Below are 144,179 nucleotides of genomic sequence, written 5' to 3' on the forward strand. Positions count from 1 at the left end.
TGGAAGTCCAGGTAGAAAAGCTGCTCTGCTAGAACAGGAGGCCTAGGTCAAGGGCCTGGGGTTAGGCGTGGGAAGGAGTGGGCAGGGGAGCAGAAGTGCATGCTTTCCTTATTCGGCGCCCCAGGGGTTATTATAGGCTTTATGCAGCGAGCACTATCTACAGACTTAACAGGTACGTGTTTTCACACACGTGTGCCACTGGTTTTTCAAATGTATATGGAAGCTGCGGTATGTTATATGATTAATGTCACCCTTAATTTATAATTCTTTATTTTCTCAATGAATGGATAATAAAACACAACTACTCTCCTATGGGGAACGATGAAATTATTTTGACTTTCAAAAGAAATTCCCTTTCTCGAAAAGGTTGCAAGCATTGGGCTACATCATTGCCTTTTCATCACCACTGCCGCATGCTTTATCATAGTTCTATGAATCTGATCCCTTTGCCCACCATGACTTTACCACCAAAGAGTATCTCTCTGGTTTCCTCTTCTGAACATTGGGAAAAATAAACAAATATGTTTGTTAAAAACTTCCTTTAAAATATCCCTCAGTGTATTTCCATTGAGCAGTACCCTTGGGACAAATTCTCCTAATCCATCTTGCCTACCAGTTCCTTATATGGACTAGGGGCACATTCTTCTGGGGAAAATTGAACTCTGCTCTCTGAATCTTCCCACTCACAAAATAATTTAGACAAATGTGACTTACAGGCAAGATAGACCTAAGTAATCTGGGACCTTGGTAATGTGTTAAAAAGTGTGCTACTCAGATTGCTAGTCAAATAACAGTTCAAGGTCAGAGGTACACAGCTAATTTCATTCAGTTTCCTTTCCACTAAAGTGAGTTGACTATCAGACAATTTTTATATTCCTAACATAATTGTGTTTCAATTTTTTAATTTTTAAAATATCTTAATTGTTGAAAGTATTACAGATGTCGGTCCCCTTTGTACAAAATTTTGTTGTAAACCATTTAAAGAGACTAGAAGTGCATAAAGAAAAAGTGCCCTTGTTAGTCCGTAGATAGAGGTGATTAAAATTTGAAATGCTTAGGCAGCAACAGTTGTGCTTACATCCGACATTGTTTTAAGATTGTTTTTTCGTTTCTATTATAAATACTGTAGACGTCCAAACAAATGCTTGTGTATATAATGCTGAAGAAATGGCACTGCCTCCATCTCAGATTTCCATCTTTCTCCATCATCTTGTTTTCCTCCTGTGTCTTGTTGGGAATCTGTGTTCAAGGCAGATGTCTGTCCCTATCTGGAGTAAGCCGACTTCCTTTCCCTGAGTTGAGACACTACATTTGTAAACTGGAGCAACTCACTTCTCCTCAACTCTTCTGTAAAGGATGAGGGGTGTTTAAAACTTTGATACTGAAAACACTATGCCACCCTTTAATATTATTCAAAATAAAAATAACACCAGTCCCTAAAATAAATGTCAGAACACTCAACAAATGTCTGACTATCCCATGATGACTATTTCCTTGCGTCTGGGAGATACTAAATTCTTTCAGTACGTGTGTGTCTCCTTCATCGGGCTGTCAGGTAACCCAGTCCTAAAAGGGCCAGCGCATGTCACACCCTCTTCCCGCTCTGAAAGTCTTTGATTTGGTAGTTACAGTCTGTGGAGTGGAAGTAGAGGTGAAGAGATTAGTAGATATAAGTGGTATCAAATCAGGCTAAACAAGAAGAAATCACTTTGAGAGAAGAGGAGAAGCGAATAAAACCGTTGTCGAGCACCCTGCTTAGGTGTGACTTCCAAAGGGCACAGTATGGAGAGTTGGGGGGAAGGAGGTAGCTTTTCAGTGGAGAAACCTGACAAACACTACCTCAGCAAGTGATTAAGGTCAACATTGACAGCCATAAACCATGTTGATAGTATATACCCTTGATACCATGTGATGAAATGGCACTTTACCTCTGAGGCCCTCCCCTCAAAAACCCATTACTCTTGTCTAATCAGGAGTAAAAGACAGATTTCAAAAGAAGGACATCCTCTTGGCCTCTTACAAAATCACCAGTACATCTCAAAACTGTTAAGATCATTAAAATTAAGAAACTGAGAAACTGTCACAGCCAAGAGTCGCCTAAATAAACTGGATTTCAGCAATATTAGTTCATTAATTAAAACAACTGTGCATTGTTAGATGATGATAACAGGAGAAGCAGGGTGCAGGGTATATGGGAACTCTCTGTACTGTCTTCTCAGTTTTTGTTTTCAATTAACCTTAAGCTGTTCTAAACAATGAAGTCCATTTTTAAAAATTAAAAATTAATGAGCAATTATTTAAAATAAGAACAGTGGCCTGGGAGCATTACATTTTCTTTACAGGCTCACCAAGCCCAGACTGGGGGGTTGCTTAAAGTACTGAGAAGGAATCCTTCTGCAATTCTGCCTAATGGTTCTACCTCTGAATTTTCCTGGAATTCTCTGTGATGAAAAGTAGACGTTGTATACAAAAATTATTGACTTTGTATTCTGGTGGCCAACTTGCCTGTTTTAGGCCACAGCCACCTGACACCTTGAATTTAAAATTAACTAGGTATAAGCTACGTGATTCTTAAGAAAGAGTAGAAGTTATTTTACAGTCATGTCAAGCTGGATTTCTGGTTGAGCCATTTATAAACTGCATAATAAATACTGAACGAATTACTTAACCTTCCTGAAACTCAATGTTCTCCTTTGTTAATAAGGGGGGGGAACAACAAAATCTTGCAGGCTTGAGGTGATAAGCAGGTTCATCAGTCCAAATCAAGAGAAGGTAATGTCCGTGGGTAGTACCGAAATATAACTTGGAGCTCTTTCCTTGCAATCCCCCTCCCCACTCTAATAGGTCACATTCATCACACATCTACAGGGCTCTCTGCCAACAACCCTGCTGGTTTGTTATCTAAGTGAATCTTGGTCATTAAGCAAAGTCAGAGTCTTTGTTATGGTTCTCATCACCACTGGCCCAACAGAGAAAGACCGAGCCACAGGGTACATCTCTGCCTGCCAACATCCCGTATTCCTGAAACAAAAACGCAATAAAAAGGGCAGTCAGTGTCTGACACTGAGCTGGGCTTGGGAGCGGGTGGGGGGAGCTCCTCCTCTCCTCCGGGTTCCTCAGCACCTGTCAGAGCGGGTATGGCCCAGGCTGGGGAGTCTGCTCCCACCTCTTCCCCCCAGCTCCTGGGCAGCTCCAGACCTTCATCCCAGCAACACAGCACAGCCAGCCCACTCTGGGACTAGAAAGCTCCCATTGAGGGCTTGCAGCTGCCGGTGCCGCTTGCCCAAATACTAAATAAAGCCTCAACTTCAGTTCCAGCAAAGAAGCCACTACTGTGTTCTTCCAAGGCCAGTCACGGCTATCAAACACTCAAAGCAAACTGGCGATGGTTAAACACTGCGTGTGTTTACACCCTGAATCTTGAATCACAATGGGGCGGTCTGAGCTGCCGAGGCTGGGCCAGGCCTGGCTTTATCCTGGACACTGGAGCCTTCTCTAACCCACCGGACAGGAGTAGAGTTGAGTAAATACCATATCGCTTTGCTTTTGATAGATGTTTGCTCTCAGGGACTTCAATAGGACTTGTCTGGGGGTGGGGTTGAAGGGCACATACTTGCAGAATCAAGATGCTGCCTCACGTTAGTGGGCGTTCAGAAGTTTTGAGGCTTTGTGAGCGATCCAACAAGAAAAAGCCCAAGCTATGTAAAATAAAATACATCCAAACAAATTAAAGGGTAACTGGGACCCGTTTGAAAAACTACTGCTTTGAAGAAGTGGGGAGGGGAAACTAGATGAAAAAAGACGGCAGTGTGGTTAATGGGCTGAGTGATGGATCTCTGGGACCTCATTATACTATTATTCTCTGTCCTTGAGAATTAAAAGTTGTATTCATTTAAAAAAAACACCATTTTTCTCCCCTTTTCCCAGGCAATAGTACAAAACACAAATTTTCTTATAAATATTCTAGGCTATTCTGTCTTTTTAGCTTTTTCAGTTTTGTTTTGTTTTTAAATAACATGCCAGGATTCTGTTTTTTCTAGTTATAAAAAAGTACATTATCATCATGGTAAATTGAGAGATGCAGGAAAGAAGTATAATGGAGAAAATATAAGTCCCATATCTTTGAATTAGCACTTGTTAGTATTTTATATATTTCCTTTCAATCTTTATATATACATACACAGAGAGAGAGAGAGAAAAAGAAGAAAAACTGTAGCATCCTAAATGGAATCCAGTTCTATTTAGCTTTATACCATGCTTACCTGCTTTCTTTTTTCACCTCTGGTGACCCTGCCCCCTGCCATTATATATTCTTAAAACAATGATATGTAAGGACTTTGAATATTTTCACCCTGTTCTTCTCAGTGCCAGAAAAAGTCCAGAACAGAGTTTTACTTATACCATGCCATACTTTAAAAAAATAGAAAAGGACTTTTACAGCTAGAGATTACAAGGAAATTTATTTTGTACTAGATATATACCACTTTCTTCAGCATAATTTAAGAATTGCAGTTGGATTCAGCATAGTATTTGGCAAGTACAAATATAGTAGTAAGATGAAGTTTTCTCACCTTCAGATGTGCTCCAAAAGGGAAATGAGAAGGAATGAAAATAGAGTGTAAGGGTGGGGTGTGGCTGTGAGGAGCAAAGCCAGAAATGGGGGATAGTGACTCAGCTCACACACACACTGACTTCTGCAGGCCTGGCATTAGCTGGCATGATCTCTGTCTCTTCATTAAGAACTTTGGAATCAAAGCTCAAAAGAATGCAGTGAAAATCACAAAGACTAAGAGGAAAAGACATATTACATATTTGAAGTACAAAGGAAACAAAATGATGGCCAGCAGATCCCAAGACAGGCCGTGCAGCACTGACTGAGCACCTGCTGCACTCAGGGCCGTACACTGGGTTGTGAAGATGAATGAGGCCCTGTGGACCTCACCATCTAAGGGAGGAGACACGATACTGGCGAGTTAGTTCAGCTCTGCATTGGAATTGCATGTACAGAGAAACGAACCAAGTCCAGTGGGAGCCCAGCACAGGAGACCAGGATGCACAAAGATCAGGCCTCAGACGAGCACCCTGGAGCCATGTGTAGGATGAAATCTCACAAACGTAGGCGGAATGGAGAAATAACGGGGAACATTTCACAGTTGGGTTAGCACAGAAAAACAACTATTTTTTAAAATGTCTTTTCCTCATGGCCTTGGGACCCAGTGTTATTTGATAGACACTTGCCCTTTCTTTCTGTAACAGAAGTACTCCTGAAAAGTTTTGCACAGGACGAACTTTGATGTTGTGTAAGCATATTCCAAATAAGTAAAGAAACTTGCCACTTAAAGAAACTCTGCCCTGGTTTTGTTTATCCCGATAACTCCTTATTCATCTGTTACTTTTTTGCACATGGGACTTTACATATCACCTGTAGTTTGTGCAATCAGGAAAATAGATATTTTCCTACTTGTTCCGTTCATTAGTTCCAAACACAAAAAGACCTTTGGTGAGTTTTATGTTTATTTACTGACACCCATCCCCACATCCCTTCTGTTCCCACCCCCACACACATTCACTACTCTACTCATAGAGTGAATATTAACACTCAGGTGACAAAAGGCAGGCAACAGCACAGGCAGACATGGCCAAGGAAAATGCAAATTTTAAAGATTAACCATTTTTTAAAAAGCAAGTTTAGTTAATTTTGAAAACTACCATATTTGCAAAGCTGATGTAGTATTTTCTGAGACCCTTCCCCTTTTCTTTAAATCAGTTTACAGCCTCCCCCAGCAGATACAGTGACTATTAAGGTAGGTCAGGAGTATGATTTCAACTGTGGGAAAAGAGAAGCCCATGAGAGGCGAGGTTAGCTCTCCCCTAGGTAGGCCCTTAAATTGTCACCTGTTAATAAAATGGAGACATCTTCTGCAGTGACTGGAGACTGCATCCTCACACAAGCTCTGGGTCCATGGAGTCGTAAAGCCAACCTTCTCAGGAGATGGCTTGTGCTCCACTCTCCAGCCAAACTAGAGCACTTGAAGCTTGATGATGATGCAGATATCTACGAATTCACAGTGGGGGGATCCTGTGCCGGACAAGTCAGCTGCAGGTCTGGGAGGCAGGGTCTTATTCTTGCCTTCCTGTGTTTTCCCTCTGATCACCAGGCCAGATAGGTCTTGCTGTGGTTGGAGTAAATAAAGTTCAGGATGACTTTTTTTTTTTTAAACAAAAACAAAAAATTCAGTTGTCCTGCGGAACACTGATAATGTAAAACAGGACAGCTGTAGTTGTTACTTAAAGGGTCATCTTGATTTCATTTTTCTTACATTGAATTTTTGCTTTTCACAATATAGTTCCATGGGTATGTTTCTAGTTTGAGGAGACCTAAACTGCTTTTCAAGGCTGGACTTTAAAAACATAAGACATTTGAGAAAATTGCATAAGGATTTTAGGTCACTTATACAATTATCTTTCTCTCCTTGAACAGACTGTATACCTATTGAAAAAAATTACTTTAATATAAATGGCTTCATGATTTTGATTCAGGATTAGTTTCAGAGTAATTTTGGTGAAGATAGTGTTCTGGTTACTATTGCTGTATAACAAATTACCCCAAAGCCAGCAGCTTAAAACCACCATTTTATTTAGTTCAGTTTTGTGAGTCGGGGATTCAGGAAGAGCTCAGCCTGGGCAGGCCTCACTTTGGGATCTTTCATGCCCTTCCAGTCAAATGTTGGCTGGGGCTCCCTCATCAAAGGTTCCACTGAGCTCTCTCACAGATCCACAGTTGAGGGGGTCCCCTGGGAGCTCAGAAGGGGCAGTTAACTAACAGAGTGCCTACGCCAGCACGCAGACTTCCTTCCTGCGTGGTGGATGGCGAGTGTCCCAAGAGAACCAGGCAGAAACCTTTCCAACCTAACCTCTGACATCGCACAGCAACACCATCAAGAGACTCAGCTGGTTACAAGCGAGTCCTTAAGATCGGCCCCCTCTTGTTGGGAGATTTATTGAAGACATTTTAAAACTGCCATACAATACAATTTAGTGTGTATTATCTTGTGTGTGTGCGCGTGTGTGTGTGTTATCTTAAACTAGCAACCAAGATCCTTCTGAAGACCCCCACAAGTTTGTGAGTTTACTTTATACTTTGAGATCCTAGCACAAGGTCCAGATTATAGAAAATGCTCCAAAATATTTGTTAAACTAAACAGATGCCTGACAAGCTAAGAAACCTGCCATGCAAATAAAGGAGAAACTTTGTAGCTGCCAAATTTTTACCGTTGATAAATTGAAAGACTTATCATGCTGATAAAACTACTCTGAATAGAGATAACAAAAAAGCTTAGGTTTTTAAAGACAAAGGTCTCACAAATCCTGTGGTCCCACCCTCCCCTTCCTCCCACCTCTCCTCACCACCCCAGTCTTGCAGCTGAGGCCCAGAGAAGCTGAGAGCCATAACTAGTGACAGAGGTAGTCTCTAGCCGTAAATTCTTTTCCATTCTATTGTGTCAGCTGCTTTTTGGGGTTCTTACTTTATCAAAAATTGCAGGGTCACCGAGTATTTAGAGTGAGACTCCTGCCAACCTGTTCATCTCAGCCAGAGCCCTCTTCCTCCTGGACCTTCCATACCTTTCATCTGGCAGGCAAAGAAAAGTCCCAGAAAGATCTCACCAGGAGGCCACGGGACTACACGTTGCTCTATTAAGATATAGGTCAGAAATACAAACTTCCTGACCCTTTCCTCACATCTTGCATTAAAACCTTAGGTTTCTACATCTGGGGCAGTACTGAGGCTGGAAGGCTTCCTGTGATTTGCAAAAAGCCTGTGAAGAAATGGAGCTGTCCCTGAGCCTACCTAAACCTGTGACAGTGACCTATGGTATTTCCAGGTAGTGACCACACACCTAGTACGAGACATCACCCTCGCTGTTGCTGTTGTGGGTCAGGATGGCAGAATGTGCAGCCACCTACTTTGCATCACAATGATGCAGCTGTGTCAGGAAGAATAGTATGTTCAAGGCCGCCGCCCAGTTAACACAAGGAAGGTAATCACACCTTCTCCTTTGAAGTTTCTACAGCTTCCATTAGCAAGAGCAGGCTCTTGCCTTAGCCTGTGTCATGGCTAAATTGGAGGCTTTTCAATTTAGTAAATTCCATATTTATTGGGAAAGGAAAATGATAGAACTAGTGTCTGGGACTTATTCTTAAACGAATTCCTTAGGTCAGTCAGTATTCCTTTAACTCATTAAATTGATGTTTATGAAAGTGACTGGCTTAAAGTGAGCACTCAGTATATGTCAATTCCAGTGTTGTTCCCCACAGCACTGTATAGTGAGAGTCATGTTCACTCAAGTCCAGTACTTTTCTAAAATCCTCTGAATCTTTGTTAGCAAGGGAAAAGTCCATAACATTTGGCCTCCTGAATTTACTAAAGCAGATCAATCTCCTAAATTCTCTGTATTAGTCACAGTTCTCCAGAGACCCACTAGAATATATATAGAAAGAGACTTAGTATAAGGAATTGGCTCACATGATCATGGTGCTTGATAAGTCCCAAGATCAGCAGTCGACAAGCTGGAGACTCAGGAGAGTGATGGTGTAGTTCTGATCAAAGTCCAAAAACCCAAGGAAGAGGAGAATCAGTGGCGTATTCCAGCGTGAAAGCCTGTAGGCTTGAGTTCAGAAAGAACCAAGTGTTCCCTTTGAGTTCAAAGGCAGGAAAAAAAAGAGTGTCCCAGCTCAAGGCAGTCAGACAGGAGGGTTACATGGCAGGTCAGCCTTTTTGTTCTGTTTAGGTCCTCAACTGATTGGATGGGGCCCACCCACACTGGGAAGGGCAATCTGCTTTACCAAGTGCAAATGCTTCTGTCATCCAGAAGCGCCCTCACAGACACACCCAGAGTAGTGTGGGCACCCCAAGGCCCAGTCCAGTTAATACATGACTGAGCCATCACACTCCTCTTCCAATGAGTGCTAGTCAAAGTGAAATTTCAGATGACATGTGCATGGTTGTAACAGAAAGGACTTCCTGGTTAAAAGGGATATTTTACCAAGGCTGTGTCATGGGCCCAATTCTCTGAGCCTTCAGGTATTACTGTGTGCTCAGAACACTTGGCTTTAGGGCATGTGAATAAGTGGGATGTCCCCTCATCCCCATCTTTGGAAATGCATTACAGTGTTAATGTGGGTGCAGGGGGGAGGGTGTTGTCACATGGTCACCTTTGTGACCATCCCAGGAAGGGATGCTGGTGCCAGCTCTCCGTATTCACTCCAGAGGTATGACAGGGCATGGAGATTACAGGAAAGCTTCATAGACATTCTCAGACAGTGGTGATATTTTAGTGCACGCAGTTAGAAGGCACATCCTCTGCACAAATATGATCTATCTAAAATTCAGAAATCATAAATGGGCTACATTGTAGTCTCATTCAGAAGCCAGGAGCCTGTTCTTAACATGTGGTAGAAGCTGGGCTTGACAGTGGAGGCCACGTGCTGCAGTGGTTAAGAGCATGCAACTACCAGGGCTCCACTTCAGGTCTGCCAGCACCAAAGCAAAAATGAGAACCTTGTAGAGTTCTTAGTGTGGAAATAAATTGTTAAAAGAATAGTGGGAGAAGACTTGTGTTAGCTAGAAATCAAAATATTTGTGATTACGATGCTAAAGAGATTATATCTGTACAATCTCGTACACCTGCTGTGAGGCTGATACTGTTGTCATCCCTAAGCTACGGTCAGGAAACAGAAGAAGCCTAGAGAACCTAAGGAACTTATCCTAAGATCACAGAGCAGGTAAGGAGCAAGCTCCCTGCAGAGAGCTGAGACCAGGGAGCCTAGCTCCACGTCCAACACCAAACTAGACACCTCTTAGTTGGGTGAGTCCTCTCCCTGCCACCCATACAAAGCCCCCATCTGCCCCAGTGACTCACAGGGCTGCCACCTTGCACTGCCAAGTCCCATGGGGATTACTGGGCAAAGCCTATCTACTCAGAGCCCTGTACCCGGGCAGGAAGGAGCGTGGTGATTTTGAGGAACTGAGAGAAGGCCAGCGTGGCTGGAGAACAGAAGATGGGGATGTAATTCTTTCAAGCCCTGACGCTTAACCCACAGCTGGAGGTTTATGGGGATGAAGTGACAGACCAGACCTGCTGGGGTCAGAGATCTCTCCTCCAGACCTTTCCCTATCCTGAGCCTTTTTACAGCCAACTCCCTCCATCCTACAACCCACCGTCAATCACATGCCTCTTACAGTTCTGGACTGTCCATTCCAACCAAGGCTTGGGTTCCCTTTAAAGTTTTTGTTTCTTCTGTAACAAGAATCTTGGTTCTAAATTTTAATTTGCACAACCAATAGTGCTGCCCTTGGTAAATATTACCCTTGTCCTTACCATATATTAGGAGGGTAGCCTCTCCCAGACATAGGCTGGGGACTGGAGACACGCTGGTGAGCAAAGCAAGCAGGGTCCCTCCCTGCCCACACAGAGTTCGCAGCCTAGTGGGGAAGACACACATATTTAACGAATTACATGTAAATGTAAAGCTATCCTGTGATAAGGAAAGGTGCAGAGTTGGGTGACCCAGAGTGGACATTTGACCTACTCGGGGAGGTTGAGGAAGTTTTCCCTAAGGATATGGTACAAAGTGCAGATCTGCAGACAAAGGAGTGTGTCACAGGAAGAACCTACTCAGAGCCCTGTTCCCCACAGGAAGGAGCATGGTGATTTTGAGGAACTGAGAGAAGGCCAGCGTGGCTGGAGAACAGAAGATGGGGATCTGGCCTGTGCTGAAGGAGGAGGCTGGAGCAGGAGCAAGACTGCGTGCAGCCCACGCCTGTCTATCCACAGCAGTTCTTTCTGTTCGGCCTGCTCATCAGAATCACCTGAGGAACATTTGAAAAATACTGATAAGAGGATCTCATGCCAGAACAATTAAATCCACATTTCTGGAAATGAGACCCAGGCCTGTTTTTTTGTTTTGTTTGTTTTGTTGTTTTTCAAGTTTCCAGGTGATTTTATTGTGAAACCAGGGGTGAGAATCATTGCCCTACACCAATAGGAAACCATAAGTGTTTAAAAGAGAATATGTATATTGGGTGTGTTTAGGGGGAAATGAATGTCATTGAGATTTGCATTTCAAAAAGCATCCCTTGGAATTAGGAATTAAGAGGCTTCAGAAAGACCAATTAATTGGCTACTGAGTGATGGCAGTATGGGTGGAGTAGCAGCCATGGAGATGAAAAGAAGGATGACCGTGAGAGATTTCTCGTTGGTTAAGCCCCTGGCCCTGGAGGGGTGATGAAATGATGGGCTCGCTGTGGGAGAGAGGGAGATTACGAGGGTTATGCTTACACGAGGGGCTGCATAATGTGCTGTTTGTCAGATAAAGACAAAGATTAGACCCAGACATGGTTAGAGTGCAGGTGAGGCTTTAATTTTGACATGTGGAGTGTGCTTTCATTCGTCATGTGCTTTACTTCTCTTTTCTCTGGAACATCTATATGGCCTTCACCAAACTTTGCTGTTTATTATTCATGAAAACAAACAACAAAAACAATAACCACAAACTATTGAGCACTTGCTAAATTCAAGACATTGGCCTAATTAATCTCTCTTTGATTGCAACTTGTAGAAGGTTACTGATGAGTAAAAAAACTTTCCTAGTACATGCACATGTTTTCCTAGGAAAATTGTTTCTACTTCATCGTTTCCATAACATTTTTTATGTTGCGTATTTCTTAAGCTGTTTAGTGCCAAGGGACAGACACCCCACTCCAAAAGTGTAAACAAAAGAACATTTTGTTGTAAAGATACAAAAGTATCTCATGGAGTACAGAGATGAACCTGCGGTTAGGTTTCAGGAAAAACTAAACTCATGAACCCATGACTTCATGGTATCTCTCCTCAGGGCTTCCTCTCTACACATCTGCTGTGTTCTTTTCTCTCTCTCCTCACAGACCAGTTTCCAACACTTTTCTTGTAAAGATAAAAGAAAACGTGGCAATTCACACTTCTGAGGTTTAAGTCTTATAGCTCCAGCATCAGGGAGACTGTTCTGCCTCAGTACAAAATCCAAACCCTGAGGGAGGAGCTCATTGGCTCACCTGAGCCCGGTGCCCTTCTCTGGCCCAATCAGCTGTGGCCAGGAAGTAAGGCCTGAGGAGCTGGTTATGATCTTTCCGAATTGGTACTCGTACCCCACTGAACTAACTGTGGCTGAAATGCACTCTTCTGTGATGGTCCCCCAGGATTGCCTTGGGACTGGGGCTGCAAGTCCTGGAAAAGCAAAGACTGGCCAAATTGTGCAAGTTTGCCCTAACATCCCAATTGAGTAAATCACCATAAGATCTAACTGAAAACAATTCCAAGAAGGCTGAGGATTTTACAAAATATTTTATTTCTCGGGACTGGTGTTATTATGGCATCTGAAGTTTTCAAAATTTCTACATAGTGATGGATGCAAATAGACTGCACTTGTATCTGATTTGGACTATGAAGTTTTGAATGGATTGACAGAGCCCTGAGCTAGTTCTGAAATGTTAATGATTCTAAATATCATTCGCATTTATGTGGATGGCAAATTTTATAACAGAGTCTAGCTCTTTTAGTTCTCATTAGTATTTGATTAACACTAAGACTCCCCCAAACCTTAAAAGTAGCAGGAGTTGAGATTTCGGTTGCATTTGGGAAAATATGTACTTTGTTCCCTTGGAAATAAAGGACAGCATGTTAGATGACAGCCATGAAGAAGTTGGTTTCACAGTGTACTCTTTTGAAACTCTAAGATAAAGTGAGGGCTTTGCAAATTACTGGTGATCATAAATAAAGGTCTCTTACGAGCTTTCTTATGGAAATCCTAAGAAATAATCGGGTCAGTATTTCTGCTCTGACTTCCCAGGGTGTGGCCCTCTTTGCAGACTCTGTATCTCCTGTGTTCATGACCTTTGGAATTTCCCTCAAGGGATAGACAATCCAGTTAGGATTAAACAAATACGTGGTTAATAATGTTTATAATATAATCTATTCTTGAGTGTCTAGTAGACAACCTACAGTAGTTTAAAGAGAAGTGAGGGCCTGGGAGTCCAAGCACGCTTGAGCAGCCCAGCCAGGACTGGCCCTGGACGAAGCCGTGAAGTAGGTGCAGTCTGTCTTGGGGGCCTTGAACCCTTGTCAGCACAGATCATGTTTTCTCCCTTTGGGCCTCTCTGTACTTACCTTTACCTCTCTTTTCCATCTGCTGGATGGTACCTATAATTTGTTCCAGCCTTGCTCTCAGCTCATTCAACTAATCCTTGTTAAGGTGCTAATTGAAAATTGAGGTGTTATTTCAAGCAGAACTACAGGTTTGGGCATTTGGATTCCAGAACTGGCTCTGCTGTTATCACTCAGTATAATTTAGGGGCGATTTTTCTTGTCCCCAGACCTCATTTCCTCATCTTTAAAATTATTGGGAAGGAATTAGATAGACGTTACACTGTCTTCCAGATATTAAATCATTAGTCTATGTAACAACACCCTTCAGGGTTAGTATTTTTTAAAGGTGTGAGATAGACAGTCCCCATCCTTCCCCAGTATAATTTAGACCAAGGCTCAGCAACTTCTTAAGAAAAGCCAGATAGTATTTTAGGCTTTGAGGGCCATACAGTTCCTGCCACAACTACTACCTCTGCCAGGGTAGCATGAAAACAGCCACAGACAAGAGTTATTTACAAACATGGGGGCGGGGCAGAGTGGGCCAGCAGGGCATAGGTTGCGGAACCCTGGTTTAGAATATGCTGTGTGGAACCAAGCTGCTTGTGTTCAAAGCTGAGCTCTGCCAGCTATCTAACCGCTTTGTGCCGCAGCTTTCTTATCTGTAAAATGGTAGATGTTGCACTCTGCCCACCTCATGGGATGGCTGTGGGGACTAAGTGAATCCATGTGTGTAAAGCACTCGGACCAGGAGTTAATAAGTGCTGTTACCTACTGCTATTATTCCCCCTCTTTTCAACTTCCTTTTGTGTTTCTGCACCTGTTTTTCTGTTGATGAGTTTGGCCCAACCTCTTCTGCAGGGAGGGGAGTAAGTACTAGTGAAAGAGCCTGCCAGTGAGGAAATACCTCCCCCTATAAGGTGAGCTTTCTACTTGGGAGCAGGCTTCGATACATTCAGAGCTTCATTCTAGAGCAAAAGCACATTCACTGGGACTGCCTGAAATCAATGGCCATAGCGATCATCTGTGTGGCATTACTTTGAATCTAAAGACAAGTGGTCATGCGGCCTTCTGCAAGGTAGCTTGTTGGTAAGCCAAGAAGTTTCTGAACCCCTTTCCCAGAAAGAGTGAATGAAGAAAAGCTTAGCAAAGCCCCCTCTCACTAGGAAGAACACTAGGCTTTTAGTATTACACAGAGATTGGGGAGGGAAGGTTCCCTGAATGAGAATATTAGGATACAGTTTTTGTGGGTTCCAACATGGACTGTGGAGAGAAGGTGGCAGTAGCGGATCTGGGAGGAGGGGTGCCAGCCTTCATGGTCAGGTAAATGGCTTGGGAACAGATATGGATTCTTTCCTCCTCATTTCGATGACAAAAAAAAATTAGCAGAAATTGCCAACTCCTTTGCCATGGAATTGTATGGTATTCCATGAAATTCCATGGAATTTCATAGTATTTCAGGTTTAAAGTAGTTTTGCCGTAGATTGCATCATCAGCCTGCACAGCATCTCCTGTTTTTCATGTGGCACAGTGCCTAAATTATGTACAAGATTATTAATCTTTTACAAGGGCATTGTTGACAGACCTGTAATCATGTATAAGAGTCATAAATCTTTTCTTCAATAAGTCAACGGTGCCTGTTATATTTGGCAAGTATTTACCAGGCACTAGCTAAGCAGGAATGATAGCAGTGAGGCCACAGGCTAGAACAGGGAGTCCTGTGCCTAAATTTAGGAAACTTAGGTTCTTGCTGTGATTCTGTCACTAATTAGCTGTGTGACTTGAGGCATCAACTAACTTTGTACATGGAGACAGGCACCACTGAGCAGTGAGATAGCATGTATTGCAGTCCCAGAGTCAGAAGGCCCACGTGGAGATTTGGTTCTGTTGCTTACTATCTACTTGGGCCAGATCACACAGCATCCCTGAGTCTGTGACTTCATCTGTAAAATGATATCATGATACCTGCCCTTCCTACAACCCAGGGCTGGTCCATTAAATAAGACAATTCCTGTAAAAGCTCTGTCTACACATTACAATACAAAAGACATCATTAGCATGGCTCCCTTCTTAAAACAGAAAACATAAGATATGCTTTTCACACATTTTAGTGGTTATAGAAACTAATAACTTACCAAGCATCCTAAATTATCAGTAGTCTTTCCTTCAAAGTGCATTTTATTCAGAACTGGATAAAGGAAGTCCTTGTTAACATTGTGATACAGCCACCCAACAAGGATTTTGAGTGTTAAAATGAGAGATTCTAACCACTTTTAGAAAAATTGGTACTGTCACACCTTTTCTACAGTGTTTTCCGTGTACACAGCTTGGCAAGACCCAGACAAGGCTGTGTGATAGGCGCTCGATTGAGGAGGCTGATGGTAATGTGTTCCTTTATTCTGCAGAGCTGGCTGAATACTCTGGGCTAGGCTCTGTCAGAGCACTGACAGTTCTGGATCCCCTCCAGTGGCAGGAACAAAGGCTGGTGTTTCTTTTGAAAAATTCTTTCTGAGCAGTGAGATTGTCCAACAGTGTTTCCTTGATAAAGGGCTCATTATCTATCGGTGTGACTTTGCCCTTAATTTTTATGCTGGCAGGGCCAACATGGGCATATTTAAGCAAATCCTTTTACCCAGACAGCTGTAACAGCACCCTAACAATTGTAACAGTGCTCAAAGCTTGGGGGAGGTTTATAATCAACTATGGCTAAATTTCCAATTAGTTGAATCATTAACAAATATGGTTTATTGGTTTGCTTTTCGTTGTATTTACAGTTTTTGTCATGTTTCAAATGACAAAAGCTCCTTTTTAAATATAAAAAATGATAGAATGGTTCAGAATTGCTTCTTTAATTCAAATGACACATCCTTGTGGACTAAGATCTGTGGTTGCTTTTGTTGGAATAAAGTAGCTTCAGAACTTTGGGAAAGGTGACTCTCTGAGAAAGAAATCGATATAACAATCAACACATGATGAATCAGTCCAAGAGAGAATCTGTAAACAGTGATGGAAAAAATCTTGTAGTAACCCATCTAAACAAGGTGAGTATGTTTTAGTTTCTGAGGCAGGATGGGAATGTGATATTAGCTTAGGAAGCTGAAAGCTGATTAAGTGTACTGTAAGCTTTGTAAAACATTTTTAATCAAAGTGAGGTAGCTTCATGGAGCCCACAGAAAGATGTCATAGGTTAAGAGTGATTCCATGTTTATCAGACATACCAGGGAGAAGTTCCTGAGATGCAGGATATAAACATTCTGCTCACTAGGGAGATGAACTCCTTTGCCTGGGACACTTCACTAAGGTTTTCCAAAACCAGAATGAAATACCCCTGAAGTCTCTTCACCAACATTTACCCTGAAGGTTTTCAGGGCTCATCCATGTTGGAGTATGTATCATAACTCCATTCCTTTTCAAGGCCAAGTAATATTCCATTGTGTGTATCTATCATATTTTGTTTATTCATCTGCAATGAAGACTCGGGTTGTTTCCCACTTCTGGTTATTGTGAGTAGTGCTGCTATGAACGTTGGTATGTAAGTATCTATTTAAGTGCCTTCCCACTGTGATTTTAATTTGCATTTGTGATTTTAATTTGCCTTGCCCTAATAACTAAAGATGTTGAGCGTCTCTACGTGAGCTTATTTGCCATCTATATATCTTTGGTAAAGTGTTCAAATCTTTTGTATATTTTTAAAAAACTTGTATTGTTTGCTTTTTCTAATTATTGTGTTGTGAGAATGCCTAATGAATTCTAAATGCAAGTCCTTTGTTAGATATATATTTTGCAAATATTTTCTGTGGCTTTTTATTTCTATAACTGTTTTTTGAGGAACAAAACTTTTCAATTTTGATGAAGCCCAATTTATTAATTTTTTTCTTTTTATAGTTCATGCTTTTTGTGTGTAATATTTAAGAAATATAGGGTATCCCCAAAAATGTATACACACGCTTTGAATAATTATAAAGGCAGTGTTTATTAAAATACATTTCATTTTTAAAATTGAGCTGTCAGCTGTTAAAGTGTGTATACATTTTTTGGGGGACACCCTGTATATATTTTTAGGCCCTCTTAATTTTATGATGTACAACATCATAAAACCATAAACTAGTAGGCATCACAGTTATGTGGCCTATCCCAGGTTTCAAAGAATGTTGAATTAATTGCCAGCATTTAATAATTAAGAAATTGCTAATAAAAATCTGGATTTTTAAAAATATATATATTTTTATTGATTTCTGAGAGAGAGATGAGTCATTGATCAGTTGCCTCCTGCACGCCCCCTGCTGGGGATGGAGCCCACAACAGGGGCATGTGCCCTGACATGGGAATCGAACCTGGATCTCCTGGATCAAACGTCGATGCTCAACCTCTGAGCCACACTGGCCGGCCTAAAAACCTGGATTTTAAAACTTCTCTTTGAAAATTGAAAGATCTGGCAAACTGGGCTCACATCCCTGTGTAACAACAATCAGCTATACTCTAGTACCCAGCTGCTTCCTGTAACACGAGCCATTTGGGCTCCAGTCTCTCCCCAGCTGACTTTCCTGATGGCACCTTTCCTACCTGGTTCCTCCAAGGCAGTGGTTCTTTTAAACCTGGCTTCACATTGGAATTGCCTGAGGAACCTTAAAAGCTACTGATGCCTGTGTCCTACCCCCAGAGATTTTGATATAATCCATCTGGGGTACAGAGCAGACAATTCCAAATGTGTAGCCACAATTGAGGACCCCATCTAAGACAGAGCATCTCAAAGTTTAACTTGCATATCAATCACCTGGGATCTTGTTAAAATGCAGATTGTGATTCAGTAGGTCTAGGCTAGGGATTTTGCATGTATAACAAGCTTCTAGGTGGTGCCAAAGCTGGTGGTCTGTGTTCCTCTCTTTGAGAAGTAAGGCTCTAAGGCATTCATATTCATTTTATTTTGTTTTTTGAACCCTAAACTACATACTTAGGTTTCAGGTCTAACGGAAGCATATTCTAGCACTCACATTATTGAGGTAGCTGGAGTGATAGTGGCAAATGAGAGTATCCTACTGGTCCTTTTGGAGAGGACACTTCTCAGCTTGCTCTGGCCACCGAAAACCTTTCAAGATTCATGGACAAGGGAGGGAGGCTTGACTCCCTTAGGTCTGACTTCCAAAACACCTTCACCATCACCAGTTGTACGTGACAATCTGGCTTTGGTAAGATGTACAACCTCCGACATTTTGAGCTCCTTGGTGGTGGCACCACTTGTCCAGCTAACAGTTTGGTCTTGAATGAACTGTGGTGCTTGTGTGCTTGAGTGTTTTATTACAGTCATTTTCAGTCTGTGTTCCCAGATACCCTAGGCCTAGAGCAATGGTCTTCAAACCCTAGCATGCACCAGATCATTTGGAAGGCTTATTTAAACACATTGCTAGGCTCCACCCCCAATATTTCTGATTCAATGAGGACAGAGAATTTGCGATTCCAACAAGTTCCCAGGAGATAATTATGTGGCTGGTCCAAAGACCTAGTGGCCCTCTTGGCCTCACCACGTGGCTTCTTATAACAGTTCCATTTGAGGAGTCCAGATAAGATTTTATTAAAGAAAAAGTTGTTTAAGTTTGACTACTGCTGTTTTGTTGCCTTTGTTTTATTATTTCATAGAAATCACTGGGAGTGAATAAACAAAAATGCTTAATATTAGTAATATGGGCACAGGTACCAATTTTATACAGATGATACGAAGACTAAAATTATTCAGTTTATGAAAAAAGAGGTCTGTTCTTCCATGGACACTCTTTGGACTTATGCTGTGTGTTCCAATATGATGGAATTTTTTTTAAGTACAATATATACTGGAAATAAATTACTGAAGACTTTTAAAAAGGAAGCTCAATTAAGGCTTTCATGCTATTTTTAAGTTTGAGGGGAACAGAACCCCAATTCTCAAGCAGTCCCTTTCCAGGAACTCATCATGTGCAAAAGGAGGAGATTGTTGGTAAGGTTTGTTCTGACCCAGGCATAAAGGAAATACTGTAAAGATCACAGCAGTTACATCTCAGCTTATTGCATTGGATCAAAGTAATTCTACCACAGGGTGAGGCACCTCGCCGTGTCTGCAAAGCTCAAACAGCACATGAGGCCCTTCATTTTACATAGTCGGGAAGGATGAGCTGGGTGAACTTACTAAGTGCTTTTAGAGTGGTTCTTAGACAGGTAGGTAGCTGTCTGCATCTGCATCTCCACTTGGAGACATACTGGAATAGAAATGCTAGTGCCCGATTCACCCAAAGGAGAGCTTTTCCGATTGAATGTGATTTAAAGAAAATGATTATATTTCCTAAGGACAGTCAATACATTTCAGAATGTTCTTTCCTCTACTTTCAACGCCCACTGGAATAAACCACCAAACTCAGTGTTTGACAGAAGTCTAACTGCTTGATTTAAAAAATGCAATATTCTTGCAAGGAAATTGGGAGAGAGATGTAAAAAGGGCTTCGGGGCAGCAGGCTGGGCAGGTGCAGATCTCAAAACTGCAGAGGAGGAAGGAATCTGGGAAGAGCTTTCTAAAAAGCGACACTTACATCTTCTAATGGAAAGAGCGGAACACAAGGCGCTGGCATCCCATTTTACCCGTCAGTGGAAGGAGATCTGACCAGCATCAGGGTTTTTGAAGAATCTGCCTTTGAAAGCTAACACATTCATGGGACCATAATTCAGGTGCGCTTCCTTCACCGACCTCAGGAAGGAACAACGAGAGGGCCATAGTCTGCCTGAGAGACCTACATTTGCGCCATAATCTCAAGGCTGGAAGGGGTCAGCCAGCGTGCGCCCTCTTAAAACTCTCTTCCCTTTTCGCGGACCCGCCTGGCTCCCGGTGGCGGTGCCAGGCTCTTGGATTTCGCGGCCGGCTGCGGACGCTCGTCCCCTCGGTTCACACTTTCACCCCTCCGTCACCGCCGGGCGCCACGCGGGGTGGCGTGGTTTTTCCGCCCACTCCCGAGGCTGTGCTGGCGAGGCCGGGAATTGCAGGGCCTCCGGGCTTTGGCGAGTTCTAGAATCCGAGTCCTTCCCGCGCAGCCACTCGGCTGGGGCTGGGGGCACGAAAGAGGCCGGGGTTGGTTTGAGGACGCTCGGAGTAGACACGCAGCCTCTAAGTCTGAACTTGTCCTCGACCTCCCCCAGCCCAGCTGCCTCCGGTGCGGGAGACGCCCAGCAGCCGGCTCCGCCGCGGGCGGGCACAGCCTGGTCCCGGAGGGCGCGGACCCAGAGCGCTCCACAGCGGAGGCAGCGCGCGTCCCGGCCGGGCGGGCATCCCCGCGGCGGAGGCGGAAGGCGAGCGGGGCGGCTGGCTAGCGGGGCGACAGGAAGGGTCCGCCGGGTCGGAGCTCCGCCCCGCCGGCCTCTCGGCTCCGAGGCGGGCCCGGCGCCAGCGGAGAGGGGCGGAGACGCGGGCGCTGGTTGGTGGGGGCTCGGGGGCGGGACCCGCGGGGCTGGGCCGAAGGCGGGGCCGGCGCCGGCCGCTGGAGCTGCGGGCGCACGGAGAGGAGTCGCGAGCAGCTGGAGCGGAGTTGGAGGAAGCGGAGGTTGCGGCGAAGCTGGCGGGCGAGCGGCTTGGAGACGGCGAGCTCGGACTGGGAAGGCCGGTGCGTCGCCGCCGGAGCGGGGGCCGGGGCCGAGGCGCGTCGGAGCCGTGCGTGCTGGAGGCCGCCGCTGCTGCCCGGGCTCGGGAGAGGAAGGAAGCCGGCCAGCGGGGGAGGTAGGCGACGGCGGCGGGTCCGGGCGTGTGTGCTCGGGAGGGGGAGGCGGTACGTGCGCGCGGCTGTCGCCGCTCTCTTCCTGTCACCAGCAGCGGCTTCTCCTTCAGCGGAGCCGAGCCTAGGGAAAGCTGTCGGCCGCCGGTCCTCCTCGCCGCCGGCATCTCCCGCCCGCGGGGGCCCCGCTCGCGGCCAGCGTCCTGGCTCCCGTTTCCCGGCCTCCGCCGAGCTGGTCCTGCACGCCGCCGGGCGCATCCGTCCCCGGAGTTGCAGGCGACCCCCGGCTTTCCCCCACCCCTCCGTCAGCGCACGCTTTGAGTGGTCCCCGCTGTTGCCTTGCTGCAGTTTTCCGGAACCCTGCCCCGGAGGGGAGCGCCGCGGCCGCTGCCTTTGCGTTTGCGGGAGGGAGCGCTGCCTTCCTCCGCGGCCTCCAGCAGCGACCCGGGTCGCCGCCGGGGCTCTTCCCGGCACCGGGGCGGCGGTGGTCCCCGGAGCTCGCCGCCCCCTCCCCCTCCCCCTCCCGAAGTTTGCCTCCCTCCTCTTCCGGGGTGGAGGAAGCGCGCCGCGGGGCAGCGGGCCCTGGGCCCCAGCGCGGCGCCGGGTGCCGGCCGCCGGCCGGGCCTGGCAGGTTGCTGGCGGCGCGGTGAATGGGGTCTCGGAGCAGCCCGGGAATCCAGCTTTTTGTGTCGCGGGGCGAGACCGGACGGGTTGGCCCAGCGGTCCGGAGCCGGCTAGGGAGCCGGGGAGCCTGCAGCCCCAGCTGAGCGTCCCGGGGAATGTCTGGAAACCACAGCTCCAGCCCTCACTTCCCCAGGGCAGAAACCGCCGGCACATCGCCAGACAAAGGCGACCGAAAAGCTCGGGCCAGCCACCCCAGCCCAGAAACGTACTTTGGTGACGAGGATTTGAGCACGAAATGTACGGGTGCGAGCCGAAGGCGGTGACTGCTGAGCGGGGCGTGAGCCGCGCGGCTCCGGGCGCCGGCGGTACCGGGAAGGGCTCTCGCTCGCGGACCCGGGGAGCTGCTGCGCTCTTGGCAGCGAGTAGAGTTTAGTCTCATTTGGGGGTTTTCAGGACTTCGGAAGCTGTAGGGCTTCTTTTCGTTATTTCTTTCCCTGCCCTTCTCCTCTTTGTCGGTGCGAAGTACGAGTGGAGAAAGCAGTTCCGGGTTTTGAACGCAGCGTGAGATTGTCATTTCAGTGTGATGAGGCCAAGTTTTAGATGTGAGGCGGCACATTCACAAGCTTATCGACCCAAGCTTAATGTGGAATTGTATTTTAATATTTCATTATCTTGTGTTGCGTTTTGGCAACTTTAAAGATGGTGTGTGGTGTTAGTTAGGAAAGGCTGGAGTAGGTAAGCAGGTTCCTGTCTGAGGCAGAACAATGTATCTTCAAGGTGTAAGTCACTGGGGATTTCGTGACTTCTGCACAGAAGGCCACAAACATCTTTTATGGTTGAGAAAGAAAATACAAAGCACCCCCATAGCTATACTTGTTTGGCAGCTTGCACTGTTCTTGAAATAAACAGTTTAAAAGCAGTAGATTATGGTTTTCTTAGGAACAAATGTTACTTAAACTTTTGGAGGCAAATGTTTTGATCACTACAAAGAAAATACTCTAACAGGGATTTTTTTTTGGGGGGGGGTCCCTCTAAAGTTTGGGAAGGTGTGTTCGTTCGGAATCAAGGTTTAAACTGGAACGGCCAGTGGAAGAGGCTTCCTGCCTTGCAGAGGTGTTGGTCATGTCACGGCTGCAGCCTCAGCTTTTATATGCCAGTTGCAGGTAGTAGTGGAGAGTCATACTTTTTCCGTAGAAATGGATAGATTTTTGTGACTGGAAGAAAGTTTTATGTATCCAGTACTGGCTTTCAGAGTGTTACGTGCATTTGCGCTCTTTAACTGTCATCTTGATATGGGGCCTGTTCTTGCCAGTTGCCTAACAGAACTCTGAAATGTATGCGCTATTATCTGCTGCCTTATCTGCTTTTGTAAAACGATGATATCACTCTTTTTACACGTGATGCCAATAGCCAGTGCGAAAAAGCATTTTACTTCCCGCTGATTAATTATATTGTCTTCCTTTAGCTATTTCTTGAAATTGAAATTTTTTAAGATACGGAAAGCCCTGCAGCTTAAAGTTTGTTTTGTGAAACAAGTGATGCAATAAGTTATAGGTAATACATATTTTGGTTATTGACAGTGGTGGTGGTGTGCATTTATTTTCTGGGACTGTGTGGAAGAGTTTTGTATCTCAAATGCAAACCTACTCCACTTTACCCAAATTTTGTGGTGTTAAAAGTGTTGGCCAAACCTTTAATTAAATTTTTCCATGAATGCCATGTAACTTTTAAGTTAGTGTGTTGGGTGAAATTTTTTTCCTTAGGTAGTTTAGGAGAGTATTCTAAAAAGGCATACTCTGAAAGGCTGTTCATTAAAACAGGAACAATTCTAGTTCAGCTTTTATTGTGCTTGCATTTTGTAATTTGCCAAATGTGTTTTAGTAACTAAAGAGATGGTACATGAACAGATTGAAAAAAACATTTCATGGTCAGAAAGCTGAGATAATGTTTGCATTTGGGGTTTTGCTTTTAATTCTCACATCTGAGGCATGCACAGTGCAGAGAAAATGGGAAGTGCTTTTTTCAGTATGTTACACATTTTAGACAGGCTCCCCACAGGTCTCTTTGGGAAGGCACAGGGATTTGCCACTGAAGGCAGGAGAATGGAGCACTTCGGGGAAGCCCTCAGAAGGTGAGAAAGTTACTTAATGGAAGGCAAGGATTACCAATTAGTTTTTACCTCAGAAGACATAATATAAATTATATGACTTGTTTAACCAAAAACTTAGGTTGTAATTAATTTTGAAAACATATCATTTATTGCATTTTTTCCTATCTCCTTCACCTGCACTTTTAATGTGATTACTTGCCAAAAGAGTGGTGATTAAAAGCCATTTCATGTATATTATGCCAGATGAGCTGAAAAATAGATGCTGTCCTCACCCATTAACTTGTCTGTTTGGCTTATGTTAGTTTTTTTTTTAAAGGTAGAATGAATGTAGTGTAGATTTTGCTAAAAACAAAAGAATTCTACTATAAAGACATCTTTGGATATTTCCTCTTCCCAGTGTTGTTTTTCTTAAAGTAAATCAAATACATACCCACAGGCACCTGTAGTCAAAATAGTTTTCAGGTTAACAAACACTCCTACCCCCACCTCCAGCCCCACCCCCAGATTATTTAAGTCACAGGAGTTTGGCCAAAATGTAAGGAGAGACTCCACCAGTGGGTGGAGTACTTTAATAAATCGAGGTGCCTGGGCTGTTGGGCCCTGCCCCTTTCCCTCTTCACCGGACCTCGGTGGTCCAGACTCAGGGCTCAGCCCCAAGAGCTGGGGCTGTAACATTCAGACTAGGCTGCCTTCAGTCCCTGGAGGATTGCATTAGTGTCTTCATCTTTTTTCTCTCCGAGAGCAGCTAGGGAGCAGCAGCCAAGCCCTGTTGGAGAGGAGTATTGCCCCCTACTCTGCCTCCTACATGAGGTGAACTCTCACACACCCTTGCTGCTTCCTGAGTCTCCTTTGCCTTGACCTTTGCAGGGCCACCCTCTACCTCAGGTAGGGAGAAGACTAGATGGACAGAGTCTGCATGCAATCTTTATGTCTGCCTGTTTACTTTGAAAAGGAGTTAGGGGGACAGCGGAGTTTTATTATGGCTAGCTTCAGGATTCATTTAGAACAGGTTGCAGCATTTAGAGGCAATGCAAAAGAAAATTCCTGGCAAATGTTCCTGTTTTACTTATATCTATCTATCTGTGTGTGTGTGTGTGTGTATACACACACACACACACACATATTTCTGAGAGAGGAAAGGAGAGGGAGAGAGAGACAGAAACATCAATGATGAGTCGTCATTGATTAGCTGCCTCCTGCATGCCTCCCACTGGGGATCAAGCCTGCTACGGGGCATGTGCCCTGACAGGGAATCAGACCTGGATCTCCTGGATCATAGGTCGATGCTCAACCACTGAGCCAAGCCAGCTGGGTGCAAATGTTCCTGTTTGAAATATGAATTGTATAAATGGCAGTGTCATTCAATGCTATTACTAATAGGAGTAACAATAGTAGCAGTACCATGACTGTAATTTACTAGCTGTGTAACTTCAGGCAAATTAACTTCTCTGCTTGTTTTCTCATCTGTGAAATGGGGATAATAATTGTACCTAGGGTGGTTATATGGATTAAATGAGTTGACATATGCAAAACTCTTAACAGCTGAGCCTGGCCCATAGCAAGCACTGTGTCGGTGTTAATTATTAAGCTCTAATTGTCAAGCATGGAGTTCAGTGCTTTATATATGCCATTTAATTTAATCCTCATAGTAACCCTATGAGCTGTAGGTTTGCTTTTTTGTATCCGTCTCATAGATGCTAAAATTGTTCCATACAGAGGTTTAAGTAACTTGCCCAAGTTTAAAAACCTAGGCACTGATGGGGACAGCTGCTGAGTCTGAAGCTTAGTGCTTGTTAAGAATGTTACAAAATGGCATTGTATTTTAACTAGAGGAGGGACTTTAGATTGTCTACCTCTATCCTCTCATTCCATGGCGCCTCCTCAGGGCGTCTTTTCAGTGATGATGCAGAGAAGCGGGATGGTCTGCACTGTAGCCATTTCTCAGGCCCAGGAAGCCCCAGTGTGAGTGCCTCGTCATCCCTTCTCTTTGCCCCCAGGTGATGACCTCTGAGCCCCAGAGCTGCTCCAGCTGGGCCTGGGTCTCAGACCCTCCTCCACCCCGCCCTCCTGCAGCGCTCTGGCGCCAGGCCAGTGCTTTGCATTCTGGCAGCCCCGCCTCCTTGTCCTTCCTTGTAATTTCACCTGGGCTTGTCCTGTGCCCCCACCCCCATCCACTAAGGGCTTGCTGGCGGGAGTCCTGACCTAGACACCCTGGTTCCCCAGGCAAACAGCCCCAAGCGTGGCAGCCAGCAGCACATTCTGATTGGTTTGAAAATGAATGGAGATATTTGATGGCTGTGACTTCAAGATTAATCAGATCCCATCTTTTTTATTTTGTTTTAGTTGAGATAAAATTCACATGCCATAAAATTTATCCTGAGTGCATCATTTTAAGTTGAACTTTATTATGGTTTACTAGGAAATTTTAATTTTTGTTCAGTTCAATTTTCATGATTTTCAGGACGTAAAGTGGAAAGATTTTTAAGTAATGATTTTTATTTTTTAAAGACTGAATTTAGGTGGGGGGCTTGCTCTAGACTCAGGGCTAGCACACAGAGGATGGAGAGATGGCATGTAAGGAGGTAAGGGCCCAGGAACTGCTCCGTGGCCTTTGCATCTGGATCACAAACCCATTTTGTGCTGGGACCCAGTGCCAAATTGCTAATTTTACCGCAGGATAGAATCATATGATCAGGATATAGTCTTGCTTTATTTAAAGTGATTTTAAAATACCCTTAATCCTGCCTCTTACCAAGTTTGCTAAATCCCTGTCCTTTGTAAAAGGGGAGCAAGTAAGTGGACAAAGAGGGCTTTTCAAAGAATTTTGTTTGGTTCTTTGCCAAAATGCCTGCAGGTTAGAGGGTTAAATTGAAATTTTACTTTCAAGCAATTGTACATTAAGAAGTCGTGTTGGCTCCTTGTCAGGCATCAGAAATAACATTTATTTTGAGGAAGAGAGTGACAATTGCTCAGTGTCTTAGTAGAGAGAGGAAATCTGCTTCCACTGATCGGTGCTGCGGGTAGTCTAACAGGACCGAAGGAGGGAGCAGAGTCGCTCCCAGTAAGGAGATCTTGAGTGGTCCCTGTGATGTTACATAAGAGGATGTTAATTCGTTATTTGTTCCGTAGGCTTCCTTTTACCTTTTGTTATAGCAGCACACCTTTGCATTAGCTTGGAGATTAGGTATCATAACACCCCCTTGGTTATTTGAAAACATTAACATATGGATGGCGGATATTAGCTACATATAAAAACCTTTACTTTGTGAATAATTATGTTAGTGCTGGGTGGAAATAATTCAATGGACAGGTAGCCAAAGAGACTGGAAGCAAAATCTTGTGGAGCTGGGCAACAGAACGCCTGGGGATCTGATTAGTTTGGGCTCCCTTGATCTCTGGAGGATTACACACACACTGCCAGTGCCTCAGGCTTCTGAGGCTTCTGCATTCCTGTGGAGAATTGGAGGGTGAGGGAAAAGAACTTGCCAGTCCTCTAGATGTGATAGCTCTCCTGACTATGGATTGATGCTTCACATATCTCCTTAGGGAGGAGCTGAGATTTTAGAAATTGTGCACTGAGGAGCCTGGGATAGCCACGGGGGCATAGATGCCAAGAGGGATACAGGTGGCAGAAGGTTAAGCTCATAGAGCAGAAGTGGGCACAGTTTCAGAAATGATGTGCCCAGGATTCTTTTACTCACTCGTTTATGGACTTCTTTGGCAAGAATGCATTTTAGTGAAGTCTGTATGGAAGGAAATTTGCATGGTCCTAGATGCTGGGTCTTGGACTTGACAGAACTGCTGCTGAGTTAGAATGGCTCTTTTTTGTGCAGGTGTGTTCGTGAAAGAGCCACAAACACTATCAGTAAGGCTGCTGTCACAAAGGATGAAAAGCTGAGGTCAGAGTGTACAGGCAAGGAATCTGCATCGGTGACCCTGTGGACATACCTGGGCTGTCTTTAGGTATTGAATCAAGCTGAGTTTGGGCAGTAGGTTCTAGTGGTGTTAAAAGTGGCGGCTCTGGAGCCAGCCTGCCTGGATCTGAATCCTGGTTCCACCTCTCAGTTGCTTAGTGTTATTATGGCCAAGATACTAAATTTTCTGCACCTCAGTTTCCTCCCACGTAAAGTGAGAATTATTGATAGTACCTGCCTTGTGATTATCTTGCTGTTGATTGTGTTAATTGTATTGTATTGTATTGAATGTGTTAATATAGATATAGCTTCCAATAAATATTAGATGATGACTGAACAGCTCCCGTAAGTGTTAGGTTAGGGAGGAAGAGGAAGGCATTTGAATTGGTTAGAACCCACATAGCTTCCAGTATCAGGTGATGGCCACGCTGACTGTGACAACAGTGACAGTCATTAAAATGGGCCTAGCGACTGCAAAGGTGAATAATTGGCCACAGTTGTTTCATGAGCAACAAATAAACTTGGAATGGGGGCGGGGATGGGCCTAGCTGTCAGGAGAAGTGTGCCTGCCCCTTCTTAGCCAAGGACGCTGTGTACCTCGCACTAGGACACCATCCGGTCCTCACCCGATGACTAGGCAGATCTCCGTCTTATCTTATAACATTGCTCTCCAACCACTTATTTGGCCCTGAATCGTGGCCTATCTTGAGTTGTTTTGGTTGATCTTCCTGGCCTTGGTGGAGGAGTCCCAGAAGATAGGAGTGGTGTGTTCTACTTCCATACTGGAGTCATAGAAGGCCTGGGGTTCTTTGTATCAGGTGAGGGCCCAGAGTTCTGTACAGGGTTCACCTTACACAGGAAGTAAGCTTCTTGCAAATGGTGAGGGAGCGGGAATTTGTGGACACCTACTGGTCTCTGGCACAGATAGCAGAGATCGCCACTCCAGACTTTGACCTCACTAAAGCCAGCAGGTTCCTCGGGGATATTTTTATGTTTGCACGAACTTAGCTTCAGGCCTACATAAGCACGGCTTTCCGGTTGGTAATACCTTGACTAGACATGGAGCCTTCCTTACTGCAGTGTCCCCTGGTGAGGAACATGCGTAGCTGCATAGGTATGTGCTGAGCAGGGGCTTGGTTGCTGAGGGCTGTGGAAGAAGAGATCATGCTCCCCATCCTGTTAAGAATTTCACCAAATTAGCCCACTGGGTTGTTGAAACAGAGGAAGCCGCAGGCAGCAGCTGGAGGAAAGATGTACCAGCCTACTGGTTGAGGATTTTTCCCTCCAAAAAGGACATACATTGCCTGGAAAAGCTAACAAAAATTTCAGAGCAGATTTGGAGGAATTAAATTGTTCTTAGGCATATTGCCTGGTTTCCAGGCATTTAGGGATATGTAAATTTTTTCATGTTCTTTAGAGTTCTGTGTCTCATTTGTACAGAGAACATTAGTACTAAAAGTGAGATTTGCTAGTTCTGCGTTTTTGTGTGAATTTATGCAGTGAATATTTAATTTGATTTGGGATCTAGCAAAAGGAGAGGCTGTCTTCAAACATAATATAGTTTATTTTTTTAATCCACTCTGCTGGTTGCTTTAATTTTTTCTCTGATAACTGAAACACAAAGTAGAATAATACTAACCAAAATTAATATTCTTGCTACCCAAAGATTTCCATTGTTTGTTTTTGCTTCTTTTAATATGTAACTCTCTTAAGAGTGTTGTTATATTACAGCTAAGAGTCTTTAGCCATGTAAGGTTGAACACTTTACACTTCTGAATGCCAACATAACAATTACCTGTGATCAGATGTGGCTTCTTAAGATGCCTACACTGAGTAATATTAAACTTATAGTGTTCTACACTGTAAAACTCGTACAGGCTCTCTTTGATTTAACCAAAAGTGTGTGGCTATTTTTATTGCTTTATTGTCCAGCCAGCTTAACGGAAACCTTTAGGTTGCTTTGACTTTTTATAATAAAGATAATGATGAGAAATGAGTGGAGTGCAAAGTGCACACATATGCACACTGTCCTATTGGCAGCCCAGCGCTAGCTTACTAACTCACTAGCTTAGAGAATCTTTGGCTCTCCAGTTCTTCTTCCTCCACTATGTTAAAAAAAGAAAAAGAAAAAACTTTCATTTCCCATTTCTCCCTCCACTAAGTGATCCTCATAGAGGAGTCTCCGGCAACCGTCTCTACTTCCTCTCGCTTCCTTAACTCCTTAAGTTCTAGTTGCCATCCCCAGTAGTGCTAGACTGGAGTCTGCTTTCTCAAAAGTCAGCGATGCTCCCTCTGCCTCCAGACGGATTGGGCTCCCTGTTCTGGCTCTTTCCAGAATATGATATTTGCTTAGTCACATCTGTACCTAAGGCCATGCCACACATTTCATCTGTCTTCAGATTCCTACAGTTAGAGTTGTGTCTCCCTCATTTGAACTCCACGGCGATTAGTCTCTGCTGTCTTCTGGCATTTTCCTAATGTTATTGTATACCATTTCCTTGTGTACCAGTCTTATCTCTGAGACATTGCCACATGCCAGCACCCCTCCCACCCCTGCCTGGTGCTTTTGGAAGGCAGGGATGTCTCACTGATCTTTGTTGTGGATATTGTGCCCAGCAATAGCACGCGGCCTGTGTACATCTGCCAGACTGATTAAGCACTTGTTGGATGTAAGTAGAAATTCAAATTCATACAGATGGCAAAGTGTGATGTTCATTCTTAAGTCTTTTTTTTTTCTTTGCTAGGTGAAGCTCGCTTGTGGAGTGCAACAATAAAATCAGACGGCAGATGGACAGTGTGGCGGGAGTGTCAGAAAGGATGGGGCCTCTCTGTGAGAGTCAGCCTGGAGTCAAAGTGTTCACGAGCTGCTGAAAAGGAAGCCGGTGGGAGAACTGGCCCACAGAGGAAGGGGAGCCCTGTCTTCAGCCACACCGTTGATGGAGGACAGATGGACAGCCAATGGCCAGTCACCTCTCCTCTTAAACCTTCGGAGAGTTGTCCTTTGTCCTCTGCTGGACACATATTGGGAATCCTAACACACTCTCTGAGTTCACGTTCCATAGAAACGTAAAATTAGCAGCGTTGACTAGACGCGCCTATTGCATGGTCCCAGATCTGCAAGCATGAGTGCCGAGGGGTTCCAGTACCGAGCCCTCTATGACTATAAAAAGGAGCGAGAAGAAGACATTGACTTGCACTTGGGTGACATATTGACTGTGAATAAAGGGTCCTTAGTAGCTCTTGGATTCAGTGATGGACAGGAAGCCAGGCCTGAAGAAATTGGCTGGTTAAATGGCTATAATGAAACCACAGGGGAGAGAGGAGACTTTCCAGGAACTTATGTAGAATATATTGGAAGGAAAAAAATCTCACCTCCCACCCCAAAGCCCCGGCCACCTCGACCCCTTCCTGTTGCACCAGGTTCTTCAAAAACTGAAGCGGAAAGTGAGCAACAAGGTCAGTATTGATGAGTGAATGCTTAATGACTCTCCCCCCACCCCCCCTTTTTTTTTTTTTTTTAAGAGAAAGTGTTACATTTGGGTTGAGCCGAAATGCTCTGGGCAGAAGCCGTTTTGGCATCTTTACCTGAATTTATATATGGTGCATAAAAGCTTGGTCAATCACTGCACAACTAGAAATTTGTGTTTGTGGGGTAGAGGATCTAGTTATAAAATAGGGAGACAGTACCTGAGAACCTGTTTAGTGAGTGTCTTTAAACTACTTTTGTAGTTGTCATTAAATACTGCTTTTGTATTCCTGTCATTGGTATTATATATCAAAATGATCATTTTAGGAAAGTACAGGGTAAGTCTGATATAAGTATACTTAACATTAATATGATTTGTATGGAAAAATGCAGAGCAATAAAATGACCACAGAACTCGGGGGAGAAGAAACCATTGTTTTTATAACCCGGTGTCTACCTCTTGGTTTCCTCTCCAGGAACACCGTGCCTGCAGCTGAAACCCAATCCTGTCGTTAGTGTAGATGTGGAGGGAGTTCTCTTCCTTTGTGGGCAGTGTGTATGTAGCATTAGTGCCTATAGTTTGCTTGGCCTTCCTGAGAAAAAGAGATCAGTGAATACTTTTCTTAAATGGAAACCACCTTGATTCAAAAACCATTCATCGTTTATTGGAGATGGTCCACATTTGAGCTTTGCGCACAGCTGTTCATTTAAAGGTTTTTTTCTGTTCAGTTTCTCACAGAGACAAGCCCTGTACTCAGCTTTGCTGTTAGCATCAGCTTTGTCTATTCATTTCCTTGCTAGTAGATTTCAAGCAGTTTTTCCCTTGTGCCATCTTTTTCCCCTCCTAGATGGAGGTAGGTATGGAAAGGCAAGTTTAAAGTGGGTGGGCTTAGGCAGTGGTTACATGTTGCGGAGAACTGACAGTGTATTTCTGGAAGAGATTCTGATACTGTTACACTTTCTTTAATGTTGGCTCATTGTAGCAAAAATGAGTGTAAAGCAGCAGCACATAAGGGCAAATAGCTGCCTTTTGGTGTAGAGTAATAGTAGAATTGGGAATATCTTGTAAAAGTCTAAAAAGAATTTACTAAGGATACCTGAAGGGATATGCTTTTCCCTCTTCTACCTGACCCAAACGAGATACTTGTTTCATGAACATTATACTATAATGTCCAAGTATGTTTTACAGTGCAGTTCAAAAGCAAAATTTAATTTTTTTCAGGTGAATCAAAATCTTGACCCACACAAATTTTGTCAACCATTGTGTGTCTTGTATAGTTTCACTTAGCAGATCAAAGGTATATACAAGTTGGTTTTTCCCACCAAATTACACATTTTTAATTTGAATTTTTGTTTTGTAAATTGCAAACACATCCTTATAGGTAGGCTAATTCAAGAGGAAAAATGATATAATTGATCCCAGAATACAAAAGATTACGGGACCATAAAAATATCTGAATTGGATTAGAGAAGGTTACTTAAAAGGTGGAAAGGGATATTTTGTCAATATTAGTGACAAAAAGATTTTGTAAAAGTAATTTCTAAACAAAATTGCATTTGATAATTTCTGTCAGGTGTAATTTTATTTGGATGATAATTGCTGTCAGGTGTAATTTTATTTGGATGTAGTGTACAAAAAAAGCAAGTCTTTTAAGAAAAGTGATTTTCTCTTTTTAGGTCCTAAACTCTTTTATAATGCTTTCTTTCTCATGTAATGTGGTGACAATTGAAAATTTTAACAGTTTTTTAATCTTTTAAAAATCAGAAATATAGAGTAAAATGAAAATTTTTAACAGAATTTAAGAAAGAGACCCATGATAATGTGCATTAAAGTATTAGAAAGAACGGGCCTGAATATAGACAAGAAATTAGGAATAATTTCTAGAGAGAGGTGGAAAAGGCAGTGTTTGGGGGGTAGTATTAAACAATAGATAGGGAATGTAGTATTAAACAATAGATTTTCTGGAAACATTCATCTTGTATTCTCATTTAAATACGATTCCTGCCCTGGCCAGATAGCTCAGTCCTTTAGAGCTTTGTGCTGATGCCAAGGTTGCAGGTTTGATTCCTGATCAGGGCATGTACAAGAAGCAACCAGTGAATGCATCAGTAAGTGGAACAACAAATCCTTCTCTCCCTCCCTCTCTCTCTTTCTAAAATCAATGAATTTTTTTAGTAAGTGAATAAATAAATACGATTTCTATGAAATGAGAATTCGGTAGCTCCTACTAGTTGCATATCTAGTTGATGTGGAAAGTAGTTGTAAGGACAAATTTAGGTGTTGAAACCTGTGGGACTCTGATAAATAAGTGTGTATTTATTTGAAAAGCTTTTGCAGTGACCAAGTGCGCAGGCGCGAAAGGGTCCCTCTTTTCTCTTCGCCTGTAGTTGGATTCTTTAGCTCCTTTTCACCTTTTTCCCCCCACGTGACTTAGCCTGTTTTTCATGTTTGCCTGTGTTTTATTAGAAGGTGACCCCTGAGGCCTAAGGACTACATGCAGGCCCCCTTGTTGAGACAGTGTCCTGTGGGCAGTTTGCATTCTTCCACAACAGGCACAGGGCAGTAGGGTGCTCGGACCTGCCTGCCTGCTTGCTTATCCCGCGCCCCTCCTACTCTGGGCCTGCCACCTTCTCTGTTTTTGAAAGAAAGTTGTCATTAGACTCTGGCCAAAAGTAGATTTTGTGTGAAGGATTCCTCGTATAATAGAACCTGCTTTTCCACTTTCCTTGTGTGTTCCTGGAAATAAAGCTGTAATGTGTAAGTTTTAGGGAGAAGAAGTAAAAAAAAGGCCCATTTAACAATCTGATATACAACCCTTCTTGGGAAAATGTATGTTCTGCCCATACATTTTGTGTACAGTTTTCTTACAAAGCCCTGCCTATAGTTTGGATCAAATTTATATTGAATAATCTTTTATTTACTGGAATTTAAGAAATTCCGTAAACGTGAACTACATCCTGTTGTGTGCTCTGGAGCAGGGATGAAAGATGGAATCAAGACTTGAGCGGCAGCTTGCCCTCCCATGCCCTTGCCCACCCTCCCTCCTCGGGGCTGTGCTTGTCCCCTCTGCTTGGACAGCTCTTCCTCAGACACCCCTCTGCCTGGCCCACTCTCCCCACCTTGCTCAGATCCTTCTTGTGGAGCCTGGCTCTGCTCACCTTATTTCAACCTGCCCCTCTGCTTTTGCAAAGCCTTTATTGTCTAAACTGTTCATTTACTTAGCACACTGATTGTGTCTTGCCTGTTCCCTGTGGTAGAGTGTGAGCTCCATGAGGGCAGGGATCTCAGTTGTCCTGCCATCGTCCCCAAGTATCTAGAACAGTACAGTAGGTTCTCTGCGATAGATGCTTGTTATTGAAGCTCAACGTCTAGCTATTTGACGTCCACGTGACTTTTGAAATTAGCCACATGCCTTGTGTGTCACATGCAGGCACATGAGCCTGTGAGGGCCCACTCCTGGTTTTGAAGTCCCGGTTCATTTGTTGCATGATTCACATCTGAGGCATGTTGCAGCCCCGGCCTTGACCGTTACCTGCTGTGTCTCCAGAGCTGCTGTCACTCCCCATGGGTACACAGGCAGTTCTGTTGGCGGGAAGGTGTGTGACGCTGATGGTGTGCTCTGCCCTCTACCTAAGCGAAGTGAGCAGAACACATGTCCAGGTCAGCAAGTGTCCTCAGAGGCAGGTTTTTTGCCCTCTCTCCCCTTCTTTTAGCTGGATTTTGATATGAGGGCCACACTGCGTTTCCCCACAGCCCAGAAAAGGCCCTTTTTGCCGCCTTTGCAGGAACCTCGTCCATGTTTTACAGGTGAAGGTGTCGATGGGAGTGTGTCCTGCTCCTTAGGAGAGACATCCTGTTCAAAGACGATACTCGAGCTCTTTCTGCATCGGGCTGCTCAGACTCTGGCATTTGATTCCCGCACACACAGCCCTGTCCAGCCCTGGTTCCATGTGTCCTCTTGTACCCCAAGAAGCGAGTCAAAGGGGTGGAGACTTGGGATAGGGAATGAAACTATGTCTTCCTTCCATAAGGAAGCTTCTCCAGTGGGGCTGTTTCTCAAGGCAATATTTTGAGATCCTTTCAAGTCAGGCTAAAGCAGAATATTTAGACTGGTGAGATTCTGGGACCATGTTAGTTTGTATAGAACATTGAAATCCGCTGCCTGGAGAGGTCACTTATGAATCTGAGTCCATAACCCATTTCCATCCCCTGTCCACACACCCCTCCGTCTCACAGCTCTGACCCTGACGGTGGATCCCAGGTCCCACTGGGTTCACATCTGAAACAGAAAGCAGCCCGGCCGGGCGTGGCTCAGCGGTTGAGCGTCAACCTAGGATCCAGGCGATCAGGGTTCGATTCCCTGATCACCCAGGTTGTGGGCTCGCACATGCCCGGGTTGTGGGCTCAGTCGTTGAACGTCGACCTAGGATCCAGGCGATCAGGGTTCGATTCCCTGATCGCCTGGGTTGTGGGATCGCACATGCCCGGGTTGTGGGCTCAATCAATGACTTTCTCATCATTGATGTTTCTATCTCTCTCTCTCCCTCTCCTGTCCTCTCTCTGAAATCAATGAAGATATATTTAAAATAAATAAATAAATAAAAATAAAACATGCATTTGGCGTGGCCTGCTTTAAATTTTGATCAAAATTCTTTCTAAACAGAAAAAGTAATAAGCCCCCAGTTTGTGTTAGCTTTTCATGGTTCCCCCAGCCCTGTTGTTTTCATGTTTTTCACACAGCATTTGAGTGTCCCTCCACGGGTGTTGCTCCCCCCCTGGAGAGCCAGGCTGTAATATGTCACATACATTGAAGACACTGTACAGAGGTCAGAAGATAGCGACCCGATCCCAGTTGCACATCTGTGCTAGGCCCCGTGGTTGTAACGTGTCTCCGTCCTTCACAGAAATAGCGTCTGTGAAAGGGATTCGCTTTGCCTCACGCACTCCTGCCTGTGTGAATTCTGTTTAGTTCAGAATATGCCTTGTAACTTTCCTCTCTTTCTCCTGCGTAAGTGAGGCTCTGCTGGGAAGCTGGAGGCTCCTGTTGTGACAGCCCCCGGGTGTTGGGTGAGGCCGCTGCCTCGGGCCGGCTGCCTGGTCCGCACTGACTGCTGGCTTCTCTGAGAAATCGGGGCTGTGTACAGGACACATGGAGACAGGGCCTGTCTCCAACTTCTGACCAACCAGAAGAGTGAATTGGAACGCAAGATTTTTTTTTTTCCCAAGTGTAAAAATTTAAGTGTTTGCCCTCTTTGTTTTTGTGCGAAATGAAATACATTTCCAAAAGATGTAACAATATGATTGATTAAAGAGTAAGTACATCTGGAGAAAACAAATGTAGTATCAGATGAGCCTGCTCTCTTCTCTTATGACCACAAAATATATTCTTCATGTGTTAAGGTACATGCTATGACACAACTCTTATAAGAACCAGCATTTCTGTGTGTTTTTTAATTTTTATTAAATTCTTGATTTTTAAGACATTTTCCTGTTAATTTTAAATTAGGTTACTTGTTTTCCCAGAAATGTGAAAGAGATAGGAAAGCAACCTTAATGAACAATTTACATATCTGGATGGGTTATTTGAAACAGAAATTGACAAGAAGAGAAAGGATCCTCACCTTTGCTGCTTTTTAGCAGGAAGGTTCTGCCCTGAGCTGGCCCAGCCACTGAGAAATTTACCAGGTGTCCCTGAATGGTAGGGAGCCCCCCTTGGTATCCTGGAGAGCAGAAGGGGGGCGATCCTCCCACCTTCCCAGGGAAGGGCCTGGTTCTCTCATTCCTGGAGTCCTGGTGACAGTTAAGTTCAGGGTTACAGATAAGACATTGATGAAAATCTTTCTGTCAGGCCTCCATGACCTGTATCATTTAGCATCACAGAGCTTGCGGTGCGAAAATTTTACATTTTCTTCCTTAAGTGAAAGATATTGTCAGACACTTTTCGTTAAGGCTTTAGTGATTTCATTCTCTGTTCTCTTTCCAAAATGGTTAAGAGGTCCAATATCCATATCTGTAGAACTTAAAGCCCTCACACCTCTGATTCGAATAGGAGCCATAGAAGTGGAGTGAGTCTATTTTGTTTACCTTCAACCAAGCTAATGTTGACACACTAATGAAATTCTTTGTCATGAAAGTAGAACTCTGTATCCTAAAAGTGTTTCCTTTTTTCCCTTAGTTTCAGTATAGATTCTTTGATAGAATTAACGTCAGTCTTTTCTGGTTTCTAGGTGAATGCATCTTTGTCTAAAACAGGAGAAATTCTGATTAATAAGCACTTTTCCTGTAAGTCTGAGTTTAAGAAAATAAAGATTCGAAATTCTGAAACTCAACAACAAATGGTGCCTTACATCTGCTAAGTAGCATCCAAAAAGGGGAGAATTTTGTACCTTTGGCAAGTAAGAATACCAAGTATATGATGCCATTTACATACCCATGATTTTCTTAGTAAAAGAAACCAGATGTCAGCAGTACAGCTGGCCGTCCCTTATGTGTGTCTTTGTTGATAACAGATTTCCATGAGGAAAGACATTAAATTGGTTGACCCCTGGAAGAGAAAATGGTGTGATCGCTAGAAACGAGAAGCATAATTGTATGATGGCTTATATCTAAATATTTTGAGGTCTTAATTGAGTTTATAGCATTCACTATCAAAAACAGTTCTTAGGCTTTCAGTGAAACTAATATAAATAGAGGTGGTCAGAGGGATCCTGGACATTGGCTTTATTGGAGTTACTTGGGTCTGATTTCTCTAAAATGTCAAGTTTAACAGAATATTGTCACAGTACTTTACAAATGTGTTATTCCTACTTATTGGTTTATGTAAAGGACCATGGTATTTTGTTTCCACCATGATAATTTCGTACAGTGTACGTTGTTAAAATGTTCTGATAAAATACAACTTTGCATTTAAAGCAAGCAAGCAGATCTTTCTGCTTAATTATGTATGCAGAACTTTCTCCCCCTGTTTTTATGCCACCTAAAGCATGGCTGTCCTTTTTAGGAATACCTTCTCTGAACTGTTTCTTGCTTGGAGGTGTGTGTGCTCCTCCACATACCAAGTCTTAGTTGGCAGTGTGTACTCTGCAGGTCCTGTAGGTTCTTAAGTCCTGTCACAATCTGATGCATATTGAAGTTCCAGCTGTGAGTTTATTACACTGTATTGTAGGAGACGCTTTGTAATTTGATGGTCAACTATGATATCCAAGATCGTAAAGATGTAGGCATTTGTGAATTGTAAATCTCTGTGATATATTATTTGAGTCAGAAATTTTACTCTGCTTTGCTTCTAGTAAATTCCTTAACCTTGTAATCTCAGTGTCCTCTAATTGTAAAATAAGTAGATACCACCTCTCTTGAATTTTGGCTGTTTTTGCTTTAACCTCTTATACTTGATCAGCAAAAGTTTCTCCATTCCTACGCATAAGAATTGTTAGAGAAACAAACCCAGAAAATCTAAGTTCTCACTAGTAGTAATGCAACCCTGAGGCCAGAGAAGGGTTCTTACATAGAGAAACAAGCTAGGATGGTTGAGCAGATGCACTCACGTGACTTCATGGCAAGATCTGATTGGAGATTGGTCCACGGGATTATTGCTAATGAAGGTGCCACATTGGTACCAAGTTTTTGCAGATGTACATACTCTGATTTTAAGATATATTTCACCAGTGTGAGAATTTATGCTCTACCTCTGTCAGTAGGCACTCGCCAATTTCTGACATCTAAATTGGTTGGAGACTCTTCCAGTTTTACACATTGTAGTCCATGAGGGAGTTAAAAGATATTCATGGAATGTTGTCTTGGTACAGTGCTGTGTGGTATAACAAAAATCGTTGGCATGATATGCTCTCAGAGTTCCTAAGGATTCGTCTGATGGTTTTTTTGTTAAATTTTCCAAGGCAGGTAGAAGGTGATGGTTATAACATGCGTCTACTCAGGTTATAGTTTCGTTTTTTCACATCTCTTCAAATGTATGTGATAGAAGTATTAAAATAACACATTAGCATAGGCATTCAGCAGGGCTGCGTTGTAAAGCCAGTAGGACTGTGGGGTGGTCATCCTCATTGTAGGCTTTACCCCAAGGAGGCAAACTGCCGTAGTGCCCTCAGAATCAGCATGTGGTACCATTGTGACAGTGAGAAAAGTCAGCATTGGTTCCAACCTGTGACTGGGCTTGGAAAATGCAGTTTTCAGAATTGCCTAAGGTTGTTAATACGATACTCTATTGTGAACCTGCATTAAACACTATTTTTTAAAATAATTTTTAATGTTTAAGAATGTTGCTTCTTTATCGGTAAACAGTTCCCTTGAAATACATCTTTCTGTGTCCTAACTATAGAAACATAGTTGTATATTTGTGTCTTTATTAATTTATAATTTTGAAGTATTTCACAACATTGTTAACTTAAGTCTTACCATGTTTTTTCCAGGTAGCAAAAAGGAAATTTTTCGTTTTGAAGGAGGGAAATTTAAGGAGGGTAGAGCAAAATGACTGTACTGCTAAATAATACTGAATATCTACTGAGTACCAAGGAATAACATTTAATGAATTTGGTCAGATCACGTCAAAGTCTACCTGCTAGTCGTTGTCCCACACTTCCCCATAGGTCTATTTAAATGTTGAAAATGCCCTTTTTTGAATGTACCTTAAACATTTGCAGACTTCCTGTTTGCCAAGCGTTCTGTTAGGCATTTTAGATACTTTTCATTTGACCTTCAACCACCCTGCAAAGAAGATGGCATTATTATAACAATTTTCCAGATTAGGAAAGGAAAGCTCAGATGATTACTCAAATATTTAAAAAGAAGGTGGTTCATTCACAGGGTTCAAGAACCCTCTGGCAGGCAGCTGTGTGGGTCTCGTTAAGCGTTCCTTTGTGAAGTTATCAGTAATGGAAGAAACCAGGTATTTTCTGCTTTTTGGGAGATCTTATAGTTATATCTGTTGTTTCTAAGTTTCATTGGCTGTTGCGTTCATACAACCACATAACACATTACCTTTGCTTTACGTATGATTTACATTTTCTTATGTCTGCTAAATATAGTGAAGGGTTGAGTTATAAAGAGACTGATAGGCCATGAAACTAAAGTCAGAGTTTGGGTATATGTGTATATATGCAGCTTTTCTTGGGAGGAAAAATACCTTGACTAGATATTCTAAAGTTATGTACCATTGATAAATGATTTTCCTTCCATTTCTGTTATTTTTGAAGAAGTTAAATATGTGCTTCAAATGTTTCCTTGAGTTTCAAATTTTCTTATTTCCGACTCATAATTACATCATTTTGATTAAAATGGAACACAGAATGCTTATTTCCAGCCTAAAAGCCCCAAAGCTGAAGGTATCCGGCGTAGGAGTTACATGTTTTGGCATGTGGATAGTGGCTTGAAATTCATAAGTATAAGAAATCTCAGGTTGGCTCAGACGAATGGGAAGGCTGAGTCCTGTCAGCGTGAGCAATACACACCATTTTAAAGACTAGCGAAACAGCTAAATTCCTTTGAATGTCAAACTTCATTTTTCAGAAAAGTCAGTGATGGCCAAGTTTATAACGTAAACATTGTGTTTCACCTGAATCCAAGGACAGAAGGGTGGATGAGGGCAGGTGAAAGGCACAGGTGAATTTTGTTTCTAGGTGTTTAAAGGGACAGTGTGACATTGCACAAAGATGGTCTTTCAAAGGCAAAGCTTCTTGGATACTTTTATTTTTGCTTATTTTTTTTCAGTTGAAAAAGAAATGTATTTAAACATTTCCTGAGGCACAACCTCTTGAGACTTCTCACTGGAGTCCCTAAGAAGGTAGAGGAAAGCACTTACTCTAAACAGTTATAAAACTGGTTATAAAACTAGTGAGAGAAATGTCTACTGTCAAATCCATGGGCCTGGTTTTAAAAATATAGGCAGAGTAAGTGTTGGCCACCTAAAAACAGGTCGGCAGAGCCATCTCCTCCCCAACTCTCTGCTCCTAATTCAGAAAACCCAGGCAGCTGTCCCCAGAAGGCCTTTTCCTTCCCCTTTGTCATGTCCTGCAGCAGGGCCTTTCTACTCAGTGAAAGGTTGTAACTCAAAATAGCTGCGCAGAGCTGGGACGGTGGGATGGGGCGTTACTATTATGCCCTGAGAATCTTCCTCCACAAAAGTAAAGTGCCATAGGTGGGCTAGAGTTAGAAAGACGACCCATGTTTACTGAGGGTTTGAGTATCGTTTGTTTGAATTGTCCACCATTCAGAGCCTTAGGAAGCCAGGCAGTGACGGCAGAGGTTTTCTTTCAGTCTAACCAAACCGCATTGACGTGAAACCACATTGGGAACTGGCCTGGGAACTGTTCATCTCCACCTGCCAACAGCTCCAGGTCTGAGACCAGCACCCAAGTGGATTAAGAGTGGTCCATAGCAGATTCCAGGTCTGGGCAGATCTCTCCTAGCTGATCAGTAAACAGGAAAAATAAAAGCCAAGCCAACCGTCCATTGTTGTATAAAGAAAATGGGGGATCATACTGAGGATTTGAAGGGAGAGCAGATCTCCAACAGTGATCTTTACTAAAAGGACGTGGCCCTAGTGAAAGGGGACAGAAAGCAGGTAGATGATCATGAGCTGAAAAGACAATAGGATGGGACAAAATGGAAATGAAACCATAACGAGAATGGTTGTAAAGAAATTGAAAATGTAACAGGACCTTACAGTCCATAAGAGAGGCAGTCCAGGGTAGAATTAACACCATGAAAATACAGTTGGTGTAAAGGAGCAGTGCAGATAAAGCTCTTCCAGAATCCAAAGGAAGAGATAAAAACAGAGAAAATGGTAGCTGTGTAGAAAGGAGCTCTCACGTGTGAATCTAAAGTGTTGGTAAACAGGAAACCATGTCACGGGAAGAAGAACAACATAAAAATGAGCTTCCTGTGTGTGTGCAGATTTGAAGGTGTTCTCCACATCGTTTGATTGAAATCAACAAAAGACATGTTGTGGGAACTTTTTTTAAATTATAAGAATACTATTAAAGCATCCAGCCACTACCTCGAAACAAAATTCAGGCTCCCCTTTCCTTCATAGTAGTAAATGCAGCAGGTAGTAGGTTGCTTCAGCAGAGTTTTGAGAAAAGATGGTGACTGAAGAACGTAATGTGCTGCTTCCCTGTGTTCCATGTGGAAAGGCCATTGGGAGACGCTCCCTGATAAGCAAGCTCCCAGAAAGTCATGTGCAATGTCTCGTGTCATGTGGGAAGATTTAAAGACCTGCCCTTTCATCCTTAGACTTTCTAAGTAGAAAAGCAGGTTAAAAAATAATTTATTTTGAATAACTTAAAGAGTAATTAGCAAAAGAATAAAACTGTAAGGTATATATATTTTTCAAATACTTAGAAACATAATGCATATTCCAAAAACAGAAAGTGTAAACATATTATTGCCATGGGGAAAATGCTTACTATGTATGAAAACTTTAAAGAAATATATATATGAACATATATATGTACATGTAATATATACATACATAGGATTTTTACCTACCTATATTTGTGTGTGTGCGACAAATGCTAGTTCTGTGTCAGATACTGTAGTAACATTTTACTACATTAACTTGTTACTTTTCATAAGAATTCTATGACATTGGCCTTATTATTACACCTGTGGTAAAGATCAAGAAATTAAAGCTTAATTAAATAATGACCCAAGCTCGCCTGCTACTGGAGGAGTTGGGATTTGTCCCCAAACCACCTGACTGTTGACCCAGTGTTTTTAAGCAACAGGGCCATACTGCGAACGCACCCTTGGTGGTGTTTGTGCTGGGTGACACAGCTTTATTTCTGGACAGCTGATCAGTCAGGAGGGCACCCTGAGCCAAAGGCAGATGATCACTGGCTTGCAAGGGACTTATGAGATGGCCTTATATTTGAAAATGAGTTAAACAGCAAGATTTTTCCACTCTCAGGAAATAGAACCCAGAAAAACTAAAGAGAATGAAGCAGATGTACAGTTACTCTTCTTTCCAGGAAAAGAACCTCATCACAGCAGGCTGAGAAGAGATGATTAGTTCAAAAGCATGTTGGAACCTATGGGCTTAAGTGGTTAAAGTTCACCCTCACTTGTGTAGGGATTCTCTCTCTCCTTCCATATATATGTGTGTGTGTGTGTATATATATATGTATTTATACACATATATATATCTCCACATGTTTATTTGTATAGCATGTTTATATAATATTTATAAAATGACATAACATATGTAAACATTTATATAAAGTATATGTAAGTATACAGTAGCATTTATATATAGTGTTATATATAACATCTGATAGTCTAGTATATAGGGCAATATAGAAAAGTCACTGTTGAGTTAAAATCAGCGTTAGAGGATTGCAGGCTGGTTCCAGCTTGCTGCTTTACTACCCATCATCATCTGTAGTTACATGTACAGTTATATTGTAACTGTCATTTGTGGTCTAGTCTTCCCTTTAAGAGAAACTTGAGAAACCTGGTCAGCTTGAGCATTTAGAGGAAGTTTAAACACACTGGAGCGAAATACTCAGAGTTGTTTAGGTTGAAACTCCGGTTTCTTGTCAGTCTGCATCTATCCAGCTCTTCTGCGACTGGAATCCAACTTTGGCCCACATAAAGGAAAGGTTTCCCGAGATGCACAGGGTGTTTACTCTTGTCTCCTTTGCCAGGTTCCGGAGTCCACGCAGCAGACTCTGAGACCTCTGCCTGTCTGCAGTGCAATCAAATAAGTGAATTGTCCCACTTAACCATTTTTTTTTTCCTTTTACTGCTTTTGGTGAATTCCAACCTGGTTGTTACATCCCTTCAATATTTAGAGTAATTTAGATTCTCGAACACTAAGGGTGAAAATGTTTTTGTTTTGTTGCAGGGGGGAGGGTTAGTTTTAGTCCAGCTGTGAGACTAGTTGCCTTTTGTATATTCTAGAAGGGAAGTCTGGAGGTCAGTTTCACAATGATATTTTTCCAAAATATAAAACCTTGTCCTTCCACCTCTCAGGCAACTCCCACTCAATCCATTTTCTAGAACACTTTTAAAATACAACTGAGGCTTTTGCCTACGAGTCTCTTGATTTGGTGGATCCCTAGGGACCATGTTTTGCCAGTGTCATATGTTCTATTTAGTTCACATTTTGAAACGTTTTAGGTTTATATCCTTGCAAATGTACTCAGTAATCTGCAGATTATGTTGTCTCACATTAATATGTAATTTCCAAAGAAGGAAATGGAGAAGACAGGGTTAATAGTTGTCATTAAAGCTTCTTAAAATGAAAGGAAGAACTCTTTTGTGGATAGGAGTTGAAAAGCAGCAACCACTGCCGATTGGTTTTATTCATTTCCCAGAAGTCCTCCTCACGGAGTTGATATTTAATGTTTTAGGCAAAGGCAATGCAGGTTATGATTAATTTTACCTTACTCTGGACCTCTCAGTGATGGGCGTGTAGCTGAATGATTATGTGCATTTTTGATTTGCTAAAAGGGTTGTATTTGCAATTTCTTTATATTAATGTTTTTTAGTTCATTGCTTCTGGACTGTGTTTACTTAAATACATGTGAGATGAAATGATTTACCTGAGATGAAAAGTTTTAAGTTTCTTCAACAGGATTCTTTACTAATATAATCGCTGGCATGCACTGAGCAAATCCCTTGTGCCGGGCACCGTGCTGCATGCTCTACCTGCATTATCTCACTCCGTCCTGTTTATAGGTTGAGGCTTAAAGAGTAAAAGAAACCTGCCCCAAGGCAAACACTGGTAGGTGGTGGGCAGCTGGGACATTGCGCAGCATTCACACTGTACCACCTCAAAGTGAAGTGGAGGTAGAGAGGAACCTAGTCTAGCAGGATCAGCCTTTCCAGAGGCCATGTCATACTAAAGCAATCACTGATTCTGAAAGCAAATAGTCAGTAAATGTTAGGAAGTAGTGGCCTATAAATTGCAGACTTACAGTCTCACATGTAATCTTTGCCTATATTTCAGTTTCTCAAACTAATTTAGAAGTCTTAAAGACATATATATTAAAAATGCTCGATTGGCTAATATTTTCTGTCAAAGATCATGAACCTGAACTATACTTCAAACCAGAGACTTATATGAGACAGTTTCTGTAGACGTTTGCATGAAATCACGCAACTTCTTTAAACATTTTGATAAAGAGGGAAGGATATGAACTATATATACATTAAAGCAAGGGCCTCATTCCATTCAGGCAAAGTATTGTGCTATTAGTACATTACCCGTATTTGAACCCAGAACAGACTCCTTTATGGCTGTCGAGAAGAATGTTTTAGTTGATTAAATGAAAGTTTAATCTTTACTTAGAGAAGAGAGCAGCCCTGACTGAGAGCAGTTTAGACTAGAACATGGACTCAGGGTTTCAACTTTCCTTGTGACCTCAGGTTGAGTCTCGTCTTGCTCAGAGAACACAGTGCTTAGATTTTGGTTCATGTCACAGTCATGATGGATGAAGCCAAAAGAAAAGTTGTAGGTACTAGATGGTTGCCTTAAATCATCAAGACAGATTTAGTGATTTTAGAAAGCCAGAGCAGGGGGTCCCAGAAAGAAAGGTCTTGCATGGGTAGATTGGTCCTCATGCTTTTCAGGTGTCAACTGTCATGGTCTGGCTTAACCCTAAGACAGATAATTCTCCCTGTTTTAGGAGTTAGGGTCTCCTCTGTAGCTGGGATTGGGGAAAATCATTCCTATGAAACGTGAGTTATGCTGGGTTGACCAGATGGCCCGAGGATAGCCCAGGGCTGAGCTATAGTCAGTGATTTCCCAATTTGGGAAGCCACCTTCTCAAGTTTCCTTTCCTTCAAACTTAAACCTCAGTTTCTGGGTAAGTTGGAGTATATTTGTAGGGAAAGCCCCTAGTTTGGGGTTAGTCAAGTTTGCCAGAGAAAACTGGATCTAAGCAGGAATGAAAGTTGCTGACCCCGGTCTCAGAGGTTACATTTTCATCTATGCTTTACATGACTCATTTTAAATTACAGTGCTCCACAGATACAGAAAGAAGCCTTCCTCCTCCCACCCTCCCCCAGACACCACATAATGGAAAAAGCAAGCATTTTCTGCATAAGCAAGGCTTTTTCTTTTCTTTTTTTTTTAAACAAAAAGCCAGTCTCCGATGGGACTTTTTTCCTGCCAGAATTCCCACTGGTTGACTGTCGCAATTTTACAAAAGGCCACGGTGAAAGAGGAAGGCCTGTGGAACATAACTTATATTTCTCTTAACTCGTACCTCTGTGCTTGGTATCTGAATAGTTATCTTTGAACCTCTCTGGTAGGCATGTAAAACCTAAGCTCTGTAACTGTTGAAGTAATAATTTTGATTAAGAAAAGATTTGTTCCGCTGCTGTGACTAGACACATAAAACTTTGAAAAGTTTTGATGTTCTACTTCCTGTCTTTTTTTTAATGTGTCCTCTCTCATGAGCTCTGACCGGATGAGAGGGTTTTCCTCAGAGAAAGTCCGCTCTGGGAAGAGCTATCGTGGAGGTCATAACCTAGAACATTTTTGAAGGGAAGTTTCAGTGAATTAGAAGGGGGAGTTAGGAAGCTGAAAGTTCTGTTCTACTATAACTGTAGCAGAATAAACCATTTCACTCTGGGCAGGTCCATAACTTGTAGCAAGTATGTCTGCGGAAGTGACCACTGTCCGTTCATAGTGGACGGGAGAGGTGGCCAGCAGCCCCCGAGGAGCTGTACTCAAAGTTGTACCTTTCCTTCCTCCCAGAGGACATACACATAACCAGCTGGGGTAGACACGTGGATCCCATTGTTGCCGCCTTTCTTTTGCTTTAGAGGCAGTTTAATTTGCTAACCAGAAAGAAGCAGGACCAGACTAGCTCCCAGCCCGGGGCTCCAGCGTAAAGCAAGTAAGTGCTCAGTGAACTTTGGTCCCTGGGGCAGAAACAAGTGAGTTCTGGGGTCCAGATCTTGAATAGTCTGCCCTTCAACAGTCACAGGGGCCAGAGTGACAAGGGACTAATTTAATTGAAACTACGTGAAATGGTTCCTTAGGCTTCATGGACAATTGAGTAACTTCGGTTTCCTCTCTCTACTCGTGTTGACTTCCTGCTCTTTTAGAATCAAGCATTGGGGATTCTGGTCTCTTACAATGAGAAGATTAAACAGCTGCAGTTTAAATTGTAGCATTAATTTAGAGTGTTCTGTGGCCACATTAATTATATCTTTACTGAGATAACATTCCTGTGGACTTCACAGATGCAGTAAGCAACCGTATGGCTTATCCAGGGCAAACCAAACTTCTGTTAACCACTGATCCTTGTTGATCTTTTACTTATACGTAAAGAGCTATTAAAATAGAAATAATCTGACTTGATGTTTTTTCTTTCAGTGAGGTAGAAGATAAGGGAATCAACATGAAGCACAGTTGAGGGTTGTACTGGGATTCTGTTCTTTCATTCAGTGGGCTGTAGCGGAAAGCATGTGTTGAAAGTTTCTTACCTAAATGGATCATAATTAAAGAAATAAATAGTACTTATTTTAATTAGAACATTAAACTCAGTAGTCCTTGTGATAACTTTTCTTGTGACTGCATATTTTATATCTAGTAATAAGTTAAATTTTTGTGGTACAGTGAAGAGTTTCTGCTGTAACCATAATTGTAGCTCATGCTGAATATATTAATGCTGCTGTTTTTCTGAATAGTTGACTGGTCAGGCCCATTGTTAATTTTAAGTTTTTCTCCTTTGTTTTCTAATAATAGTTTTAAGACAATATATGTTTTGGGAAAATGCACTTGCTTGAACTTCTCAGACCTAATGTGGAGCTCAGTGGGACTAGAGGTAAGAAATAGTAGCTCTAACTGAACATCATTGTCTAAAATTCTGTAATATTTTATTGTATAACACATCCCATGGGTATTATAGACAGACAGTTTCTAAGAAATCCAAAGTAGTGTTCAGTTTATCAGTCTCTTTGCATCTCCGTGACACAAGGAATTATTTTTGTTATGAGGGGACAAAACAGGTGAAGTAGCTCCCAGTTAACTGCCGGATTAAATCAGGCATCCAAGTCCTTCTGCTTCAGGTCAGTTCTCTGAAACTCAGCTGCTGTCCTCAAATGGAAGAAATACATTTCAGGTCCAAAAAGAACACAATGTGTAATATGTAATGGGTCTTACTAACTATCCCGTCTTCTAATCAGAAGGACTTCCTGGTGTGAGGGAAATTTTGAACTACTTTAGTACAGCAGCGAATCTTTATTATGTTTCATTATTGTTTATTACATTGGGAATGGCTATATTTCAGTGTTGTGGTTGTACCCCTTGGAGAGTTTGGAATTTGGATAAATGTGCTTTCTTTCCTTGAGTTTTGAGTATGTTAAGTTTGGGTCTTACGGGCGTGTGCAAGACATAGGCGAGTGAGCTTGTGACCGATGTTACAGGAGCACCAGAGCAACTGCTGCACTTCTGCCCAGCGTCGTCTTTCATTGTTCTTGCTTTCGTGGAGGCTATGCACAGGCTGGGCATCAGGGCTTTGAACAATGCCCTTGGCCAACCGTTAGTCCTAATTGCCATGACTAATTTGTTGTGTGACCTAAAGATGGTCATGTACTTGACATTGGTGCTCCCATCTGTAACCGAGAATTAATGACACTCTACCAAGCCAAGGATGCCAGTGAGGCATCGTGATCACAACCAGGCCCCTAAAAAATGAATTAGAGTACTAAAAATCAGGTATTTGGTGAAAACCAAATATTTATTGATACCACTCAAAGATTTTTACAGTGTTTGGCACATGCACGCATACGCACACACGAGTTGTTTCTTAGACTTAAGTGGTATGTTTAGATCTGAAGGAAATGAAAGGAATTAAAATTGTTTAACCACAGGAAATAAAGATGCAGGTTTGATTTTAAACAATTAAAAGGTACATGAAGCAGTGTTTTATGGAGAATAGTAGTGAATTCTTTTTCAGCTTCTTTGAGTCTGTCCATAGAAGAAATGAGGTTGCATAACTCGGACAGCAATGGTGGTGATACTGACCTATTCTTTCTAAGACACATGCTTGAATCTTCTCTTCAGTTTCAGTGAAAGGGGTGATGAACTTGCCAAACAGCTTCTACTTTTTCCCTCAAAAATTCCTCTGGAATAAGTGCCATTTCTTAGGGCAGTGTTTTCATTTGCATTTATGAGTCTCAGCCCCTGGAACATGTTGTCTAGTCAATTCCTGTATTCTTTTTCCCTGGTATGTCTTCATTACCTGTACTGTTTGGTCAAGAGCCATTCCAGAGTCTGTAATATGCCATGTGGTTATATTCTATACTTAATCTATGCCTTACTTGGTAATAATACTGTCAAAACCATGCTGGGACCAAAAAAAAAAAAGGCTCATTTTAAGAAGATTTTAAATTCTCAGGTCTTCTTTTTCTCTTACAAGGCCAAAATTACAGTTACTAATGATTTACAACTATTTCACTTTTATAACAGGAGGGAAGAAAAACTCTTTCTAAACTGAACCTTGCCAAAATTGTCTTTGCAATAAAGATTGCCACCTACTGGTTATAAAAAGGAACTAAAAACTCAGAGACCTTTGCCAACCTGACAGGTAGTGGGTGTGATCAAAACAATTATTTTGAAGGTGCTCTTGTTGAGGTATTTGAAAATGCACGATTTAATGAGGAGTCTTTGTTCAACCTCATTAAGTCATAGCAGATATTTAGGGAGAGGAAGTGTGCAGCTCTCAGTCCCCTTTTAAAAAGCGTATTTTAAAAGAATTTAATTTTAATGAAATATTAGGTGGATAAATGCATTTTTAAGTGGACAAATGTTGGAGGCTTTATTTTGAAAACAATTTTTTAACTCTGGTTAGTTTGGGCTTTCCTTCCGTGTACAGGCTTCAAAATCCAGAATTTCCTGTCTATCTGAAGTGGGACGGGCTTGATGACAGCCTTTTGTGGCACCTGATGCCAGGATTTGTTTTCCCTGGTCATGAGCACTATACAGAGAATACTGCCCTGAGACTGAACCTCTCCAGAGTCATGAGAACATCCATCCTTAAGGAACATTTGATTAATAAAAAAAAAAAAAAAAAGTTCATTGTTTTTTGTTGAAAAGTCTGGAGTGGTTACAAACTGGAAAATTGTTCTTTTTAGTAATTCTTTCCCCAATATTTTGATTGATATATAAATTCAGTTCTTAAGAAAACTTGTATTTAAATATAAAACACCAATTTTTTATTGGTGATACTGTATCATCTTAAATCCACCTCCCTTCTGTGTCCCCTATATCTAAACATCCCTCAAATCTTGAGAAAATGAAAATTTACATAGGTTAGAGTTTTATCTGTGACTGTGATTGTGTGCATGTGTGTTTGTGTGTATGTGCTGGTATGTGTCCTAACAAACTTAGGAGTAAAGCCACCACTGTTCTATATTTAGAATTTTAAGCTATTTTATGTAAGGTACTTCTCAAATAACCATTTGATAACCTTCATTGGCATTGCATATTTGGCTAATTAATTTGGAAAAGTTTATTTAACACCGCCTCCCCCACTTTGAGAACTAAGTCCTCTAACAACTAAAGAAAGAGGTGTTACAGGGAAGTTGGGAGAACCATATGCTATTTGCTTTTGTTTTTACATAGTGCACCTATCTATGTGTGAAAAAATACATAAACTGTTATAAAGCACCATAATGATGAATTTAAATGAGTAGGCACAATAAAAGCAAAAACCAAACAGAAGAGTTGTTGGAGTTGAGGTTATGGTAAATAAAGGAATGTTTTCTGAGGGGGGTAAAACATATCTTCCAGCGGATTCCTGTGGACGTCAGCAGGAGGCTTATACCTCGTATTGCTGTATAAGTTGAAACGCTGAGAGGGAGAGGGGGTGACTGAAACGACAAGGAATTTAAGATTAAGCATTTTGTGTAGGAAAGTTAAAACGCATTGTTATAACCATTCTGTGTAATTTCCTTCTGCAAAGACCTGCCCATTTACCAGTAATGATACCTTCTTTCGCTTCTATTTTTGTCCCTTCCTTTAGGAAAAGGAATATATGCTTACTCATTATTTAAAATTCAGAGTCATTTTCCTGTTACAGTTGGTCATGTCCCTACCATTAAAAGAAGAATAGAATTAGGTATACATGAAACTTTTTCCCTTTTAAATTTCTGCTTTTTTCCAGCTTTCCAACTTTTATCCCTTTTAAAATTCTACTCTTTCCACCATCAAGTCTGAATAGAGGTTATCTCCTCCTGGTCTTTTTGTAGTGTATTTCCAATAAAAGCAGACGAATGATCTACCCTTGGCACTGGGCAGTCCTATCACAAAATCTAGCATTTAAACACACATGACTGAACCATGTAAATTCAAATTCATTTTTAAAGAACATTGTTTTTGGGCAATTGGACTTTGTAACTAAACAGTTTCTTTCTCCCAGTGGCATAGGTTAAGTTAAACAGGCATTGTAGGAATTCTGTTACCCCAGAAACTCCTGTACTACGATAATGATTTAACCTCCCATAAAGCTGCATTTTAATAGGTGTTTATAGGCATCACTTACCAAACATTTCAAGTGCTCTTTGAATGAAACTGCTGGGAAAAGTTAGCACAGGCCCTCCCTCCATCAGGCCACCATTTGCATGTTCCACAAAGAAGGCTGTTGATAGGCTGCTATTGAGTAAGTGAATGAATGGGTGACTACCTGTCTCATTCCATGTTCCCCTGGAGAAGTGGAGGTGAGTCCCTGGGCCCCACTGTACACAGTCATTATGTGCTCACTCTGCCAAGTACTGCGCTGGATGCTGGGATCACCATAATGAATAAGGCATCTTCCCTGCCTTCTCCAAAGCTCAGCACCTAGTGGAGGGAAGCACAGAGCATGCGTCCCACCCGGCTGGTGAGCAGGGTCCTTGGAAACCTTTACCCTGACCGCCCCTCTCTCGTGTCACTGCCCTTGCTTCTCCCTGAGGTCTAGACGGCTGGGGCCACAGTGCCCCCCTGCAGCACCTCCCACAGGGTCTGGAATCTCAGTGACAGGCCCCAGCACACCAGGGAAGACAAAGCAGTGGGAACCCTGTGTTGCTCTCTGGCATTGTACCTCCCCTGTACCCCATCCCTTGTGATTCCCCTTGCTCTGTCATCACCCTTGCCTCTGATGTTATTTTCGAAGGGGGTAGGATTGGATTGTTCCCATTGGCCTTGACATGCTTAGATAGAGAGATTATCATAAGTGAGTTAGGTTTCCATATTTATTTACTAAAATTTTTATTAGCCGTAATGTCACTCAAATATGCCCATATAAAGTCATCACCAATGAAGTTATTTTAAATAACTTGATCAAAATAGACTTCGGTGCTCTAATCTGAGGACCACCAAACACTAACATTTCTGGGGGGAAATCTGTGCCTAGTTTTGCTCAACCATCTTACAAATGAGCTTTGGAAACCCAATCCATGTGTAAGTTGGAGACTTCCTGTATTGACATGCAGCCATTCCAGGCGAGCCCAGCTTTGTGTGTCCCCAGCCTTCAGTTCCTAAAAGCAGAGCTGCTGGGGGATTTTGAATGGACTTTCTTGAGAGTTCTTAGGGTTAGTTGGGCAATTTCAAAACCTACTTGTCAGTGCCACTGAGCCAAGGGAAACCTAATCGATGTTCTAAAAGGTCCTTTTAAACCAAGACTGTGTGTGTTTACCTTTAATGCATATACTAAAATTAACCTGGTGCTCCAACATTTTGTTGCATTGAGACTCCCCAGGGAGAAGGGAAGTAAGAGATACGATTAATTTTTGGACACAATAACCAACTTTTAGATACCAAAGATTTACCTTCAAAACCTATCAGCATATAGTGTGTTACTCTTACTGCTTTCAGATAAGGATCACATTTACTGCCCTAGGGTTTTGTTGTTTTGGCCACTTGATTCTTTAAGGTAGATGATGAGTGGTTCTTCGTTATGGAAGTTAAAATCCCTGGGTTCTAGATGTAATAGCGTGTGCTGGAAACATTTTCCTGATGAAACCTTTGCAGCACACCTCAGGTAGTCTTACTGTGCATGAGGTCCCCCAGAGGGCTGTGGTTCAGAAAAGGAAAGGTGTAAATACTTTTTACTCAGTTGGTTCTTCAGTGTACCCTGTTATGTTAAAAAGAAAAAAAGAAAGTAGTAGTTTTTAAAGTTTGTTTTTATGAGCCCTAATGGTCCTCAAGGTTTTTACTTGTTTGGTAGAACTGAGGGGGCTGGATATTGTGAGCTGTTGACTAACACCCACAGGAAGTACGTAAGTCAGCTTCCCAGGTTGGGGCTGGGTGTGTGGAGAGCTTGGTTCCTGTAGACCTGGATTAACCAGCCACTGATTTCTGATGGTCGACCCAGCTGCTGACAGTAGGACACTTTCTTTTCTAATGGGCTGGAATTACAGATCCTGTTCTTTCTTTCAAATCTTTCAGCCTTAGTCCAGTTTTCATCTGAAAACTGCACATTTTTAAACAGTCATTCTATATCCACAGAGGAAAGCATGCAGTTGACAGCTCTATGACAGGGGAAAGGAGCAAACTGTTTATTATCCCGGGAGGGACTGAGATCAGGGTTGTGCAGGGTCCTGCCCCGTGGGGGGTTGGTGGAGCCTTGGCTCTGTGCACAAGGAATGGCTGATCTTGGAGATGTTCTGTTGGATCATGAGTTTGGGCTTGGAAAGCACTGCCTCCCGTTCAGCAGCAGGAATGAAGCGGAATTCACGATTTGGTGTCTTAAGACTTTGACGTTTGCCAAGTGTTTGAGCAATCCCTCTTCTCCCCATTGAACTGAAGGGCTTATGACTTGTTTCACAGTAAGTCCAGCAGAGATAAAAGGGTCAGCCCCTTGCATCTCATCTGCTGTTCAGACGAGGACCTAAACCACCCTAGACCCCTCTTGGCACACTGTCCCAGACCCAAGGATCAGAATTAGAGGCCCAATTTCAGGCCGACTTGAGGAGTTTGTGACTGATGACGGGCAAGTACCTACATGTGTCTTTCATTATTTGGTTGCCTTAGGAGATGCTGTTTAAGTTGGCAGATAGACTTATTAAAAGCAAAGCTTGTCACTGGTGAGATTACAGATTTCACCAAAAAAAAAAAAAAAATCAAATGCCAAGGGGGAGAGGGAAGGGAGTATGAAGGGTTTAAAAGTATGGGGAAGCCATCAAGTTAACAAGGAAAAATAGAATAAAATGTGTTTTTAATTTGTTGTACAGGGTTTGGGATCATAATTTCAGTAGTAAACTATAGGGTGTGTGTGCGCGCGTGTGTGTGCACGTGAGTGTGTTCATGTTCTGAATTTCAAAATCGTAGAAGTTATTTAGAAGTTTTAATTTGTTTCAGTCCCCAATTCATATTCTAATAGTAAATAAGTATTTTTTCAAAGGACTTGCCGGTGATCAGAGCAAAGGTTCATAATTCCTAGGCCAGAGGTCCCTGGCCTTTTTTGCGGAGAGGGGCTACTTTTTATTTCCTGAAGCCTTGAGATGTTGGGGCAGAGCATGTAGGGCTGTGGAGTGGCCCGTCCTCACTCTCTAAGCAGCTTGCCTGTGTGACAGCAGCGGCCGCTGCCAGCCAGCGCAGTGATAGTGAAACCTACCTTGTTCTGCTTCTCTCCCTGAGCTTCCTGGTTTGTTTGTTTTGTTTGTTTGTTGTTGTTTTTTCACATAGTACCTGACACAGTATCTGATGGGAAAAATTGACTATATGTCTGGCTGAAATAACTCAGGATGAATGTAAATTTTGTTTTTACCTTGTCTCTTCTTCCTAGCAATACTAAGTATATCTGCATTGCTGTTTTTCTCCCCAAATTAGTACTAATATGCATACTTTTTCCTGGTATGTTTTTACTTCCTTGGCTTCTTAGTTTCCATTAAGGAATCAGTGGTTGGTGGTATTTCTGGTTGCTACCGTTTCGATTTAAAGTGGGTCTTCACTTACATCGTCGCATTTGTGCTTTGAGCTGTGGTTTCCCAGTGTCCACGGCTGTTTCGTGACACTTATCCTACATTTCAGACAAGGATTTATGTGTCCCATAGGACTCAAACTGGACTTGCAGAAAGAGCCAACTAGCAAATGGAATAACTCTTTCTTGTGAAAAGTTCCAGCCCTTTTAAACGAGACTCGGAAAAAGAGAAAACAAATATTCTTGGGAAGAAACTAGGTTTGTTAGTACTTGGCTAGAAATTTTAGGAAAGGAAAGAACATTTCCTCTGGCCTCAGGAGCACATTCAATATGAAATATCACTGTTTTCAAAAGAGCTCAACTTAAATTTATCTCTGGGTCATTTATTTGACTTGAAAATAAATGGATCTAGTCCTTGTAAAAGAAAAGGGTTCAGAGTCCTATTTTAAATAGAAGAAATAGTCCAGTAAGTTAGGCAAGACGTTCCCAGCACCAGCTATGAACTTGAAAACACCTGGGACTCACAGAGGTGTTTGCAAATACCTACCATGAGCTGGGGAGTTGGCGAAATGTGCTCGGTAGTTCCAGCTGCACACATTTGCCTCATCAGAGTTCTTTACAGTAAATGAAATGCATGCTGCATTTTCCTGTAGTTACTTCTCTCAGCATTTGACTAAGCAGGTGGCAAGTTTATTCAGTTGGAGGACTGACTGCAAACAATGAACCATAAGCCCATCTGTATCAATTCCAAGAAAGAGCTATTAAATGTCTTCCTTTTATTTTCCCATGGATCCCGTTTTTTTGTTTTTGTATTTTTATAACCTTTCCAAACTCTTGAGTGATTTTTAAATGTTTGCCATTTGCTCAGAAATGTGGCACATAAACGTTACATAAGTCAGCTGACCCAACTTTTTTGTTTGAGCAGATCTCTGGTGATTGCTCTGTGGACTTGCTCTTCTTTTGGGACTGTCAGGAAATATAAAGCCAGAGCAGGAGAGTTCCTGACACAAGAACGGTTCTGCTTTCTCAGTCTAAACAAACTGTCCATGTTCTGTGGTTTTGTATGGTCAAGTCTCTTCTCGTATCCTCTCCCCTCTTCGATTGGGATGGAAAATTGAGAGTTTACCAAAAAGAATTTTGGGTGGAATTTTACATTTGAAAAGGACCAGAGGGTTGTTCAGTCCAAGTTGGGGGGAAAAAAAAAATCCAAAGAGGGTGAATGATTTAGTATTGGGACACTGGAATCTTTTTGTAGAGCAGAAGTCATCTTAAGGTATTTTCATCTGAAACTTCTATCCAAAAGGGTATCTTACAAAGACTTTGTTTTAGTGAAGTCTTCAGTTTAAAAAATGACCCTGGCCCTGGCTGGGTGGCTCAGTTGGTTAGCGTCCTGTACACCAAACTAATCAATGTTTCTCTCACATCGGTGTTTCTCTCTCAAGTCAATAAAAATATCCTCGGTTGAGGATTAAAAAAAAAAAATTAAGTTTAAAAACAGACCCGGTGTCAGGAATTCTAAGGATAGGCTTCTGGTATGTTTTTGGAACATTGGTTCGATGTTTAGGTCATTGTTACCTTGCAGCTGGCCTGAATGGGCTGATAAATGTTGAGTTAGTAATCATTCACAGCTTACTTTTTACAACTTTAATGTGGTTTAAGCGAAGACACCCTTGGAAGTGCTTAGCTATGGTTCATAACCATAATCATGTTTCTTTAAGGTCTTAAAACTTTATATAATACAGAGGAATAGACTGCATAAGCAGTCTTTCTTTTCTAAACGAGGCAAACGAAGCAGTGTCTTAAGTTAAATCGGAGTCTCCGAAGGTTATGGAGTCTTACTCCTACATTTTCCACTGGGTAACCTCCAAACCCTTCTCTTGCGTTTGTCCCGAGTTGACACGAGTTGGGCCACGGTTTGTACCATGAGTGGATGCGCTGCTCCGAGGCTGTCCTCGCTGGGGAGAGGAACCCTTCACAGGATAAAAGCCTGTAGTGGCCTGGAACACTGGTCACCAGGTGGCTCCAGAAACAGCTTAACTCGTAAGATCTCTAAATGGATGATGAAATTTAACAGCATCTAATTTTCTAAAAATTACCAAAGGAGAATTGTTTCAGCCCCTGGTTTGCAAAGTACTCACTTTTTAGTCCTCTTGAAATTTTTGTCAAATACAGGCTTTTCCACACCACAGATGTGGAAAGGAATAACCCGCTTTCCCTGGTAAAGCGAGGGTAGTGTTATCCGGGAACAAACAGTGAATTCAGGGCTTCTCCCCAGTCTTCGGAGCTATTCATTCTCCACCAAGCTGTGTGCGAACAGCATCTTCATCCGGGTCAGCCTCATCGTTTCCTTCAGCAGTGGGTTAAACAAATGTCATTTGTCAGCTGCTGCTTCATGACCGTTATGGACCCAGCATTAATTTGAAGCGAGCTCCGTGAAATAGTCCTTGGGGGGAATGGGTCAGTGTTTATAATGAGCTGTATGTCCGTCTCGATTCCCAGCCTCACTACGGTCATGGTACTGTGTTCTTTCAGGACCCCACCCTGGCTGTTCCCACTGCTCTCCTGGTAACCTGGGAGGGAATTGGGAGAAGTGAAGTGTGCTGTCAGTGTGCAGCAGTACCTTCAGCTAGTGTTCGTAGCTGTTGTCATTAACCCCCTGTAATGGAGAGATTATAATGTGCACATTCGTGAATGTTCTTATGTTGTTTGGAACAGTATTTATGCCTTGCAAAATTCCCAGGAGGTGGTGATTGTTTAGGACTTCGGTCTGCAAGATGTTTCACATTAAAGTGCTGATAGCATCTTCTGAAACCCACAAAGACCCAGGCTTTGCAGGTGTGGTAAGTGAGCGTCTTTGGGTGTGGTTTCATTCCTGCTTCTGAAGCCCCCAGCTGCCAGTGTGGGGCACTGAATTCATAGGGGCGTGTTTACGGAAATCTTTAAAGCCAAGTATCTTCTTATTGAACATAGCACGTTGTTCAAAGCAACTTTGATTACCCCAGCTAGATGTTTTTCTGTTCTTTAATGAAAGCAGCCTGAACTTACATACTAACCTGTTGCCTTTCTCCACCTTGACCTACCCCCTGCTTTTCTCTTTAACCTCCTGCTTTTTTCTTTCACTCGCTCTGTTTTGAGGATTGGGAAAAAACAGATAAGAGCATTTTGTAATCTTTTAAGCACTGACGTGCGACAGTAACTGTGGAAGAGAAACCTCTAGAACACAGGGCCGACCTTTGTAATGGAACATTGATCCCTTTATGCCTTTGGCTTGCTGTCTGTTGAAAGACCCCAAAAGGAGTAATATAGTCGTTACATCCGTCAGGGTTGGGAACCTGGGCATACTACAGTTGAAGTTAACATGTTCTGCTCATACTTTTTCTTGGTTCTGCATGATGGTTTTCTCCTTCCTTTCTCTAGACTTTTTCAGAACAGACTGATGAACATTTTCAAAGAGTCACTGCATACAGCATGTGTTACTTGTTTTTTTATTGGTGTGGTTGGTTTTTGTTTTTGCTAACGCCACACCTTTTTTTTTTTTTTTAAAATATATCTTTATTGATTTCAGAGAGAAGAAAGGAGAGGGAGGGAGAGAGAGCGAGAGATAGGAACATCAATGATGAGAGAGTCATTGATCAAGGCCACAACCCGGGCATGTGCCCTGACCGGGAGCCGAACCCCAATCGCTTGGATCCCAGGTCAACGCTCAACCACTGAGCCACGCCCGGCTGGGCCACACCTTTTTTTTATTGTTCATCAATAATCTCATTTATATACTGTCTTCAAGTACTGGGTGCGGAAAGGGCTATCACGCGTGGGTGTTAAAACCTCCAAACCTCTCGATGATACGTTATCTCAGGGTTTATGTTCAGTACCATTAGCAGAGATACGAAACACAGTTGTTCAGATCTTTGCCAGCATCAAGTTCAGTTCACAGTGTTATTCATAGAGCACTTGAGAGGTTAACAGAAATGACAACCCAACCCATACAGCTTACATCTGAGCAAACTGAGGTCCAGAAAGATTCAACTTGGTGATAGAAAAAATAAAATAAAATAACAAAAATAAATAAAATTTAGAAAGTCCATGTGTCAGGCATTTGAAACAGCGCAGGTACAGTGGTTAACGTCCCTGCTCTGGAGACACTTACTGCCAAATGCAGAAGAAGCAGAGGTGCCATTTGAACCCAGCTCAAACAATTTACGTTAAGTAAATTACCTAGGACCTCTTAATTAAGAATCTCAAATGGGTCCTAGTGATCATAAGTTTCATCTTCAAGTTATCCTCTTTGACCAAGAGTTCTTGAACATTTTGGGAGAAATGGACCTCTTTATAGATGAATATCAACAGACACTCATTGGTTACATCCTGTGTCCTGGTACAATGAATTTGGGACAGATTCCATGAGTGACTTCCCAGAGCTTTTACATTCTCTTGGTGATCTTGAACCCCCTTCTTGAAATGTAGGCTTACATCTGAAATTAATCTTTTCTAGCTGTTTAACACAGGTGGTATGGACACAATTTTACAGACCACACACTTCCTCCTGAGTCAGTTTCCTGGGTATCATCATAAAGCAGCACTTGCTACCAGGGTTTGACCTGCGTACCCAAGCCCCAAACCAGTAACTTCACACCTTGAAAGCCTTGCTGACTTGATAAACTATGTTAACTGTCTCTTCAGGTAGGCTCTTCAAACCCCTACTTAGAAATGTGAGGCAGTGACCCCCGCTGCCTTCAGACTCAGTTTTCCCCCTGAAAGAGCTCAGAGGCCTGAGCAGCACACTCACTGCAACTCTCTGTTCTTTCCTTGTTGCCTTTCCTAAACAATAATTTTTGATTCAGGACCTTTTAGCGACATAATGTTATCATATAATCTGAGTTGGGAGCTGTGTGCCACTTCCAGTTTCTGACACCCATAAAACATTTGGAGAAAACAATAGCTGCTTGACTTTTTAAAGGAAGAGGTTTTTTTCTGGGCCCAAACTGGAAGCAGATATTTGAGCTGTGCAACTCATTGTTTGGAGCTGGGCTCCTAAGCTTCATGTTCCATGTCCTTGGAAAGAAGAAAGCTTTAGGCCTGAGAGCAAGCAGCATGGCACCTGCTGCAAGGAAGACAGTGTTTGACAGCACAAGCTGTCACTTAAGTTGCTCCATTCTCGTCCACAGCCCATGTCATGCTGCCTTTTTAGCAGGAGTTTTAAGCCCAAGATGCACTTAGTATTGTTACCAACACACTTGAGAAATAGTTTCTGAGTTTTTATAAGAATTAATTCATTAAGTCGCTTCTTGTGGAAAGAGGGGTGTGTTAGAGACTTTGAATTCTAAGATACTTGGCTGTAAAAATACAGGCCAGTGGGCCATCTTACCAGGAGGGAAGACGGCTCCCTAAGGTGCCTGCCTCTACCTCCAGTACTAGGTACACATTTCTGCCTCCACCCCTCTTATTCTTTCGTTCATTTATCAGGCGTGTTAATGATCACTAATTTTATAAATGAAATTATTGCAGCTCATGCTGTCAGGATGTGAACCTCAGCTGACTTTAGATTTTCTGACTTAATAGCTAGGCTGCTGCAGCCTTTCCCTGATGATGGGACCTTATGTCAACTGCAGTCAGCAGACCGCCTCTAGCAGGGGGTACACAGACACATTTAATATTCATTCTAAGGGGAGCCAGTAGCAGACAGAGAGCCATCGATGAAACGGTCTTACTAATCACAGCATTTCTGAAGAATCAACTTAGGTCCGTACCCCACGCTGGGCGTTGTGACAGACATCAGGATACCTGCCTCCTGGTGTTCTTAGTGTATAACGAACACTGCAGGTGCCCAGCTCCCTCCCAGTCCACCCGGACTGAACGCCTCTACAGTGGCGTTAAACTGTTTTTACTCATTACACGCTGAGAGCAAGGAACACAGAACTCTTATTTCACCCTCTCAGGATATAAGGAATATGGTTCTTTGTATATCTTTTTAGTTTTTTTTTCAAAGTTAACACATTCTCCAGAGAACCATATTCACAGTGAGAAAACTTGAAGACTGTTTTTTAGAGCTGTGCTGCCCAGGACAGGGTCCACCAGCCACGTGTTACAGTCACACTGAGCCATTGAAATGTGGCCGGTTCAAACAGATGAGCAATGAATGTAGAAGAAAAGAAGAATGAACAATATCTCATTAATACCTTTTATACAGGTGTGGGCAAAAGTAGGTTTACAGTTGTAAGTGCCCGGAACAGTTTACTCTTACATTATTTACTCTTACGTTATTTAACTGTAAACCTACTTTTTGCCCACCCCATATGCTGAAATGATGATACTTTGGGTATATAAGGTTAAAGAGAAGATTGAACCTGTTTATTTTTACTGGTCACATAACTACTAGAAAATTTTAAGTTACATGTAAGACTTATGATTGGACCCCGTCATTACAGAGTACTAAAAACCATTCTCTCTCTGAATTTCAGGTGTAAATTCTACTTGGTACTGGTTTGTACATCTGTTGGATTTCTTTCTTTCTTTATCTAATTCAGTTTCTAACTTTTAAAATTTATTGGGGTGACATTGATTAATTACATAGGTTTCAAGAGTACGGTCCTATGGTACGTCATCTGGATTTCTTTTCATGTATACCTGTGTGTTTTCTCCCCAAGTGATCATTTGGTAGAAGATAGGACTATGGAAATGGTTGGCCACATACTGTGATTTTCAAGGATTAAGAGGGTTGGTTGTTATCATGACTGGGAAGTTCTGCTCTCATATAGTGGGCAGAGGTTAGATATGCTCAACATCTGGTAGAATATCATAGAATTTAAAAAATACAGTGGGTAGGGAAATGGGCCAATCAGGGAGTGGCTGTTCTTGAGTTCTGTACTTTCCGGGTTTGTTCTTTAACTAGAGAACCCTTATCTTTATAACTCTGTGGTCTGGCTCTTGGCAGTCCAGTTTCCAGAGCAGTGGGCTGGGCTGTACCAAGAAAAGGTACACTCTCAATGGAAGCCATATGCCCTAAAGGAACTCAGTGGGATGACACTGAATTAGTACAGAAGGATCCCTTGGAAGGAAGGTGCCTTTATGTCTTCTAAACCAGATAACCTCTGTCACTTAAATCTTAGCTCTGGCTGGGACAGCTTTGTGAACCTAGACAAATCACTTAACCTCTCTGAGCCTCAGTGTTTCCCCTCTGTAAATGGGGATGAATATAGAACCTCCCTCATGATGAGCTCATTTCAGACAAGTGTGGGCTGTGGTGTCTGCTGTGCCAGACACTAGTCAGGTGACCTTACTGTAGTCACCTCACCTCTCAGTCTTTCCCATGTACAAAGCGAGACTGATGTCCTTCACAAGGCTGCTATCATGACTCAAGGAAATCACCTAAGTGACTTAGAGGCAGCATCTAGGCCAGTGACTGTTTTCCTCCCTCCCTCAGCCTGACTTTCATGTTTCATGATCTCCACCTCCCCATCTCCCCAAAATCATGATGTACAGAAACCGAGTTAAAGTTACAGTCTCTGATTTGTAGTGGTCTTGACTTTGGAATACATTTAGGAACACGGAGCGAATTACTTGTCTTCCAGATCCACATACAGAGATTAAAGAAATGTTTTAGTCCTTTAGAATTTGTTCATTCTGACAGACTGAAAATTTCTATCTCACTTGAAAACACTACTTCAAAAAAGCTTCCCCTCCTTCTGTTAGAAATTATAGTCGCCCAATGAAATATAATTAAATGTTGCCTTTTCTCAAAGCTTGATATCATTCATTTCATTTACCCTCCCCTGGCTCCCCATATTTGAAGTAATTTTTTGGTTGGTACCAATTCCAGTCATCCCCCAGGTGCCTTCCCGTGATTTTTGCCAGGTTTGCAGCAACATAGTGCCCAAAGAGAAAATAGATTAGTTTTGAGAGTAATTCATGATTAAATGTAATTTAGTGATTTTATGTTGGTTATGTGATCACTTTGATTTTATCTTCGAATCATAGAACTGAAGAATGGGAAATTATTTGAGAACTTCTTGGCTAAACCTTACTGCTTCACTGATGTGGAAGGGAAGGACCAGAGACGTTAACGGTTTTCCCCAAAGCTCCAGTTATTGACAGAGAGATCTGCAATTCATGTCCTCACCTATTGCCTAATTTTTTTTTCTACTACACAGTGGCTTTTCAGCTGTTTTCATATGCTATAGTAACAATCATGCATGGGTAAGGAGTATTTTTTATATAACAGTCACAGAAAGAATGCAGTGGCACCATAAACCACTTTCTACTTGCTCCAATAGGTTACGTTAAATGGCCCCCAAAAACATTTTATGGACTAAAATGAATCTGTGGCTTCAAAAAGATAATGCAGAAAGTGACCAACAGGGGGAAACCTAATACAGCCTTTTGAATTAATTTGCTTAACTCCTATCCCCTTTTAAAAAATTACCCAAGCTCCCATTGAAGCCAGCAAAAAACATCTGTTGTTTTATTTATAGCCACATTTTCTAAGAAGTATATTCTATAGCAGATGAAAAAGAAGTTGACAGCTCATAATTCATAAAGTTACTGAGGCCTAATCTGATAGAACAAAATGTACAAAACTCCCTCCCATGGCTCAGGCCCTATCACTTCCTTCAGCTGCACCGTCAGTGGCGCAGTGGAGAAGTGGAGCATGGGTGGTTACGGTTGTTAAGAAAGAGGGACTCGGAGGTGAGAATGCAGAAAGGAACACCCTGCAGTGACCAGTGGCTGCTGCCACCCCTGGGCCGCCCCCAGCCTCAGTCATCGGGTACTTTTTCATTAGCAGCATCACAGGTGTTTTCATTGTAGCAAACCACCATTTTCCTGACCATTCCCACTTTTCACGGGAACTTCTAGTCGTGTCCTCTCTACAAATGGTTACCAATATATTTTCTAGCAAGAAACTTGTGTTGATTAAAATTACTGATTGAGTAGTTCCTTATCGGGGCCCACCTTAATTTTTCACTTCACTCCTTTTCTCTCACCAGTTAGCTCTAGCTTATTTCACATAGACACCTTTTTCCTGCTGACTTTCAGGCAATTTAAAAAATATACCCAGTTCTCAGCTATCACCTATCTACATTTTTTAGTTTATTTCTGAGACTGGGAACACAGGCAGTCTTCTTTCTGTAATCGATGTATATTTTATATTTTGCCTCTGTTCTATCTTTAGGGCCTCTTGTATATCAGTGGTTTTTGGTTTTTTTAAAAGAGTAGATTAGTCTGGCACAAATAAGTCTCTGTAGCATTGTACACTTTCTTATCCTAAGTTTGTTTGAGGATTTAATGCTCCTACCCAACTGCTCCCCAGATTGACCCATCTAAAATTGTTTCCTTAAAAAGAAAATCATAACCAGAATAAGTCCATGAATTTCTTTAGCCGAGAGGTGAATAGTTTCTTGTTTGTTTCACTGATGATCACAGTACATTGTGATATGAGAATTGATTAGCCCACCAAAATTAATCACATTTGTTTGAGGTAGTGGAGATATATTGCTTCATTTTTAAAAAATTCCTCACACAGTTGTTTAGGGTTGTGTTTACTTTTATCTCAAAATTGTACCCTTTATTATGTATGGATAGCTTAGTTTTTGTCAGTGATTTTTTTTAAATCTTTTCATTGGGCCCGGCCGGGCGTGGCTCAGTGGTTGAGCGTCGACCTAGGATCCGGGTGATCAGGGTTCGATTCCAGGTCAGGGCACATGCCCGGGCTGCGGGCTTGATCAATGACTCTCTCGTCATTGGTGTTTCTATCTCTCTCCCTCTTCTTTCCTCTCTCTGAAATCAATAAAGATATATTTAGAAAAATAAAATCTTTTCATTGGAAAAAATCTGACCAAATACTATATCTTATTTTCTTTTTCTTTTTTTTAAAGTTTTATTATTGTTTAAAATATTACAGATGTCCCTTTTTCTCCCCAATGACCCGTTCCACCCCGTCCTTCCCCCTCCCCAGTTCCTCTCCCCACCATTGTCCATGTCCTTGGGTTGTGTATATATGCACATAAATTCTTTGGTTACTCTCTCCCCCTCCACCCACCCTCCCTCCTCCATCCCTCTGACATTCATCAGTCTCATCTATGCTTCCATGTCATTGAATCTATTCTGTTCATCAGTTTATTAAGTTCTTTAGATTCCACGTATAAGAGAGATCATGTGATATTTGTCTTTTGCTGCCTGGCTTATTTTCTTATGTAATTTTTATGTGTTAGCTGGTAGAGGATTTTCAGTATTTTCTGGCCTCTTGGTTTGTTTGTTTTTCTTTTATTTTTTCTTCCCAATCCTACAGACAGTTCATCTTTTTTCTCTTCTCTCCCTCTCTTAATCATGAGCACTTTAACTCCTTTCATATACTTAGTAAGCACTTCTTAGTAAGATTTCATTTTGGAATCCTTTGAAATATAAGTTACAAAATATATGTGTTTGTGAATTATTTGCTGGGCCCTGTCTCCACCCAGTGATTAACCAGAATAGTCCATTTGTACCTTGCTGAAAGTGATAAGTTAGCCAGCTATATTTAGCCGAATAAAATCCATTACATCCTTGGGGAAGAATGTGCTTAGTTTAGCCTTATGAGAAAATATTTAGTAAATGCTGTCCTGAAAATATTTAGCCTGGCTGAGTGGGCTGGCAAGGGTTCAATCCTGATAAAGCAGAGGTGATGGCGAGAAAATGTCCCACCAGTCCAACCTCAAGTTGAACAAACACACTAAATGTTGTAATTGTGTGTGTCTCCTGTTGCCAAGTGCTTTTCCATCCATAGCCTGCAAAGATTTTTCAAGCTCTCCTGGCTTTGTAACCACCAGAATGTCATCATCATGCATTGTGCCTGTGCAGTGACGCAACCAAGATTCAGAGTGGCTATGGTTGGCTTTGAAGTTGGTCAGTTCTTCAAATCCTACCTTTAGCACTTGCTGGCATGACTAACAACTTGCTTAACTTTTCTTAGTCTCAGTTTCCTCATCTGTAAAGTGGGGACAGTTACAATGCCTCCAAGGTTGTAAAGATGGAATGAGACAAAGCACACTAAGTACTGAACACAGTTGTCAATACTAAGTGTTTAAAGTATGGGAATGACCAATAGTATAGTGCTAGTACTAGTGGTAGTAATTTGTTAGGTCAGCCTTTTTAATATTCTACCCCTCCCCAACCCTACCATAATTGAAACAGGCGAGTCCTCTTGAATGTGGTGGGAGGTAGGAAAAGCCCTGGTGTGGGCATCAGGAGAACTGGGTGCTAGTCTTTGATCTGAACTTACTGTGGGAACTTGGCAAGTTGTGCCACATGACCCTTTTCCAACCATGGGTACAGATGCACTGAGCAGTGGAGCCTCTACTGCTTGTCTCTCTCTTTTGATAACTAATTAGGTATCATATCAGATCCAATTCGAGTTCATAGCTAGACCCTCTGCGTCAGTCAGCATCATCTCTCCAACACACATTCAGACGTTGGGCTAGTAGGATCTGGTGTAAGACCAGCCCATGAAGCCCAGGGCATTTAGGCAACAAGTATGAAGTTTGAAGGTTAATTGTTAGGATTCTGTCTCCCACTGTGACCTAGATTTTTCTTTCTGTGAGTGATGGACTCATACTAAATTCTTGCTACTCAAAGTGTGGTCCAAGAACTGGCAGCATGGGCTTCATTGGGAGCTTGCTGCAAATGCAGAACCCTGAGCCCCACCATAATCTGCTGAAGCAGGTTTTTACTGTGCACATTGAATTTAGGAAGCACTGCCCTTGGGAATATTCTGGCGAACAGAAGATGTTTGCTAAATGTCTACAGAATTGGTATTAGACATTGATTCCCCCCCCCCCCCCCCCCCCCAGGCTAAATGTTTCTTTCCTCTCTTTGGGTGTAGTGTATTGATGTATTAGGCAGCTTGGGCTGCTATGATGAAATCCCATAGACTGGGTGGCTTCAACAACAGAAATTTGTTTCTCACAAATTTCTGTTGTGAGAAAGTCCAGATGGCTGGAAGTCCAGGTGCCAGTATGGTTGGGTTCTAGTGAGGGCTCTTCCCTGGCTTGCAAACAGTTGTCTTCCCTCTGTGTTCTCAAATAGCAAGGGGAGGAAGAGGTTGCTCTCTGGCATCCATTCCTAGAAGGGCACTAATCCCACAATGATGGCCCCACCCGCATGAGCTCATCTCAGTTTAATTACTTCCCAAAGGTTCCATCTCCAAGTGCTATCACACTGGGAGCTGAGACTTCAACATATGGATTTGGTTGGGGGAGAGGCGGGGGAGGAGTATAATTCAGTCCATAGCAACAATTGATTTCTTTAACTTTGCTTTGTATCCAAAAAAAAGAGATCGCTGGATAGATATGCGATAAAACAATAAACTGTTACTTTTGGAATCTAGGATAAGGATATGTGGCCATTCACTGTACAGTTCTCTCAACTTTTTGGTAGTGTATTTAAAAATGTCAGAGAAAGCCCTGCTCTCTCTGTAGTTTTTAGAATGGAATCTAGTGGTTCTTTCCTCTGATTTCTATCCAGGCTTTCTTCAAACTGCCTGTTCTGCCTAGCTGGACAGATTTTCCATTTTGGCTCTCCCTCCCTCCCTTTGCACTCTTTCCTTGGTCAGCCAACATCCTGCTTCTGTTCAGTTGGTGAGGTTCCTACGTAGAAAAAAATGCTACTTTCTGGTCTCCAGTTTCACCAGTAATATCTTTCTGTCCAGTTCCTCTCTGCCCTCTCCTGATCGGAGGATCCTTTAATTCTTACAGGATTGGGCTTCTCAGGTTACATTGGAAAACCCTGCTTAATTATTTGTAAACATTTCTAACGTTGTATTTTATACATTTGACTGTGAAATCTATTACCAGATATAAATGGGAGAGAAACGAGTTCCTCCACAGTTCACCCTGAGCCACGGGGGAGACAGCAAGGCTCACCTGGAGCCCCTACTACCTTCTTGTTATTAAAGGGGATCCCACTTCTTTCTCTTTACGGTGTAATTATCTACATTTTAGAATGTTTTATAGTGAGGGAGAATTGTAAGAATCCTATTGACTTGCTTATTTTGTGGAAGTAAAACTGAGTAGCTTTAACTAATACACCAGAAAGTGCTATGGCTACTTGTGGGATCAAGCCGTCAAATACCTGTGTGTCAGGAACACCCGTATTACAATTACCCTTTAAATTAGGGAGATGGCAGGAAATTTTGGGAGACTAATTACAGGTGTCTTTCCTTAAATGGGGCTTGTAGACCCTGGTGGAGAGAAAGAGATCCAAGCTGAGCTTAGGATCATTAATAAACTTTGGTACCTTGACCAAATGACTTAATTTCTCTAAGTCTCAGTTTACTTACCTAGAAATTGGGGATAATAAAGATGCCTTTGAACTGCAATAGATAATAAATGAAAGTATGTCTGTAAAATACTCTTGGGGTGTGGCTCCTAACTGATGTTCAGTAATACTTATTTTTTAAAAATTTATATTGTTGAAAATATTACAGATGTCCCCTTTTTTCCCCATTGACCCCTTCTACTCCACACCCACACGGTGCCCCAGGCCTTCCCCACACTATTGTCTGTGTCCATGGGTTATGCAAATATGCATGTAAATTCTTTGGTTAATCTCTCGCTACCCATCCATCTACCCCTCCTTTCCTCTGAGATTCATCAATCTATTCCATGCTTCTATGTCACTGAATATTTTGCTCATGAGTTTATTGTGTTCTTTAGATTCCACATATAAGGGAGATCATGTGATATTTGTCTTTCTCTGACTGGCTTAGTTCACTTAGCATAATACTCTCCAGGTCCTTCCATACTGTCCCAAAGGGTACAAGATTCTTCGTCTTTACAGCTGCGTAGTATTCCATAGTGTAAATGCCCCATAGCTTTTTTGTTCACTCATCTACTGATGGGCACTTGGGCTGTTTCCAGATCTTAGCTATTGTAAATAGCGCTGCTATGAACATAGGGATGCATACATTCCTTCTGATTAGTGTTTCGGAATTCTTAGGATATATTCCTAGAAGTGGGATCACTGGGTCAAAAGGCAGTTCCATTTTTAATTTTTTATTCACTTATTTATTCAACAAATGGTCCAGTACCCATTGTTTGTGTCACGTGATTTTTCCTTCTTTCTTTCCCTTTGGGGGCCTCTTACTCACACTTCCTGTGGAATCTTTCTAAGCCAAAAGACCAACTTCCCTTATAAATCTTTAGCCTTCTAGATCCCACAGACTCAACTATAAATTATTTTCCTGTTGGGGAGAGAGGGGAGTCCCTTTCTTCCCCATTTACCTCCTGCCCAGCATTTTAGTTTGCTGTGCACTGTAAATGGTAATCTTTAAATCAGACTCCAATTTAGGAGATAAGAATCACAATTAATTAGGCTGGCCAGTCAAAGATTAAGTAATCCTGCATTTCAGTTATATCTTAACTCTGAGGCTTTAGCCAAGGCCATCAGAAGCAAAGCTGTAATGTCTGCTTAGGTTTAATAAGATCTTTGCCAGCTGTTTGTTTCCTATACTAGTCTGTTGTGTAGAAATAAAACTAAATGGGCAGAGGATCTCTGATTCCCTTCATTTTTTTTAAGCTGTGGAGCAGAAGAGATAAGTGGGAGAAGATAAACTTAAAGATATTGAAGATTAATTAGTTTCGGGTATCTGAAAAGATTTGCAAACTTCTTGTTTAGATCTATTGACAACTCTTTTAATTCCTTTGGACTAGTTATCTCTGGAAATAATGTAGTATGGCTGAAGATTTATTTTCACATCTACTCTTTTCCCATATTTTCCCCTCCCCCTGCCAAAAAAAAAAAAAAAACTCTTTTCCACCAAGTTCAGTATCATTCCAAATTCATTTTTAAAATATATTTGGAAAACTGAAGTATAATAATTCAAATAGATTACTATGATAGTCCTTATAGGGGAAAAAATGGGATTTATGGAAAATAATATGACATTTTAAATACGATTTCTGAAAAAATAATGAATATATTTGTGCATAGAATTAAAAATGCAGTTGTCTGCCCTCTCACATATGCCTCCACATTACCACCTTTAAAAAGTATCGAGAATTCTGTCTTAATATTTTCTGGTTTTAAAGTGTGCCATTGCAGTTGGGTATTTTTAAAATCTATTAATAATAATGAAAAAGATTACATAAATAAATCTAAATTATTCATAGCTACCCATTAGTTTGTGCTTTCTACATACTGGGCACTGTCTACCATGTTGATTTGTATTATTCGTTGAATCATTATTACACTAATAATTATTCCCATTTTACAGATGAAGAAATGGGGGTTCAAGTTAATTAACATGCCCAAGATTACATTCAGTAAGTGACAAAACCAGGACTAAAACCCAGGTCTCTTTGGCTTGCTTTAAACCTGTGCTTTTAATAATTTCTCTACTGCTGCTTAAACAGGTGTGCTCCAAAATTAAGGACCCATAAATGTTTTTTTGCTTTGCTTAATTTTTTTAGCTGCAGTATCTTAGCCAGCATTTGTTACGACTTTGCCCATAGAGCTTAATAAGTGTAAACATTCAGGGTATTAACCATTACACACATAAAGTATGAACACACTTACAAGGTTTATTTAAGAAAAGTATTGGGATTTGTTAGATTCTTGCCCACCAGAATGTGCATTTTTTTATTTGAAATAATGAGAGAGATTGTTTCAGACAAAAACCAAGTTTTGATTCAGCAACAGTGATTAGACAAACATCTTGATTTAATATTGGTCCACACTTCACATATACACTTTCTTTTCCGTGTATTTGTATTAGATTTTAAAAGGTAAGTGGCAGTTTTTCATGCACTTCCAAGTTGCTTTCATCAGTAATGAAATACTTGGCTTGGGCAGTCTCTGGAGTCCCAGAATTTCAGCTTAAACTTTCCATTCGCCCCTGCCAGGCACTAAGTCTAAAATATCTTTTTTATGGAGAACGCCTCCAAAAGGTGCGGCTGTGTGCTGGTTTCATCTTGCGCTTTGTAGCGGTGTTGGCACCGTGCGGTGCGAGGAATGCCACTGTCTCCCACACGCCACCGAGCCCGAGGGCTGTTCGGGCCTGTCCGCGTTCATGGTTTGGGAAGGGCCTGCGCCTGAGCGAAGGCTCTCCTCTGTTCTCCGCGATTGGTTGTCACCAGGGCAAAGGGGGAAAAACAGAACTAGTGGAAAAGGCAGAATCTGATGAGTCATCAAAAATTCTTTCTCCAACTTGGGGCACCCAGTTCACTGTTGAAGACTGATTCCAGTTTCTTAGGAAACAGTGCGTCAGCTTCCCCGCTTTTAGACCCTCCTGCTGTTCCTTTCTTCTTTCTCCTTAAGTAATACTGATTTCTTCTGATGAGGAAAGGACTCAGCTAAGAATCTGTGTTCGCCAGATTGTTAAGAGTGGACTTGGCTACCACAGGATTCACAACTAAAAAGCATTCCTCATTCAGGTATAAAAACCTGTCTGGAAGATGAAATCTAATTAGAATTTATATGTAAACTATATGAGGATCATGCACATTTCTGTGTTGTTTGATAGCCACCATAGATGATCCATACATTTTGTTAGTTCCATTATGTTTTCGTTTATTGAACTGTATAATGTAGGGCTTTATTATGGACTTTTGAAAGAGCAATTTACCAAATTTGGTATTCCTAGCAATTGTCATTTCCTGTTGGAATTTCTTAAAATGAGATCTCATGGAAAAGTAAAAATTGACCTTTGTGCACTTAATATAATGAAAGGAATAGTTGGTTTTAGGATTGTTGAAATAATTAGTATTTTGCTTTAGAATACTTTTTAGACTTGATGTTAATGGATCCTGCTGCCTGAATTAAAAGTGAAATTGAAAGGTTTCTGGGTATGGCTTCCATGTTCCCTGTTTAAATATTTTAAAGGTAAATGGATTGACTCACAGATGACGTACTAGAAAATAGGAAATCCTTGCATTGTTATTTTTAAAAATCGTCTCTCGTTGTACAGTTTACCTTTTGAAACTCCCATTGCAAAACTTTGATCAGCTGTGATGATTCATATATTTGGTAATGAAGCTCTTTTCAATATTAAAAGTTCAGGGGGAAATTCAGTGTATTACCTGTATTCCTACCACATGCATCTTGTGTACGCTGAGAAAAGTTCCAGATATCTGGTAGCTGTCACAAATGCGTTTTAGAAACTTCACATAATTCTTGTATGAGTGAAACAAATGCTATTTTGTAACTCAGGATACTGAGAGTAAACTGCCATTTTTTTGCCAAAGAACCACTGAAAGAACTGAGGAAAGAAGTTTTGCTTTTTTCTCTCTCCTTCAAGCTGAAGTGAAGAAATAGAAAAATAGAAACCCTTTTATATGTAGTATTTGCTAACCCAGTAATACAACAGCTGTTGGGTCTATATTCCAGTCACAGTTAGGTGAAATCTTTAACATTTAATTTAGCTTTCATATTTGCCTGCAGAAATGATTATTTTGATAAGATTCTGGAAGGAGATAAGCCATTATTAAGTATTTCCATTTTCAGTTGCCAACTTTAAAGGTTAGTTTTTTAATTTAAAAAACATAATGCTTGTGTAGTTAATGAGGGAAGAAAAAGTGGAACTGGGCATGTTAATTGGATGACTGTTGGATGGATATGTGGGTCCGTGTATTTATGATTTAATCTTTAGCTTTCTGTGTCTCGGCGTGTGCTAAGACCTGCAAGTTTGATAGAGCTAAGGAGAAACACTACAGTGAGTTCCTGATTAATAACATTTCTGTATATCATATCTCTACTTTTATGTTTTCCTCCTGTTACATATGCTGATCGGGTGATATTTTATTTTGTGGAGAAGGCATTTACGGAGGAGGGTATTTTTGAGAGCTGAGACTCTTTGAAGGCAGGGGGGAAGTATTTTATAGCTTATCAAAGGAAATGAACTGGTGTGCTTTTTCATTTTATAGTATTTCTTTTTAAATTTTACAGTGTTTTAAATTAAAAAGTCTACATGAAATTTTCAAGACATTTATATTTTCAGTGCTTTTCAGATACACTCACATTTTGACATTTAAAGACACAGGGATGCTATTGCTGGATTTTGTTCAGGGCATCACCCACATGAACTTGCTTATCATAATAGCACATCCTAAGACTTACTACTAAATCAAAACAGATTACTAACTCCATCCTGGATATTCCAGTTCTGGAGAGGAGCTGCGGTAGTAAATACTCTGATTTCCTGGCAAATTCTCCAGGTGATCCATAGGCTCAGGCAGGTAAGGGAAACACAGGAGAGATAAAGTTCCTACTCAGCATTCTGCATAGTGTCTGTCTAGAAAGTCAGTGATATATCTGTCCTGCCTTCATGAAATCCAAAATGTGTTTCAGGAATGTTACAGTAGCACAGAGTCATCCAGTGATACACTTTGCAGGCCCAGAGTTCAGATGTCAATAAGCCCTGTGTCCAGACACCCTGTCCTCAGGGATGGCCTTATAATGGGATCTCTCTAGCACAAAGCCAACTCGAGAATCTTTAATCTGTTGTTGACAAAATTTGCCCTTGCTCAGGCTCTAGGACTGTGTTCTCCAATACTGTGGTCACTAGCCACATAACAGCTATTTTAATTTAAATCAATAAAAATTAAAAATTCGGTTTCTCAGCCCCAGCAGCTACATTTCAAGTAGCCACATGGCTAATCACTGCTTTATTGAATAGCATAGCTATAAACATTTCCATCATCAGAGGAAGTTCTAGAAGTTGCTGCTATGGGCTTTTCTTCCATAATTTAGCTCTACTTTTATCCTAGGAAGTTGCAATGGTAATAGAGGTAGGTGGCAAGATCACATGTTGTCACTCTATCACAGGACATTTTGCAATCTTAAAGGATCTTAGACCATAGGGTATAGGGTTTACAAAAATGGTATAAGGTCATTAATTCTCTGAGGTCAAAATTTAATAGCAATTTTATGTTATTTTTGTATTGTAAATCTATTGTCCTATACAAAATCATAGTATTAGAAAAAGGACCTCTCATTAGAAATTTGCTTAACATAATATGTGGCTTATAATAATCACACACCTAAAATCTTAGATTATATAAACTATTCCTAGATAGGAGTACACAGTGATGAACCTTAAGTGTCTAAACAGTTATTAATTGGTAGCTAATAAGCAGGTTGCACATGTAAGATACTTTTATAACGACTGTCATTTTACCTATATTTGCAGTTTGAGAAATTTGAGGTGAATATATTTAGCTCCCTCTTCTGGTTTATAATGAGAATTTTTTTTTTTTAATATTTTCAAACGTTTGTGGAGTAAGAACACAGTTATCAATATAATGTTGAAGGACAGTTGTCATCCAATTCAACTTTTTTTCTTTTGTATCATTATAATTAGGAAAACATGTAAATAGAGCATGGTAAAAATGGGTTCATGCAAGTATCACATTTCTTAAGATATTAACTCACCAAAATAATGTAAGCAAATAAAGGCTTCCTCGCAGGAACATGGGTACTTAACTTGAGTGCCAAGTGGCCAGTGATCATGTATATTGGCTTCTGGCCCTGATATTGGCCCACCTCTGACATTTGTGGGGCTTCGGACAAGAGTACAAAAGGGGACCCACATACCCTGTCTCTGAATATTTTAACTTATAAATCACATTAACAAACTGTTTGATAAAATCTATTCTGTCCTGCCTGGACAGTTATTTCTTCATAATGACCAGGAGCCACATTTTAATTTTGATTTCTTGGGCTCCAAGTTCTGCCCAGAGCACTGCTTTTCAGGGGCCTTACACATCCAAACTCCATTCCGCTCAGAGTCCCTTGGGCCCAGGGGCACCCCAGCAGGGAGGTGTGCCCTAGGGAGGATGGACTTAGGGGAGAGACCATGAGAAGCCATTGGGGCAAGGGATTTGAGGGTTCCAGGTAGTATTCTGAGTGTGTCCTAGGAGAGAAGCCATGTCTCTTGGCCCTCAAAACTCACAACACTTGAGTACAGGGCTTAGCACAGGGCTCTCTTGCCGGGCCTCAGTTTGCTACTGTCAGAACTAAATTATTTTGTAATTAAATGTTTTTCATTGTCATTTGATGCATTTGCCCCAGATTAAACATAATCATAGGATTTTACTTTTTTGCAGCTTTGACCCTTCCGGATCTTGCAGAACAGTTTGCCCCTCCTGATATCGCTCCACCCCTTCTTATCAAGCTAGTAGAAGCCATTGAAAAGAAAGGTAATACAACCTGTAGAGGGAACCAATTAACTTGTTATATCCTTGTTTTATGGGTGTTAGAACTTGTGTTTGTCTCTTGGGCATTTCTTAAATCCTGTGCTAGACACACAGTGATGTGCTGTTGTATACTGGGGACAGAATCTTGGTCTGATTTCTAACTCCATATTAACATGCACTTACACTGTATGGAAACTATTAAGTTCTCCATAATTTAATAAATATAATTAACTTAATCCTTAGCAGACAGAAGATTTTGCCAAAATTATTGACAGGCCAAATAAAATTAATAGTAGGAATGGATTTCCAAGAATATTTGGTACACATCTAGAATAGATACTGATGGAAACTGGAATGTCTTTCTGGCAGCGGTCTCTCAGGTTCTCCTGAGAGCTGTGTTTTGCATGCTCACTCTCTTTTGTGTCCTAGGTCTGGAATGTTCAACTCTATACAGAACACAGAGCTCCAGCAACCCAGCAGAGTTACGACAGCTTCTTGATTGTGGTGAGTGCCGTGGAGCTGCAGATACAAATGGCAAAGACAGTTCTTACCTTTCTGTTTCGGGTAAAGCACAAGACACTTGAACTCAGCCTTGCTACGTTCTAAGCTTGAAGGGAGCACAGAAATCAAGCATAGTTCCCTCTGCCCTATTATGGTAACAATGCAGACTTTTGATGTTTGTCTCCTGTGTTGGGGTGTGTGTGCAGCCTGCCTGTAGATATGTAGGCTGTCATCACAGCCATGAGCCTCTGAGTCCTGCTGGAATTGCAGAGGAGAGAAACAGCCTCTTGAGATTTCTCTGGCTTTGCCTATCTACCATCTTTCCCTGACCCTGCAGTTGGCCCCCTCTAATTCATCTGGATCAGTTTTTGAAATATTTATGTCTATGTCCTTTGACAGATGTCTCTTCTCACCTTTTCCCTTTCCCTCTCTCTTTGCTTTTCCCTTTCCCTTTCCCTTTCCCTTTCCCTTTCCCTTTCCCTTTCCCTTTCCCTTTCCCTTTCCCTTTCCCTTTCCCTTTCCCTCCCTCCCTCCCTCCCTCCCTCCCTCCCTCCCTCCCTCCCTCCCTCCCTCCCTCCCTCCCTCCCTCCCTCCCTTCCTTCCTTCCTTCCTTCCTTCCTTCCTTCCTTCCTTCCTTCCTTCCTTGTTTGCTTATATTTTTTGTGCCATATTTACCTTGAGTAACATCTATTGTGAAATTCCATGGTATAGTGGTAAACCACCTCTGAGGTGGGGAAAGAGCCCTGGTTGTTGCATTTGCCCATTTCTGTGGTGTAAACATTCTCACCATGGTCAACTTCAAGCCCTCATGTTACCACTGGACTCCACCTTTGGCAGAATCGAGCACATTTACATTGGCCGTTAGGAGTGGGTACAGCCCAGCTCCTGCATGTCATTGGTTAAATGACACTAATTAATTCAGCCAAGTAGCAGTTCTATTATGTGTCCCTCCCCTCCTTTGCCATATAGAATAAGATGGTACAAAGGTGAATAAGTTTACTTGCCATCATTCCAGCAAGTCACCTTTTCTGTCAAGTTCTAGAATCACTCAGATCCTTCATCTGCTTCCAACACTTTTCTTTTTTAGAAAAATAACTTTCCTCCTCACATAATTTTAATTGATGGATGTTCGAATGAAAAAGAGTGAAACCAGTGTGGAAGAAGCTCTTTCAGACATGTGCAAAGAATGCCCCCGTGATAGTTAGCAAATGAACATTTGAAGTGTGAGGCAGCTTATGAAATTTTTTAGAAAAGATGTTTCGGGGGAAAAAGAAGGAGATTAGATCTTTATCAGTAAATAGTTTCACTTGAAATGTACCACCTGAATGTTTGAAGCTTAAAAAAAATTTCTTTAACTTGTATTTTTTTTCCTTTGTACATGGAAATCAGCCTTACACTTGAGGGCATGTCCTCTTTGCTGCTGTGCCTCTGGTCTTGCCCCAGAGTAGGTCATTAGGAGCTGATTGGCATAAAACTATAGGTGAAAGACCTATTTTTCTTTATTTTTAACAGCTTTACTAGGGTGTTAAGGAAACACTGAATTTTGTCCTGAGCTAGTTGCAGTAGTGATACATGTTTTGGTCAGAAAATCGGTCAAGTTGAACATGTTAAAAGTCACAGGAAATGTTTAGACCAATGAAATGGGAGTTATTTGAGAAATAGTGGTTGAGTTTTTAAATGTGACCAAACACAAATGATGCAGTTTAGCTTAAAAAAAAAAATCCTCACACCACTTGTGTGATGGAATAAATAACCAAAATATACGTCAACAATATATTTTGACAGACAGATTTCCTTCCGTTTGAGATCAAAGCACACACATAGAACACTGGTTTCATTTGGATTCTGTACTATAAAAGTGAATTTTGTCGCCAAAAAAAAAAAAAAGAAAGGGAACATTATCTGAATCTAGAAGTTGATCCTCCAGGCTGTTTCCAGCCTGAGGATTTTTCAGTTCATAAAAATATTGTAGTGTCCTAGAAGCAGCTCAGAGATAAGTCACTTACACTAAACAAAACAAAGAAACATGTCTTTTTAACCAACTCTATGAGTTGCCAGTGTCTGAAAAGGACAGACAGGCAGACAACAGCCCACTTTCTTACCTTCCACTAAGTGCTCTTATTTCACCCACACTTGAACCTTGCGACACAAATATCAGTGATTGCTGATGCAAAGCTCTGACTTGCACCCAAATTGTTCTGACCCTAAACATCCTTATGCTTTTGTTCTGACTATATTGTTCTAAAATGAATTATTTCTTTCTTATCTCATTTGAATTTTAATGGGTGTGAATTTTTTCCTATTTTGGTTTTCCTTAACCCAAATTAGGCTTTTTCTTTAGAAGCTCTCATCAAAACAATTTTTGTTAACTAGGCTTATAGTGATGATCATTTCATGATGTATATGAATATGAATCATTTTGTTGTACACCTAAAACTAATATAAAATCTCAATTTTAAAAAAATCAGGCCTTTTCAACCTCAGCACTTATTGACATTTTAGTACGGGTAATTCTTTGTTGTAGGGGCTGTCCTGTGCAAGATAGAATGGTTAGCAGTATCCCTGGCCTCTACCCACTAGATGCCATCATCCCCCAATTGGGACCAAAAAATGTCTCCAGGCCCGGCTGGGCGTGGCTCAGCGGTTGAGCGTCAACCTAGGATCCAGGCGATCGGGGTTCAATTCCCAGTCAGGGCACATGCACATGCCCGGGTTGTGGGTTCAATCAATGATTCTCTCATCATTGATGTTTCTGTCTCTGTCTCTCCCTTCCTCTCTCTGAAATCAATAAAGATATATTAAAAAAAAAAAAAAGCCTCCAGACATTGCCAGATGGGGCAGCAGCATTGGGAGCTAGTGATGTGGAGGTGAGCTGAGGAGAGTGTGCTGGGGGCCGGTCATGAGTGGACTTGGCGAAGAGTCAGGTGGAAAAGGAAGTAAACTCCCCCACCCAGACCTAAAGGTTGTGCAGCTCTCACCTGGCTAGTTTCGAAAGTCAGTACCGCTCTTGGAAGAGTTTAATGCAAAAAAGGAGACATAGGGCAGAAGTCAGAAACTCCAAGAAGCTTTAGAAGTTGCATTAAAAAGAAAAATAGGACATACTATGTCATGAGCTCTAGTGGAATCTGACTTTAGGTGAGCTTATGCAAGGACTTGCCAAAGACTTACCCAAAGACGTGAAGTAAGGCTATTTCACTCAAAGACGGTAAAGGCTCTTTGGGCTATGCCTCATGTGTTAGAGCAGTGTTAATTCGCCAAAGCCCTATTCTAAGGACTTTTTATAGTTCAGCCACAAACACTGAGCAGGCACATTCTGTGTGCTGGGCACGGGGAGGCGGGAGGAGCCGTAAGAGCCACAGCCCGTGCCCGTGAGGTACTCTCAGCCTAGCAGGCAGACTCCTCAGAGCACTGTTTGGGGCGTGTCGTGAGAGAGGGAGACGGCTCGTCAGCACTGCTCTTGCAGAGAAGGCAGCAGAAACCCTGCCTGCAGAGGGGCATGTGGAATCTTTAGTGTCTTCATGTTCATACCACATCACCCAATGGTTTATCACATTTTTTAGGATGAACAAATTAAGTAATACTAATTTGCTGGCAAAGAGACATAATAAATGAAGCATGTGGGGTGGAGCGTGAGGGGGTGGGCAGCAGCTTGCCCAATAGTCAGTGGCTATGGAATGTTCCCATAGTGATTCACACACGGTTTTGCTTGACAGTCTCTAGTAAGTAGTTGCATTACTTTCGAGGTGGGTGGATCCTTTATGCAAAGACCTAGTACCGCATTTCCCACGCTAGTTAGAGATGGGATGCCTCTCGTTAGTCCTTCGTAGGACGTTTAACTGATTTAACCGTTTGACTGTACCGTTTAAGTTTAGTAATTCTTTTAGTCAAACCTATCAACATTTTCCATGAGGTAAACTTTTCTGAGCTTTATGATATTGTGATTATATTGTAAAATCTGCCTAGTTAGTTGGGCAAGTTTGGGTTATGATAAGAATGTGTCTCAGGAACTTCTGTAGCCTCAGGCTCAACCTGGAGTGATTTATAACATCACCCTTGGTTCACAGGATCCAGAATACCACCTTCTAATCACGCTCAGACACTTTGCCTACATAGTTCTTTCCCATTCTCTCCTAGTCCCCAGCCTCCTCCGTCAGTCACCACATTACACTAGTCTTGATAACGTCTCACGCATTTCTAGCTATATTAGAATTCAAGTCACAAAAGTGTTATCTTCACTTCCAACAGCTCTGCTTTCCAACTTACTTTTAATACCACAGTTAATAAAGCTGTTTAAAAACATACCATTTTGTGCAGTGGCTCACTTTTTCTCCATTGAGTCTCCAGATAATTTTCTTCAGGTTTTACCCTTCATGTCATGAGTATGCATCCTTCAGCAGCAGCCAAATGCCTCTTCTTTCTGGATGGTCATTCCTGTCCCTAGTATCACTTCTTTCTGCCCGACACTGTGCATTTCTCTCTCCAGCACTCGGAGAGTGGCTTTGATTCGTATCACCCATTATTGAATTGCCTGACCTCTTTTCCAGCGGAAGGGTTTGCTGGACACATATGCTCTTCTTATTGTTCTGAGATAGCTCAGAGCCCACTGGTGAAGGCAGTAATGCCCTAATCGCAATACCCTGTCAGAATTCGGGGAAATGCTCTAAAGATACTCAAGTTATTTTTATGGATATTAGTGAGATTACTAAAATTCTGTGATATCTTACTATCTTAATCGGTTACTCTGTTGCTTTAAATTTTTATTAATTCTGAGCTGCATTCTTTAGCATTCTTTAGGAAATTTATGGACTTGCATTTTATGTTTTCCTGTTGAGGTTTTAGGAAGCATTTACTGTATGAGTGGCCTTCCCTGGGCAGAACCCCTCTCGTCAGGGCAAAGCCAGCCTCCAGAAGTTTCATTCACTGATACCTAGAAACAGTCTCTCTGATTCTTTTCTCATTTCCTCCTCCTTTTTTAAAAAACTTTGGAAATGTTTTGGGGACTACAGTTTGTTAGGGGTGCCACAAATAAAATTCCACAGACTGGGTCGTTTAAAAAATAGAAGCCCATTTTTTCAGTTCTTAAGGCCAGAGGTCCCAGATCAAGGCAGATGTGGTGTCTTCTGAAACCTCTCTCCCTGGCTTACAGATGGCCACCTTCTCACTGTGCCCTCCCGTGGCATTTCCTCTGCGCCTGTACCCCTGGTATCTTTTTGTGTGTCCGAATTTCCTCTTCTTTTAAGGACACCAGTCAGATTGGATGAGGGCCCACCCTAATCGCCTCATTTTAACTTGAAACATCTTTAAAGGCCCTGTCTCCAAATATAGTCACATTCTCAGGTATTGGTAGGTAGGGGCACAATAATTTTCTGTTGCCCCAAATTCTGGGAATATGCTCCTGGCATTATGGGCAAGGACCATCATGCTGACACTCACTGTGTTGGGGACAGACCTACAAAAAGAAAAATTGTTCTGTTTGAAATGCCAGGAGCAACCCCTGTGAGAAACTCATATCGGTCCTCATTGCTTCCTTTCATATGTCACTTTTAAGTTAAACATTCAGAAAATGGGCCCAGCCAGTGTATAAAATATCTAAAATCTTTTTTCTTTTTTTTTATGTTTCTGTCATAGATGCCGCCTCCATGGACTTGGAAACAGTTGATATTCAAGTTTTAGCAGATGCTTTCAAACGCTATCTCTTGGAGCTACCAAATCCCGTCATTCCAGTAGCTGTTTACAGTGAAATGGTTTCTTTAGCCCAAGGTTTGTTTTCTCTTTGAGAACTTAATTGAACAGATATTGAAATGTGGATGTGTTTGTAAAGTCTGCACAGGTAGAGATAGTTTTCAGAAAATATCAGTCGGAATCTTTCCTCCTTCCCCCACCTTTGTTCCCGCCTCTACCACCACCCGATCCCCCACTCCCATCAGTACAACTTCCTCTATTAGCATCCAACAGAAGACCCAGATTCTGGTTCCGTGGAAGACTGTCCATATGCTCAAATGGCTAATTGGTAACTTTTATCAGGATTAACAGAGTTCATTGCATCAGTGAAGGCCACAGTGTTCAAAGTACCATCATTGGGTTCGGGAAACTGGGACTAGGGCCGGGTGACTGGACTGGGGATGTTCCTATCATCTTCAGGTGGCCCTTACAAAAGTTTTGAGGGAAGAGGAGTCTCAGGTTTAAGAGCTAATGCTCAGTTAAAGTGCTTTGGGGACAGGAAATTGTGGTCTGTAACCTTCAAAGTTAAAACCTGTGATACTTATCTGGAGCTCCTCCAAATTAGCCAATCGCACTTGCAGCTGCTCAGTAGAGGGCAGATTTCTGCCAGCACACCCTGAACCTTTTGCGGTTTCTTACACCAAGAGTCTCTTGCACTCCATTTGCCTTGAGATTTTTAGTCTCTCACAATGCCTTTTCTAACGAGGACAGGCAGGCTGCCTGCTGCTTCTGATGGCTTTGTTTTAAAGGACTCCTTCCTCTGTAGCCAGAAGGACAGGCATTTTCTAGGTGTTTATTCACTGATACCTAGGAACAGTCTCTTTTATACTTTTCTCATTTCCTCCTTTTTTTTTTAACTTGTAGAAGTACAGAGTTCGGAAGAATATATCCAGCTGCTGAAGAAGCTCATTAGGTCACCTAACATACCTCATCAGTATTGGCTTACGCTGCAGTATTTGCTCAAACATTTCTTCAAGCTCTCCCAAAGCTCCAGCAAGAATCTCTTGACTGCAAGAGTGCTCTCTGAGCTTTTCAGCCCTCTGCTCTTCAGATTCCCAGCAGCCAGGTGAGTGAGAGGAGAAACACGTGTTTTGGGGAGATGAGGGTAGTCCTCGATTGATTGGCCTTCACGCTTACTCTAAAGGTACTAGTTCCCAGGCACATGTGCACACTCAGGCTAGAATGTATGTAAATGAAGAGTCTGGTTTTTAATAGAACTCTCTCTTTTTTTTCCCTGTAGCTCTGAGAATACTGAACACCTCATAAAAGTTATAGAAATTTTAATCTCAACGGAATGGAACGAACGACAGCCCGCACCAGGTAATGCCCTTTGAATGTTTAAAATTCTCTCATTGTTTGGTTTCTGGAGCCTAATAAATGGCTTTGGACTTCATCTGAAATAACATAAGTTTCTTGTGGAACTGAAATTCATAATAGCGTGTTCTTGTGATTAAAGAAAAAAGTAGCTGAATGGTGGTGTGGATGGTAAATGTTACCCGTAGGTCAGTATTTGTGGATTTTAAATGATCTTGGTTTTCAATGAAGCTTGTTGGGAGAGCTCTCTGTTCCCCTCAACTTCTATGCTTTTAGTTTTGCATAAATTATGGAACTCATTTTAGTTGTTGACATTTTAGTTTGTCTTTCTAATATTTAGAAAGTAGGGGATTTATAATTGCTATATAATTTAAAGTATTTGGGAATGTGTTTTTTGGAAGCAGGTATGCTGAGAAATGTCTGTCAAAATAAACATTTTCAATAATGCAAGTAGTATGAACCAGGGTGTTCACTGCAGCGAGTTAGAGCAAGCCAGACACTTCTTTGAAAGCAGGCTGGCATTCAGTTAGCCATTTAACAAAGCAGGAAATGTGCACCGTGTTAGCAGGGGATTAATTTAAACTGATGTATTTTTCTTCCACTGTAGAAAGTCTAAACAACCTTACTTTGCTATATATACTGGTTAAAAGCTGGTCATTTAGAATAGTGATTAACGTCCTGTAAGTAAAGTTTCAGGACCAGTAAAAGGTGTTACTTGTACTCTTAATATATGCCTAGAATTAAAAAAAAAACACAAAAACATCAGAGGTAGCTCATGTAACTTACCAAATTTGTCTGTGTGAGCAGGCATGGGAACCCAGTTGTCAGTGTCAGGCAGTGGAGATTTAAGTCGTGCTCTTTGAGGTGTCCCATGGCCAGGGTTGGTTGTTTGCACTTGGATGGGGAAGGCTGCGCGAGGCGGGGGCCATGCTTAAACCCACCCGTAGGGTTAGGATAAAGTGAGGCAGGTGCTGGGCAGGGCTTCTGTGCACAGGCCCCAAATATGATCTGCAGAGGTGCGGGAGGCAGCAGAAGTGTTCCTTAAGGCGTGTGTGGTGTGTTCCGGTCACGGCAAGCGGGATGTTCCCCAGGTAGACTGCTCACTGTAGGTAAACTGCATCAGAGACGTCTGTTGACAGGGTGGCCTGAGACTAAAGTCCAGGGGGTCGCCCAATGATTTCACCTCCTGTGACCACTTGGGTCCTTCTTTAATGCATCTTGGAGCTCTATGTTGATGTTCAGAGGCTGCCTTGGGCTCAGTAAGCAAGAGTGCAATGAGGTGTTAGAAGTACCCTGTGATAAGGGTCAGGGCAGGTACAGAACATGGCACTTTAGCCGTTCATTGATGACCTTCCTTAAACTTCCCACATGAGTGGGGAAGGAAGCAGATCCCTGGGCCAAAGGCTAGGCCACAATCTTTTACTTCCTCCTGACCAGTGTGGCGGTCCATCTCCGACCCCAGGGAGAGCGGGCTCCTGCTGGCAGGGAAGGGCTAGGTTAGGTGGTGGGCCTGGTCTCCTCAGTGGCTCCTCCTCAGGAGACATGGAAGCTAAAGGCCAACCAGGGTGTGACAGATAACCACAAATCTATCACATGGAGTTTTTGAGAATTTCCACTACACGGGGTATAGTAGGATCAGTGGTAGAGTTTAATGAGTGACTGGTATAAACTGGTTAAACGTTTTTATCGATTTCTACCTAATTCTACCAAAGAAATGATTCATCTGCAACTCTTTTCACAGTGCACACTTAAAACTACTTGATAGCCCCAGCCTGTGGCTCAGTTGGTTGAAGTGCCGTCCCATACACCAAAAAGGTTGCGGGTTCAATCCCCGATTGGGGTTCATATGGGAGGCAACCGATCGATGTTTCTCTCTCACACAGAGGTTGCGTGCTCTCCCCCACCCCCCAAATCAATTAAGATACATCCTCAAGTGAGGATTAAGAAAAACAAAACTGCTTGATATGTTGTGGACCCTACCTACATTCTTCCGTAAGAAATCGGTGTGCCAGTTCCAAGGGCAGATTACCTCCGCCAGCTCTGCTGAAGGGTGATAAACGAAGTCTTGCACATTTGCTAGACCATCCCAGAATTAATACAGCGTCTTCAAAAAATGAATCTAAGTCATTTTAAACCCTGGTTTGAGCCATTTTTTTCCTTTGTGTGATACCCTTTAACTGTTCTGGAAATTGTATAGGCCCTTTGGAATTAAATGGATGCTTCAGTGTCTCTCACCCGTGAAAATATACTACACATCCCAGGAAAAACGCTCCATCCTGAACACCTTTGTGTTCAGGAGTGGCTCCAGTGCAGATAATTGGCAGGAGGCCCTGGTAAGAATGTGACATTCTCGTAGTCCTCCCTCATTGCCCCCGCCTGTGCTAGTACCAGAGGACTTTGGAAGCACACCATCCATACAGCTCCATGAACGGTCATAAATCATTCATTTGCAATAACTTTATTATTGTGAATAGAAATGAACACGTGAATGATATTTGTGGGAAGGGGTAGCAAGACTATTATGGGACAGAGAGATATCTTTGCTGGTTTTTACCACGTAGAAGTTGAATGGATAGGCAAAACTGATGGTGTTTGAGGCAGTGGTCAGTTCCAACAGGACCCATTAGCACATTTCGTCTAATTAAATACTAGATCGAAGGATGAGTAGTGTAAGCACAAAAGGAATTTTAGGGATATGATTGGTACCTTATTAGGGTAATTGAGTGGACAGAAAAAGCTCATAGAAAAATTGAGACTTGAGATGGGCTTTGAATAATAGGAGCAGTTTGAATAGGGGAAGGAGAAAAGGCATTTCAGTTCAAGGAGTTTCAGAGATGTATTCAAGATAAATTGCAAAGTACAAAAATAATGGCTTGATGAAATTAGTCAGAAAAAGCTAAGAACCATATGATTTCACTCATGTGGAATATAAAACTGAAACTCAGACACAGACAACAGTGTGGTGGTTTCCAGAGAGAGTGGGCATGGGGGGTGTAAAGAGGGTCTAATATATGGTGACGGAAGATGGTTTGACCTTGGGTTAAAAAAAACAGGCTTGATATTTTTATCAGGTTTCAAAGAGCAGGAAATATTTTCAGTGGCATTATCGTAAAAGCATCACTCTCGAGTGGAGCCAGCAGAAGTCAGGGGTTTCAGCGGGTGTCACCCACCCATATGTGTGGAGCCTGGTCGGCAGGAGGAGTCCGGTCCACTGCTTCGTCTGCGGCCCCCACTGCCCGGGCTTTTGGAACATTCGTGAGCAAGGATGCTGCTTTAGTGTCCGATCAGAATTCCTCTGAAGGCTCCGGCAAGTAATAAACTAAAAATATGTAAGATTTGCCCCTCTGGGTCACAGATAATAAAGAGCCACGTGCAGTTTTTATAACTTTGGGGGATACGGCCCCGAATCACTCCCTCTGTTGGTTATTCAGTGGAAAGAACCATGGGAGTCAAATAGACCTGGGTTTGAATTTCAGCTCTTGCTACTTGCCAAGTACGTTATCAGGTACTTCAGCCTTTCCAAACTGTTTTCCAGGCTATGAAATTGAAATAATGCCTCTGTCCTGCAGTTGTTGTAAGAACTAAGTGAGGCGATAGGTACTGAAGCTGACCTTGAAGTAGGTCTGTAATATCAGTTGCATCAACTCTGTGTGTTAAGGCCCTGCCAGAGCTTGCCTCACTCTGCAGCTCCGACCCCCCATTCCTGGTGAGCACTGTCTGAATCCTGTTTTCCCCACTGACTGCCATTCCTGACCTGCGGAGACAGGCCCCTGGGAGCCTGCGGGGGCTTTAATGCAAATGTGAAAGAGAGACTCCTGGCCAGTTGCTGCCTAGGGGTGCATGCTGGAGGGAGGAAGGTGCCCTGTATGATGCCCTTTCCTCTCTGTGTGGTGTGGTGAGTGGAGGGGCCTGGATTTAATAGCAGCCCCTCCTGCCACTCTGCCCAGGTGCCCTTACACAATGCACTGAATGTACAGCTGTGCACAGCAACCCCAGACAGTGCCATCCGCTGCATCTGCCCAAGTGGGCCCTCCCCCTGCTTGATGTGCAGGTTGCCAGTCCAGTCTGTGTTTCTGTCCCAAAGCCCCTTGTCCTATTACACTTCAGTGTTCTCATCTGCTCAGCCACATTTCTCAGGGACAAAGGCTGCTCCTCCTTTTGAGCTCCTCCTAGCATAGAACAGGGCACAGAATGATAATCATCCAAGTGATTGTCTTTTAATCTCTGATAAACGTCCCAGCTTTCAAAGAACTTTCGCATACCACCTTGTTTAGTGCACCCAGCAAACCTGCAAAGCAGGACTTCTTCCTTCATGGAGGGAAACTAAGGTTTGAGGGGTTAAGCACAGAGTAAGTGCTGTGCTCTTAGAGGTCTTATACATATTTAAAGCTGAACAGCAGGTTTTCTTGAATCATTGTGTTATGTTAACCCTACTCAGGTAGCTAAAGTAGATCACTATAGGGCAACTAAGGTAAAAACAGGACCTGTGAACATGGGTGCCTTTGAATGAAACCCATTATAAGTGTATTTACGTATTTCACATACATTCAGAAATATTAATGTAGCGTAATTGAAGCCTGATATTGCACCCCCAAGTCCAGAGTGGAAAATAAATGACTTTCTCCCCCCTGCCCTCCTACACCTGTCAGAGTTCATTTTTAACCACTGGCGCATTGCAAAACATTCATCCTAAAGAGCCTGATTAATAAATCTTGTCTTAAGTGCTCTGGGCTGGCTTTTCAACCAAAACTAAAGCAAGCGCTAAGGTAGAGCAAAATGACTTTCTAAGAGTTTTACTTTTCTCCGATTTATTTTTTATTGAGTTTAAAATATGGTCTGATAGTAGAAGTTGTTTCAAAGGTGAGAAACGAAACCTTGAAAAATGCATGCATACATTTAGATGGGTAGGAGTAAACCAAGGCAGCCATACAGGGCTATGTGTTGAAAATAGGAAGTTTCACTCGTGCTTTGAAAGAGACACATTTCAGGGTGTGTATGTTGGAGTAAGCTCAGTTTTATTTCTGTTTCCACAGCGCAGCCTTCTCTTTCCAGGGTCAGTGACATGGTAGGGCTGGAGTTCTTTCCTCTGTTAAGCAGTGGGTGCACCTTTTCCGATATTATGTAGAATGTGTCATTTTTGTGCGTGTGTAGACCGGAGTGTACTTAGAAATTCAAATGGACACTCTTCTTCATGCAGAGGTGCTGAGAGAGCTGGATGTGGAGTAATGAATATGCATCATTCTGAAAAGCCCTTCTGACCCAAGTTGTCTTAAGTTAGATTATAAAGGGAGGCATGTCATTTAACCCTTAAAGGACAATTTGGGTTCTTTATTTTTTTTCTCACTGATTTTTTTTAAAGTGGTCTTTTGTTCAGAAATGACAGCCCACAAAAATGTGTAAGAAGTGCAGGATGAAAGGTGGTTGGGAAGCATTCACTGTTTGATGATGATTTGCACATATGAATACAGTGTTCAGACTATAACTTTCAAACATTTTTAGTGATTAGGGAACCTTCTGAGAAGTGAAATATGCCTATTTTTGCCTCCGAAATGAGTTTTACCAAACTTGGGAGAAAGGAAAAGTAGTAAGACATGTTGTCTTGAAGAATTCGGAAGGCTAAAGTTCATTTTTAATTGTGTGTGTAAGTTTTCCAATGTGGCTGAGTCTTTGGGTCTCAGATAAATGCTGAAATTAACATACAAGTTTTTCTCCAAGAGCTTAGCAGCCACAATGAAAAATATGTACTAAGTTGTTATGACATCTGTGCATTTGATTTATTAGCTGTTTGTTAGTGAATCATATAGGTTAAGTGACAGTTGGATAACTGTGTTTATTTTGTGTGAAATTTTGGACCTAGTATATAAGATGAATGAAAAGTACAGAAACTTCTTCAGTTTTTTTCCCAAGCAGAGGTCACTGGCTCTGTTCTACCAGCAGAGGGCTCCCTTTTTAAGCTAATAAAGAGCATGTGTCCTGCAGATCACTTTTCCACAACTAAAATTGAATGGGAAAAGACCCAGCTCACACTTTCAGTAATATAATAGAACCTCTATAATAGATGATTGTACGTATTCTGAGGAATTAGAAGCAAAGTTTAAAAATCTATTTTAAGACTTTCTTTCTGTAAGTAGAGGGAGTACTGCTTTCCAGTGGATAATTTTTTCTGAAACAGAAAATGCATTGTTGGACTAGAGAGCATTTTAATCTTAGAAGGTTTTGACATGAATCATCATGTGCATCCAGACAGGTATGCTTACGAGACTGATGTCTCCAAGGTTTCTAGCTTCAGAAAGACTGTTTTTAAAATAGAGCAAGATTATGCTGCTCAGGATGCAAGGTATTCTCTGAACTAACCATGTGCCTGTAATCAGCTGGCAGGAACTGGAAGATGCACTTGTACACTGTTCTTGTTTTCATTAGAAAAGGAGGTTTTTCATGTAACGTCAGTTACACCAAAGGAAAGTTTATAGTCACTTTCACTGTGAGTTTAGCAGCACTTCCCAGATGTTGCAGGTAATCCTGAAGCTGGCTCCGCCTGTGTAGACTTTAAGTCAGCGCCTCGAGCACCTCGATGTTTCTTTATCATTGCATGTGACTGTTGGGTCACTTTCCGTACAGAATCAGAGGGTATTAGAGACAGAACCCATATTTCTTCAAAGAGAATTAGAAGGTAGCTTTTTAAAATTTAGACAAGCTAAAAATAGAAAACAAAAAGTCAGTTTTGCTGCAAGTGTGAAATTTTTGGCATGTGGCTTAGAAAGAATTAGCTTCAGTTTCACTTGTTAATTTTTACTTTCTCTGGCAGAGGGAAGTGAAGAGCAGCAGGGTCAGTAGGTGGAGGAAAAGGAGTTCTGGTCCTGGTGCTATAATCTGGTGCAAACCACTTTACCCCTCGGGGTCAGAGTTGTGTGTGTGGCATGAGGGAATTGCTTGAATTCATCTCTAAATTACTTTGGTTTTAAAAGTAGTGATTCTGTGATTTTATGTTGTGTTGGTTCTTAGGATAATAGTATAGCTGGTGCAAGTGAAAATTTTCTTAGGTCAAATTTTAATTCTTTAAATAGTAGCCAGCTAAGTCTGGCTCACTGCACCTTTCTGAAGCAGAGGACAGAAATCCCCTAGAAAGGTAGCCCCTGTTCGCCACCCCTTGCTCCATGTGGCCACCACACGAACCTAATGCAGACACCCCTCTTATCACATAGTCCTATTGCTGTTTAAGCCAGGGTTGAAATTGCCTGTAAACATAGCTGCAGAGTGGGGTTTTTTTCTTTCCCCGTTGTCACATGGCCGTGGAGTACAGCATCCATGCCGAGTTAGAATACTATTAAATATTTTTTAAACCTGTTCCCTGCCCAGTGGCTGCTGAGGGCTTTCCTGCTACACCTGCGGGCTGCCTGTGCTGGGTGTGGGAGGAGGTGGACTGGAGCAGGGCATGGCGTGCGGGCCATTCCGAGAGGTTCAGGCCTTTACAAGCAAGGCTTTGATTCTATTTTTTGCTGAACTAGCTCAGCCACTTCCTGTGCTTGGCTGCGCATAGAGCCTCCTTCACTGTGGCCACTGCAGCCCCGAGCCAGCAAGCGCGCAGCCAGTTAGAGACTATTTTAGGTCTCGCACAATGGCCTTCTCATTTCCTCGGCGCAAATGAGCGAGTTGGGCTGGCATTGGCCACTTGTTAGCAGATGACAACTTTGACTTTGACTTAGGCTCTCCTCCCCTCCCCGAAATCCCTGGCTCAGCAAATATTTGAACCTGCCCAAGTTAATCATGAAGCCGCGATCTTTATCTGAGAGCGCCTCGCGAGCGCCCGGGCCCGCTCCCTCCCCAGCGCCCTGCCGGCTGGCCGTCTCCGCGGGGAGCCGGTGAGGGTGCAGCGGGGCTGGGAGGGCGCTGCTGGGGACCGCTCCGGTCCGTAGGGGGGGTCCCTCGGTGGCGCGAGCACCGCCTGCCGAGCCGCGGGAGCGCTGCGGGGGCTGGGCCCCCTTGCTGGAAGAATAGCTCTTTGGATTTTTTTTCATTGTCGGATACAGGCATTCAAAGAGAAACCGTTGAAATGCATAACCTGCAAAGTAAGTTGCTTTTAATTTGTGCACTTGTCTGCCCCTTTGCTGTTGCACTAGGGTTTTGGTTTTGGTTTTTGTTTTTGTGCTTCTGTAAAAGGTTCCTGTGTGAGTGAGTGAGAGATTAAAGCACTCCCTGGGGAGAGCAGATGGCAGATTAGGGGAGATTCTCCCCCTTTCCTTGAGGGGCAGGGTGTGAGGGAAAGATGGGGTTTAGGTTGGAAATGGGGAAGGAGGTAATTACAAAGTGCTTGACTGGAAGTTGGTGCCTGGCCAGGCCTGGGAGAGACGTGGAAAATCACCTGTCTCCCTGCCCTCCTCCCTGGGTCCCTGTGCCACATGGGCTCCAGCCTCAGGACTGGTTTGCACCAGGTAGCTCCCAAAGGCATGGGGTGGCCCTCTGTTGGAGGCTCCACAGCTCCCAGAGAACTTATCTCCCTTCTTTGGGCAGTAGGGGGGTATCAATATTTTCTTAAACTGAGAAGTTTATTTCTGAATCTTATTTGAGCCCCCCACCACCACCACCACCACTTTTACCATTTTTATTTATTTATTTGAGTTTAGGTTTACTTAAACTCTTAGACAAATAGAAAAGTGAGTGGGAAAGTATAGGCTGAGTCTGCCTTCATGGTAAATGGGAAGATGAATTAAACTAGAGACGGGATTCAGGTGAACAGTGCTCAGAGAGTGGCCTGCCTTTGCTCTGTTCTTTTACAAAAATTTTATGATTCCAAATTTGATAGAAAATCTAAAAGTAAATGTTAGGACTTCTGTGTTGTTTAAATCATCACACAAATACTTATGTAGACCATAAAGCCCATTATAGTTTTTTAAAATCAGCCACATTTACAGGGGTGGGGGGCTTTTCCCCCCTTCCTCCCCTCTTACCATTTTGTAAAGAGAGACCCTTTCTCAAGGGGGATGCACTTTAGCTCCAGTAAGAGCGGCAAGATTATATGCAGAACAGCTTTAAAGAGCAAAGATTAATAATTAGGTTTATAGGGGAATTGGTTTCTTTACATTAAATACTGCTGAGGAGGAATAGTAATATCCCTCCCCAGTGTGAGGCATTTGAGATAGAGGGGATGAAAGCCCCTCAAACGTGATTACATCACCACCACCCCAGCAGTATTAGCACAGTAAATCCGAGGATGTGTTCACCGTGAGAAATACTCTGCCAAGATAACTCTCCCGTCCTCTGCATCCTGTATGTATATGTATGTATATATATGTGGCCTCTTTCTTTTTGGAAGACACAGTGTACCTTGACCGTCCTGTTAGTAACATTAAAATTCTCATTAATAATGTTGACAGTTATGTTGATTATTTCTGCTAGTAGACCTCTTCATTCCTGTTAAGAATTTTCAGTGTTAGTGCATACAGTCTAGCTTTGACTCTGCAATATTTGGTAAAGGAGGAGATTTTGCCTATGTGTTTCTTTTACTTGTGATTTCTAATGTGATAGATTCGTGACATATTTTAAGTTCTGAGTTTTCAGTGATTATACAGGACTGAAATGAAATATCCAGAGTCCTTTCTGCTTTTAACATACATGGGGGAGGTATTGAAGGACTGAAAACTATACCCCCAATATACCATTTTGGTGCATTTGTAAGATTTTTAAACCGAGGAATGATCGGGATATCTAAAAACCCAGCTGCACCAGGGGAAAGCTCCGTGCTGCAGCCTATCAGCTTTTGTCAACCTGCCAGCAGCGGAGCATACCAAGCTGCGCGAGTAATAAAAAAGGAATTAGAAAACTCACTGCTGAGGAGACGGTCAAATTAAACACCTTTTTGAAACGATGAGCATGTACACGTTGCAGTTCTACTAAATGTAGCTTCTTGGTGAGGTTGGGATTGTGCTGAGGCTGGTATAGAAGAGAAATGATGAAGCAGGAGTGGTCTGGTGACATTTTTCTGACTTGATTGGCTGGGGTGTGTGATGTAATAGGTTACAGTGCAGCCCCTTATAGGTTTTAAAATGAATTCCAAGACACCATTACAAAGAAAGCCGGACTCTTTTCTTATAACTGAGCTCAGCCAAGGAAACTCTCGCACAAATGTACAACACTGTGTGGAATATGGAAGACCTGGATTTAGAATATGCTAAGACAGATATAAATTGTGGCACAGACTTGATGTTTTATATAGAAATGGATCCACCAGGTAATACTGCAGTATTCTTGTGGAAAGCTAGTTAATTTTGTGGCATTTTTTTATTATATTTTTCTGACAACTCCTGTAACCGGAGCCTCTTTAGATTTCTATTTTTATTAATTTGTTCTAATTTAATAAGAATTTGTTTGATCATAGCTTGAAAATTAAACAGACTGCCTGTGGAAGCAAGCAGTTCAGGTTGTGTGTGGTAAATGCTTATTCTGACTCGAATGGATATGAATGGAATGCCAGTGTTTCATCCGCGTCTTTTGTTAAGATCTTTTGCTATTTGGGTTATATTGTTGTATATCGTTCCTTTAATTAAATTGATGTTTCCTTTGTGCTGCTCATCTCTGTTGACAGAGGAGACAAACAGTGTGGTACTTTGCAGGGCTAGCACTTGGTACTTTAGAAAGCATGTAAAATGTAGCAATAATTGCAACTCGGTTCTAGGTGACCGGAAACTATTCTAAATCAAATGCTGAGACTTTGCCTCCTCTCTCTTATATTAATACTATAATAAGAAAAGGAGTTGGCTCTCCATTCCTTAGTCCTAGTCTTTATAAAATATTCTTGATAGACTCCTGAAATAATTTTTACAGAAATTAAAATAGTAACTGCTTTAAAACTTCTGACTTAGAATTTAGCTAAAAATCCTAGATTTATTTTGCTTTCTAAATTTTTAATCCCTGTGTTAGCCCACTTCCCAACTGAGAAATTTCAGAAACCCTGCAGGCTTTGGTTTGTCACCAGTTGGTATGTGAATACTGATTTGACATTGAGGAAGAGGAATATGGCTTTTTTAGTCAGTCGGCATGTGGGGCATGATTTTTCCAGTAGAATATTTAACATAGACACCAAAGAGATTTAGGTCACAGATGAGTTTCTTAAAGTGGCTTTTGGCAGAACAGTGCCTGAAATACTAAGATGAGAAAAACCTGATTCTCCTCTTGAAACCTATTGCTGTAGATGAGCTTCTTGACCACGCCAGCGTTTGTGGAGGGCAGAAGCCAAATTTGTCTCCTATAATTAAATAAGAGGAGGAAATTAAAGCCAACCCCTGTGATTCCTCCTGCTCATCTGTGCATGGTTTCTGACTTCTGCTGGGTTTGACTGGGCAGGAAACTTTAACATAACTAGGACCCAGAAGCAGAAAATGGCAGGACTCTGGATTTACTCTGAAATTCACTCAGATGGCCAGCCCAGTTTATTTGTTAGTCTCTAGGCTGTTCTCTTTTTCAGTCTTTTCTGGTTGTGCCATACTCTGAGAGATTTCTGATTTTCCTTTTTTTAAGAAAACGATCTTCCATTTTTCATGGAATGCCGAATTTGTGCTGTATTTCACACTGTTTTTATCTAAAGAAATTAGGTCTAATTTAAAATGTTTAATTGTAGTTGGGGTTGCAAACAACTTTCTCTTTCTCCTTAATCTGCAGCACTGCCTCCTAAACCACCAAAACCCACTACTGTGGCCAACAACGGTATGAATAACAATATGTCCTTGCAAGATGCTGAGTGGTACTGGGGAGATATCTCGAGGTAAGCCCGCAGCAACGCTTGCTTTCCCCCAGAGATAGCCTTAGGTTGGGGGAAGAAAAGCACCAGCTTGCTAAGTTCCATTCGTAGGCTACCACCCAGCATAAGCACTGAAGCATAGTTGGCTCTCTTCCAAAGGTGACCAGGGACGTCCCTGAGCCGCTGGGGAACTGTGTGCTGGGCACCACAGGAAATTACACCCCCGAGGAGTCCGGTTATTGAGGGAGATGTCAGGGCAGGGCCACGACGGGTGGCACTGCCTGAGGCAGCGAGCAGCCGCTCCTGTCAGACAGAACTCTGAAAGTTCATCTATTATCTTACACACAGTACAAGAAAGTGGCATTTTTATTCTTAGCTTTTTTTAAGGGGGTTGAGGAGTTGGGGGTAACCTTTTTGATATCATGACTTGCTTTGCTTATTAGCATGTTTGGTTAAAAAATAAATTAAAACATTGTACCACAGTTATAGAATGGTGAAAGTAGCTTTGTTTGTTTTTTAACTCCCATGCACCTGTTTATAATGAGATGGAGTTTGTAACATTTTTATATAAACAAAGAGGTTGTTAAGCTCTGAAAATGTAATTAATAAATGTAAATCTATAGGGGCAGGGAGTATAGAGGCTTTCTCTGAACTTTCTGCTCAATTTTGCTGTGAACCTAAAATTGCTCTAAAAATTAAGTCTGTTTTAAAAAATGCACCTAGAGTCACTAAGTCCTTGAAGTGAGCACTGTCTTATGTTCTTTTTACTTCAGGGAAGAAGTGAATGAAAAACTTCGAGATACAGCTGACGGGACCTTTTTGGTACGAGACGCATCTACTAAAATGCATGGTGATTATACTCTCACACTAAGGTGAGTCAAAGGATGGAGTCAAATTGGGGTGGTTTGAGTAGATATTAAAACACATTTATTTAAAGAAAATTGCAATGCCATTATATTTATATTGTATTTCCAGGAAAGGAGGAAATAACAAATTAATCAAAATATTTCACCGAGATGGGAAATACGGCTTCTCGGACCCATTAACCTTCAACTCTGTGGTTGAATTGATAAACCACTACCGGAATGAGTCTCTAGCTCAGTACAATCCCAAGCTGGATGTGAAGCTGCTTTATCCAGTGTCCAAATACCAACAGGTAAGCAAGTGCTCATGTTACCTTATTTAAGATACTTTCAATGCTTAGAAACATTTTGAAGCAGTTGAATTGCATGTAATGAAATTTGAAAAGCTTTGTACGCATAGTCACAGAATTGCAGTTTAGAATAGCTGAATACAGCACTCTGAGGGTTTTTCCATGTCAGATGTTTGGTTAAACAGTTCTTAATTGACTAAATACCTTACCAACTGAATTCCTTTTTCTTCTCCTCTCTAATCCTTCTAGGATCAGGTTGTCAAAGAAGATAATATTGAAGCTGTAGGAAAAAAATTACATGAATATAACACTCAATTTCAAGAAAAAAGTCGGGAATATGATAGATTATACGAGGATTATACCCGCACTTCCCAGGTGAGTTTTCTGTGAAAATCAGATTATAACTTTAGAAGTCTTAGTTATTAAAACCTACCAGGTATTATAGTGTTAAGCTTCAAAAAAAAGAGTAAGAAAAGGTTGAGTTCTTGCAGTAGAGTGGGGTTGAGAGACCGTGTGTTTGTGAATCCCTGCTGATTATCCTGGTAGTTTATTCACTGTGCCTCTAAACCTTGTAAAGAAAGCCTGTAAGTATCGCAAGATAAGTGAAGAGATTGCTATGAGTTTTAAGTTGATTTGACATAATTCTTGATTGAAGAATTCTCTTTAGAGTGGAAGCTAATAATAATTGGAAGCTCCACAGACATGGCTAATCTCGGAAACAGATTTAACCAGTTACTCTGCCGGGAAGAACAGAGGCAACCTTCTGTAATGTTCCCAGAGCCGGAATCTTCTCTAGGCCATCCGGCATCTGGGACCGGCAGGGGGAGGAGAGGGCACCCTGGACGTCGTAAACTGCTGAGAGCGTGGGATGGCTTTAACTAGGACGAAAACTTAGGCAACTGTCAAGCAGTCACCTTCCATAGACTGGATCAATTCCCAAAGGAAGTGCGTGTTTTCGTGACAGTATTTTAGTGGGTTTTATGACTTAAAGTCCCCCCTTGCTAACAAAGTACTTACCTTCTAGATAATCATGCTGGGCTTGTCTCACAGTAAGAAATGACCTGTCCTACAGAAAGGTGTGACGTGGTCTTGCTAATACTGTGTTGCAGGAAATCCAAATGAAAAGAACAGCTATTGAAGCATTTAACGAAACCATAAAGATATTTGAAGAACAGTGCCAAACCCAGGAGCGCTACAGCAAAGAATACATAGAAAAGTTTAAACGTGAAGGCAATGAGAAAGAAATCCAAAGGTTGGTCACCCACGCCTGTTTCCTTTGTCCTTGTGCCAGAGATAAGCAGAATCTCCTAAAACTGCTTAAGTATCATCTCGCTGTCTGCTTTGCATAGTTAAAACGGCAGGAAGAGAAAGCATCCCTTCCCTGGGGAAAACGGCTGGGGCTCCACAGCGAACCTCTCCGTAAACTGGGGGAACCTCCTGATGACCTCGGGTAATCACAGGTGCGTGCCTCTTGCCCGCAGGATTATGCATAATTATGAAAAGTTAAAGTCTCGAATCAGTGAAATCGTGGACAGCAGACGGCGGCTGGAGGAGGACTTGAAGCGGCAGGCGGCCGAGTACCGGGAGATCGACAAGCGCATGAACAGCATCAAGCCCGACCTCATCCAGCTGAGGAAGACGAGGGACCAGTACCTGATGTGAGTGGTGGGAGCGGCGCCCGGGGGATTGGCGAGCGGGCCTTCAGGACGAGCTCTGAATGCGTTCTCTTTCCGATACCTTCTCAGGTGGTTGACTCAGAAAGGTGTGCGGCAGAAGAAGTTGAACGAGTGGCTGGGCAATGAGAACACCGAGGAGTAAGTGCCACCGCCCATGGGGGCAGCAAGCGATGCTTTTCTTAGGGAAACGCGGGACTTGCTTTATTTAGAGAGCAAGCGAGGAATTTTACTGAATGTGGAACATCTTGTAGAAAATGTATAAACTCAGCCTCATTATCCAGAAGTTTTTTAAAGGGAAGGTTTAGGGAGGGAAGATACAGATTTATTTTTTCCCCATAATGCTGTGTCCATAATGATGTCCCTGAATGTTTGAAAAAAATCCCAACATATTTTTGGAACCCTTAGGAGAAAGGGCACAATTAGGCTTCGTATATTTTTGAAGCTTAAGCATATGTTTTGTTTGAATTATCTGAACACTGGCAGTCCTCCTAGTCCATCAGTTTCCTGATCTAAACTGGACAAACAGGATTGTTTAATACCTTCCTCCCTGCCCAGGCACCTGAGCTTAGGTGCTGACTGGAGAATAGAAAGCGTGTAACTTACCCGCCAACTCTGTCCCGGGAGGTTGCGTGGGGCCCCACTGGGTGGGAGGGACACTTGGCCGGAGAGGCTGGCGCTGAGTCAGCGGTGACCGCTGGTCAGACTTGCTGCGGGAGGGACACGGGCGGGCTGGAGGCCCCCGTGCACGTCCCTGAAACGCTCTCTGCCGCCTCCTCAGCCAATACTCGCTGGTGGAGGACGACGAGGACCTGCCCCACCACGATGAGAAGACCTGGAACGTGGGGAGCAGCAACCGGAGCAAGGCTGAGAACCTGCTGCGTGGGAAGCGGGACGGCACTTTCCTGGTCCGGGAGAGCAGTAAGCCCGGCTGCTACGCCTGCTCTGTCGTGTACGTGTCTCCAGCGGTCATGTCTCCTGAAGGGGTCCCATCAGCTGGCCGTGGGGCGGGGGCTCAGAAGGCTCTGCCCTGGGAGAACCCTGCGGCACAACCACCTAGAGGGGAAAGTAAACAGGCGTAACACTGTAAAACCTGTTAATAGAGTGCAGGGAAGAAACCTGCCTTGTAGTCGGAGATTGGGGCTTCGGTCCCAGTTCAGCACCTACTTTCAGTCATTTTTCTCATCTCTGGAGTGGAGATGGCCCTGCTCCGAGGCCAGAGTAGTCAGCAGGAGGCACCTCACAGAGCTCCCCCCGCAGGTGGAAAGTCCCCGTCAGGGTTAGGTCCAAACAACAAGAGCAGAGAACCCTGGTCATTGTCCTCGACGTAATTACACCCAGGAGAAGACATTTTTGTTCATTTCTTAATAGCCTGGGGGGCACTTTGAGTGAACAGTGAGTTTTGGGTCACTGACGTCATTTCAGAGCACATTGTCATCTGCGAGCGAGCTCCGTTCACGGGGGGGCCTGCAGGGGCGCCCGCGGTCCCGTGCTTACTGCACTCTAGGCATTCGGCCGGGCACGTTCCCTCATTTCTCAGAGCCACCCCGTGACACACACATTCCTATCATGTTCCCCTTAGACCATTTTAAAGGTGACAACAGCAGCCCAGCAAAGCAGGGTTACGTCCCGGCGTCACCTGTAAGTGGCAGCCGTGTGCCTGTCGGCTAACCAGGACGGCTCCCCACGCGGAGACTGGCCCGTGCCGAGTGTGCTTTGTGACGGTGATGATTTTGCAGCGTCACGACGTGTCCTCTCTCCTCTCTAGGGTGGATGGCGAGGTGAAGCACTGTGTCATCAACAAGACGGCGACCGGCTACGGCTTTGCCGAGCCCTACAACCTGTACAGCTCCCTGAAGGAGCTGGTGCTACATTACCAACACACCTCCCTCGTGCAGCACAACGACTCCCTCAACGTCACGCTGGCCTACCCGGTGTACGCACAGCAGAGGCGATGAAGCGAGGGGCCCCCCGGTCCTCCTGAAGTTCGGCCACCCGGGGCCTCTGGAACGCACGGGCTCCTCCAGCCTGCCTGTGAATTGAGCTGCGGAAACCAGGTCTTCAGATGGGACTCGAGCTTTCGACACAAAGCAGCGGGGAAGACACGCAGCCCAGCGCCGCGATGACCAGACGTTGCTAATCTGGAGTGCTGCTCCTTCCTTCCTTCCTTTGTTTCTTGGTTTAATTTAAAGCCACCACAACACAAAGAGAAAAATACATGCAAAAATCTCTGCGTGCAGGGACAAAGAGGCCTTCAACCATGGTGCTCGCCAATGTTTCCGAAGCTTTACCAGCTCAAAGTTGGGACCTTGCAGACCAGAGGGTGGACAGGCTGTAGAGCCCTGGGCCGGCGCGCTCGGTCCAGCCTGGTTTAGCCTGGTGTTGCTGTGCACGGTGGGCCCAGACTCTTGCACTGGGATTGCTTCACGTTCTAGCAGGTGGACATGTCGCAGAGCCGCTTCTGCTCACAGGGGACAGGGGAGAACCTCGGCTCTCGACGTTCGGAGGAAACACTGTTGCAGCAAAGTGCCAGAAAGCGTTTTGTTTAAACTTTTCAACAAAAACAAAACCCACCAACGGAAAAATGGAACTTAGACGACAGGACACTCAGTATATAAAATATGTACATAATATTGGATGACTAACTATCAAATAGATGGATTTGTATCAATACCAAATAGCTTGTTTTGTTTTGTTTTGCTGAAGGCTAAATTCACAGCGCTATGCAACTCCTAATTTTCATTAAGTTGTTATCTCGGTTTTAAATGTACCTTCAGAATAAGCTCCCCCTACCCCAATTTTTGTTGCTTGAAATACTGTTGTCTTGATTTTTGTGTTAATACTCATTTTGTTATTCTTTTACTTTTTTTTTAAAGAAGAAATGTACAGGATGCCGGTTTTAAAAAAAAAAGGCTTCAGAATTAAAACTATGAAATATTTTACAGTCTTGTACAGAATACTTGGCTATTAGCCCAAGGTTAAAAAGTTCATAACAGATTTTTTGGACTAAATGTTTCGTTGGGCAGTGCCTGATAAGCTTCAAAGCTGCTTTATTCAATAAAAAAAGAGAAAGATATATGATTATGACAAAGTATCGCTGAGTTCGACAATGTTGTTTCAAGACTCTTAAAATACGGTACCTGGCAATGTTTGTTCCGTAAAGAATTGTGAACTTCTTGAAGGGGGGGGGGTAGCAAAGGGATGTACAGGTGGGGGTTGGAATGCACTTTGTTCTCATGATTAGAGAAAAAGTGGGCAACTGCAGAGCGGAGTTGCCTGTACTTCAGTCTTTCGCTCTCTGATCTGCTAGTTGTTATCAATTATGGCGATTTCAAACCCGCCGGGACTAACACAGCGCAGCTGGTCGGGTGTTTCAGGTCTTAGGAAGGACCCGCTCGGAACACCGACTTCAAGGTATAATCGCTACACTTAGAAGATGTCCCTTCAACATTAGACTGCCATTACAGCAACAAACACTCGTTTCAGAAAACGCATGATCTGAGAAAAGATTTTTCTGAGATTTTTATGCCGCTGTTCATTATTTTCCTAGCTCCCCACTCGCGGTAGATCATAAAGCAGATAGGCATGGTCGGAGCTGTTAGCGCTCCGGGCTGTGCAGAGCTCGTTGGAGTCACGGCCATTTCAGGAATCACAGCAGCCTCCGCCAGCCCAGCAGCCGCATGTGCTAGACTTCGCTGTGGGGGGCAGGAAGGGGTTCTCAGCATCACCTTTGCTTCGGGGCACGAGTGAGTGTCTCCCTGACTCACATGCACAAAAGCCTTCTGTTCAGTGGAAATGTGCATGGAATGGGAGGGAGAAAGGGGTGTCACAACCATGGTCACCAGGCTGGGAGACTAGGGTGGAATCTTAGTTTCAGTTTTTCTTTCTTAATATTAGATTCACCCACATCTTTACTTCTCCTTCCTTCAAATATTGAGGTTGAAGGGGTTTTGTTGTTTTAATGTTGCTCCTTTTAAAATCCTTGTCAAAGAATTTGTCTAGCAGCTGACTTAATCAACTGTAGAATGTATTTTTCCCCCTTTTTTCATGAAGCTACTCATATCGAGAGCAATAGTTAGTCCTACAGCCAGACTGTCGGACCTCAGACTTGACTGTACGGATCTGACCATCTCCCTCTCATCTCCAGACAATTGGTGATTTTCCTGGTTTGACTATGAGTTTCTGGTTTAAAGCTATCCCTCCACATCACACAGAAGTCTAGCAATTAGTTAATAGTTTATAAACGAAGGTGGTTCTTTTTTTTTTTTTTTTTTTTGGTAGCACATCTATGTATGCTATTAAATATAAATAATTTTCATTTAATTTCTAAAATATAAGACTGAAATGGAATGTTTCATTAACAGCTACATTTCATAAAGAGTTTTGTTAGTGTTTTTGCTTCAACACTTCGCAAGATGACATATTAGGCATCTGCCTTATTTTTGTATCTCGCAAGCCCCAACAGTCGGCTTTTTGAACTGCAAAGGCAGGATTCCTCGCTCCACAGCACAGTGAGTTCCGCCACACCTGTGATGTCACACCTCTGCCAGGTGCCTTCTTGATTGTGTGTAGCATGCCCACCACCTGTGTCCTTCAGATGTCTGACCAGCAGGGCTCTCTGGGTTCCTTCTGACAGTCGTCTAACAACATCGTCTCAGTGGCTCCGAGTGTGAACGGATCCAGCAGAGGCACTCTGAGACACCTCTTACCCATGCATTGATTTTCCCCGCCCAAGACAGCATCCTAAAAATAAAGGCCAGAAGCTAAGCCGCAGAGAGGCAGGGCCATGACAGGGCCATAAAGATGGGAGCACTGGGACCTGATACTAGACACGAGGAAAATCATTTAACCGCGCAAAAAGGCAAAAAGCATGTGTTTGTGACATCTGACAACTTCCCGGCCCTTGATAGCTGTATATATGTATATGTGCATGGACTGTGTTTCCAGGACACCTTTTGGCCAAAACAGATCCACAGTCGTCGAGTTCAAGTGCGTAACAAGCAAGTGTCTAGTGCAGTTCTTGTATATGTGTGTGGGTTGTTTTCTTCTGTGAATTTGCTTTGTTTTGTCTTATAAAGGTGAAAATTGTTTGCAAGTGAAGTGAGAAGTTCATAATTCTTCGGCTTTTTTTCTGTTTTTAAAAGTTACTCCTTTTGGGAAGCTGGTCTGGCTGACTCGCTTAACTTGGAAATCCTTGTTTTCAATGTGTCAAGTCAAAATGTGTTTGTGTGAACTGTGACTAGGGAACCAGTGGCTTTGTCATGTAGCTGGTTGTGAACTGGTGACGTGTTGGGAAGTCCTACTGCTGCTCCTTATTGGGAGAAGAGTTCTGCTGGCTCTAACAGCTGTGCTTTTGCTATGCCTGGTACCCAATCAGCAGGAAGCAGGCCCTGATACCTGAGCTCAGGGTCACTTGAGAAAGTGGCAGTTTAAAGCACAACGCCTCACATGGGACAAAGTTCCAAAATGCCAAATTCTTATTTTTTAAACATCTAGTTATATAAAATACTAGTATGCATAGGGAGGGAACAGAATTGGGTTCATTGGAAACACTATCCAACCTAACATTAACCTTGTCGCCATGAGATAGCATTAGCTACCCAGGATGCTGCTATTGAAAAAAAAACAAAAAAAAACCCCTGAAAAATTCATTTGTATGTGTGTATTTTTTAAAGCTACAATCTGCTCAATGTTTTTACAAGTCTGTTTATATGACCTTGGTAGAATACAGTTGGTCTTTCGACGAGAGGGAGGATGTGACGGGCTGCTGTCGTTCTGCCTCGACACGGCAGCGGGTGGGGCGGGGGAGCGTGCCTCCTTGACACTTGGTTCAAGCTATAGACTTAATGAAGCTATGTCTTGTTGTTTTAAGTTGCTTTAATGCATTGTATTAGGTCTTCAAACAGAATAAAGGTTGTTTTGAAACTTAAGTGATGGTTTGAAATTTCAATTATCGCCTAAGACATATTTCTGAAACCACTCTCTTGCTCTTTTGGTTAATGAAAGTAGCTGCCTCTATAGTCCCCCCCCCCCCCCTTCACTCTGTTGTCTCACTTTTGTAAAATGAGAAGGCCATTAAGAGCGGTCACATGAATGATCGTTCAGTGCTGTTTACATAATTACACTATATCCTTAATGATGAAATACCTCTAGGTGATGTCATTTCTAGGCGTGTTCTTGCTCTAAGAAAACTTAAGAATGCGCACTGTCCCTCCACCGTCCATCTCCAAACCGTCAGAATTGCTCTCTACAAACCACGGCCTGTAAGGAATTGGTGTCCCCTACAGTCCACATGTTTGGAGCACTCAGTGCAGGGACAGCATGAGGCCCTGTGCAGCGTGGAGAGTGTGATGTGAGGCTGCAGACAGCGAAGCAAGCTCCAGATTCCAGGTTTCACGCTGTAGCATCTACTCAATATAGACACAAACTATTCTGAATCTGAAATGACTCCCATTTCATTTTCTTTGCTGAGTGAGTTTACGGCAATGCCACTTTGCAGGTGTATGTGCTCCCTTTACCTGTGGGCACAGTGAGAGTCCTGGACAGGAAGACGTGGTCTGGCAGTGGAGATGAGAGGGGCACATAAATAGTCATGGCAAACAGTGACCGATAATCTCTGCGCATGACAGTAACTGATTCATTCCCTGCTTTTCTCCTGCTCTGTTCTTACCCCAGAGAGCTGCATTCCCAGGGACCTTTGCCCTCTGGTTTCTAGGGAGTGAGTCTCCCACGTGGCTCCAGCTCCTCACACAGACCCTCTCTCTGGGGTCCCAGCAGCCTCACTCTCTCTCAGTAGAAGCTCTGGCTTCTGAGCTCTGGCAACATTGCCTTCTCCCATTTTCACTCTAGCCTAAAGGTTGGTAGGTAGGTGCTGCTTTCCACTGTTGGTGACCCTCTTGTTTTTCTCATTACCCTGTTTGGTATCTGAGCAATATTTCTCTTTATTCAACACTCTCTATAAGAGCTAGTCATTTCTTTTCTCCCGACTGGTCTCTGATATACCAAGTGATTTTTATCCCTTAAACACTTCATGTGCGTTATCTGATTTAATCCCTCCACAATTGAGTTAGAAGATAATATCCCCACATTCTACAGATGAGAAAACTGAAACTTAGATGTTAAATGACAAGATCAGATAGCAATAAGAGCAGAGTAGAGCCCCTCGGCGGTCTGACTCAGGCCAGCGCAGTCACACCTGTGCTGTGACAGCCTCTCAGTGGAAAATGCACTAGGAAGTTCAAGGAGAAGTTCACCGGTCACTCTTCCTGCTGGGATCTAACCATGTGGCTCTGATTGGTAGACAGTGCACAAGTGGCCAACGATAAATGTCAGGAAAGGACAGGGGTCTGCTTTACACCAGTGGTTCCTGTGTGTGGTCCCCTGACTGACAGTATTAGCGTCATCACCTCTTGGAAACCAGTTCGAAGTGCAAATTCCAGGACCCCACCCCTGGCCTACTAACTCTCAAATCAGGACCCAGCAAATCTGTTTCAACAAGCTCTCCAGGTGGTTTTAATGCATACTACAGTTGGAGACTGACTAACTGCTTAAGGACATTAATGAATGATAAAATATACTTCATATCATTTATGCGCATAGTGTAGACTCTATACAGACATGAAACTCCTAGAAGAAAATATAGGGAAAAAGCTATATGATATATATCATCAAAATGGCTTTTTTTAGATATGACACCTAAATCACAAAATAAATAATAAATGTGTGGAGCTATATCAAACTAAAAACTGCACAGCAAGAGAGAGAATCAGCAGAATGAAAAGGCAATCTAGGGAATAGGAAAAGATATTTGCAAACCATATATCTGATAAGGAATTCATATCCAAAAAATATAAAGAACTCATACAACTAATAGCAAAAACAAACAAACAAAAAAAACAAATAATGCAATTTTAAAATGGGCAAAGGACTTAAAAAGACATTTTTCCAAAGAAGATATACGAATGGCCAACAGGTACATAAAAAGGTGCTCAGCGTCACTAATCATCAGGGAAATGCAAGTCAAAACCACAATGAGATATTACACCTGCTAGAATGGCTGTCATTGGCAAGAGATGTCACCAAGATGGTGACGCAGGTCATTACTGACTTTGCTCTCCCTTACAAGAGGAACAACTAACAACTATCATGGACAAGATGCCACCAAGAGGATCCTAGAGCTAGGGAGTGAGACTGAAGCATCCCCTGCACCACACAGACCCAGAGAGACTGCTGACAAGGGAAAGAGGGACAGCTACAGGCTGACAGCATTGCCCCTTCCTCAGGCCTGCACAGCACCATGCCAAACAGTCTTCCCTGAGCCTACGGCTCCTCCAGTGGGAAAAGAGAGTGCAGAGGTGACATCTAGCCCACCCCCAGCATTGCAGATCACTTCTTGGGAGCCCCTACTCTGGTCTTGCCCCACAGGGGAATCTGCAGGCCCCAACTACTAGGGATCTGATTGTGACAGAGAAGAGGGGAGGGCCTTCCGACAACCCGCACTCGGATCTTGGCAAACTAAGCTCTTACCTGCAGAGCCTGAACAGCAGCTTTGCTCAGCTGCAAAACTAAGTTAGTGGTGCATTCTGACAAGGGCACTTGGCGGGGTGCGGGTGTGCCTGATTCGAGTCCTCAAATGGGGAGTTTTGCTGGCCCTAGAGCTAGGTCTGCCACACCCAGGCAGAAGAGCTGAGTCACAGCTCCGCTCACTGTGGAGCGCGGCCCCCAGCCCCAACTGGCAGGAAGGGCTGGCAAGAACACCTGGAAGCTTTGCAACCAAGCCGCGCTGAGCCAAGAGGCGGCGGGCAGAGCCGACTGCTCTCAGCACAGCCAGGGAATGTGGGCCACAGGTCAGCTCGAGTGAAGGCTGCAAACAGAGAGCCTGAGCGGCCTTGGGGCCGCTTCTGCCACTGAGCCCGGGCAGAGAAACTAACTCATAGCCCTTATGGCTGACAGCCTTCAGCCCGCCTGACCAGGGAACCTACCAGAGCACATGCAAGCTGTGTTGTTCATCAAACAACCCTGCTTACAGGGGAACTTGAACAGAGAGCACAGACCATGGCTTTTCCTGTCTTCAAAGCAAAACTGGTGGCCTCACCTGACCAGGATATTCAGTACATACTCTTGACTGATTCAGGCCCCCAAACAATGAGCCATGCAGTCCCTGGATTCCATCCTGCTGCCCAGCCAGGGCAGGGAAGCTAATTCATAGCCCCACCTACTGCTGAGTATAGCAACCAGTCCTTCTAGTAAGCCTGACAAGAAAATCCAGGTAACTGCAAAGCCCCTCTACAGCCTCACTTGGTCAGGGAACCAAGCCAGCAGTCCCATCAAGCTGTTCTCAGGCAGTGGAACACCTCTCCCCACCATCTCCAACCTCAGAACTCAAACAGTTGCCTCACCTAATACAGGCCCCAATAGCAGGTCCCACCCACCCAAGACATCACTAAGCTAAATGGTGAAAAACTATCTCTGCCAAGGTGAACCTGCAAAGTCTGGAAGAGGAGACCACTTACTCAATACACAGATATCAACATAGAATCAAGGATCATGAAAAGTCAGGTAACTATACACCACCATAGGAAACTAATAAAGCTTTAATAACTGACCCTAAAGAAATGGAGAGGTAAAAACTGTTAGACAAAGAATTCAGAATAATTCTCAAAGAAATTTAGTGAACTACAAAAACACACAAATGACTAAATTAAATTAGGAAAACAATGCATGAACAAAATGAGAAGCTCAGAAAAGAAATAGAAATTATAAAAAAACTCAGAAAACCTAGAGCTGAAAACTATAATAACTGAAATGGAGAAGTCAATAGACAGCTTCAAAAGCAGACTCAGCCATGCAGAAGGAAAATAAGCTGCCTGGTAGATGAGACATTTGAAAATGACCCATCAGAGAACCAAGAGAATGAAAGAGAGTGAAGAAAGCCTGCGGGATTTAGGGGACACAATGAAAAGAAACAGCATTTGTATTATGGTAACTCCAGAAGGAGAAGAGGGAAAGGAACCTACAATATATTTAAAGCAATAAACCTGGGGAGAGAAGTAGACATCCAGATCCAAAAGCCCAAAGAGCACCAAATAGGTTGAACCCAAATAGGATGACACCAGGACACATTATAATTAAACTATTAACTATTAAACTATAGAGAAAGAAAGAATTTTAAAAGCAGCAAGAGAAAAGAGGGAACTTAAATTGTTATCAATGTAAAATAGACTGCTATAGATATAAGTTGTTATATGTAAGCCTCATGGCAACCACAAAGCAAAAACCTATAGTAAATACACAAAAGAGAAGAGAAAGAAATATAAGCATACAACTAAAGAAAGTCATCAAGCCACAAAGAAAGAGCAAGGACAAAGGAAGTATAAAAACAGCCAGAAAACAATGAAAAGCTAATAAAAGTCTCCTTTACCTTAATCTTCTAAAAAATCAAAAAATAAAAAGCCAGAAAGCAATTAACAAAGTGGCAACAATCATATATCAATAATTACTTTGAATAGACTATAAAAATTTCAATCAAAGAAAACAGTGGCTGAATGGATTTTTTTAAAAAGATACATCTATATGTTGCCTACAGGAGATTCACTTTAATTTTTTTATTGAATTTATTGAGGTGACATTGGTTAATAAAACTAGATATAAGGACACACAGAGACTGAAAGCAAAAGGATGGGAAAAGATAGTCCTTACAAATGGAAACCAAAAGAAAGCTTGAGTAGCTATACTTACATAAAATAAAATAGACTTTAAAACAAAGACTGTAATAAGAGACAAAGAAGGGCATTACATAATGATAAAGGAATCAATCCAAGAAGAAGAAATAACATTTGTAAGTGTGCACCCAACATAGAAGCTCATAAATATATGAAGCAATATTAACAGACCTAAAGGAAGAAATAGACAGCAATACAACAATAATAGTAGGAAACTTTAATATTCCACATACATCAATGGATAGATCATCCAGAAAGAAAAATGAATAAAGGAACATCAGTTATACCAGATAAACTTAAGGTATTTACAGAACATTCCACCAAATAGCAACAGAATATACATTCTTCCCAAGTGCTCATGGGACATTTTCCAAGATAGATTATGTTAAGCCACAAAAAACTCTTAATAAATATAAGAGTATTGATATATTCCTAGAAGTGGGATGACTGAGTCAAATGGCTGTTCCATTTTTTCAATTTTTTTTGAGGAAACCCCACACTATTTTCGATAGTGGTTGTACCAGTCTGCATTCCTACCAGCAGTGTATTAGGGTTCTTTTTCTCCATATCCCCACCAACACTTATCCTAAGAAGCCTGAAACACCATTCAGAAAGAAAACATGCACCTTTATATTCATAGTATCATTATTAACAGTAGCTAAGATCTAGAAATAGCCCAGGTTCCCATCAGTAGATGAGTGGACAAAAAAGCTGTGGTACATATATATAATGGAATACTATGCAGTTGTAAAAAAGAAGGACCTCTTATTCTTTGAGACAACATGGAGGGGCCTGGAGAGTATTATGTTAAGCAAAATAACCCAGTCAAAGAAAGACAAATATCACATGATCTCACTTATATGTGGACTCTAATGAACAAAAGAACTGACAAACAAAATAGATCCAGAGACATGGAAGCATGGAACACTGACAAATCTCATAGGGAAGCGGGGAGGGGAGCAGGAAGAGATTAATCAAAGAACTTATATGCATATATGCATAACCCATGGACACAGACAATAGGGTGGTAAAGGCCTGGGGCAGGGCGGGATCCAGGGGGGGTGGGAAGGGATATCTGTAATACTTTCAATAATAAATATAAATTTTAAAAAAGGATATGGAAACAACCTAAGTAAGTGTCCACTGATGGATGAATGGATAATGAAATTATGGTATGCATATGCAATGAAATACTAATATTATTCAGTCATAAAAAAGAATGAAATCTTGCAATCTGCAACAACATGGATAGATAGAAAATACTAAAGACTCCACTAAAAAACTGTTAGATCTAATCAACAAATTCAGTAAAGTTAAAGGATACGAACTTAACATACAAAAATGAGTTTTTCTATACACTAAAAACAAATTATCTGAAAAAGGAATAAAGTAAACACTACAGTTTAGTATACATATAAAACAATACTTAGGAATAAACCAAAGAGGTGAAAGATCTCTACTCTGAAAACTATAAGACATTGTTGAAAGAAATAGAAGAAGTCACAGATAAATGGAAAGGTATCCCATATTTATGGATTGGAAGAATATTACCAAAAGCCCTTTATATATTAAGTGAAATTCCTATCAAGATTCCAATGGCATTTTTTTTATAGGAGCAGAAAAAACCAATCCTAAAATTTACATGAAACCACAACAGACCCCAAATAGCTAAACCAATCCTGAGAAAGAACAAAGTAGGAGGCATCACACTTCCTGATTTCAGGCTATACTATAAACTATATAACCAAAACAGGAACATACTGGCAGAGAAACAGACAAGTAGACCAGCAATTCAGAATTGACCGTTCAGAAATAAACCCAAGTATATACAGTCAATCAATATTTGACAAGAGAGCTATGAATACTCAATGGAGCAAAAATGGTGGGTTTTTAATTTTATTCTCCAATTACAGTTTACATTTAATATTATCTTATATTAGTCTCAGGTACACAGCATAGTGGTTAGACAATCATACTTTACAAAGTGGTCCCCCAATATTTCAAGTGCCCACTCAGCACCATACGTAGTTATTACAATATTATTGACTATATTCCCTATGCTGTAATTTACATCCCCAGGACTATTTTGTGACTACCAATTTGTAGTTTTTAATCTTCACCTTTTTCACTCAGCCCTCCAAATCCTCTCTCCATTGGCAGCAATCAGTCTATTCTGTGTATCTATAAGTCTGTTTTTATATTGTTTGTCTGGTTTGCTCTTTACATTCCACATATAAGTGAAATCTTTTGGTATTTGTAAAAACACACACACACACACACACACACACACACACACACACACACACAAACCCCCAGCCTTTTCACTAAATGGTGCTGGGAAAATTGGATATTCACATGTAAAAGTATGATGCTGCACCCCTATGTTATACCACTCATAAAAATTAACTAGAAATGGATTTAAGATGTAAATATAAGACCTGAAACTCATAGAAGAAACTTGTAGAAGAAAACATGAGGAAAAACCCCTTTGACATGGGTGTCTTCACAATTATTTTTTGGATGTGACACCAAAAGACCACCACCACAATGGAATACTACTCAGCCATAAAAAGAAGGAAGTCCTGCAATTTGCAACAACATGAATGGAACTTGAGGGTGTTATGCTAAATGAAATAAACCAGATAGAGAAAGACAAATCCTGTATGATCTCATATGAGGAATCTAAAAAACACACCACAAAATAAAAAAATCCAAAGCTCATAGAAAAAGATATGGGATTTGTGGTTACCAGAAACGGGAGGAGTGTTATGGGCTAAATGGTTGTCCCCCTCTTCCCCACACGCCAGTTCATAAGCTGAAGCCCTACCCCCCCCAAAGTGATGGCATTTGGCGAAGGAGCCTTTGGGAGGCAATTCGGGTTAGACAAAGTGACAAGGGTGGGAGTCTTGATGGGATTAGTGGCCTTACAAGAAGAGACACCTGAGTGCTGTCCCCTCCAGGCACGCAGAAGCGGTCACGGGAGCGCACAGCAGAAAGTCCCGCCTACACGCCCAGAGAAGAAGCCTCTGGAAGAAGCCTGCCTTGCCAGCAGTGATCTTGGACAACCCGCCTCCAGAATGTTTCTGTTTTTCTGCTGTTCATGAGCTATCGGGTCTATGAGATTTTGCGATGGCAGCTGGAGCTGCCTGGGGAGGAGCAGCCAGGCGAGGGCGGTTTTTCTTCACTAAGTAACGTTTTAAGATCGCTCCTTCCCGAAGCTTGGCTTAGCTCCTCCCTGTGGCCTTTCCAGGCTTCCTGTTCATTCCTCTCTGCTGGATCTCTTTTGACGGATGGCGGTTGTTTAAGAGCTTGCCTTCACCAGCAGGCTCAGATCTTCGAAGGCAGCCCCCTGTCTTCTTCATTGTTGGGCCATACGGCACAAGGTCTCTCTTAAGATGACAATAAATATGAAATCGAGTGACCAGCCCCTGTTCTCCATTGTGATGAAGTTATCCATATTTTTTGGTTTGTGAAGCCTTGGACTATAAATCATTGAGCTCTGAGACGAGCGCTCCATAAATAAATTGGTTCCAGTAGGTTAGGCATAGAGTGTGTGGCATACTTTCCAGTCAAAACCATAATTCTAATGAGCAGTCCTGGTGATGAATGGCACTGCCCCAGAACCTGGCTGTTAATGTGATGAGTGGCGATAGCTGGAAGTTGACTGTCCTGTTCTTGTATTATAGGCCAAAACTTTACATGTGTGAAGAGAGGTATAGCATTAGGATTTGTTATTTAACAACAAGTTAAGCCTGAGGTCACGCTTCAGACAGTTGTGATTGAGTGCTACAGAGAGCGGGGAATTTCTAAATTTCCTTCTAGAAAGCAAACCCAGATAAGCATGTTGGTGGTTACTCATCTATCTTTCTTTTTTTTTTTTTTTCCAAAAGCATCTCAACAGTTTTCTGTTGAGCTGATTTATGACATCAATACCGAGTGGAGATAACCAAGTGCTATCTTTTGAAAATATTATCTGAAGTTTGTATAGTGAACAATCATTTTATCTATTTACTCAAGATATCACTACAGGATTTTTTTTTTTTAAAGTTGTACTGAGTTATAATCACCATGAAGCACTGTACAAGTTTAAGATGTACTGCATAGTGATTTGACTTACATATATTGTGAAATGATTATGATAAATTTAATTAACATTCATTATCTCATAGAGATACAAGAAGAAAAAAGATTTTTGCCTTGTGATGAGGACTCTTAGGATTTACTCTCTTAACTTTGGAATATACTATACAGTGTTAACTGTAGCCATAACATTGTACATTATACTAACTGGGTTAGAAATTCTCAACCCTGGCTGTACATTAGGATCACCCAGGTAGCAATTTAATAGCAAACCTGACCTATCGAATTGGAGTCTTAGGAGTGAGAATTAAATAAGATCATGTGTACAGTGGCCCTGGAACACGGCTGGCAAGTAATGAATGACTCACGGTAAGACTTTCCTATCCAATAAGATAGCTTCTCAAGAAACTACAACCTTTTATTTATTGTAATTATTAGAATAGGCTGGACATATGGTAGACCCACTCAAAACGTATCTACTTTTAAAATATTTATTTATACCTTTACCAACATCTAGAAAATATTTTATTATTTTACTTTTATTGGAATTTAGGTACACAACATTGGATTACTCATAATCCAACACACCAAAATCACTGAATCCTGGATGTTTGGCTGTTCTATTGATGTAGTTAATCTAAAAAATATATATAGTATAACATTTTGTTAAACACAAGTATGACAAGATATTTTTTTTAAAAAAAAAAAAGATCAACTAAATGCAAAACAAGTAGTGGAGGAGGGGAAGGGAGAAGTTATTGAAAATAAAATCATGTCTAAGGAAAGTTCCAATAATTGAAGGAAAACAGAGCTTCCTACCAGCCAGGCAAAACAAGGACCCCACAATGGCTTCATAGCCCGAAAGCTCCAACAGGAGGAACTTGCTAGTTCATTGTGAGATAACCACTCCCCTCACCTCGTGCTTGAGAGGAGTCTGTCAGAGGGGTCTTGTAAACAATAGTGCCTCTCCCACAATGTTCTTGATTTTGAAAAATTGTTTTAAAAATATTCCCCACATTGTGCTTTCTTATTCAGCCTGTGTCAGAAGCTGCATGTTGTTCTAGGAGATTCTGTGGCTTGGCTCTAAAACCCTCCTGGCGCAACTTGTCCACTTCCCAGCGCTCTTTCTTTGGGCCGCACCTCAACATGCCCGAAAAAGCCGATCTGCAAGCTCTTCAGAAGGACAGTCACAGACCACGGTTCACACGCTAGGCAGCTCCAGGCCAGGAGCTCAGTGGTGACTCTCTCTTGCCACTTAATGTTAGTTTTGGTGTGTGAATAATAAAAGTTAATGCAAGATATAAGTTAATGCAATTTTTCAAGAAGTCCTTGTGACTTCTCTGGCAGTGCCAAGTCTCAAGCTATGGCGAACTGGACCTGCGCTCTCTCGCCCAGACATCAGCTTGGTCTGGCCTGGAGCCCACCTTCAGGGGGCACTGCATTCTGTTCCTCACTCTTTCACAGGACATGCTAGTTCCAGTTTATTTTTACTGGTCGCCTTTTTTTTTTAACTTCAGTGATCAAAGATACATTTTAACTAAATAACATCCATGAATCTTTGGAAGTACAAGTTTTCTGGTGCTTTTCTGAGGAGAGAGTTGTCATCGAGACATAAAACTTTATAGGAATTTCTGCAAAAATTTGTGAGTATAGGATAGGATGGAAGAGGTTCTGGGCAGTCTAGGATTAAAGGCACTAGAAGGGAAGGTGTCTCTGGCAAGTAAGTGGCTATAACTCCTCAGCAGAACTCACACAGCATTAACCCTCTCCTCCCCCCGTTTAGAGAAATTGAGACTGGGGTTAAGGATGGGCCAGCAGGGTGTGCTGGAAAATGTCCAACCACCAGCTCTCCCACATGCCACTGATACAGATAAAATAGATGAAAAATACCTTCAAGAGCACATATAATAACAGATTAGGAAGTGATAAGTTTGGAAATGTATTTGATGGTAAGTGTATATGATTTAATTCTTAATGAGACCTATGAGAATTTATTTAAGTTTGTATCATTTAATTTTTAAGAATATCTGTGTATAACAACCATCTCGCAAAAATAACGAAAATTTAGCAAACTGATTCTTAAGTCAAAAAGGGCTGAATCTTAAATTTAAGGACTTTGGGAGATGGATAGGTCTTGACATATCCCAATTTGCTGTGAACCTTATGTCCAACTTCTGTGTGGAAGGATGATTGCTAAGAAAAAGAGAAGGAGCCCTATACCAGCTTCCTAACAACATCAGTTAGAAAAAGCTGACTGTTTCTTGCCTAATTTGGGGCTATCACAATAACATGGAAAGCCACTTGGAGCAATAACTGTTTTTATTCAACAGTTCTGCCTTATTTTGTTACAGAACAATGAATGATCCCTTAGTCTAGAAAAATGTAACTTTTTAGATTACAATGTTAATAATTATTTTTTTAATTAAAACTTTAAATTATCAAAAATATTTACTTAACTTCCCCTCCCCCCTGATGATTTCAGGCAGAACCCCTGTGTGCTCTCAGAGCTAAGCCACATAGCCCTTGTGCTGCAGAAATTTCACAGCCAATCACTGGGTGTGTGGAAAGCTTTAGTAATTATACCAAAGGGGACACGTCTGGAAGGTTAAAGAAAATGTCTCCTATGTGAAAACAATAGACTCCAGGAAACAGGAAAAAAAAAAAAAATCAATTTTCTCAATGAAATTTGAGAGAACCTTGCATTATAATGAAAAGGAAACAATCTGAGTTCGGGCCTAATTGCTATCAGGTGAAAAACACTATTAGCCAAGTGTAAAATGGAATTTTGTCAGTGAAAAAAAAAACACATCAGATGCTACAGAAACTTAGACCAGAGGATTAGCAGAACCATTCAGGGTATCCTCCCAGAATACATAGAAAAGAGAAGACCTAGTACATGAAAAGAGAGAGGGCCTAGCCAGTAGGTGGGGGAGATCTAATACACATGTACTAGGGATTCCAGGAGAGCAGAGCAGGCAGAAAATACCAAGGAAAGAACTGATAGAAGCAATTCCCTTGAGTTGAATAAGCAATGAGCCCACATATATAAAGGACACACTGAGCACATGAAATAATAACTAAGAGCCTCCAATTGCTGGTAAGTCGTCTTAGGATGTGAGGGGAAAAAAATTTGTTTTTACTAATAGCCAAACAAAAACAACATGCTAGTAATAAAATATTTTTGAAAATAAAGTTGATAATGACTTTCCTTCATACCACTTGCTGGAAGAAGACAGTGGGAGAACATCTAGAGCATTTAAGGAAACAGGATTGTGACAAAACAGCTGTATGACCACCAGGCAGTTGTTCATGCTCCAAGGCGAGAGAAATTCAGGACACATAATGTCTAAGAGTGTCTACTACAAACCTGTTCTGAAAAAATTACTCAAAAAACCCTCCAGCCAAACGAAAAGCAAACCAAGAGAAAGCACACAACTATGGAAAAACTGTCCTATTAAGAATAGCAGAGAACAGCGACAGCAGTAAATGGTTGCTGTTCCAGCTGTTGGTAACATGCAAGCGAAAAGGGCGAAGGAGGTGCTGAGGCAGGAGGCGTGGAATGTGAGATAAACTGAGAAGAAACGGACAGTATGGATCTGAAGGCCAAGTTGCTCCAATCATCCTGAGGGTTGGGGAGATAATGGACCATTGGACGTGTGTGTGTGTGTGTGTGGGGGGGGGGTGTCTGTGTGTGAGCAAGGATTCATATTGATACCTTCCTTTGAATGATAAATGCTGGAATTAATCTAAATGACCAATCTATTGAGTAAATACCTGTAACTGTTCTGTGCTCCACCTGTTTACTACTCCCTCCCTGCTAACCCCTGGCCATCACCATCTCCATAGTTCTGCCTTTTCCAGAATCATACTGTAGGAAAAGCCTTTTCCTGTTGGCTTCTTGTGCTAAGTAATAGACATTTAAGGTTCCTCCATGTCTTTTCAGGGCTTGATAGCACATTTCCTTTTATTGCTGAATAAATTCCGTTGTCAGGATGTATCGCAGTGTATTTAACTATTCATCTGCTCAAGAACATCTTGGTTGCTTCCAGTTTTGGCAGTTAAGAGTACAGCTGCTATAAACATCTGTGTGAAGGTTTTTGTGTGCACTTAAGTTTTCAACAACTTCATGTAAATACCAAGGAGTGCAATTGCTGAACGGTATGGTAAGAGAGTATGTTTAATTTTGTCAGAAACCACCGAACTGTCTTCCAAAGTGGCTACCATTTTGCGTTTCCTCCAGCGATGAATGAGTTCTTGCTGCTCCACATCTCTGACCAGCATTTGGTGCTGTCGGTGTTCTAGATTTTGGATGTTCTAATAGGTGTGTAGTGGTACCTCATTGTTGTTTTAATTTACATTTCCCTGGTGACATATAATGTGGAACTTTGTTTCATATGCTTATTTGTCATCCATATAGCTTCTTGGTGAGATGTCTGTTAAGGTTTTTGGTCTCGTTTTTAATCGGGTTGTTTTTTTATTTCTTACTGTTGCATTTTAAGAATTCTTTATACATTTTGGATGACAGTTGTCTGTCAGATGTGTCTTTTGCAAATATTTTCGCCCCACCTGTGACCTGTTGTCTTATTTGCAACACTGTCCTCTGCAGAGCAGGAGTCCACCTAGCAACACCTTCCTTCAGGCCATGCCTTTGGTGCCGGCTCTCTCTCTCTCTCTCCTCTCTTTTTCCCTTGGTGAGCATGGAATATCTATGAAAAATTTTAAATTTAAAAGTAAATATCTAAGGGAACACATGAGTGGTAAATTTTGATTTGGAAGGTTGGAAAGGCTTTTCAGAGATATCATGAACAAGGAGGGGAGTTTTGAAAGGCATCCAAGTCGAAGCAAGAAGAATTGCACAGAAGCAAGTGCGCACGTGTGCGCCCGTGTGCGTACGCAGTCCTTCCTGTGCGCGCATAAAATCTTAGCTTTCCCTGATGACATTTCCCCGAGACACAAAAAGCAAAAGAAAACCTTTGAGAAATGTTGTCAAGATTTGATTGTATTTCACTATTGTAGAAACAAACAATGGAACACTCACAGCATGAGGGAGGCTGCTGAGCTTACCATGTTCTGTCCTGGCACCTTTCCTGACCGTCTCCGTGACGGCTGACCCCCTCCCAGAGCCCCGTAGGAAGCAGCACAGGAAGGCAAGCTTACATTTGCTTTTGGTGAAAAGACTGCCAAAAGGTTTGCTGGGTGGAAATGTGAAACTATTGGTTAAAGCTGACTCTGTCACTGCCTATGTCTTGTAGCAGGCACAGTGAGGGCTGACCGAGTGCATCATCTGAGAGGCAGATCCTCAAGCCCCAGTGAAAACTTCAGATGACACCGCCCTGGCTGCTTCTGCACTGCAACCTCATGAGAGTCCTCAAACCTGAGCCACTGAGCTATCTGTCCCCAATTCCTGACCTCCTGCAACTGTGTAAGGTAACAAATACTTATTGTTTTTGAAAGTCATTAGTTTAATACACCAATATACTCATTCTCTCAGTATTTATTATTTCAGATGCTCCCCATAACCACCCTGTATGAGGTAAGAACAGGTATATCAATCTATATTTCACAGATGAGAGCACACAGGCTCAGAGAGATGAGGCAACAGGGCCAGGATCATGTTGATGAGGTATGTTGGGACCTGACCAAGGACCCTGATCATCTGATTTCTAGTTTGGGATATTTTCTACTTTGGCCCTCTGTATACCAGTGGGGCTTAAGGAAAGTGACCCCAGAGTCCTTATTTCTTTCCCTGCCTCAGGGTAATGAGTCACTGGCCTAACTACAAGGCTGAGTTGTATTCAAGTGGATACCGGCTGAGATCTCTGGCCTCTCCTTGGGATCAAAGATAATCACCTTATTGCCAGGGGCAACCTGAGCTGGGTGAGGGAAATGCATGTGATCTTTTCAACTAAATTTCTTTTCCTCCCCCTTCTTTAAGCCTCAGTCTTCCTCTGGCCATCTTTGTTTCTCTCCAAAAAGGGTTTTGAAGTAATGATGGGAAGATGATTCCCAATGCTCAGTTTTAGCTCACAATTCTAGTAGTGGCATGTCATTCACACATGGTCCAAGAGCTTCCCAGTTCTTTGGAGTACAGTTTTGGGTAGAGAAGAAACCCCCATGTCTCCCATGACTTCTCTTTCCACATTCTCATCATAACTTCTTTCTAATACCACCTGCATTTCCAGAAGATCCTTGGTTTCAGCAGAGAGGAAATACCCTCTGGCCACTGGATCAGGCCCACACTTTATAAACCCCTGGCTTGAGGGCAGCTCACAAGGATTTGGATGCAGAACATGTTTTTCCAGCACAGACCATGGCAAAGAGGAGAAACAGAGATAAGAGTTTTAAGTGATCCCTATAAGCAGGATAACAAAACGGGAATTTAGTTGGAAAATGGGTGCTAGCAAACCACTTCAGCCCAAATTTCTCTTCCTGCAGTTGAGTTCTCCCATTGTGGCAGGAACTGTGCAACCAAAGCCTCGGGGCTACTCAGGTCACATCTCCCTTTGGGCCCCATGACCAACAGGAAGCCTCGCTCCATTTCACAAACACAAAAGGGGAGCAGATGTCTAGAGCCTAAAGGGACTTCTGCTTTTCTAAAACATTCCTTTTGTATCGTTATAGGCTTTCAGAGTCAAAAACATTCTTGGAAGGAATATAGCTCAACCACTGCATTTTACAGATGAAGAGACCAAGCACTAAAGGGAGACGAGAAGCGCCCTACGGTCTGATGGCAGCCAGGCTGCAGCTCCTCCTGCTAGCAGATCACTCAAAACGGGCCCTCTTCTGTCATCCCTGTGTCTGAAGCTTCACTTGGGAACTGATTACACCAGGGGGTTGAGAGTAACCTACCCTTGGAACCCCCTCCATGGGAATCAGCTAGAGCATTCTGGAATGTAACACATTGACTACAAACCCTCACTTAATCTCTTTGTGACTCAATTTCTTCATCTAGAGACAATAATAATACCTGTTCCAAAGGGTAAAATAAGGAGCGAAATCTGTATAAAGAACTTAGCTCAGTGCCTGGCAAGCAGAAAACGCCCAGTAAATATCAGCCATGATAGGAAACAGTCACACGCAAAAGCATCTCTGCAGAGCAGCAAACACTCGCGGTGAAGGACTCACACGGGGTCGCTGGCTCAGAGGTGGCGCGGTTATTGCAAACTCCTCTGGCCACATTACGAGGGCGCCAGGTCGCCCAAGGGGAGAACAGGGGCCAGGCCGGGCCCTAAGGCGCAGCCGACAGGTGGGAGAAGAGATGTAGACAGAATGGACAGGAGGAAAAGCAAAGGAGAACCAGGCCCGCATGTTACATATGCCTCCCTGTACAGCTGAAAAGGAGCCTTCATCCGCCTAGTGATCCTGGGGAGGTGGCCCCAGGTCAGCTCTTTGAGGAACAAGGGAGGGAGGGAGAAAACCCGCCAGACTGATGGCAGTGGAATTTTGGGGCTACCCGCCAACACCAGGCTCTCTGTAAAGTGGGCGCAGGCTGGACACCCCCTCAGGCCCTGGGCTTTTCCCACTCGCTCTCTCTGGGGCTCGGCATTCCCCACAGCCTCCTCCACAGGGCTGCTGGATGGCCTCCAGGTGCTGCTGTGGGCTCTGGCCTGGAAGGATGCACAGGCCATTCTTCCTCGCCTACTGTGACTCACACTCCCGGCCTGTCCACTTCCACCCACCTCAGCAGCATTTTCTCCCAGGAGGAGAGGGAAGCAAGCAAGCCCGAAGGAACAGCCTGTGTTGAAAAGACCTGGAGGCATTTGTGGGTAGTGACCAGGTCTTAACACCAACACGCTAAGTAACTTTGGGCACCTGAACTTAGCCTTAGATGCCACAGCCATAACATAGAGTTAATGTGACTCATCCCTGCTGTTACCTCAGAGAAGGGATCTGGATCAGTGAATTGATAAAAGAAACTTCCTCAGGACAACAGGAGTCAGTTAACTGCAAGCCATCCGGATTAGTCTAGGGCTCTGATAGGCACACAAAAATGAAAGAAAGGAAAAAGGAAGGAAGGAGGGAAGGCAGGCAGGCTAAAGAAATATATGTGGGCTTCCTTCTCACTCTGCAGCCTCAGGAGAAAGAAGACGTTGGCTTTTCCCCAAAGAAAGTCTTCCAAAGAGTGAAGGATCATGGGGTACACTAGAGGGGGAGGTGAGTTGATTCTACCCAAGAAGCATTCGGCATATTTTTGCTTTGAAGACCACCTCCCTGCCTGGCTTTGCAACTCTTTTTAGGGTCACTCTAAAGAGTTTGAGGTACATGAGTCTATTTGTTTGTTGAGGATCAACCAGATCAATGGACTAGATAAGTCAGTAGTATGGTATGGTTTGTCAAAAAGGGTGACTGCTTCCCCAGAATTCTCTCATGCTCTCTAATGTTCTATACACTTGGTTCTCAATATATGGTTCACTGAGAACTTGCAAGAAAGTTAAATTCTTGGATTCTACTGAGACCTACCAAATCAGAAATTCTGGGGATAGAACCCACCAATCTGTATATATTAAAACAAGTCAACTAGGTAATTCTGAGGCTTGGCCAAAGTTTGGTCAAAACAATACTCCACACCAGTGCCCCTTAAACTTGAACAAACACACAAAGCACCTAAGATAGTATTAATCTTCAGGATTTGATTCAGAAAGTCTAGGTGGGGCCTGAGACTCTACACATCTGTCAAGCTCCCAGGTGTTGCTTATGCTCTGGTCTTTGGACCACACTTTGAGCAGCAGAGCTCCACATCAGCCTTCACATAAGAATTCACATGAGAATACCTGGGGAGAGTTTTAGACTATCAATATTTGAGCCTCACCTCTAAAAAGGCTAATTTGATTGGTCCTGGGTTGTATCCCAGCTCTGGCACTTAAAAAAACCCTTCTTTAGTTCTGAGCAGGGTGAAGCGGCTGCCTACACTTCCAACCTTATTGCATTCTATTTACCATGCTTAGGCTCCTGTGCTTTACACTCCCTCAGGAATACATGCATTTTAAGCACTTGCTCCTTGGAAATGCATGCCAATGAAGCAGCTAGCCTGGAGAGGGCAGGGTGGGGAGAACTTGAGGCATTCCAGAAGGATGGAAAGACATAGAAGGGCTGCACAGTCAGGTGGCCGGAGGTGCTGATGCCAGGTCGTTTCAAGTCTCACCTCGGGGTTGCCTAGTGTTTCTTTGAGGATCAAAAAGAATTTTTCAGTTGTAGGACATGTGAGGAAACATTGTGAAAGAGTGACATGGGCAAAAACAGTTACTGGGTGTCTGGGATAGCACACTGGGTTATGGTTTTCTTTCAATGAACCACAGCTCTCTGATAGTAATGCAAATCATTTTTTTATAGAAATGTAAATTATGTGGAGATGGTCTCAATTATTGTCCTAGAGATATTGGTCAATTTTATATCCATTCATATCCATTATTTCAGCATTCCTCATGGCCTGTGTATGTGTGTGGGCTTTTCTTCACCTTTGAAACAGCTGTGCCATTTTATGAGTTCCTTAATTAGTGAGTTAAATAAAATCTTTGACGTATTTTACATTTGTAAACAGTCATAGCTTTATTTATTTATTTATTTACTGTCAGATCCTGCCTCAGGTTTATTTGTACAGATTGCACAGGAGGGTACGGCCCTAGGCAGACAGCAGCCCAGGGGTCACACCAGTCCTTCCATCCTCACGTCGGGAGACAGGGGCCTCTACTGTGGAGCCTTCTTGGGGGCCTGGGCATCTTTGGGAGCCTGAGCTGGAGCTGGAGCCCCACCCACAGCCTGGGGCTTGGTTTGAGCCCTTGGACTCGGCCAGCAGAGCCTGAGACCCTCTGCCTCGCGGGGCACGGGCACGTTTCCCAAGTCTGGGGTAAGGACATAGGCAAGGGGACTGAGCTTGCGGCTGCCGCCCTTTGGGGTCTTGGGCTTGCCCTCCTTGGGCATCACGAGGGCCTTGGTAGCCTCGGCACGTGAGCTCACGGCCTCGGCACCGCTGCATCTTCTTCAGGCCCTTCCTGTGCTTCTCGGCAAAGCGCATGTTCCTCAGGAACTTGGGGTCCCCCCCTTAAGAGATCTGTGTCTTTGTGATTGGGGTTTCTTGATGTGGTTCTGTGCCATTTTTAAGACTGGTATGGTTCTTGGACTTGGCCATATCTGCACCGAAACCTGTGACTCCAGAAGGGTCATGGGACCGGAAGAGAAAACAAGAGTCATAGCTTTAACCACTAAAAAAAAATTAGCCTTTAAGAAAGGGAACGAACTTCACTGCATGGCTGTGGTAGGCTAAATAATGGCCCCCAGAGAGGTCCACTCCCTAATCCCTGGAGCCTCTGAAAATGTCACTTTCCTTGGTAAAAGGGACTATACAGATGTGATTAAAGTAAGACATGGAAAGATTGTCTTGGGGGGCAATATAGTAACAAGAATCCTTGTAAGAGGGAGACAGAGGATCACAGTCAGAGCTATGAAGCAGAAGCAGAGGGTAGTGAGTGGGAGGAGCTCTGAGCCCAGAAAGCAGGGAGTGTCTAGAGGCAGGAAAGGTGAGGAGAGAGAATCTCAGATGTCTGCCTCTCCAACTGCAAGGTAATAAATTTGCATTGTAATTTGTTACAGCAGCAATGGGAAACTAATACAGTAGTGACCAGAAGGCTGCTTCCTGCGCCCCTGAAGCAGAGGAGCTACATGGGAGTGTCTGCTGTTGGGTTTGCCAGTGATGCAGCCTCCAGTCGTGCTCCTGCCGCTGGCTTTCCATCGCACTCCCTCTCCTCCCCTCTGGCTTGGGGTTCCAGCTCCCCTAGCGGAACCAGGAAATGCCACCTCACGTCTCACGACCCTGAGTTCATCACCTCTTCTTTCCCCTCTCAAACATACTTAACCAAAGAAGGCACCACTGAGGTTTAAATGCTCGATTCTTGGAGGCTCTCAGAAGCGTTCCTCAGCCTTACCTTATTTCTCTATAGCTTACTATTATTTTTTAAATTTTTCAATGAAGATGCCGAAGGACCATGGCACGTGTGACTCACCAAGGTCAACAAGGAGTGCTGAGCTCCTCTCATCCTCCCAAGTTCAGCAGCTCCAGCCTGACCCCTCATTTAACAGGAGACTCAGCACAAACTTCACATTGCATAGGGATGGGGTGCAAAGTGCTGCTTGGTCCCCAAACGTGGTCTCTTCATTCTCTTATCCACAGTCAGGTATTTCTCTTACTCTTCTAAACAATCTGTGAGCTTTAAAATTCTCCTCTTTCTTTCTCATTCACTAAAGCAGCTATGGGACCACCTGCCTGCTGTGTGAATTGCTGAAACCAGAGAATTGCAAAGAAACTCAGACCTTGGCCCTTGGGCATTCACAGTTTAAGACATGGACAAGATGGGCCACTTACCCTAAACATAAATGGTGAGTGGATAGGAAAAATTGGCCCGTTTAGGTCAAGGGTAAGTGCATAAAGGGAGCTGGCTGGGTAGTGGGTGGGGAGTGTGGGAAGGGTGACCAGCAAGTTCCAAGTCCAGGCAGGAGGAACTATGGCCACTGCTGGGATAAGCTTTGCAAAGGGACAGGGCTGCCAATGGACCTCCTTGCAGGGGGAGGTGAAGAAGAGAAGCTGAGCTCCAGACACCAGCAGCGGGTCCCCAAGAGCATGGCTTGTGGGGGACGCTGGCCTAACAGCTTCAGAGCAGAGTGAGTCAGCAGACGCTTATTTGCTGCTAATAGGAGCCCTGCAGACAAACCTCTCTATGAGAAACAAAATCAGGTTCCAGCTGTATCAGCGATTATGATTGATTTTCAGCCAATTGCACCTAGAGTGAGCTGGAAAAGGTACCAATTAGCTGCTTTGATTTAGCAGCAGTCAGGAAGAGCTCCCCAGCTTAGCCTGCCTCCAATCTTAACTCGTCATTTCCCACAGTTAGACAGGTAGAGACACAGGGCTGCATGAAACCCCACCGGCTGGGCCTGGAACTGTGCACCCCGACCACAGGCGAGAGCAGGCCTGGGCCAGCACCTGCGCTAACTCATAAGGAGAAATTCCCAGGCTGCTCTCCTACCTCCTTTCAAAATAACAGGCCTAGAAAGGGAACTCTTTCTACACGTGAAGACTTAGAGAGGAAGGCTAATGACAAAGTATTAGTGAAATAGGCTTGTTTTTAAATAGACGCATAATCAAGCTTCATTCTCTCCCTTTCTCAGTTTCCTTTTTGAGGCCTGCTCAACCAGGACTCAATTTCAGGTTGGTGTGGATAGAAAGCCTCTCAAAATCTCCCTTGATAGGGATTTCTGTTGTCCTATCTGCTTTTTAAACATGTATTACTTTGCTTTTACCAAAGTTATAGATGAATATAAGTTTAAAAGTGAAATGATAATGGGTAGGATTTACTAATGCTTCCAATATGCCAGATACCACACAATGTGTTTTGCAAGAATTATCTTACTTAATTCTCAGCACAGCCCATGAGTCATGTCATCCCCAGTGATGTTAAAACTGAGGCACACAGCTCACCAGTAACTTTCCCAAGGTCACAATGCTACTAAGTAGTGACATTAGAATTTGAACCCTGACAGTTTTTTTCTCCAGAATCAACACATTTAATATTTCATTATTCTGCTACAAAAAGTTTATAATAAAAGTTGAGTTTAGATTTTTAAAATTAAAAGGTAGCAGATTCCTAAACACACACATTCTCTCTCCGTCTCCTCACTGTCCCACTCCTGTGCCTTTGGGTATTTATCACTGTAGTGCTAAATAATATCCACACACTTCTATCTCTTGGTTTATAACTTTTGCACAGTCTACTTAATTTTTATGGTAGATAAGCACTGTAGCTCTCACATACCTTCAATATCATTGCGATCATAATTTTTGGTTAAGTTCGTATTCGATGTTTTCATTATTTTTGACTACCATTCACGTCTAAGCCGAGTAATGTGTGCACCACTTACATTCCTAAATTGTGTAACTTTTGCTTTTCTTGCAGTTATGTCCTAACTTTTTATTTACTTAGGCTTTTAAATCAATGGCAAAGTCTCTCCATGTCTTCCTATAGCTTGTTCCATGGCTTTCAAGACAATGTTTCCCATTTTTAACCCATCAAGGAACTGTAAGTTTCCAGTTCTCTCTGGAGACATTCCTCCCAGTGCCCTCTGCCCCCTCTGGGCCGGTTGTCCTCTATTCTTGCTGCACAGCTGTTGTTCCGGGAGTTCCCTTTGTCATCATCCAGGGAATTCCCTCTACTTCCTTCCCGTGTGAATCTCCTGTTTCCTAAAATCCCTGTCTCTTCTTTCTGTTTTGGTCAGAACACCCTTCAGTAGTTTCCTAAAAAAGTGGGTAGGGTGGTTATTTGGAATTCTGGGGTCCAGGTAACTTTAACACAGCTTTTAATCACCCCACACATCTTCTTCAGCCTCCTCTGCCCAATCCCTTCCCAAAGTTCACAACACTTGGTGCCTCCAATTTCGATGCCTTTACAGAGTCTTGCAGGTGCATCGGCTCAGTTTACTTTTTCCTCTGTAGACCTTCAGCTCTGACCTTGTACTGTGTTGGTAAGTCATTTGCCAACCTTCCACCTGCTTTTTGTCTTCGTATCTTACGTTTTGGTGCTTCCTTTGGCTTCTAGTACCATGGAAGGCAGTTTTGCTGATTCCTGTAACCCTGTTATTAAGGGGATGAGTTCTGAGAGGAGAGAGGGGGGCATTGTTGCGCTGCGTTGTTAAGCTCCATGTCCCTTGATCGCTGGATGTCACAGAGCTGGCATCAGGCAAGAGTGCGATCAATGCTCTTCACTTAGTAAATGTCCCACAAGGCCAGTTTGTAATTATCTCTCTGGTCAATTGATGTCCCAAAGGCCTAGGAGTTGGGATCATTTTGTCAAATCTCAAGGTGCAGGCTTGCTTTTGTCCAGCTGCAAGTCCACTTTGATCCTGGCAGGACACTCTCAGTCCTTGGGGGAATGGTAACCAAATGTCCAAGTGCCTAACAATCACCTAGTATACTTCTTTTTAAAAAGAGAGAGAAAGAGAGAAGAAAAAAACCCAGACATTCCCAGGGCTGCTGAATCAGTAGGATCCATGAGTTTCCCTGGACAAGGGGTCCTCAGACTTCCCTTTGATCACACGCATGACAACTCTGGGCACGTGCAAACCAAGGGTGCTGGGCTCTTTTCTGGCAATACTGTCCCCCTCCCTTTGCTCTACTTCCTAATTGATAAAGAAACTTAAGTTACAGCCCAATGGACTTGTAAAAGAGTTACTTGTCAGTCTTGTTCTATAATCATGTTACAACTTGTTCTCATATACAATTATTTATAATTCCTAAGTTGTGATTTGATTCTAGCACCTGAACCCACCCAATATCCCCAATAAACACTTGAGAGCCTCTGGAAACAATAATGAACATTGATTGAGCTCATACTATGCAAAGCATTATTATAAGCATTTTACAGTTACTCACTTAAACACCAACCCTGAGAGGTAGGCACTGTAATTACCCTGATGACATAGGTAGGGAAACTGATGGTTGGGCTATTGAACAGCTTACCCAGATCACACAGCTACTAAATTGAAGAGCTGGAAATGACTGAAATACAATGAGCCACCAGCCCATTCAACAACAATCAAGGGGCCAAGGAAAGCAGAAGACCCAAGCAGACCCCACGTGCCTCATCAGCTCCCACCCCTCGGCTTCCTGCCCAGGCAGAGCAGGTGGCCAGGACTGGAAGCAGTGCAGGGAGGTGCCACCAGCAGTGGGTTTCACACATGCTCAATCAACGCATGTAGACTTGAATCTGGGGCAGGTGTTATGGGGTGACCACCAATACTGAAGCCACAAATCTGCCTCAGCTAGAGCTGAAGGATCCCCACCATGGAAGCGACCTAAGCAGAAGGTTATCAGTCTCAAAGGACTGGTAGAAATTGGGACAGAAACAAAAGAAAGGACAGGTCAGAGTCTAATCATGGGGGTATTTATACTTACAGCCAAGCAAAGCTTTTGGGGAAATGAAATAAACTTTTTCCAAGCCTCCCTTTTCCCAATTGTAAAATGAATATACCTCTTCTATAAAGTTTGTGAGGATTAAATGAGCCGATATGTGAGTGGTGTGACATAGTATCTGATACAACGTGTTTGATAATCATTAACTGTTATTATTAAATCTGTTTGTTCATTCACGTCTATGGCCCAGAGGGGAATTCACATCAGAGCATAAAGGTAAATGGCATTGTCAAATTTCACTTTATTTTTCTAATTTGGTCTCCACTTTAACCAAAACAAGATTGTTTTTTCCTCTCTTAAATTGGGAATATCTTGGTTCAAAGTAAAATAAATCACTGGATCGGCCTCCACAATCCCCGTGGCCTGTAGGAATCCCTTGACCTTGGCAGCACATGTTATCCACATTACTCACAGTACTTATCGAACAACCCGCAGCCACATAGCTGGCCTTTTGAACAAATGCCTCTCCCTTCCCCTCTCCTGGCTGTGGGAGCCTAAGGAACCGCAGAGAACTGGCTTTGTGTTCCTTCTTAATGTCTCCAGCACAAGTAGGTACCCAATAGTGTTTCATGATTAGTAAGAATTGTTCATTCTTATTGGACATTCTTATCCAACACACAAAAAAGAAAATTCAGACACCAATTATTTTATTAAGACCTCCCCTTTTAAGCAACCCAGGCTGGCCCTGGGCCCTGGCCTCCCCTGAGCACCAGAAGGCCCATGGGGTCCGTCCGCACAAGTGAAGCAGAGGCCTCTGGTGTCTGGCTGAACCCACAGGAGCATTGCTCTTTCAGCTGCCTCACCTAGTCCAGGCCCTTACACCTGACCCCTGTTGTACAACAAAATCCTCAGGACAAGTTGATTCCCATGCTCCAGGTCGTCTACCCTCTGGGCTGGCCAGCCGGCTCTGCCCACGATACTCCCAACACCACCACTTGCACCAAGACATGAGCTTGTCCAAAAAAACCTTCATCAGCGAAAATCTAAGTTTCTCCCAGACTAAGTCTGAACCACCTCGACTGCCTTTCCTCCCACTTCTCCCCTGCGTAAGCCCTCTGCCCGCACTGGAAAGGCCTGCTTACTGTGTCCCCTTCTCACCTGCCCATGGCACACCGCACCCTGGCCCTGCTGAGATGTGCCCTACGGCCTGCTCCCCTCCTACCTACACGTCAAGATGGGTAGAGCCCCGCTTCTTCCATTTAGAATTCCTCCACTCGAATTCACGCAGATCTTCCCTTGCTTAGTTTGCTATAGTTACCCGCCCATATTTATCATGTGCTGCCTTTTTCTGGCAGTTGTATTTTTATCTGAAGATATATTGTTTCCCCTAACTATAACAATTCAGTGCTTGCTCTGTGCCACTTACTTTATAAATGCCTAATGAAGTTATAATTTATAAATGCCTAAAATTAATTGTTCATGTTCACAACAAATCTTCGAGGCAGGTCCTGTTCTTAGCTCCACACTAGAGAACTGGGACAGAGGCGGGTCCAGTCAGTCTTCTGAGGTTAGGAAGCGGCGGAGCAGGTAGATCTAATGCCTATGTACTTAACCACTAAGCTATGCCCTGCACACAATAGTCACTTAATAAATATTTGCTCACCAATTAACTGTTGATTTTCCCATCCCTCCTCTGACCCAGTCCTGCCTTCTGAAAGGGAGCCTTGCTCGGGAAAGTGATCAAAGGTCTTCATTATGTTGACTTCCTTGGGAGAAAAGAGTTCCAAAAATAGTTCCACCTGTGTTATTTTGATTCTGAATCTCATCACTGTGGTTTTTTGATCCCACTCTGAAATTCTTTGTTGCCAGAACCCCCAGATATATAGCCTGTTGCAAAGTTGTTATTTTTGATATCAGAAGGTTGGGGATGTTTCTATTTGAAACACTGTCTATTTACATTCCTTAGCCCAAAATAGTCTGAAGTGTCAGTATTATGTCTTCATGTTTCTAATAGAACTTTGTGATGTTACATCAATAGTCACAAGTCACCATGAGGTATTTGGGCCTCTCCAGCTTTCGGGAAAGTGTATTATGATAATGAGTGAGGTCGTGTTTACGTAGTGATGCCAGTCTATCTTTCCCCAGTACGAGAAGGAAGGCTAAGCACATATGGAATTAAGCTGTTGCCAGTGCTCAGGAAGAAGCTGCCTCATTAGCAATAGTCCTCACAGCTCCCTTACTGCAGTGACATGGATCAGCCACGCCTGGTTTTATCCTGGCCCCTCAAGAGCAGATCATGTCCCCAAGGGCATTCCTGTGGGACTGCAGGACACAGGACACTACAGGAGCTCCTTCATCTTCTCCAGCACCGTTACTGAGATAAAGTCTAGTTACAGTAAATAGTACCCAGGGTAATCTGCAGACAGAGAAGTCCCATGCATTCGTCTTGATGCTGTGTACAAGGGGAGGAGGGCGGTTTGCTGTCCATCACTGTCACAGCACAAGTCTATTTGCCTGTTATCTGGATGCTCAGGATTTTATTAAAAAGCCAAGAAAAAGGTAGAGGGTGGCTTGTCTGTGTGTTTGTTTTCCAAGCAAACACATCAGAACTTATACATTTATAACAATGTGTTCTTGAAAGGAATTGCATTGGGAAGCTAGGCGCTCAATCCCAAATCCCACCATTGCAGACACATTTGTGACTTCCCTTTTGGAACTGCCTTCAGGACAGGATGTCATAATTTATCTTACACACTGGAGTGACGGCGGCACTATTAATAATTAAGTTAGGATCATTGGCAAAAATCCAGCCTTGGGCAACGAGGATGGGTGATCACTTTGCTCTAGAGCCACATCAGAAAATCAATTTTAGTCACTGTTTGACCAAAACCGTTCTTTCTCCGTGGAGAGCTTCCTTTTTCACAAGACTTGACTTGTGATGATCTTTGGTTATCTATGGAAATAAGCCTTTTCTGAAAAGAGTAAAGACTTCTATTCTGTGATGATAGTCAAAAGAAGGTGCTCTTGGTTTTTATTGAAATTCTAAAAGTATTTCAGTCAATAGCAGCACCTTTTAGTATGTAGACTCCGAAGGGAAAAGCCCTCTGGACGCACATGCCTGTTATACATCCTACAAACCTATAGTCTTGTTTTAGGCCAGCTGCCAGGACAGTCTCCCTGCCTTGTCCACTGCCAACTCTTCTCCCTGGTTCTGATTTCCCTTAGCCCAGAGACAGCTTTTTGTTTTTGTTTTTTGTTAGCACATGTCTCAGACCCCTCTGCCACAAACTCCTCCATGGACTTTTGTGGTACCTGCTAGCTTCCCTCAGTTATCACCATGACCTTAATGCTTCCAAAGTAGGACCTTATAAGGGAGCAAATGCGAGGGCCGGGTCTGGAAGGTGAAGGTCAGCTCCTCTGTTCATGTGCAACCTGAATAAACAACACTGTTTGCTTTAGTAACTGTCACAAGCAAAACAATGCCTCCACCACCAAGAGATCCACATCCTAACCTTCTATGAATGTTAGGTTACTTGGCAAAGGGGAAATATGCTTACAGATAGAACTGAGGTAACTGACTGACTTTAACAAAGGAAGGGTATCCTGGATTATCTGGGTGGGCTCAATGCAATCACAAGGGACCTTAAAAGTCAAAAAGGGAAGCAAAAGAGGAGAGTCATTGAAAAAGATGTGGCAATGGAAGCAGAGTCAGAGAGACGCTGTGTTTTTGGTTTCGAAGGTAGAGAAAGGGACCACAAGGCAAAGAAGGAGAACAGCCTCTAGAAGCTGGACAAGACAAGGAAACAGTTTTTGCCTAGAGCCTCCAGAAAGGAATGCAGCCCTTCAATAACCTCAATTTGAGCCCAGTGAGGCCTGTGTGAGACTTCGGAACTATTGGACTGTAAGATAATAAATTGGTTGTTTTAAGCCACTAAAGTTGAGGTAATTTTGTTAGGGCAGCAATAGAAAACTAATACAGTGATTTAGCCCAAAGAGGAATACATAATACACATGTATAGAGGAAATGTGATGTCGCTATTAAAAGCAAATGAGTAATGTTAAAAAAAGCAAATAGGCTAAGACAGAAAGTAAAATGGGGTCACCAGAGGCTAGGGAAAGGAGGTAATGGGGAGTTAGTGTTTAATGGGCACAGAGTTTCTGTCTGGGGTGATGAATAAGTTCTGGAAATAGGTAGTGGTGATGCTCACACAATTTGTGAATATACTTAATGCCGCTGATGTACCTTTAAAAATGGTAAATTGTGTCATGTATACTTTACCACAATAAAACATAAAATTAGAAAAATGAACGAACTAGATCTATATTTTTTGATAGGACTATACTTCAAAATTATAACTTTTAAAATGTTATAGCTTATGCAATATAACAATTATGTAAATTTAAAACCACAAAACATGCTTTATATTGTTTAGAGACGTGCATGTGGTAATCATGACAGTGGTGGCCTGCAGGCAGATGGAGGGTAACGGGGCCAGGTGGGGCACAGCGGGCTTCAATGTTACCAACAAGCCTTTTAAAAAATCTAGGACAGAAACAAGGCGGCGGCGTAGGGAACAGCTGCGCCCGCCGCCTCCCGCAACCACATCAGAATCACAACTAAAATACAGAACCACCGTCACTCAGAGCCTCCTGAGATCTGGCTGCACAGAAGCCCCACAACCAGGGAGCTGAAGCAGCACCGAGACCGGGAGGAGGGGCGGACACGCGGGCGGGTCGGGGCTGAATCTCGGAGACGCGGCCCCGGGGCCCACACCGGTGCCTGATAGAAGCCCAGGAGGGCATCTCGGCGGTGGGGGTTTCCCGGAGGAGCGAGAGATCCCAGCCCCACAGCAGGCCCCCAGCCTAGGGCTCCAGGCCGGGAAGAGACGCCCCCACACCTTCAGGCTGTGAAACCAGCGGGGACTGTCCCTGAGGGTCGCGGAGGCTGCGGGAGCCCCAGCAGCTCCTCTAAAGGGCCCGGCACGGACTCACTCGGACGCTCCCTCTGAGCCCAGCGCCGGGCAGCAGCCTGAAAGGACCCGGGACACTCGGGGGGAACTAACCTGCCTGAGATCCGGGCGAGAGGCAGAGGGCGGCTTCCTCCCAGGCAGAAGGGCTGGCGGAGGCCACGGCTCCTGTGGCGAGTCCTCCCCGCACACAGCCGGCAGGCAGGCGCCATGTTTGAATCCCCAGCACCTGACTCGCACCTTTGGCCCCGCCCCGTGATTCCCGGAGGCCCCGCCCCTCCCCACCTGCAGCTCATCCAGGCCATTCCCAGGGGCTTTTCTGTGCAAGTGGCCTCTCGAGCCTCAAGCTTAGGACTTTCCTAAAATCTCTCAAACAAGCAGCAGCAGGCCCCATAGGGCTGGATAAGTGGCCCCAGGCCTGACACTAGCTGCAGCTGCATTGGCCCATAGCTTGGCCTCTCCTGGACACCTCCAAGCCCAGCACAAGTAGCAGCCAACTACGGTTTGCTGCGTAGCTCATGCTGGGTGGCCCTGGGCAAGGCACTGGCACAGGCTGACTTTGCACCTCCCGGGAGGCCCCAGAGACAGTGCACCTGGTGGTCAGGCTCGATCACGCTGGATTACAACCCTACCACATCCACGAGTGACACATTCAAGGGGCGCATTTGGTGAACACCAAAGCTCCACTGAAGTAAATCCTGCTCCATAGGGGTGTCTCCAGCACAGCAGCTCTCTGGCTGTAGTTGCAGCTGGTCCTCACAGCCGATTGGCCTGGGGGTCAGTTCCTCCCAGTGATGCCAACAGCAACCAAGGCTCAACCACAATAGGACAGTGCACACGGTCCACACAGGGCAGCACCTGGAAGGCCCAGCTCAGGTGACTGGGGAGGCTGAGCCACTGGACCCTACAGGACACCTACTACACAAAGCCACTCTACAAATTCCAGGAGACATAGCAGCTCTACCTAATACATAGAAACAAACACCTGGAAGCAGCCAAAATGTGGAGGCAAAGAAACATGTCACAAAGGAAAGAACAGAAGAAATCTCTAGAAGAGAAACTAAATGAAATAGATCCAAGCAAGATACAGAGTTTAGAATTTGTTTATAAGGATGTTTAAGCATATTAGGAAAATAACTGAGAAAATTGATAACATAATAAAGTACCAATTTGAAATGAAGGCTACAGGAACTGAAATGAAGAATAATTTACAGGAAATCAACAGAGAGTATAGGACTCTGAGAATCAAATCAGCAATTTGGAACATGAGGAAACAAAAAACACCCAATAGAAGGGAAAAACAAAAAAAGAATCCAGAAACATGAAGATAGTATAAGGAGCCTCTGGGACAACTTCAAGAGGCCCAACATTCTTATTATTGAGGTGCCAGAAGGGGAAGAAACAGACCAAGAAGTTGAAAATCTATTTGATAAAATAATTACAGAAAACTTCCCCTACCTGGGGAAAGAAATAGACTTACAAGTCCAGGAAGCACAGAGGGTCCCAAACAAGAGGAACCCAAGGAGGCCCACAGCAAGACACATCATAATGAAAATGCCAAAGGTTAAAGACAAAGAAAGAATCTTAAAACCAGCAAGAGAAAAGCAGTTAGTTACCTACAAGGAAGCACCCATAGGACTGTCAGCTGATTTCTCAACAGAAACCTTGCAGGCCAGAAGGGAGTGGCAAGAAATATTCAAAGTGATGAAAAACATGGAACTACAACCAAGATTGCTCTACCCAGCAAAGCTATCATTTAGAATTGAAGGTCAGATAAAGAGCTTCTCAGACAAGGAAAAGCTAAAGGAGTTCATCACCACCAGACCAGCACTACAGGAAAAGTTGAAGGGTCTTCAAGAAGCAGCTAATGAACAAAAGAATCTGACAAACTAAATAGATCCAGAGACATTGACACATGGAACAGACGATCGTATTTCAGAGGAAAGAGGGAAGGGGGGTGGAGGGTGGGAAGAGATTAACCAAAGAAGTTATATGCATATATGCACAACCCATGGACACAGTCAATAATGGGGTGAAGGCCTGGGGAGCGGGTGGGAGTGAAGTGGAGCGGGTCAATTGGGGATGAAAATGGGACACTTGTAATATTCTTAACAATAAAGAAAAAAATCTAGGATAAACATGCAAGATTATTAACCTTTATGGACTGCACATGGTGAGTACATAAATGTTGATAATATTATCCTTTACAGCTTTCTATTATTTTTCTAGATGAAACAAAAATGGAGGTTTTATTCAAAGTCTCTGTAGGGAGCTGAAAAGTAGGAATGAAACAGAAATCACAGCCACAGCTTCCTAAGATTCTCCTTACACACCTCTCTCTGCAAGTCCCACTGCTCATGTCCTTATCTGCCCCTGCCTCTGGGTCCTGTGACCCTTCATCGAGCCAGTTCTCTCCTTCCTTCCCCGTGAAAAAGCAGTCTGCTCTACTCTCCATCTGACTTCAGTCATCCTGGGGCAAATCTGGGAAGATGTGAGCAAATATCAGAATAAATTGGGACCCGGTAACTGACTGAGCAAGCGAATGACCCTCCCTCCTTAGACAGAGCCTCTCCAGCTTTAATGCACTTGGAGGCACTTGGGGGTCTTGCTGGAATGCAGATTCTGATTCAGGAGGCCTGGGTGGGGCCCGAGATCCTGTGGGGCTACTGAGCTCCCTGGTGGTGTTGATGCTGCTGGTCCATGGGCCATATTTTGAGTAAAGAGGCTGTGGAGTCTAAGTGGATATGTTTGCGAAGGGGTGGGAGTGGAAAGGGCTAATCGGAACCTGCAATTACAATTCCTTAATTTTCTCCTGTGTTCCTGGTCACACACACACAGTCTGATACTCAGTGACCCAGCAAATACCCATTGTGGTCTCACAATCTCTGATTTTTATCACTTCCTTGAAATGTACTTTTTATACTTGCAAATTAAATCCAAACATAGTGTTAGGCTCTGTATCAGAGGGAGGCAGTGTTATCAGCAGAACATTTACGGTAATACAACTCAGGCTGTCAGGAGGCTCGATACTGTATAGTGCTATTCATGACCCTGCTTCTAAAAGGGAAAAAATTGGCGAGGTGAAAATTATTGCATTTAATAGCATTTCATTAGTACTTTGTAACAATGAACTGCTACCCATTTATGGATCTATTAAAATAATCTATTTCCGTTATCACCATAGAATCTTTCGTTACTAATGGCCTTAGTGCCTAGGACAAAGCCAGGCCCAGAGAAATGACTTACCAGGTGATTTAGGAACTTAACTCACTTCCCAGCTTCCTCATTTGTAAATCTGAGTGACTGTGACCTGAGACTCTTGGCCATTTTTGTCTAAAGGAAATTTGTAGGGTGACAGGTTCACTCACCACAGCAGCAATGGCTGCTGTTTCATCTATGCACGACCTGTATATAGAAACAATGCTCATATACACTTACAATGGGTTGGACACTCTTTTAAGAGCTTTCAGAATATTAAATCCTGACAATAATCCTAGGATGGAGGTAATATTATCATTCTCATTTTACAGATGAAAAAATTAGGGCACAGAAAGTTAAGATATCTGCTCAGGGTCACATAGGTAGAGTCAGCCAGTCTATTCCTAAAGTTCATATTCTTACCCACCACAGCAGAATAAGCTGCATTTTAGTTAGTTTCCCTCAAAATTAGAGTCTGAGGCAAGGGCTTGAATGTAAGCCATTTACTTGGGAGATGATCCTAGGTAACAGTAAAGAGAGAAGGGGGTAGGAGTGGTGAGACAGGGAAAGAAGCAGAGCTGCTGTTAGTGAGCATTACCCAGAAGCCTCTGAGAATCTTGCAGAAAGCCTCCCTGTCACCCACCTGAAGGAGGGTCGGCTGCAACACTGACCGAGGTCCACCCACATTGACTGAGGGTTTCCCCCAAGGCTTCAGCACCACCCTGCTTTCAGGCTGCATTTGCACAATAAGAGGCCTGCGATAAGGTCAGGAGCAGATGCCGAAAGATGTGGGGCACCCACTGAAGGTGAGACACCATCGACTCACTGTGAGTCTGGCCTGGGCTGTGGTAAAATCAGAGGTGGGTGGGGTGATTGACAGGGCTCCAGCAACAGTCACCACAGACCGCCTCTAGAAGCAACGACATTCAAGGGGCAAAGACAAGCATGGGGAATGTGGCAGAGAAGGTTTGAGCATGTAGGTTAGATAATCCCTTCACGTATGAAATTCTGTAATTCTCTAGGTAAACTACATAGGGGCCAGCACAGTTTTGCAACTAATATGCTATGCTGTTAACATTATAATTATCAAGAGTAATGAGAAGTGTAATTTAAGGAAATAGTGTGAATAGCGTCCAACTTCTTTTCATCTGGGTCAGGACCTATTTAGCCATGACCCCAAATAGCAACACTTACAATGCAGAAATAAATCCTTTTGAAATATGTGTTCATGTAACCTGGCTTTGGTGAGCTGGATGGGGGAAATTGCCTGAACTCTCTCCACCAGAAGCCACCTGACTAAGAAATGAGATTCCCAATCTTCTAATAATAATTTCCAGGTCAGAGAACATATTCCCACAGGAACGTGCATGTATGTTCTCTTGCTAAATAAAAGCTGTTAGTTGACAATGGGCTTTTTGGAAACTTGAACCTGACCTCGTGGGCACAGTGAAAGGCCATCTCTCCCACAGATCTTGCCGAGTTCCCGAGTTTGTACCAGAGGGACACTTGGTGAAGGCTCAGTTTTATCCGCTGACTCAGTGTGGTCAAGGGTGAAGAAATTCTGAGTCTGCTGCCTCCAGGCCACTGGCCATTTCTATGTTTGTAGGTTTTCTTTGGTCTATTTGGGGAGTTTTCTGAGGGATCACAGGTTAGGATTGTGGGGAACGGGGGCCAGCCCAAGGCACATCAAGGAGTGATTCAGCCCAGCCTCGTCAGCTGGTCAGATTTGGCACTGTTGCCTAGAGCTTGAAGTGGAGGTCAGCTTTGTTGGTTTGACCCCTCAGTGGACCTGTTATCTTGGTTCGATCCCATGGCCACAGAGTGTAACCTCATTCCAAGCAGTGGTTTCCTATGTGCCTCCTTCCTGGCTCAGACAGGGAACAAAAGAGAGACTGTGGATGAATCTATGCACACTCATCATTTCTACGGGGCGGGGAACCTCAGAACCTTCGGCCATCCTCGCAAAGGCCCAAACTAACAAAGGCAGGTCAGGGCTGACGGGGTATTACAGGGATGCCAGCACAGTGCCACCTTCTCTGCATTGTTGCTGGTATAAGTGGAGATGGTCAGTATCCACGTTCCCTTCGTTTTACTTTCAACCACTAGTGAATTCTTCCCTTTGGTGATCTGATGATTATATTGTCTCCCTGCTCCGACTGTCAACACACCGTCTCTTCTCAAGAAATGGAAAGGGGAATGTAATTATACGTCTACAGGGGACATGCATATAGAATATAGAAGAATTATGGTCTCCAGGGGCAGCAAATTGTGTTGAGGGCCCCACACTGACACGCAGGAATCTTGCTTTCTGTGGGAAGGGTCCCCGAGTCAGTCAGAAGAAAGGGCCGTGGCTGGGAGAACTCTTGCCACTGCAAAGGACAGAAACACCATTCAAAGCGGCTTAAGCAAAGAATGGGAATGTCTTCCTCATGTCACTGAGAGACCCAGAGGGTCAGGCAGCCTTTGTGCCCAGATGTATCAAGGGTCCCAGTGAGGCCAACACGATTCTCCTTCATCTCCCGGCTCCGCACGCTTCAGTGGCTTCGTTTCGGACAAGCCCTTTCTTCTTCGTGCCAAGGTGGCTGTTGGCAGCTCCAAGCTCAAGGTGTACTTGCAGCGCCCGAGAGAGAGAGAGGCAGAGTCTCTTCTGAGAGCTCTGGGAAGTCTCGGAAGTCCTCTTTTTGGGCTGGGATGTTAGCACAGGCTGCTCACACTGTGGTAACAACTGATGAAGCCTGGAGCTCAGCAGCCCACTTCGTGTCTTGCTCATTACGTGTGCAATGGGTGCCAATGGTCTTCAGGCACCCAGGACGGTGTGGACACCCATCCTATAGCTGCACCACCTGGAACTTAGCATTGCCTTTATTGCTGCAGCATCATAGAGACCTAGGCGTGGGCCCAGAAGCAATATCAGCATCGTGTCCTCTTGCTTCCTGTGGCCAGAACTAGCCCCATGGCCCTGCCCAGCTGTAAGGGGAATAGGGATGTGAGAGAACACTTAGCATGTTTGAGGAGCGTCACTGGCCCGGCTACACGTAGCTTGGGTCCTATGCCCATCTTTAGGTCAGCCTGTGACCAGAGGGTCAAATACACCCATTGCTGGACCTGGGCCATGTGCCACCCTAGGGACTGGTGGGGAAGCTCAGTGCAAACCTCTTCAGAGCTCCAGCAGCCCCAGGCCTAAGTCAAGGGCTGACCCTTTGCCTGGTCTTAGCAATCAATGTTGGAAGCCTCAGGGAGCATAGCTCAGCCATGTTTCCCCAAAGCGAAATTTCCATCCAAGGTGGAGTTTGGTGAACTGGTCACAGGGTGATGACTGAGAACACAGAGCTGTGTCAGCTGAAAGGGTGAGGACATTGAGATCCCTGGGAGTTGATTCAGACCACATGCCTGGAAAGGCTGCCAAGGGAGGCTGATCACAAACATTTACCAATGGCCGGGAGGAGGCCGTTCAGTGGGTGAGGTTGCTGGAAGGCAGTGCCTGCCCAGGCCTACTTTAGCAATGGTCCTGTGCATCCCCTGCCATGCGGGAAAAGGGGATGGTGTGTGGTAGGCAAATTAATGACCCCCAAAGGTGTCCACAGCCTAATCCTGAGGGCCTATGGGAATATGTTAGATTATGTGGCAAACGGAAACTAAGGTTGCAGATAGAATTAAGAAGCTAGTCAGTTAACCTTGAGATGGGACATTACCCTGGACTATCCAGGTGGGCCCAACATAATCACAAGAGTCCTTATAAGTAGAAGAGGGAGGCAGGAGAGAGAGAACCAGAGAAATGGCAGCATGTAAAGGACTGAGCCAAACCTTGCTGGCTTTGAAGGTGGATGACAGGGACCACGAGCCGGGGGACGTGGGCGACCTCTAGAAGCTTGGAAAAGCACGGAAACAGATTCTTCCCTAGCACCTCCAGAAGGAAGGCAGCTGTGCCAAACCTTAAATTTAGCCCAGTAAGACTTCAGAGCCCTGAACTGTAAAATAATAAATTTGTGTTGTTTTAAGCCACTAAGTTTAATTTGTCACAGCAGCAATAAAAAACAACCACACCATGGCTCAGGCTTTTAGTAGCCTCCTCCCAGGAAGCACATAGGAGAGAGGGGTTTAGCTATGACCGCGCCCCTCAGGATCAGGACAGAGCTGGGACTCTGCTAGGCTGATCCCAGAAGACGAAAGGGGCCCCAAGCTGGACAAGGGAGACAGATGCTATGGTTCCTGTGATGGGGAAGTGGCCCCCACCCAAGGAGGTACCAGAGAACAAGGTTCTTCTTGGCCCACTTTGTCCTTCCTGCGGTCAAGGCAGTCCAGAGTTTCGTCATCGTTTGACTGCCATGTTTATTTGAGATACTGACATCGAATTAGAACATACTAAATTCAACCACAGACAAACAACTGGATGCTTTCCCACCAGGATGAGGTGGGTAAAATACTGCAAGAATTCAAATTTTACAAGCCAAGAAACCAGGGCCAAACACACAGATCGGGTGGTAAATGAGTCCCAATAGAGAGTCATGGACACAGCCTGACCCTTAGAAAGGTGACTTTGCTAACATCGTCATGTAAGTTAGCCCTCACAGTGTGCTCTGTGTCAGGGTTGTATAGAAGGAGACGATCATGAAAACAATTTTCCTTCATGGTTAGCTGGTGAGGGCGCATGCACACCCAGACATGTTCTCAGGCAAGCATGTGTTCATATGAAGCTTGAACGCTAGTGCTTGTCTATTAGTTATCAGCATCTAAGTCATCCAGTGCAGACAAACCACTACAACATTCAGATCACATTAGCACCCTCACTGGCGATCATCCTTACACACCAAAGGACAGGAATCAACTTACTTACAGAGGCTGAAGTATTTTCATTGGCCCCACCAGGAACAGCTCCTGGTCAGGACAGCCGAGATGCTTGGCCACCCCTGCCAAGTACACGCTGTGCCTGGTTTGTGGGCATGAGAAGGCTTCATGACTCTAGACCTTTAGTTACCAGATTTTGCCAAGTAGACATTTGTTAACCTAATGCATGAGGTAGAGGAAACCCACATCTATTGAGCATCTATTTGCCAGGTGCTCATCTAGGATCTAATTTAATCACCACAGCAACACTATGAAGTGAATACTGTTATTCTCAATTCAGAACTTGGGACAGTTCAGCCTAGTCAGGTGCAGTAACTTGTCCAAGTTGCACAGAGACCAGGTAGCAATGCCCATGCCTTTTCATGATCTCTTCAGTCCATTCTACTTGTTTTGTATTAAGGTGTCCTTTTAAAACTCCCCACTCCTCTTGCTGATTTTCTGTATGATTCAAATAATTTTTTTTTCTATCTCTGGGATACAATTTTCTAATAATTGAACACAAGAGAGGATAAGAGCAGAGATTTTCATTGGGCACTTTGAAGATGAATGGCAAATTCTAGTGTGGTCGGGTAGCATGAGCTCTGAGTTTAGTTTCAGAAGACTGGTGTGAGTCTCAGGTCTTCTTTTTAGAAATTTTAAGAGCAAGCCATTTAATCTTGCTACTCCTTAGCACAGCCATTTGTAAAATGAAGAAAATAATACCTACCTTACATCACAGGATTATGTGGATTGAATGGAAAAATAGATGCAAAATTTCTATTTACTTGTAAAGTATTTTGAGCTCACAGAAGAATGTGCCAATTAAAACTGTGTTTTTTTTAAAAATCAAAACAACCAGGAGTCTACACGTATGATACAATTAGGTTCACCTTCAAACACTCGATTAACTTTGGAAATAAGTTCTAGAGTAGTTATTGTGATATTAGCTGCCATGTATTGAGAGCCCCTCCTGCACACATTATTTCTAATCCTCATAACTCACCCTTTCAGGCATATATCACTGTCCACAAGTAACACTTGAGGCACTAAGACCCAGAGGTTGAGTAAGTTGCTCAAGTAAGGCAGAAGCGATTGGGAATCCAGGTATGTCTAACCCAAACTCTATAATCAGTGTCTTGAATTTTGTAGGAAAAAATTACCAAGATGTTATTAACTTATACTATTATTTGTTTATATATAAACTTACTAGTTTATTTAGAACAAATGTATAGCCTGTGAGTCTGTCCTAAGGAGTTTTCACCGATTCCTAATTACAGTTATATTTTCTGCTGATCCTTCATTTCTCTTCTTTCCATTTTTTTACTGGGATATGGAGACAGGTGTTATGCCCAGGCTAGAACAGGTCAGATTCTGCCAAAACAAACATATCCAGGATATGAGGTGGTCCAGGCTTGTGTTCCCACTGACCCTTGCCCTGTGGCCCTGGAGAGGACTGCCCGTGTCCCTGAGGTCGGGTTGGAATGCAGGGCAAAGGGTGAGTTTCATGGCAGATGTGCAGGCCCATCCAGCCCTGCACAGAAATGCCCCAGCTTCCCTCCATCGCTCTAGACTTCCTGCTTAGCTTTTATTTTAGTCCTTTGAACAAATGTCCAAAGAAGAGAAAGATTCCAACTGGACCACAGGATGAAAATACAATGTGGTAGGAGATGGAATGTCTTCAGGTAGAAAGAAGCCCCATTGAGCTGCCTTGCTCCCCAACACCAGACCTGTTTGATTCTGATGGAAGAGAGCATAGCAGGGTGGTTGGAGTATGAATGATCTGTGGAACCAGGCTGCTTGGACACATATCCCAACTCAGCAGCTCTCCCATTGTGTTTAGAGGATAAGGACCTCTCTGGACCTCAGTTTTATCATCTCTGATGGGGGAATAACCCATAAATACTGTGAGGATTAACTGGCTCATGTGAGAGACCCACCACACTGACTTACACATAGAAAGCACTTAATAAATCTGTTGGGTGGAGACAGAGGTGAGTTCATTCTCACCTAAATGGAGAATACCTGATGTGTCCCAGGCCATGCACTGTGACTGTGGGATGGACCAGAAGTATAACATTCCCATAGAATGGCCCTGGTGTGACCCAGAAATGCCTTTCTGGATTGATTGCTGAGGTACCACCAGACTGGGCATGACTCGGATTTGAGGTTCCCCCAGGAATGGTACCCACTGCACTGCCTGCAATCTCCGTTTAATACACTGTTTTCTCAAACTCTGGTATTGAGTCACAATCCCCTGGAGTGCCTTTCCAAAGGTAGGTGGCTGGGCGCCACCCAGACCTATAGACCTAGCACCTCTCAGGGAGGGGTGGGCTGGGAGTTTGCATCTTTGGTCCTCTCTTTGTCCAGAGCCTGGTGGAATTAACCAAACCAAGACTGGGCAAGAAGAGGGATAGGATGAAACTCCATGGAGGTGGTTGAGCTGAACCTTTCTCTGGGAGCTCCCTCTAACTCCCAGCTCAGTGAGCCCCTGTTGCTGAATTCCCAAAGGCAGAGTACGGTCCATACTTTGCAGGCTTTTCCCCCACCAAAGAGAATCCTGGAGGATACTTTATGATAGAGAGAAAAGTTTTCCAGCCTTTTCCTTAATACTCCTGAGTTATTCTAATAATCATAATCAAACACTTACTATAGAGAAAGCTCTGTGAGGAGCTGGAGCAGTAAGGAAAACTAAAACAATTCATATCTAGAATGCTTATGGACAGGTAGTCAATTGGCGAGATAAGGTAATCCTTGATAAAGTAATTTAGGGGAGCATAGATTGTACCCAAAATGTGACTGGTGAAAACGGCTCCAATGCAAGGTAGAACCTAGTCCCTGTCATGCCTCACTCCTTGCACACTGGCCACTCTGCTGATTTATCCTTTGCGTAAGGGAAGAGACCACTGTTAAGTCAAATGAAGTCCTTGGCGGACCAGGGGTAGTTTTTTTGTGTGTGTGTTTTTTTCTTTAGCAGGGTGAGGCTGTGTTGTCATAGGTCATAAGCTTTGCCCTAGAAAATTCTTCCCTTTGGAGAATGAGGAGCCATGAAGGAAGAAGGAAGGTCATGGGGATGGCCCCCAATCAACCAGAAGCACACACTCAGGACTCTCTAGGAAAAGGGTAGAAGTTCCGAGAAGAGTTGCTCTCCCTTCCTTCCTCACTCCAGGGGGCTGAAGTGGCACTGGGCACCATGACAAAGAGAAAAGACCCCGACCCCTGATCTTAACCCCAAGTCCCCTTCTAGACACCTGTTTAATTTTGAAAAGTTATATTAACCACTCTGAGATTCATTTTTTTAATCTACAAAATGCAGAAGATAATTTGTACCTCACAGGTTGGTTGTAACAAATAGCATAAATTCTATGGAAGTGCTCTCTAAACTCTAATGTTTGTTTTCAGAATACACAACTATTCCCTGTCAGCTAATAAAAATCTGATGTGTCGCTTGTTAAGCGCACAGCTCCTAACACGATGCTACACCCATCGCACATCCTCAGAACATGTCACCAGCCAGCACTGATAATTCTCTCATGTGCTACTCCTCTCAATAATCCAAAGAGATACTTCTTCTCTGGGAAGTTAGAGGCTAGAAGGTTGGTGTTTTAGAAATATTTTGCAGAAAAGTAAGCATTTCAGAAGACCTGACATCATTAAAAACCAACCTTGGCTGTCTACTCTTCGTCTCTACAGTCAGCAGGGGCCCTACTTTGAAAGAGGTAGGTTTGTAAGTCAGAATGATCAGTGAAGGGTAAAGAAGGGTGAACACAGAGGGGGGCCATTTCCCCAAACTCGTGGCACCTTCAAGATAAAAACCTTTCAAGGATTCTGCTCCCTACAGAGACTCCAGCTCTGGACACTGGTGCATGGGACCAGGCTCATGGCGCTTGAAGTATGTAACTTCTGTGGGTCCCCATCTACTTGGCCAAATAGCCAAGTTTCCCAGAGAAATGGGTCTCTACCTGGCTTTGGAGAACCCAACACTCACAACTCATACTCCTCAATGCATGTGACTTGGTCTGGAAGGGTAGGGGCCTGTGACAAGCTGGTCTGGTTCTCGTGCCCTCAGAAAGGCCACCCCAGGGGGTGCAGTCCATTGTGCCACCTGATTCATGGGTCCGAGCCAGCTCCTTCCTCAGAACCAGAGCATATCTGAGGAGAAGCTTGCAGAGAGGTTTCCCTCTGCCAGGTAGTGACTTGCTGCCTGACTAGAGCTAGAGATAACTCCTGGCAACGGTGGAGGCTGATGAGTCACCAGAGAGGTTTCCAGCCTATTCTTACACCCTGAGAACAGCAGTGGTTACTGATTTGCATCAGCACATCTCTATTTTAGGCAGCCTTTCTTGGAGCTGGG

At 43.0% G+C, this 144,179-nt stretch overlaps 1 protein-coding gene across 3 annotated transcripts; it reads left to right on the forward strand.

Annotated features, from left to right (window-relative positions):
* Positions 1 to 29,874: 29,874 nt before the first annotated feature.
* PIK3R1 (phosphoinositide-3-kinase regulatory subunit 1) lies at positions 29,875 to 103,072 on the forward strand. 3 transcript variants are annotated; one of them, XM_016202675.2, is made up of 15 exons: positions 29,875 to 31,006; positions 74,960 to 75,052; positions 75,479 to 75,553; positions 81,179 to 81,310; positions 82,136 to 82,337; positions 82,512 to 82,591; positions 94,238 to 94,340; positions 95,090 to 95,188; positions 95,292 to 95,472; positions 95,719 to 95,844; positions 96,579 to 96,721; positions 96,951 to 97,127; positions 97,215 to 97,283; positions 97,924 to 98,094; positions 98,911 to 103,072. In XM_016202675.2, exons 1-15 carry the CDS (start codon positions 30,673 to 30,675, stop codon positions 99,098 to 99,100), a joined length of 2,175 nt encoding a protein of 724 aa, XP_016058161.2. In that variant the 5' UTR covers positions 29,875 to 30,672; the 3' UTR covers positions 99,101 to 103,072. The 3 variants fall into 3 exon arrangements, with proteins under 3 accessions (XP_016058161.2, XP_016058163.1, XP_016058162.1); XM_016202677.2 differs by lacking the exons at positions 29,875 to 31,006; positions 74,960 to 75,052; positions 75,479 to 75,553; ... (1 more) ...; positions 82,136 to 82,337; positions 82,512 to 82,591 and adding an exon at positions 90,576 to 90,651; XM_016202676.2 differs by lacking the exons at positions 29,875 to 31,006; positions 74,960 to 75,052; positions 75,479 to 75,553; ... (1 more) ...; positions 82,136 to 82,337; positions 82,512 to 82,591 and adding an exon at positions 91,750 to 92,810.
* The last annotated feature ends 41,107 nt before the right edge of the window (positions 103,073 to 144,179 follow it).

Source organism: Miniopterus natalensis, chromosome 3, assembly GCF_054644295.1.
Source record: "Miniopterus natalensis isolate mMinNat1 chromosome 3, mMinNat1.hap1, whole genome shotgun sequence".
NCBI lineage: Eukaryota > Metazoa > Chordata > Mammalia > Chiroptera > Miniopteridae > Miniopterus > Miniopterus natalensis.

Excerpts from the sequence above, each read along its gene's own strand:
- PIK3R1 (XM_016202675.2), top strand. The coding sequence starts at position 30,673 with ATGAGTGCCGAGGGGTTCCAGTACCGAGCCCTCTATGACTATAAAAAG. Across the intron at positions 75,053-75,478 it reads AGAAGCCATTGAAAAGAAAG|GTCTGGAATGTTCAACTCTA; the intron begins GTAATACAACCT and ends TTTGTGTCCTAG. Across the intron at positions 82,592-94,237 it reads CGAACGACAGCCCGCACCAG|CACTGCCTCCTAAACCACCA; the intron begins GTAATGCCCTTT and ends CTTAATCTGCAG.